The sequence below is a fragment of the Hyperoodon ampullatus genome, assembly GCF_949752795.1.
Source record: "Hyperoodon ampullatus genome assembly, chromosome: 4".
NCBI lineage: Eukaryota > Metazoa > Chordata > Mammalia > Artiodactyla > Ziphiidae > Hyperoodon > Hyperoodon ampullatus.
This window is the reverse complement of record NC_136917.1, coordinates 73,274,838-73,419,016: the sequence shown is the minus strand read 5'-3', so window position 1 is coordinate 73,419,016 and position 144,179 is coordinate 73,274,838. Positions and strand designations below refer to the sequence as shown.

The 144,179-nt window shown below is 35.9% G+C and overlaps 1 protein-coding gene across 6 annotated transcripts; it reads left to right on the top strand.

Moving 5' to 3' along the window:
• Nucleotides 1-30,697: 30,697 nt before the first annotated feature.
• Nucleotides 30,698-119,579, top strand: CSNK1G3 (casein kinase 1 gamma 3; the record flags this gene model as incomplete). 6 transcript variants are annotated; one of them, XM_079703419.1, is made up of 13 exons in its annotated part: nucleotides 30,698-30,875; nucleotides 39,807-39,847; nucleotides 50,607-50,676; nucleotides 70,773-70,921; nucleotides 72,890-73,124; nucleotides 89,854-89,939; nucleotides 90,057-90,141; nucleotides 92,346-92,491; nucleotides 95,422-95,517; nucleotides 99,204-99,299; nucleotides 108,628-108,734; nucleotides 109,244-109,267; nucleotides 119,525-119,579. In XM_079703419.1, the coding sequence occupies 13 exons, from the start codon at nucleotides 30,698-30,700 to the stop codon at nucleotides 119,577-119,579; spliced, it is 1,368 nt and encodes a 455-aa protein (XP_079559545.1). The 6 variants fall into 6 exon arrangements, with proteins under 6 accessions (XP_079559545.1, XP_079559547.1, XP_079559548.1 ...); XM_079703421.1 differs by having other exon boundaries at nucleotides 92,343-92,491; XM_079703422.1 differs by lacking the exon at nucleotides 99,204-99,299.
• Between the last annotated feature and the right edge of the window lie 24,600 nt (nucleotides 119,580-144,179).

The window sequence follows — 144,179 nt, the reverse complement described above, 5'->3', positions numbered from 1 at the left end:
TAGTATAGCACCAAAATTAGAGGAGCTTTGAAGTTTGGAAAATTTGTTAAAGGGAAATTTATCTAGAATAAATTAAGGTACCAATTCAGATGCCCCTAGAAATCTTAAGAAACCTAAGTGATGTAAGCAATCCTGTCTTTAAAGTTAGTATAAGAATGTTGCTCATCAAAATTTGATTAGTTTTAGTTATCATATTTTATTATATTTATCATATTTGCAATATCATTGAGTTGTATTTTTCATGGAATGTAAGGATGGAAGGGGCCTTAGTGGTTACTTAGTATAACTGTACTTCTACCGCTTTACTCTCTTTTATACCGTTGTTGATGAGGTACTGTCTCTGTTTTTCCCCTCGGTAGAAATAGTTTAGTACTTCAGTTATAGTATATTGTGCGTGTAGTATATTGTTTATATTGTATGTAGTCAGTAAATATATACATATAAATGCACTATGATAATAGGGTTTTATGATTATTGTGTCTTATCATTTATGGCAAATCAGGGTCCATGGTAACTTATTTGCTGCTGCTTCCAAGGTCAGGAACACTCTTACCGGTTTTAGCATTTTTCTTGTGACAGCATAAGAGCAAGCCGTTTTATGAGTTCAATACATTAAATTCCATTCAATGCACATTTTTTGCATGGTGGCAAAATTGGATTTGCATTTCTTCTATAAATTTCAAGGGTTAGATTTCTGTAAACTGCCCTGGTAGGAGAATTTGTGTTAGAGAAATTTAAGGGTGGATAGAGTGTAGAGGGCATATTATGTGTGAACCATTGGGAGACTTTTAGAATTATTTTGAGTTCATCAAAATACTACAATAAAAGCACATGATAAAGAGGTTACCAGTTACATTTTGCACATATAATTAGTAATAGAGTAATGGGTACTGTTCTATAGGACCACAATTCCTTATCAACAATCTGACATCTAAAATGCTCTGAAAACCAAAATTCTTTTTTTGTATGTTTGGCACAAATTGGTTTTCTTCACAAAACCTGTTGTGAACTGTTTGTCTTTATTTCATGTATTTGTAGGTTTCACTGCAGAAATAGTAAATGTTTAATCATAGTGTGCTGTCCCAGACTTCTCTGTGCCATTACAGCTTTCTCTATGGGTGTTAAAAAGTATATGGTGTTTACACACTGTATCACCTGTCAAAAATGCCCTGAAATTCTGAATTGCAAAATGTTTAACTGCAGGAACTTTGGAAAAGGAACTGTGGAACTGCGTTAATTTGCTTCTACCATTTATTTCTTGATAGAAACTACTCAGCATCTTAGTCCTCTGAGATGGAGTTTGAGTAAGATCCTGGTAAATTTCTTTTACTTTTTACTCTTGTAAATATGTATATACCAAGAGGCACTTTATTTTAATCTGTGTTTATTTCTTTAGCAGTTGAAAGTTTTTCTGGTTTTTTGACACTGGGTCTTGTGGGGCCCACTGTGGTCCCAGAAGCATTGTGTAATTAGGATTCTTGAGATGGAAAATGTTTCGGGTAACTTTGGCATAGCTGAGTATTCATCACACTCTCTTTAGTCCTTGGGGTTATGTAATTTTACCTCTGTACATGGTAACTTCATGCCACAACACCTGCTGGCAGCCCCCTTTTTACATATCTTGGCTTCCTTTTTCATAACAGAAAGAAGGGGTGTGGTTGCAGTGCCTCTATTTCAGTTTCCTTAAACTTCCTTAACTTGTTTTTTAGAGTTCACTGCAAAAATCTTTATACCTACTCTGGCTTCTTTTTTTTCCCCCATCCTGTCTGTTTCTTTTTCTCTTTTTCTTTTCTTTATTACTTCCCTGCCCCCAGCCCCTTTAAAATAATATTCCTCAGCCAGAGAAGTTCATACTTACGGTATTCTGTATCAGAAAAATACAGAAAAATGTTTGCTGGAAAGGTGACAGAAGTAAATTTGCATATTCTGGTATTTCCCTAAAGAGGACCTTTTGTAGGGGAGTGATTATTGTACTGCTTGTGCAGTGATAGTGTTCTGTGTATATGGTTTTTGCTTTCTTTCCATCCTTAAATACTGAAGGGTAATGGGGTCGTGAGCACTGTGGTACATGTATTTTTGTGTTTACCAAGATTCCAGGCACTTTAAGGTATAGATTCTAATGGGAAATTTAGACCTTATATGGTTAGGTTATGTGCACTTGCTATGTGCTCTGAAAGCACTATAATTCTCTTGTAGGACAAATTATACCTTGTATTATTGTTTGTTTAAGCTATGTGATGGCAGGGATTACAGTGGTCTTATTTGCCATTTGTATTTCCTGTGTTTGGTACATAATAGGCCTCTAATGATTACTAATTTGTTGAATGAATAGATTAATCATTTCATCTTTATTAGGGAGAATTTTAACATGGAAGAACCTTGATTAAATGCCTCCTGAGGCACCATGCTCATCCCAAACCAATTTAGTTTGCATCATCACAGCTATATGAGACAAATTTCAAACAAATAAATTGGGCCTAATTTAAATAAAAGAATAAACACAAGCCTGTGACTTATTTACTCAGGCTTAAAAGTAGAGAAACACATTATAGAAAGATTTCTGAAATGAAATGCATTCATGGGCTCTCCAGAAAATTTAGTTAGAGGAAATATTCTATTTTTTTGAGCGTTTCAGTTAACTGTGATTGTATTGTAAGATATTTTTTATATTAAAGTTTTTCTCTTTTTTCTGTTTTTCACACAGCAAAATTCATTCCCCCTCACAATCAAATTAGAAAACAATTTCATCACCTTAAAATATTCCCTCCTGCTGCTCCTTTGTAGCCAACCCCTTTTCCCACTCTAGCCCCTAACAACCACTACTCTATTCTTATAATTTTGCCAGATAGCATATAACTTATAGGAATAATGAATCATGAATATAATATAAATTATAGGAATCATGTGGTATGTAGCCTTTTGAATCTGTCTTCTTCCACTATGCAGAATGCATTTGAGATTAATCCATGTTGTGTGTGTATCAGTACTTTCTTTTTGCTGCTGAGCAGTATTCCATTATATGGATGTACTTCAGCATGTTTATCCATTCACCAGTTGAAGTATTTGTTTCTAGTTTTTGTGATAATGAATAAAGCTGCCACAAACCTTTGTGTGCAGTTTTTGTTTTGTGTGTGAATCTGAGTTTTCATTTCTCTTGGGTAAGTTTCTAGGGGAATTGTTAGGTCATATGGCAAGTGTGTGTTTAACTTTATAACAAACTGTCAAACTGTTTTCTGAAGCAGCTATACCATTTTGCATTCCCACCAGTAATGTGGGAGAGTCCTAGTAATAAGCAGTTCGTAAAATTTAAATTGGCTCTGTTGAATTACTTTTTAGTAATTCGTTGGTTTGATTGCACACCAGAATATCTTGCCAATAATATTAGTTCTGAACATGATATTTTTATAGCTGTAGATCTGTCAGACAGAGATGTAATTTAGGGGAGCCTCACTTTTCAGTGAATGCAGTCTTCCATATGCTTTGGAACTGTTCTTTCTTGCTGAGATCATGCAGCCCTGATCTTTGTTAAGAAAAACCAGGCCTTAACTAACCCTGGTTCATATTGGGGATTAAGGTGCCTTTGGATCAATTCTGTGTTATCTGTCTTCAGGTTTACAGCACTTACTTTGGATTCTTGTCATTTGAACTGGGCAGAAGGAAATCCTTCCTGTGGAGAAGTGGTTGTACTTTCAGCTTATTTTTGTCACCTGTTGCATGTTTCATTCCACAGTTTTGTAGAAGTCAACTTGCTTATTCATGGTTTACTGTCAGTCATACTATTCAGTCCTTTCTATGTTGAGAGTTGACAATATTAGCTTCATAACTGAAATTTCCTAATGCTAATACCCTTGAATGACTGTTTTAAGTCTGTGGCCTTTGCCTATACTAGACTGTTGTTTGTAATTATGTGTTTTTATAAATTAGGAAATAAACATTGTAGTTAAGAAGAAAGGATATAACTTTGTTATGAGAACCATGCATGAAACAGCTACTGAGGTTCCTGAAGTATTTTCTCATTTATCTGGCATTATTAGGGAACAACCTGTTAGATAAATTAGGACCTTGAATTTATACTTAAATACTTTCTTATTTAAATTTTTTTAAATGGTAAACTTTACACGGTAGTACTGTTTTCTCAGTGTTTTCTAAACATATCAGATCTTGCTGATGCAGGGCTCTCATTCTGAACATCAGTTATAAAATATGCTATTATGCATAGATGTCTATGAATTTATTGAAGTCTATAAGGTTGTTTTCTTCCTGTTCTCTCATGTTTTTACTATTCACCTCATATTTTCTCTTTTAAGTTTGATTTCCAATGTAAACTTGTTAGAATTATATTAAAATTAAAATGGGGTTTAGGGGCTCTTATTTAATGAAGAGAATATGCATTTTGTGACCTCCTTTAGTCAATTTTTTTCTTCTGATTCATAGCTCTTGGAAAGTTGAAATTACAGTATAAATGACCTTTGATTTGTGAGGTGTTATTCCACTTGCTTGTAGTATCTCTCAGACCTATAAATTGCTGCCTGCCCGCCTGTACCTTTTTCTTTCCTCCTTTATTTGGAAAAGAGATGATCATATAAATTAACATTCTTAAATTTCTAAGACAGTTCATTTGTTCATTCATTCATTTACTTGTTTCTTCAACAAAGTTTTAACCAATGTCTGCTGTGTGCTATGTATTATAACAGATAATGGGGCGACAGAGTTGAATAAATTATGATCCCTGTCCTTGAGGACATCAGATTAAAAAATGGGCTATCTTAAAATTAAAGAGTAAAAGCATTGTCTCCTGTCTTCCCTGTAAATTGGTTGTGAGATGTAGAGATTTGATCAGATTCAGTTTCAATTTTTTTCTTCCATCAGGAAGATCAAAGGTTGTTTTTTCTTTTTGTGATGTTAGTGGCAATTGATGATCCTTACCTAGTTCCATTAATTCCTTAGGAGTTGCATAATGATGAGATTTGAATTCTGTCATTTCTTACTTTATTAGACTGGAATACATTTAAAGGAAAAAACTCCCTTCATCAATCAGCGTTGATTGGTATTATTCCCAGATTCCGTATTTGCACATTTGTCTACTTGCTAAAATTTATTTGTAACCCCCAAATCAGTATCCCTTGTGCTTTGCCATTCATTAATGGACATGAGCTTGAGTAGGGTGGCAAAAACTTTGAGTCACTGGAGGGGCGTGTTCCCAGCTGAAGTCAAACTAGGTGCTCTGCTATCTTGTTTTGCTTTTTAAGGCCTATTTAGTGCTTTTTGGGTGATTTAACTTTAAATTGGCCCCCAAATGTAGTGCTGCACTGCTATCTAGTGTTCCTAAACCCAAAAAGGCTGTGATATGCCCTATGGAGAAAATACATTAGATGAGCTTAGTTCAGGCATGAGTTACAGTGCTGTTGGCTGTGAGTTCAGTGTTAATGACTCAACAATATGCAGCTGACCCTTGAACAGCAGTGATATGAACCATGTGGGTCCACTTATATACTGGGATTATATTCAGTATTAGTACTACAGTACTATACGACGTCCAGTTGGTTGAATCTGCAGGTGCGGAACCACGGGTCGGGTGAGGGAGGGACTGTGTATATGGAGGGCCACCCACGAGTTATATGTGAATTTTCAACTGCTTGAAGGGTAGGTGCCCCAACTCCTGTGTTGTTCAAAGGTCAGCTGTATATTAAATAAGGTGTCTTTAAACAAAATCACACATAAAACAAGGATATGTATTGATCAGTTGATGAAAATGTGACCAGAAGATTGTAGGAGCCTAACCCTGTATTTTTCGTAGGAGCAATGGTTCAGTGTTTTCAACCTTTATAAAACGTTAACTACTGTGAATCAACTGTTTTTTTTTTTTTTTTTTTTTTTTTTTTTTTTTTGCGGTATGTGGGCCTCTCACTGTTGTGGCCTCTCCCGTTGCGGAGCACAGGCTCCGGACACGCAGGCTCAATGGCCATGGCTCATGGGCCAAGCCGCTCCGCGGCATGTGGGATCCTCCCAGACCGGGGCACGAACCCGTGTCCCCTGCATCGGCAGGCGGACTCTCAACCACTGCGCCACCAGGGAAGCCCCGAATCAACTGTTTTTGGTTTTGCTGAGGTACAGAAGAGTATCCTTTTTTAACTGATAAAAAATATACAACAGAAAGTTGGAAGTCATGGAAGTCGAGGGTCATTAAGAGGCTTGGTGAGACCTTTTCTGGGGAAGTTCATTGCTTCCTGGGTCATTTCTGTGCCTGGTACGGGGTAAATACTCAATAAATATTTGTTGGATGTAAGTAAGTGCCGCCAAATAGAACATGATTTTCCTTGAAAGCTTGGAGTTTAAATTTAATATCATTCCTGTGATTGGGATTTGCAGTCAAGTTTGTGCTTAGAGGTAGTGAGATACCTACTCTTAGAGATTGATATTGGGGATACCTCAGTAATGTAAATTTAGTATGATGTCTACTTGATGTTTGATTTCCATCACGTAGGAGATGAGGGTGATCTATGCTTCTCTCATATTTATAATAAGTGCTTAAGGGGCTGGACATTTTCAAATTAAACATTCCCTTCTTTTCCAAATATTGAGACTCATTAGCTATGATAAGGGATATTTCCAATGGGAGTATAAATTCACCTGGAAATTGAAAAGAGGAGGCACAAAAAGACATTTTGAGGACCAATGAAACAGCCCTATCCTAGTTACTAGAGAATAGTCAGACCTGGATAATTAGAAAATTTACTTAATTAGACTTTCAGTAATATTTATGTATGTTAAGAAAGTTTAGCTTTTAATACAATTTCCTATTTAAAATTGACTTAGTTATAACTGATTATAATATAGTATGTTTTGCTATTCCTTTGCTATTATGTATTATACAGTAGCTTTCAAACTTAGAAATATTTTTGACTACAACTCATTGAAATACATTTACCACAACTTACAGAAATATATTTTACATTGTGACCTAGTGATACGTATGTATTCATATAAAGAACCAAAACACAATCTCACTAAACAAACTATTCTTACTACCTTTATGCAGTCCATTTTCTTTCTTTTTTTGATACTATTTTATTTAAAAAACTGTTGCTTAAGACCCATTAAGTTGGTTTAAAGACCCAATAATGGGTCATCGTCCACATGTTGGAAAACACTGCTCTCTTAGTAGGAATATACAAGGGACATCACTGAAATCAGGTTTCAAAAATGTAAAGTGTTGTAGATGATAGTTACTAAACATTTCTGAGACAAAATATGTTTCCCTAGTATGTAATTAGAAAAATTGATCTCCATTTTTGACATTACAGTTAATGATTTAGCTTTTAAAAATAAGTGTTTAGCCTTTTCTTAGACAACCACAGTTGAACTCATGCCAGAAACCAGTAACTGGGACACTTGCTGCTAATAGAAACATGTGATGTAACGGCTAGGCGTCACAGCACAAATATCCTAACTCATTTAAATTTTGGAGAAGCTTGTAGACATGTAGTGTCATTTTTATAGAGACTGCATAAGGCATTTGAAACACTGAATGGCTCATTTCATGTATTAAAAATGGATTTTTAAATTTAAGGTAACAAAGCAGTGAGAAATCAATGCTGAGACAAGTAACTTGTGAAAAAAATTAATTTAAAAATTTCCATTCCTTGTGATTTTCTATTTACAAAGGACACTGAATAGCATGCTGAACATGAAAAGATACCTGTAGAAACTTTCAATATTTAATATCACAGGTACATGAAACAATTCTATATTGATTGCAATAATATTTTGGAAGATAGATAGAGTACTAATAATTATTTTTAAAAATTTAGAACTGCTCATTAATGTTTACTTGCAAGCTTTAGCTAGCTGTGGTGGAGGTAGAACATACATACTAATATGTTCTCAGACTACTTTGATTTATCTAGTTGCAACTTCGAGGAGGTCAGTTGGCTCTGTAATGTCCTAAATTATTGGGCCATGCAGATTAGAGAATCTGATTTTCTGTTTTCTGTTTTGAAGATTCATCAGTGATCATCAAATTAGAAGTATGCCTGTGGCCTACATTTCTACTCATATAATCAGATTATAAATGTTTTCTGTATTTAGAAGCTCATTTTTATCTTTATTAGTGGATGATTCTCCATCAAAATTGTAATTGTTTATGAAAGCAAAGTAATTGATTACTTTAGATATAATAGATGAATAGATTATTCATCTATTCTCGAGGATAATTTGAAAATTCATCCTTTTGATCAATTCCGTCTTTTTAATATAGATATTTAAGTAAGTCAGTGTGCTGAGAATTATGATAGAATCAAACATAATTTTAAATATTTTGTTACCATTTGTGTGAATTCATGTCAATTTAATCACATTAAATACATGTTTATTCTTTTTGGTTGTATAATGTTTAAGGTTTCAGTTAAAGAGGTCATATCTCTTATAAAAATTAAAGTATCCTTAAGCCCTGTAAATCACTACTTTGTGTTATAAGAAATTGTAAGCCAGGCATATTTCTATGAAACTGTCTTTTCTCAATAGTTTTTATTTCTATGGTTGTCTAATTTTTAAGTTTTCAAGCTGTATTTTTCTATTCTCTTCCTTGTAATTTTTGAATTTAAAGCTTCTGAGAGAAATTTTCAGTTATTACTATTGACTGAATCTGTAGATATAATACAATACTAAGATTAATTGTGGGCTTTTTATCAACTGGTATAATTTTAATGGACACTGAATGTTACCTACTCATATTTCTGTTTTTGCTTCTCTACTAGAAAGTAGAAAAATTAAGTATGGGTGCTGAACTGCATGTTATCCATTTCCTGTTAGTATTACATAGTTTTATTTCTAATATTATTTTACTTCCCTCCTGATTTGTTTACTTAAAACTGTTCTCAGTCTTTTGGTAGTGTGTGTGTATTGTAAACTGCCTTATATACTTTTCTATAACAAGGTTGGCTTTTAAATTAAGTACAGATGTTATTTAATTTTAGGATACATTGTTTCTAAGAATATATTTATAAAGTAATACAGTGAGAAAATAACAGTTTACTTTTCAGTGGTTCTTAACTTTTTTAGCGTCATACAATCTGTTGAAAGCTATGGATTCTCTCAAGAAAATGCTTAGGAGGTCCATGGATTTCAGGTTAAGAACTCTACACCTGTCTTTAGTATTGGTGGACTCTTATCATGCAAAGCAAAAGTAGGGCAAATCAAATCAAAACAAAAACTATAATTTATAGAAGTGCTTAATACTTTACTATTCAATTATTTGAAATATTCTTATCAAGTTCTGACCGTATTTTTTAGTTACTTATTTTAGGATGAAAGTTACCTGTTCATAGTAGAGTTAATCTTTTTATTAAGTTAATGCCTATATATGGTAGAATATTAAAATAATACAAAAATAGTCTCTTGCCTCATGTCTTTGAACTTTTCAGTAGATGAAACCACTTTTTTTTTCCCTTGAGGAAATATTAAAAGCCTGTCATTAGATGATAAAAGAAGAAAAGAACACTACTTTGAATAGGACCATTTAATCAGGATCCTAGATAGAAGAAAATTTGGTGTTTAAAGGATGGGTCATTTTGATATTTTTCAGAGTACTCTAAAGTGAAAAGGAATTTATTGTTTTCACAAACTTTAATATTTAAGTATATAGATTGTAAACTCTCCCGTGTCTAGTTCTAGATTCCTTCCTCTCTCCCAAACTCCATATCTAAACTGTCTCTAAGACTGAGCATGTTTGAAACCACTTTTAATTACTTCACTTTTAAATGCTTCAGGTGGTTACTGACATAACTTAAAATAATGTGCATACAGTGTTCTCTTTGATTCTGTGTCAAGTTTTGCATTCTTTTTTTTAAACTAATTTTAACTTTATTTTTCCAGCTTTTTTGAGGCAAATAAAATTGTATCTATTTAAAGTGTACACTGTAATGTTTTGGTGTATGTATGCATTGTGAAATCATTATCAATATCAAGTTAGTTAACACATCTATTATGTCACATGGTTACCTCCCCCCCGCCGCCGCCCGTTAGAACAGTTAAGATCTACTCTGTTAGCAAACTTAAAGTATACAATACAGTATTATTTACTATAGTCATCAGGCCGAACATTAGATCCTCAGAACTTATTGTTTTTATAACTGAATGTTTGTATCCTTTGATCAGCATCTTCCGTTTCTCCCAGCCCCTGGCAACCACCCTTCTACTCTCTGTTTCTCTGAGTTTGACTTTTTTTTTTTTTTTTTTAAGATTCCACAAACAAGTGACACCATACAGTATCTTGTCTTTCTTTGGCTTATTTCACTTAGCATAATGCCTTCCAGGTTCGTCCATGTTGTTACAGTGGCAGGACTTCCTTCTTTTTTATGACTGAATAATATTCCATTGAATAGACCATATTGTCTTTATCCATTCATCCTTTTTCATCATTGCTTTGGCTATTTGGGGTCTTTTGTGTTTCTATCTGAATTTTTTGGATTTTTTTCTATTTCTGTGGAAAAAAAGCCATTGGAGTTTTAAGGATTTCATTGAATCTGTTGATCACTTCTGGTAGTATAGACATTTTAACAATATTAGTTCATCGAATCCAAGAACATGGGATATCTTTTGATGTAGTTGTGCCTTTTTCAGTTTCTTTCATTAATGTCTTACAGTTTTCAATGTAAAGGTCTTTCACTCTTTGATTAAATTTATTCCTAAGTATTTTATTCTTTTTGATATGATTGTAAATGGGATTGCTTTCATAATTTCTCTTTCAGAGAATTCATTGTTAGTGTATGGAAATGCGACTGAGTTTTGTATGTTGATTGTGTATCCTATAACCTTTACTGAATTTGTGTATTATATCTAATAGTTTTTTGGTAGAGTCTTTGGAAACATATTGTGCCAAAACTTATGGGATGAAGCAAAAGCAGTTCCAAGAGGGACATTTATAGCGATATATGCCTACATTAAGAAAAAAACAAAGGCCTCAAATAAACAAACCTAACTTTACACCTCAAGGAACAAGAAAAAGAAGAACAAACTAAGCCAAAAGTTAGAAGGAAGGAAGGAAATAACAAAGGTCAGAGCAAAAATCAATGAAATAGAGCCTAGAAAAACAATAGAAAAGATGAAACTGATATTTTTTCCTAAAAGATAAAGTTGTCAAACTCTTAGCTAGACTAAGGAAAAAGAGAGAACACTCAAATAAAATCAGAAATAAAAGAGGAGATATTACACCTGATGCCACGGAAATACAAAGGATCCTAAGAGACTACTGTGAGTAATTAGATGCCAACAAATTGGATAATCTGGAAGAAATAGATAAAGTCCTAGAAACATACAATCTACCAAGACTGAATCAGGAAGAAACAAAGCTGAATAGACCTGTAATTGCTAAGGAGATTGAAACAGTAATCAAAAATCTTCTAACTAACAAAAGCCCAGGACCAGATGGCTTTACTGGTGAATTCTACCAAACATTTAAAGAAGAAGTAACATCAGTTTTACTCAGACTCTTCCAAAAAATTGAAGAGGAGGAAACACTTTCAGACTTACTTCTGGAGGCCAGTATTACCCTGATACCATAGCCAGATAAGGGCATTACAAGAAAAGAATATTACAGGCCAATATCCCTGATGAATATATATGCAGAAATTCTCAATAAAGTATAAACAAAGTGCATTTAACAGAACATCTGAAAGATTATACACCATGATCAAGTGGGATTTATCCCTGGGATGCAAGGATGATTCAACATACACAAATCAATAAATGTTATACATGACATTAATATAATGAAGGATAAAAATTGTGTGACCATCTTAATAGGTGCATAAAAAGCATTTGACAAAATTCAGATCCCTTTATGATAGAACTCTTAACAAATTAGGTATAGAAGGAATGTATCTCAACATAATAAAAGGCCACATGTGACAAGTCTACAGCTAACATCTTACTTAATGGTGACAGGTTGAAAGCTTTTCCTCTAAGATCAGGAACATACAAGGATTTCCACTCTCACCACTTCTCTTGAACATAATATGGGGAATCCTAGCTAGTGCAACTCAGCAGGAAAAAGAAAGGTACCCAAATTGGAAAGGAAAAAGTAAAATTGTCTGTGTTTGCAGATGCATTATCTTTTGTCTACTGAGTGATGAGATTTTAGCTCACATACTACCTCTTCCCCTTCTGTGTTTAAACGTGTGGATAGTTATTATGTTTACCTCATCTTTTGCTCACCTTTTTTTGTTGTTGTTGTTTTAGCAAATTTTACATTATCCCTTTAATCTGAATTTAGTGAGGTGCGGATGTTCATATCCCTGTCCTTCCCTCTACCTCTTCTACTCCCCCTTAACAGCTGAGCGTCTGTCAGTTGTAGTGTTATTTTAACACTGTTAAGGTTGGAAAAATTTATATTTTCTTCAATAACATGTATCTTGTTTTTTGGGGGGATAAGATTGATTCTAAAAGCTGGAAATCAATTAACCTTGCTTACACTTTTAGGACTTACAGTAGAATGCCAGGGTTAGTTTTCTTTCTTGATTAGCCCTCTGGGCCGTTTTTGCTATAGCTCAGGAAAAATTTCTTTATCTTAACTTCCTCTGTCCTTCATATTAATTTCTCTTATTATTTGGAAGTTGGAGGTATTGGATTGCTTCTTTCTGCCTCTTTTCCTTTATTTTTTGTTTCTTTATATTTTTGTTTCACATAATAGGATCATTCTCCCACCTTGTCTTTGATTATTCCATATAATATAGCATTATTTTCTTATTCTGTGTATATATTATTGTCCTTCTCAAAAGTGTCTGAGGATTTTTTTTTTTTAAGTTTTTGTATTTTTTAAAATTTGCTTTTTTGGGGGTATTTTTCTTTCATATTGTTACCTTTCTCTTGATTGTCAGTTCATATTTGTGAAGGAGTGATAGGTTAATATTTCTGCATAAATGGCTTGGGTTTTCTTTGCTGTTCTGTTTGCTTTGCTGTTTTTTTCTTTATCAATCTCTTGGATCTTGTTTACGCAGATGGCGCTTATTGATTGGCACATTCCACATCAGGTATGCATTCAGGGAATTAGTCTTTAGGCAAAGAGTTCTTTAAAATGCCAGATGGGGACAGGTTTTATTCTATGATGCCAGCAAATACTCCCCCCTCCCCCCTTCTTTGGAACTTCCTTTGATTTCTTTAGAGATTTACTTTTCTTTTTGTTTTGTGTTGTTCTTTTACATAGGAGACAGTAACAATAGTTAGTAGCAATTATCCACCTCCCCCATTTTGTCCCTGCCTCCCTTCCCTTTTTCACTCCTGCTTATTACCTTTTCACCTAACTTCCTTTAGGAAGCCTTTTGGAAGTCTGTCTGGCAGATCAGCTCCTTACTCTGCTGTGGTCTTCTCCAGCACTTAGTTTGGGCATTAGCTTCCTTCATTGCTTCATCTGTCAGTATATGCTTCTGGGCTTCCCTGGTGGCACAGTGGTTAGGAATCCGCCTGCTAATGCAGGGGACATGGGTTCGAGCCCTGGTCCGGGAAGATCCCACATGCCGTGGAGCAACTAAGCCCGTGCACCACAACTACCGAGCCTGTGCTCTAGAGCCCGCGAGCCACAACTACTGAGCCTGCGTGCCACAACTACTGAAGCCTGCGCGCCTAGAGCCTATGCTCAGCAACAAGAGAAGCCACTGCAGTGAGAAGCCCGTGCACCGCCACAAAGAGTAGCCCCCGCTCACTGCAACTAGAGAAAGCCTGTGTGCAGCAACGAAGACCCAATGCAGCCAAAAAAAAAAATTAATTAATTTATTTAAAAAAAAAATATATATGCTTCTTTTCTTCCCATCTTCCAAAAGTTTTTTAATATTTCTTGTCTCCCTTTAAGCCTTCTTACTGATAGGGAAATACAAAGTTGCGGTTGTTAACTCAAAAAAATCTAATATCACCACAGGAGGGTGTATCATAGTAAGAAAACACATTGCAGTTTTGTGGGTTACTGTTTCTTTTGCTGTTGTGTATATATATTGTCTTTTTGTTCATAAATGTCTCAGAGCCCTGTGCACATGCACGGGGCTTATTGACTGGTGAGTACCCCCTCCCATCTCCTATGTTGGCTCAAATTAGGATCTGGCGACGTTGAGGTACTGTAGAGAGAGACAGTATAGCCTGGCAAGAAGGGACAGAGTGACGCTGCTGATCCAGAGAGAAAGGCACAGTTCAGACTTTGGGAGGTCAGAGAATTAGCAAAAACATCACCAGAGGTAAAGTGGGTAAGAATATGAACTCAGGAGTCTGACTCTTTGTAGTCATGTTCTCACTATACCGTTTACTGACTTTATGATGCTGGTCAAGTTGTGTAACTTCTCTAAATTTTACTTTCCTTATTGGTAAAAATAGGGATTGAAATAGTATGTTATAACTGTGAGAACTGATGAGTTAATCTATTTAAAATGCTTAGCACAGCAAGTGCTCAGCAAATGGCAACTAGAGAGATTTTACGTAAAATCCAGGTTTCTGGATTTTCTTCAAAAATTTGAACATCTGATGTTCCTGAATGGCAGCAATTGTTTACAGCTGAGTAGTAGGTGCCTCTTTAATTGGGGTATTTGCTTTCCAGTTTGCCATACCCCCAGTACTCCTTATTGCCTCATACTCAGTTTGATTCACTCTCTTTATGTTACCTTCCTCGTCTCCTTGGGCATTTGGATTTGTGACTTCTGAGGTACTGGTATTAGCTGTAGCTGAAAGAATATCTGCAGTTTTCACAGCTGATTTTTCTTTGGTGTTGGGATGAATCAGTACCGAAGGCACAAACATAGACCGTATTAGAAGAGTAATTCAGGCAAGGGAATGCTGTCACATACAGGACATTCTTGGGAGTACTTGGGAGTATCACACTGGTTGGTGAGGTTCAGTGATGTGCTTCAGGTGAATGAAGAGACTGATGTTAGGGGGTGTGGTGATATGTAACTGGGAGGGCTCTAGGTAGGAATCACACAACTAAAGCCTAGAAATGTTTAGAGATAGAAAAAACTCATTTCTTAATGAATAGTATCTATTGACTGTCCTAGGAGCCTGGCAGTGTGCTAGGTTCAGAGGTCACCAAGTTACATGTAACAAGAGTCCTTGTCATCACATACAACAAGCAGTTATAACATTGTGTATAATATAAGAATATCCTCAGAGATCTCCTAGTCTAATCCTCCTATTTTATAATTATTAAAATAAGCTTAGACAGATTAAGCCTTGCCTAAGGCTTCACAAGTAGTTGGGACTCTTAAGACTTCTTTTTTCTAATCCAGTGCTCTTTCTAGTACATAGACAAGGCAGGCAGCATCAAAGAGGTTTGGAAGCAGATGGCAGGGATTCCAAGACCTGGGAGAACTGGTGTATTGGAGCAGGGTACAAAGATTGGGATTTAGCTGTGAGAGGTTATGTTGCCTTATTTAAGACTTACTCTTAAAAGATTGGAGCTAGAGATTTTTCTTAGGGGCATGAAGAAGTAAGTGGCCATGTTGGAGAAGTCCATGTGGCAAGGAACTGTAGGCAGCTTCTAGGAACTGTAGATACCGTGTAGGACTTGAGGGTGGCCTGTGAGAGCCAGCAAAAAGCTGATGCCCTCAGTTATACACTGCAAGGATATGAATTCTGCCCTCAATCTGAAGGAGCTTGGAAGAAGATTCTTTCCCACTTTCGCCTCCAGATAAGAGTGTAGTCTAGCTGATACTTTGAATGAAACCTGTGAAACCCTGAGCAAATGACTCAGCTGAGCCGTGCCCAGACTTCTGATCCACGGAAACTGTGAACTAATAAATGTACTGCTATAAGGTGCTAAGTTTTTGGTAATTTGTTACACAGCAATAGAAAACTAATACTTTTGGTCATGTCCAAGTATATTATATTCTTTAGTGTAGTTTCATTACATAATGAACACAGTGCTTTGCCATCTATTATAATTTGAAATACAAAATGCAGACTTCACGGTGCCTTAAAAGCATGAAAATCACTGCAGTTTGTGATGCTCTGAGCAGCACTGTGAAATGATAAGAGTGCCACATATGGTCTCAAAACTACTTTTCTCTGGTAGTATGAAGCAGCTGTAACAATGCATAAATCAGTTAGCATGGATTCATTCTTGTGAAAGTTATTTATGAACACCAAAATTTAAATTTCATATAATTTTCATGAGTCACAAAATATTATTTTAATTTTTTCCCCAAATATGTAAAAATGTAAAGACAATTCTTAGTTTGCAGACTGTACCTAATAGACAATAGGCTGAATTTAGCCTGCAGGCTGGAGTTTGCTGACCATGGCTATAGACAAACTTGTCGATACTAATACTGTTTGATAGGTGCAACAACAGGGGAAGTACTAGCACTATTTGAGATCCTTTATAAAAAATATTTTAATCAAAAATCCAACTTGTTAAATATATTTAAAAAACTAAAAAAATCTAGTATGACAAGTTTTTGAACAGTTTCTTGAATGTGGTAAAAAGGATGGAGTAAAATACGAAACAGCCTCATTTCTCACTAACCACTACTTCTATACTTTGATTATTCTTTTTTCCCCACTCATAAATAATATCCTGGTCAGTTTCCATTGATTCTTGCCACATATTTATAGGAATAAGTTCAGTTTTGCAAGACTTATTTTGGGGTGTTAAAAATACTTGGGCCATTTTTTTTTTGGCATAAAAAATTTTTTTAACATCTTTATTGGAGTATAATTGCTTTACAATGGTGTGTTAGTTTCTGCTGTATAACAGAGTGACTCAGCTATACATATACATACATTCCCATATCTCCTCCCTCTTGCGTCTCCCTCCCACCCTCCCTATCCCAGCCCTCTAGGTGGTCACAAAGCACCAAGCTGATCTCCCTGTGCTATGCGGCTGCTTCCCACTAGCTATCTAGTTTACATTTGGTAGTGTATATATGTCAATGTCACTCTCTCACTTCATCCCAGCTTACCCTTCCCCGTCTCCGTGTCCTCAAGTCCATTCTCTACGTCTGCACCTTTATTCCTGTCCTGCCCCAAGTTTCTTCAGAACCTTTTTTTTTTTAAAGATTCCATATATATGTGTTAGTGTACGGTATCTGTTTTTCTCTTTCTGACTTACTTCACTCTATGACAGACTCTAGGTCCATCCACCTCACTACAAATAACTCAATTTCTTTTCTTTTTATGGCTGAGTAATCTATTGTATATATGTGCCACATCTTTTTTATCCATTCATCTGTCGATGGACACTTAGGTTGCTTCCATGTCCTGGTTATTGTAAATACAGCTGCAATGAACATTGCGGTACATGACTCTTTTTGAATTATGGTTTTCTCAGGGTATATGCCCAGTAGTGGGATTGCTGGGTCAAATGGTAGTTCTATTTTTAGTTTTTTAAGGAACCTCCATACTGTTCTCCATAGTGGCTGTATCAATTAACATTCCCACCAACAGTGCAAGAGGGTTCCCTTTTCTCCACACCCTCTCCAGCATTTATTGTTTGTAGATTTTTTGATATTGGCCATTCTGACTGGTGTGAGGTGATACCTCATTGTAGTTTTGATTTGCATTTCTCTAACGATTAGTGATGTTTAGCATCCTTTCATGTGTTTATTAGCAATCTATATATCTTCTTTGGAGAAATGTTTATTTAGGTCTTCTGCCCATTTTTGGATTGGGTGGTTTTTTTGATATTGAGCTGCATGAGCTGCTTGTATATTTTGGAGATTAATCCTTTGTCAGTTGCTTCTTTAGCAAATATTTTCTCCCATTCTGAGGGTTGTCTCTTCGTCTTGTCTGATATGAGAATTGCTACTCCAGCTCTCTTTTGGTTTCTATTTGCATGGAATATCTTTTTCCATCCCCTCACTTTCAGTCTGTATGTGTCCCTGGGTCTGAAGTGGGTCTCTTGTAGACAGCATATGTATGGGTCTTGTTTTGGTATCCATTCAGCCAGTCTTTGTCTTTTGGTTGGAGCATCTAATCCATTTACATTTAAGGTAGTTATTGATATGTATGTTCCTGTTACCATTTTCTTAATTGTTTTGGGTTTGTTATTGTAAGTCTTTTCCTTCTCTTGTGTTTCCTACCTAGAGGAGTTCCTTTAGCATTTGTTGTAGAGCTGGTTTGGTGGTATTGAATTCTCTTAGCTTTTGCTTGTCTGTAAAGGTTTTAATTTCTCTGTCGAATCAGAATGAGATCCTTGCTGGGTAGAGTAATCTTGGTTGTAGGTTTTTCCCTTTCATCTTTAAATATGTCCTGCCACGCACTGCTGTCTTGCAGAGTTTCTGCTGAAAGATCAGCTGTTAACCTTATAGGGATTCCCTTGTATGTTAATTGTTGCTTTTCCCTTTTAATATTTTTTCTTTGCATTTAAGTTTTGATAGTTTCATTAATATGTGTCTTGGCGTGTTTCTCCTTGGATTTATCCTGTATGGGACTCTCTGCGCTTCCTGCACTTGATTGACTATTTCCTTACCATATTAAGGAAGTTTTCAACTATAATCTCTTCAGATATTTTTCGCAGTCCCTTTCTTTTTCTATTCTTCTTCTGGGACCCCTATAATTCGAATGTTGGTGCGTTTAATGTTATACCAGAGGTCTCTGAGATTGTCCTCAATTCTTTGCATTCTTTTTTCTTTATTCTGCTCTGCGGTAGTTATTTCCACTATTTTATCTTCCAGGTCACTTATCCGTTCTTCTGCCTCAGTTATTCTGCTATTGATTCCTTCTAGAGAATTTTTAATTTCATTTATTGTGTTGTTCATCATTGTTTGTTTGCTCTTTAGTTCTTCTAGGTCCTTGTTAAATGTTTCTTGTGTTTTCTTCATTCTATTTCCAAGATTTTGGATCACCTTCACTATCATTACTCTGAATTCTTTTTCAGGTAGACTGCCTATTTCCTCTTCATTTGTTTGGTCTGGTGCGTTTTTTACTTTGCTCTTTCATCTGCTGCGTATTTCTCTGTCTTCTCATTTTGCTTAACTTACTGTGTTTGGGGTCTCCATTTCACAGGCTGCAGGTTTGTAGTTCCCATTGTTTTTGGTGTCTGCTCCCAGTGGGTAAGGTTGGTTCACTGGGTTGTGTAGGCTTCCTGGTGGAGGGGACTGGTGCCTGTGTTCTGGTGGATGAGGCTGGAGCTTGTTGTTCTGGTGGGCAGGACCACATCCGTTGGTGTGTATTGGGATGTCAGTGAACTTATTATGATTTTAGGTAGCCTCCCTGCTAATGGGTGGGTTTGTGTTCCTGTCTTGCTGGTTGTCTGGCATAGAGTGTCCAGCACTGTAGCTTGCTGGTCGTTGAGTGGAGCTGGGTCTTAGCATTGAGATGGAGGTCTCTGGAAGAGCTTGGCTGCCATTTGATATTACTTGGGGTTGGGAGGTCTCTGGTGGACCAACGTGCTGAACTTGGCTCTCCCACCTCAGAGGCTCAGGCCTGACACCTGGCCAGAGCACCAAGAGCCTGTTATCCACACTGCTCAGAAGAAAAGGGAGTAAAAGGAAGGAAGGAAAGAGGGAAGGAAGGATGGAAGGAAGGAAGAAAATAAAGTTATTAAAATAGAAAAAATTATTAACAGCCTGAGGCGCAGTGTGTTCTCCAGGGGAAGTTGTCCCTGGATCATGGGACCCTGGCAGTGGTGGGCTGCACAGCCTCCCCGGAAGGGAGGTTTGGAGAGTGACCTGTGCTCGCACACAGGCTTCTTGGTGGTGGCAGCAGCAGCCTTAGCGTTTCATGCCCGTCTCTGGTGTCCGCGCTGATGGCTGCGGCTCGCGCCCGTCTCTGGAGCTCGTTTAGGTGGTGCTCTTAATCCCCGCTCCTCATGCACCCCGGAACAATGGTCTCTTGACTCTTAGGCAGTTCCAGAGTTTTTCCCGGATTCCCTCCCGGCTAGCTGTGGCGCACTAGTCCCCTTCAGGCTGTGTTCACGCAGCCAACCCCAGTCCTCTCCCTGGGATCCGACCTCCAAAGCCCGAGCCTCAGCTCCCAGCCCCTACCCGCCCAGGCGGGTGAGCAGACAAGCCTCTCGGGCTGGTGAGTGCTGGTCGCACCGATCCTCTGTGCGGGAATCTCTCCGCTTTGCCCTCTGCACCCCTGTTGCTGCGCTCTCCTCCGTGGCTCCGAAGCTTCCCCCCTCCGCCACCCGCAGTCTCTGCCCGCGAAGTGGCTTCCTAGTGTGTGGAAACCTTTCCTCCTTCACAGCTCCCTCCCAGAGGTGCAGGTCCCGTCCCTATTCTTTTGTCTCTGTTTTTTCTTTTTTCTTTTGCCCTACCCAGGTACGTGGGGAGTTTCTTGCCTTTTGGGATGTCTGAGGTCTTCTGCCAGCGTTCAGTAGGTGTTCTGTAGGAGTTGTTCCAAATGTAGATGTATTTCTGATGTATTTGTGGGGAGGAAGGTGATCTCCACATCTTATCCTCTGCCATCTTGAAGGCGTGCCCCACTTGTGCCATATTTGAAGTTCAGTTTTAAGCGAATTGATCACTTCTTCCTGCTTCTGTTTTCCCACCTCCTACTTTCAGGCTTGGCCACTGGTTCTGGGATTTCTCTTGGGGAAGCAATTTGGCGTTGTCTCTTGACTTTCCTTCCTGCCTTCTCAGCCATTCATTATGCTGGCCCTTGCTCCTCCAGGGTTCATGTGGAATGGTTGGGTATGAAAGGGAAAAGGCAAAAGTTTTTCAATGTATGATATGCTTTCAAATGCTGTTACTTTTGTGAGGAAGTTTTGGTTCTTCAGAGGCTTTACACTGACCTCTTCTGTAAAACAAACAGGCAGACTTACAAATACTGCTATACATAAATATATGCATGCACAGGCATTACAAAAAAGGTCTAGAGCATACAAAACAAATTGAAAGTAATGTTTACCTCTGAGTAGAGCAAGCGGAATGAGGGACAAAGGGTATGGGCATCTCAAGGGTATTTTTATTATTTGAATTCTTATAACATGTAGAATGTATTTTGGATATTTGGTAAACAAAAAGCTATATAATGAAAATAACATGAAACATTGCAAACGGGAAATTACTTCCTTCTAAATAGAAAAAAGTGTAGAAGGGCCCTTTTAAAGAAAACAGTCTAAAACAAAATATGTATATGTTCATTAACTTTAAAAAACTGTAGTGTTTTCAGGTGAGTTTTATGATAAAGTTATAATAGGGAAAAAACATGAACTTAGAGATGTAGCTTTGATTTATTTTTGGTGTGGGTTATTTCTAAAAATCATGTTTTGAAGCATCATCTACATATAATATAACACATAGATTTTTAGTGTAGTTTGAAGAGTTTAGACAAATGTATACACCTGTGTAATCCCCTCCCAATCAAGATATAGAACATTCCTTTCGCACCATAAAGTTCCCTTATGGCACTTTACAAACTTCCCACCACCCTAGGCAACACCTGATCTGATTTCTGTCACCACAGCTTATTTTTGCTGATTCTGGAACTTCATATAATAAGAGTCATATAATATGTACTCATTTGTGCCTGACTTACCTCAATCTCATATCTGAGAGATTCATCCATGTTGTTACATGTATCAGCAGTTCTTTCCTTTTTGTTTACTGGGTAGTATTCCATTGAATGAATATATCAGTTTATATATCTATTCTCCTGTTACTAGACATCAAGATTGTTTCCAGTTTTCGGCTGTTATGAATAAGCTGCTATAAATACTGGTGTACAAGTCTTTCTCTAAACATATGTTTTCAGTTCTCTTGAGTAAATACCTAAGAGTGGTATTGTTAGGTCATAGGATAGGTATATATTTTAATTACAATAAACTATCAAACTTTTCCCAAAAGTTTTACTATTTTATATTTCCATCAGGAATTGCAAATTCTATTTATTCCTCAGTCTTGCCTGGAGTTTTCTTTGTTGGGAGGTTTTTGACTACTGATTCAATATCCTTACTTGCTATTGTTCTGTTGAGATTTTTCTTTTTTTTTTCTTTAATGATTCCCACAGATTCCCTCAGTGATCCTGATGAGGCGAGACCTGAGTGGGCCTCCCAGGAAGCATCCTGCCATACCTGGGGAGCTGGATGTCCATCTTGGACTCTTGTTTTCCCGCTGGAGAAACCATAGGCTTGGGGGGTCCTGTAGGTGTAGTGCTGTGCCAGGCTTGGGGGAGGGACAGTGTGGTCAGAGCGTAGCCACTCCTCTTACCCTTCTCTGTCTCTCTGGTCCAGGAGGGTGCTTTAGCCTTACCCCCGGGTTCTGGGATTTTTTTTTTTAGTGTTGTCGGTGGATAGTTGCTAGTTGGTCTTCATGTGAGGGGGACTGAAGTTGGGAACGACCTGTGTTGCTCTCTTGATGACGTCACCCTATAAGGTTTTCTGCAAACAAAATCATGATGTCTCTGAATAACAACAGTTTTGCCTTTTCGTTTCCAGTTTTCATGCCTTTTGCATCTTTTGTTGCCTTATTGTACAGACTCGTTCTGTACAATGTTGAATAGAAGATCTGAGAGCAAACTTTCTTGTGTTTTCTCCTAGTCTTGGTGAAGAGTTCAGTGTTTCACCATTTAAGTGTGATATTGGTTGTAGTTTTTTTTGTAGGAAAAACCCTTTTGTTAGGTTGAAGTTTGATTCTCTTTCTGGATTACTGAGAGGTTTTAATCATTAACGGGTTGAATTTTGTCAAATGTATTTTCTTGTCTGTTGAGATATTTTCTTTTCCTACTAATTGGGTGAATTTATTTCAAATATTGTCTTACATTTCTACTATTAAACCTGTTTGATTATTATTTATTAAACTTTTTATATATTTGCTTATATTTTGTGAAGAACTTTTTGTATCTATTCTTATGAGAAACACTGGTCTAATTTTCTTTGCTTCAAGTGTTAGGCTTTTTTTTTCAGAGTTCTGCTGATCTCACAAAGTAAATTGACAAGTATTCCTTATTCTTGTTTTTTCTGAGAAAGTTTTTGTAAGAATAGTATTATTTTTTTCCTTAAATATTTGATAGATTCACCAGTGATACTGTCTTTATGGGAAGATATTTTTTTTTAAAGAAATTCAATTTAGATTCAGAACTATTATATTTTCTGTTTCATCTTGTATCCTTATGTTGGATTTTTCAAAGAATTTTTTCATTTCATCTAAGTTATCAAATTTATTGTCATAAAGTTGTCATAATAGTTCTTTATTCTTATAGTATTTATAAGATCTTTAGTAATATCCCTCCTTTCATTCTTATTATTGGTTATTTGTATATTTTCTCTTTTTATTCTTGATCATTTTTGCTAGGCAATACCAATTTTATTGACTGTTTTCAAAGAGTAAACTTTGGCTTTATTTCCTCTATTGTATTGATTTTGCTCCCTGGGTAATTTCTTTAGATCTCCTTTCAGGTTTGTTGATACCTTCTGCTTTATCCAGTCTACTTTTGAGTGTATCCAATGATGTTTTTCATTTCAGATATGATCCTTTTTATTCTAGCGTTTCTGTTATTTGTTTTGTTTTGTTTCTTTGATATTCTCGTATTTATCTGCTGCGAATTCCAATGTTTTCACTTGTTAAGACTATGTTTTCATGTAAGCCTATGGAATATTAACAATAGCGCTATTAAAGTGCTTCCTCAAGTTATGTCTAATTTTTCTAACATTGTAAGGAGAAAATCTAGATCATTGATTAAAAACTTCTTTTCTAGTACAGGCATTTAAAGCTTCTAATTTTCTTCTGAGCATTGCTTGAGTTGCAACCTACAAAATTTAATGTGTTATATTTCCTTATTATTCTGTGAAAAATTTTTTCTAGTTTCCCATCTGACTTATTTTTCAACTCCTGAGTTACTTAAAAGTGTGTTTAAATTTCAAATATTTGGGGATTTTCTAGATATCATATAATTATTGTTTCCTTATCTAATTCTGTTTTGATCAGAGAGTATATTCTAAATGTTTGAGTTATTTGAGACTTAAATAATGACAGCATATGATCTTTCTTGATGAACATTGAAAGGGAATATTATTCTTCAGTTTTGGATATTGTATTTTTTTTTCATTTTATTTTATTTTATTTATTTTATTTTATTTTTTATTAGTTTCTGCTTTATAACAAAGTGAATCAGTCATACATATACATCTGTTCCCACATCCCTTCCCTCATGCATCTCCCTCCCTCCCACCCTCCCCATCCCACCCCTCCAGGCGGTCACAAAGCACCGAGCTGATCTCCCTGTGCTATGCGGCTGCTTCCCACTAGCTATCTACCTTACGTTTGGTAGTGTATGTATGTCCATGCCTCTCTTTCGCTTTGTCACAGCTTACCCTTCCCCCTCCCCATATCCTCAAGTCCATTCTCAAGTAGGTCTGTGTCTTTATTCCCGTTTTACCCCTAGGTTCTTCATGACATTTTTTTTTTAAATTCCGTATATATGTGTTAGCATACGGTATTTGTCTTTCTCTTTCTGACTTACTTCACTCTGTATGACAGACTCTAGGTCTATCCACCTCATTACAAATAGCTCAATTTCGTTTCCTTTTATGGCTGAGTAATATTCCATTGTATATATGTGCCACATCTTCTTTATCCATTCATCCGATGATGGACACTTAGGTTGTTTTTAGCTCCTGGCTATTGTGAATAGAGCTGCAATGAACATTTTGGTACATGTCTCTTTTTGAATTATGGTTTTCTCAGGGTATATGCCTAGTAGTGGGATTGCTGGGTCATATGGTAGTTCTATTTGTAGTTTTTTAAGGAACCTCCATACTGTTCTCCATAGTGGCTGTACCAATTCACATTCCCACCAGCAGTGCAAGAGTGTTCCCTTTTCTCCACACCCTCTCCAGCATTTATTGTTTCTAGATTTCTTGATGATGGCCATTCTGACTGGTGTGAGATGATATCTTATTGTAGTTTTTTTTTTTTTGCGGTAGGCGGGCCTCTCACTGCTGTGGCCTCTCCCCCTGTGGAGCACAGGCTCCGGAGCACAGGCTCAGTGGCCATGGCTCACGGGCCCAGCCGCTCTGCGGCATGTGGGATCTTCCCAGACCGGGGCACGAACCCGTGTCCCCTGCATCGGCAGGCAGACTCTCAACCACTGCGCCACCAGGGAAGCCCTCATTGTAGTTTTGATTTGCATTTCTCTAATGATTAATGATGTTGAGCATTCTTTCATGTGTTTGTTGACAGTCTGTATATCTTCTTTGGAGAAATGCCTATTTAAGTCTTCTGCCCATTTTTGGATTGGGTTGTTTGTTTTTTTTGCTATTGAGCTGCATGAGCTGTTTATAAATTTTGGAGATTAATCCTTCGTCAGTTGCTTCATTTGCAAATATTTTCTCCCATTCTGAGGGTTGTCTTTTGGTCTTCTTTATGGTTTCCTTTGCTGTGCAAAAGCTTTGAAGTTTCATTAGGTGCCATTTGTTTATCTTTGTTTTTATTTCCATTTCTCTAGGAGGTGGGTCCAAAAGGATCTTGCTGTGATTTATGTCATAGAGTGTTCTGCCTATGTTTTCCTCTAAGAGTTTGATAGTGTCTGGCCTTACATTTAGGTCTTTAATCCATTTTGAGCTTATTTTTGTGTATGGTGTTAGGGAATGATCTAATCTCATACTTTTACATGTCCCTGTCCAGTTTTCCCAGCACCACTTATTGAAGAGGCTGTCCTTTCTCCACTGTACATTCCTGCCTCCTTTATCAAAGATAAGTTGAACATATGTGCGTGGGTTTATCTCTGGGCTTTCTATCCTGTTCCATTGATCTATCTTTCTGTTTTTATGCCAGTACCACACTGTCTTGATTAGTGTAGCTTTGTAGTATAGTCTGAAATCAGGGAGCCTGATTCCTCCAGCTCCGTTTTTTGTTCTCAAGATTGCTTTGGCTATTCGGGGTCTTTTGTTTTTCCAAACAAATTTTGAAATTTTTTGTTCTAGTTCTGTGAAAAATGCCAGTGGTAGTTTGATAGGGATTGCATTGAATCTGTAGATTGCTTTGGGTAGTAGAGTCATTTTCACAATATTGATTCTTCCAATCCAGGAGCATGGTATATCTCTCCATCTATTTGTATCATCTTTAATTTCTTTCATCAGTGTCTTATAATTTTCTGCATATAGGTCTTTTGTCTCCTTAGGTAGGTTTATTCCTAGATATTTTATTCTTTTTGTTGCAATGGTAAATGGGAGTGTTTTCTTGATTTCATTTTCAGATTTTTCATCATTAGTGTACAGGAATGCCAGACATTTCTGTGCATTAATTTTGTATCCTGCTACTTTACCAAATTCATTGATTAGCTCTAGTAGTTTTCTGGTAGCATCTTTAGGATTCTCTATGTATAGTATCATGTCATCTGCAAAAAGTAACAGTTTTACTTCTTCTTTTCCAATTTGGATTCCTTTTATTTCCTTTTCTTCTCTGATTGCCGTGGCTAAAACTTCCAAAACTAGGTTGAATAAGAGTGGTGAGAGTGGGCAGCCTTGTCTTGTTCCTGATCTTAGTGGAAATGGTTTCAGTTTTTCACCATTGAGGACAATGTTGGCTGTGGGTTTGTCATATATGGCCTTTATTATGTTGAGGAAAGTTCCCTCTATGCCTACTTTCTGCAGGGTTTTTATCATAAATGGGTGTTGAATTTTGTCGAAAGCTTTCTCTGCATCTATTGAGATGATCATATGGTTTTTCTTCTTCAGGATATTGTATTTTATAAATGTCAGTTAGTTCAAGGTAATTGATGGTATTATCTAGATCTCCTGTGTCAGTATACATACTGATATTTTTGTCTTCTACTTTATCAGTTATTGAAACAACAGTGTTAACATTTCAACTATGATTGTCTTTTTCAAACAATCATTTCAAACAAATCATTGTTTTTTAAAGTCTGCTTCATTTTGCTCATTTTTATGTCAGTTTTATGATTTTTATGTCTCTCCGTTGAATTGATATTACTTTTGTTATTATGAAGTGGACCTCTGTATCTTTGGAGATACTCCCTTGTTTTGGTGTTTACTTTGTATGATAATATAGTCTCTCAAGCTTATTATACTTGCTGTTTGTATAGTATCTCTTTTTCTATTCTTTTTTTTAAAAATAAATTTATTTTATTTATTTTATTTTTGGCTGCGTTGGGTCTTCATTGATGTGCGCGGGTTTTCTCTAGTTGTGGTGAGTGGGGGCTATTCTTTGTTGCACTGCATGGACTTCTCATTGTGGTGGCTTCTCGTTGCAGAGCACGGGCTCTAGGTGTGTGGGCTTCAGTTGTTGTGGCGCATGGGCTCAGTAGTTGTGGCTTGCAGGCTCCAGAGCACAGGCTCAGTAGTTGTGGCACAGGGGCTGAGTTGCTCCGCGGCATGTGGGATCTTCCCAGACCAGGCCTTGAACCCACGTCCTCTGCATTGGCAGGAGGATTCCTAACCGCTGTGCCACCAGGAAAGCCCTCTTTTTCTATTCTTTCACTTTCAGTCTATCTGTGTCTTTGTATTTAAAGTTGTTTCTTAGAGACAGCATATAGTTGGATCTTGATTTTTTAATATAGCCTTTTGCCTTTTATTAGGAAAATATGATCCATTTTCATTATATGTGTGTTTTTAAGTCTATTTTCTTGCTGTTTTCCTTTTTGTCTCATATCTCTTTTATTTCTCTTCTTTTGTTTTAATCAAATGTTTGTCATTCTACTTTATTTCTTGTGTTAACTTTTTAGATATTTGTGTTGTAATTAATTTTTAGTATTTGGTCTAGTATCACAATATGCATTTTTAACTTGTCATGGGCTACTTAAAATTAATACTGAACCACTTCATTCTTAACAAGTATAAGAATCTTTAAATAATATAATTCCATTTACTACCTGCCCCTGCAATTTCTGCTGTTATACATATATTTTATTTCCACATATGTTATAAGTGACACTAAGAAATTATTTGTGCTTTAAAGAGTAATTTATCTTTTAAGGCAATGAATACACATGCATTTCCCATTTCTACTGTTCCCCATTTCTTCTTGAAGTTTCAGATTTCTATCTGGTATCATGTGATTTAATTAAGCCTAATGCACTATTTAAAAAGTATTTCTTGTTGTGCAAGTGTGCTGGTGACTAATTCTTAGCTTCCTTCGTCTGAAAATGGCTTTCTTTCACTTTCAGTTTTAAAGACTAAATTTTATTGGATGTCATGTTCTGGGTTGAGAGTTCTTTTCCTCCTTTCATTGCTTTGAACGTATTCTCCCATTTTCTTTTGGGTCTCCATTGTTTCTGATAAGAAGTTAGAAGTTCACCTGTATGTCGTGTAGTTTTTCTCTGTCTGCTTTCAAGATTTTCCCTTTATTTTGGGGTTTTTGCACTTTGATGTACCTAGGTTTAATTTTCTTTGTACCTATCCTTTATGGGATTGCTGAGTTTCCTCATTTTGTAGGTTAATGTTTTTCAGTAAATTTGGGAAATTTTCAACCACTATTTCTTCAAATATTTTTTTCTGCTCCAGTCTCTCTTTTTTTTTTTTGCAGTACGCGGGCCTCTCACTGTTGTGGCCTCTCCCATCGCGGAGTACAGGCTCCGGACCTGCAGGCTCAGTGGCCATGGCTCACGGGCCCAGCCGCTCCGCGGCATGTGGGATCCTCCCGGACCGGGGCACGAACCCGTGTCCCCTGCACTGGCAGGCGGACTCTCAACCACTGCGCCACCAGGGAAGCCCTCCAGTCTCTTTCTTTAATGTAATAGGACTTTAACAGCTATTTAGTAATTTTGAAGTCCTGTCTTCTAATATCAATATCAGGGTCATCTTGGAGTCTATTTCCTTTGATGGCTTTGTTTCCTGGCTGCATGTCACATTTACTGCTCATTTTCATGTCTGGACATTATGAATTCAACATTGTTGAAAGTCTGTTTTTGCAGGTTTTTTTCCTCTGTTTATTTAAGTATGTCAAGTTTCGTTCTGGAATGTAGTTAGTGTAATTGGAGGTATTCTTAATCCTATCTAGGCTTGGGTTTAGGCTTTAGTTGGGCCAGTGTATAGTAGTCCTTACTCTAGGGTATGGTCCTTATTCTAAAGACTTGGTCTTTCTGGCATTTCAGCTGAATTCTGGGATATTAATGAGGTTCCTCCACCATGACTAGATAGGAACTTTAAGATATTCTAGCACTGCACAGCCTTTATTATCTCCATTCTTTATTTAACCCCATAGTAGCCTTTGTCTGCTAGCCTAGCTTCTGCCCTGTCACCTCCTATCCCTAAAACTGTACAACTGCCTCACCTTTAGTACTGTGAGGTCCTGCAAATTCCACTAGTTTCAACAGTCCCAAACTCTGATCTATGATCACTGTGCACTGCCTGAGCCTCCATTTCCCTGTGCTGTAGTCAGAAAACTGTCCCTAGTTGGAGATCTTGGGTGAAGGTGGAAATCACCTTCTATTTCCTCTTACACTGCCTATTATCCAGTGCCTGAAAACAGGCGCTTCATATGTTTTGTCCCGTTTCATAATTATTTATAGCAAGAGGGGAAGTTCAGTATCAGTTACTGTATTATAGCTGGAAAGAGAGCAAACAGTATATATAAAAATTATTCGATTTTACTTATACCAAACAGATGCTTATAGTTTCATCTGCAATATTGAGTATGGGAAATATAATAAGAAACTTTATAAATAGATTAGGTGTTAGGAATAATTGCATATTTGGTGGGTTGCTAAAAGCTGATCAGAAAATACTATTTATTTCAACCCTTGTTATGATTGTTCCATTCCCATATATAGTTATGGATAATATATACTTAATGGGTAATAAATATTTGAATAAATGAAGATCAAATGAGAATGTATATTTGAAGCCTTTGAAAATTATTGAATTTTTTAATTGAAATGATTCTAAGTTCTAAGGACTTGGTTAGTGAATGTATATTGGCTTATGAAACACTCAATACCTTTTTTTTTTTTAAACAGTGATTTTATTTATTTTTCTTTTTTCTTTTTTTTTTGGCCATGTTGGGTCTTAGTTGTGGCATGCGAGACCTTTCGTTGTGACACGGGCTCTTCGTTGTGGTGCGCAGGACTCTCTCTAGTTGCGGCGTGTGGGTTTTCTCTCTCTAGTTATGGTGCACCGGCTCCAGAGAGCGTGGGCTCTGTAGTTTGCGGCATGCTGGCTCTCTTGTTGAGGCGTATGAGCTGAGTAGCTGTGGCACGTGGGCTTAGTTGCCCTGCGGCATGTAGGATATTAGTTCCCCAACCAGGGATTGAACCCGTGTCCCCTGCGTTGGAGGGCGGATTCTTTACCACTGGATCACCAGGGAAGTCCCTCTCAATACATTTTTGTTACTTTTATTTATTTTTAAGAAGTAACCAAATCCCTGATTTCTTTGTTTGGTTTTGTTTTTGTGATCCCTTTGGTATTAAAGTATAGGAATAAAGGGTAATGATTAAGAGTCTACTGAGGTTTGATTTCAGTGGGCATCAACAAATAGTAATAATCCATTGCATAAACTTTGGTTATGTTATTAATTTCCCAAACATATGTTTTTTGATTCTCTAAGTTGACTGATTTTCTTTTCTTACTATTCTAGGTCACTATCAATATCAGCTCACATCATTGAAAAGATAATTTTGAAGACATGTTTTGCTGAAAAGAAAACTGAGAAAAATTTTACGAATGGGATGAACACGCACCAGTTAATTGACTACCTACTGCAATTTGAATGTTAACATTACCCACCTGGTACAGTTACCTAGTGATGTACCTATTCTCACGATACCCTATTTCAGTGTGGTCGTCTTGATTAAAGAATTCAAAGTGGAGTACCGCAAACTTGATATGGATAATAAAAAGAAAGACAAGGACAAATCAGATGATAGAATGGCACGACCTAGTGGTCGGTCAGGACACAACACTCGAGGAACTGGTTCTTCATCCTCTGGAGTTTTAATGGTTGGACCTAATTTTAGAGTCGGAAAAAAAATTGGATGTGGGAATTTTGGAGAATTACGATTAGGTAAGACTATTTTATTTATTCCATAAAGTTGGGAGCATTTTTTAAAATGAAAGATACTTTTTAATGAAATGATTTAGTTACTTAATTGTTTAGTTGTTTAATTGTTGTGGTAATTTTAAAGAATATAGATATTAGGAATTTCTAATATACTTCTATTTTCATTTGTCAGTAATTCCCTTGTATAACAATGTCTGTTTACTTGAGATAAACCATCCAGAATATGAGAAAAAAGAAAGTAAATTAAAAAGCCCCAAGAGGCTGAAATAGATACCAGGAAAGCCTTTGCAATGTTTTTTTTTTTTTTTGTGGTACGTGGGCCTCTCACTGTTGTGGCCTCTCCCGTTGCGGAGCACAGGCTCCGGACGCGCAGGCTCAGCGGCCATGGCTCACGGGCCCAGCCGCTCCGCGGCATGTGGGATCTTCCCGGACCGGGGCACGAACCCGTGTCTCCTGCATCAGCAGGCGGACTCTCAACCACTGGGCCACCAGGGAAGCCCTGCAATGTATCTTTTAGGAATGATATTTAGGCTACCTTTTCTGATATGAAAACATTTAGTAACTGGTTACTTTAGGAGGATATGTATGGCTTAAAGTCAAGGTAATATGCTGAAACTGCATCAAAAATCAGTGAAATTTACAGTTGTAATCTATTCTCCCCTTCCCCCAAGTATATCCAGGGTAGTTTAGGAATCTATATTCTTAATAAGGGACACAAAGTATTGACTCAGTTTATTCTTATAATCAGGTAAGTTTGGGAAACTTTGGTCTAATTTAAACCTCCTAACTCTGCATTCAAGGCATTTGAAACTCAGTGAGGGAAGGTTTCTTGCCAAATGTCACACAGCAATTTAAGATGGACTCGCGATCCAAATCTACATTTTTAACTCCTAGTGCCATAAAGATGTGGCTCTCTTCACTGAAGAGAAAAAAGAAGGAGGGTAGCACAGTTTTATGGGAGTCAGTATTGAGGTACCCTGAGGGCTCTCTGGTCAATGCAAGAGTGTAAACTTCGGAAATAAAAAGAAAAAACTTGGCTTCACAATTTTCATTAGATTCAACCCTGGTGTTAGAAATATAAGCAATCGTATGTTCATCTACTTGACTACTTCTCCTTTTTCATCTTGTAAAACACTCTAATTTTTAGTTATTCCTTCATTTTATTACTGTTTTATATAGCTAATGTACATTAAATCTTTGAATGAAGCAAGGCAGTAAAAGGCAATGACTTATTTTGTACATTGCTGTTAAATGATGTGTCTGACAGACTCTTCTGCATTTTAGAAGGGATGCAAATATTTGAAAGGGTGAATGTTTTACATTTTATTTTTTGAAGGATATTGAATTAGATATTTTGAAATTCTTAAATTGTTTCTGATTTTGGCATTAGAAAAAAAAACCAGGTTATTTACTTATCCAACCTTGAACTATTATACGTCCATCTATCCATTCAAAATTTATTGCATGTCTACAGTATTATGTATGAGGCATGATTAGGCACTGATGATACACTAGAAAAATATAAAATTTGTCTCTGCCATTATGGAATACATAAGTCATTTAACTATGTGGGGCTTCAAATTTCTCAACTTTAAAATGGGATTATTTCCACTTCCTAAATTATTGTGAAGATTAAATTTAGATAATAGTATAAAAGGACCAGCACTATACTTGCCTGTTTTAGGAAAACAATGATTGTTCTGCTCCATTAAAAGATAGCAAGATATTTTAAATTAAAATTATAGCATGTTATATGTATATTTATTTAAAGTTATTTATATAAATTAGTTTTATAGCTATATATTTTGTCATATATAAATATTTGTACTTCACCTGTCACTCTATCTCTCTTTGTGTATATGACTATAGTACCGTAGTACTTTGGCATTTTTTATTCAAAATTGGTTTCATGTAATTTATTTCAAAATAACTACATATATATACATCTGTGTGTGTGCATGTATGTGTATATATATGTGTGTGTGTGTGTGTGTATATATACACACAAAACAATCTAGTGGAGCATTTTAACTAGGGCAATATGAGAAACTGTATGTACCCATATATACTGAAACTATATAGGCTATGTACTGAAAAAACAGCAAAATAACCCTTTCTTTTGCAGTCTGTGCATGAGCAGGAATAGGCATAAGATGACTTACTAGTTCATCCATCCATCCATCCATCATCTATTTATCTATCTCTCTGTACCTAATCTGTCTATGGGTTTTTATTATATTTTTGTGTACATCTATTTATTTAAATGTATTATCTATACATGTAACTGTGTTTTATGTGTACTTATGATACATGTAACATATACACTTGCAGAACTAATTTAATCATATTTTTCTCTCTTGATAAACTACTAAATAAAGGGACGTTTTATTCCTTTTTCTAAAGGTCCCAAGTGATTTCTCTGTACAGAAAAAGTGTCATAAGTATCATTCTTTCTGTATCTGGATAAGCATGCTAATGTTAAAAGCTGGTTTGAATTCTTAAGGTGCTTTCTTTAAAACCACGTTCATAAACATTTGATTTCCGGCACTGAAATTTTTGTGCTTAGTATTGGGTAAAAAAGAATATAAGGTATATATGTTACAGGTAAGTGATTTTCAACAAAGATGCTATTAGCACCTTGGGCTGGACAGTTTTTTGTTGTTGTTGTTGTTGTTTTTGTAGAGGACTGTCCAGTGCACTGCATGGTGTTTAGAACTCCACACTTCTTGGGCACTAAATAGGAGTTGCATCTCCACATGCAACCCCAAATGCCCTTCCCCCAACCTCCACTGCCATTTCTAAATGCCCCAAGGAGAGACACTATTACCCTCTGTTGAAAGTACAGGAAAAAAAAGAAAGTTGGACATAAAAATTGGCCTTGAGATTAAAAAAAAAATAGTTGAACTTTTGAAATAATCTAAAATTAAATCTAAGTAAATGTATTTACTATCATTTTTATCTGTATTTCTAATTATAAAATGATGAATTGATATATTTTTGGTTTTATTTTATCTTTGTATTGTGGTAAGGCTTGCATCCTGCTGCATGTTAGATGTAGTTCTAGCTTAGACAGTCAACCAAAACCCCTAGAAATGTTTTTAACGGGCACTGAATGAGACAAAACAAAGCTAGCTAAAATGTGGGGTTATACTGTATATATTTTTTATTTTCCCATGATGCTTTAACATCTTAAAAAAACCTTTCTGGGCCTTCCCTGGTGGCGCAGTGGTTGAGAGTCCGCCTGCCGATGCGGGGGACACGGGTTCGTGCCCTGGTCCAGGAAGATCCCACATGCCGCGGAGTGGCTGGGCCTGTGAGCCATGGCCGCTGAGCCTGCGCGTCCGGAGCCTGTGCTCCGCAGCGGGAGAGGCCACAGCAGTGAGAGGCCCGCGTACCGCAAAAAAAAAAAAAACCACAAAAAAACAAAAAAACCCTTTCTGGTCAACCATATTTCAATTAAAAAAAAAAAAAAAAAAAAACCTGAGGTGAGACCTCTTACTGCAGATGTATTCCAGAATATATGGAGTACCTTTCTGCTTTACAGTTCAGCCAACATAACATTGCTTTAATAATAAAAATAAAAAAACCTCAAAACCTTTCTAGCTGTGGAGAGACTGCTCCTCTACAGGCTAGCCAGTTCTTAAAGATAGCAAAGGACTCAAATGGGAGCATGCCTTGATCTGCAAACTAACCAATCCAGAGCCATACCTCCTCTCTGGCCCATACACTCCAGAAGGCAATTTTCCTCTTCCTTAACTCATCCCATGGCCAAGTACAAGACAACTAGAGACTGCCCACCAAAGGCTAACAGAATTATTCAAATTACCCAGTCCTAAGCTGTTTACCCTGCCCCGCCTTGCCTTTCCTGCAGAAACGCTGATAAAGGCCTTGGCCTAAGCTCTTCCCTTGCTCCTGTCTTCTACCACCTGACCAAAACATGATGCTTCTTCTGTGACCCCCTTTCTAGGACCTGGAGTATAATAAACTTTGTTTTCCTGTGCTTCTTCTGTGTCCCCTCTTGTGGCTACAACTGACTGACCATGACGTAAAGGAACACAGAAAAAGGGTGTTATATATTTGTCTATGAATTCCCATTATCTGAAATAGGATATTGTAAATTTTGATATAACTAAGTAGACCACAGGAGTTTTTTGTTTTTTTTTTTTTTTTTTTTTGTTTTTTGTTTTTTGTTTTTTGTTTTTTTGCGGTACCCGGGCCTCTCACTGTTGTGGCCTCTCCCGTTGCGGAGCACAGGCTCCGGACGCGCAGGCTCAGTGGCCATGGCTCACGGGCCCAGCCGCTCCGTGGCATGTGGGATCTTCCCCGGACTGGGGCACGAACCCGTGTCCCCTGCATCGGCAGGCGGACTCTCAACCACTGCACCACCAGGGAAGCCCAGGAGTTTTTATAACTTCTTTTATTTTTGTTTTTTCTCCTCTTGTTCCTGGTATAGCTTATAACTCTTCTTAATTTATTGTTTATATTTAAGAATTGTTTTGTTGAAAATTCTGCAGGCCTTACAGTATATATCAAGTAAATATACAGATTTGAGTGGATTCATCATTTTTATAAATGTTTATTGATTTCCTACTTTTACTAATTCAAGCTTAAAACGTATCTGAAAAATGTAATAATAAGGAATAGACTATGATGCTATAACAAAGAGATCCTAGAATATAGTGGTGTTAGGCAAAATCGTTTCTTTCTTTTTCACATAACACAGACCAGAAGGACAGCACCCAGAGCTGTCAGGGTATCTCTGCATGCTCAATATGTGGCTTCAGTCTCTCTTCCAGCCAGCCAGCAAGAAGAAGAAAAAGGGCCAGAAGAGCACATGTTCATTCTTGGAAGTGGGGAGTGACATACCTGGGGAGTGACATACCTTAACATCGACTCATATCCAGAACTTGATCACATGGCCGCACCAAGCTGAAAAAGAGGCTAGAAATTTAGTCTATCTGTACAACCATTTTAAAACTTGGGCATTCTATTATTAGGGAAGGGGCACAGGTATATTTTGGTTAATTAGTAATCCCTGATATAAACATATGTGTAGTTTCTGTAGAACATAGTTTTATAACAATGACCACCCAAATGCCACAAAATTGGTAAAACCATCTTTTCAAGTTCAGTGTGGCACAAAGCTCTATTGGAAATGTCTTTTGAAATTGGATTTAAAACATCACTTAACTGGAACCAGTCTACTTCGAGCCTTCTCTTAACTGCATTCCCTCTATACATACACTCCCTCTCTTTTGCTTATATTTTACCCACAAACACATATTCTGTGCATTGTTAGTTCATATATATAACAAATATCGATTAAAAGCCAATTATTTAAGGCTATGCCTATGCAAGGTGACAAAAATGCATTGGTAGTGTTGTTCAATCTATGTTCATCTTTATAAATATAACCCTCAAAGTTCAGCAAAATATCTAATGTTCAAAAAAAGGTGACGCTTTTAGGATTTTGTACTTTCTGCTGTGACTTAAAAGTAGACATTTGAACATGTAAATGCCAACAAAAACAGTACTTTTAGAAGTATATGGTTTATTTTGATTCTGTGGAATTTGTGTTTAACCTAACTTCTTGTCCTATGAATATTTTTCCCTGTGGGCTTGTGAATAAATATCATATACAGGATAATTATGAAAAGATGATAATGTCTTGAGGAAATATAAATTCCATATTTAAACTCAAAACACAATTGTTCCTTTGTTAGACACCAGTTTCTCAAGATTAAGTTTTTCATTGTACCATTAAATTATTCACCTCAAGCTTACTAGAGGAAGACTACAATTTTATACATAATGCATTCTTGAAAATATATATGAAGGCACATCTAAATGCTGAACTTATTGGCTAAAAATATGGTATGTTTTCTAAAATTTTTTTATATTTATGGGCTCAGTGAGTACCTCACTATAGCTTAGCATTCACCACTTTGGGTACTCCTATTCAGCTCCATCTTTGTGATAAGTGTGACGGGTTTATGAGACTCATGCTATTTAGCATTAGAATGAATGCTTTTTTTTCCGCTCATTTTTATAAAATAAGGACAAAACTCAGAAAAGCATTATAATATTTATATGAACAAACACTGCTGTACAGTGGTGGCAACAGTTCTAGGTATTTTCGCCATAAGTCTTTGCTGCAAGCAGTTTTACTGTTTGGCCATACAACTCATTGGCCATAAGGCAGTTTTGCTGTAAAGGGTGAAATAACTGATTGACAATTTGGTTTCAATGCTGTAAAAGATAAAATAACTGGTTGACATTTTGGTTTGACAGTTTGGTTTCGACTGGTTGACAGTTTGGTTTCACTTCTCCACTGATGCAGTGCTTTCATTTTTTATTTTTGTTTTTATTTTATATTGGAGTATACTTGATTTACAGTGTTATGTTTCAGGTGTACAGCAATGTGATTTAGTTATATGTATATCTATTCTTTTTCAGATTCTTTTCCCATATAAGTTATCACAGAGTATTGAGTAGAGTTCCCTGTGCTATACAGAGGGTCCTTGTTGGTTATCTATGTTATATATAATAGTGTGTCTATCCCAACCTCCTAACCTCCTTATATTTTTATTTTATATAAATCTTAGGCCTCATAATGGTCTAAATAGCGACGAGTAGCATGGTGGTCTTAAAATAGTGAATAAAACAACTACATATATTGACTTGATAGAAAATAAAATGATAAGAAAACTTACTAGAGGTATGACATAAGAGAGTGAAAAGCCAGATTGCATACAATACTAGAAAATGATAACATCACTTTGCAGATCCTTCAGTGAACACAGTCATCCCTGCCACACCTCAAACCAAAAGCTTACCAAGCTATAGCAAATACAAAGAAGCAGCTAGTAACTCACAAGAGTCATCCAGAGCATTAATTGTCAATTCTTTGGCTAATTTAGATACAACAGCTTGTGCTCTAATGCTGTCTTTATCAGATTTATCATGCAATATTAGAAGTTGGAGGCAAAAGAACAATCAAGCTCTTCCTATCCCCCATAAAGAAATGGTTACGTGATTCCTGATGAGTGTAAGTTTCTTGAAAATGGTGAAAATTTTTGCTATTTGATAGTGGAGAACATTATGGAGACAGAATTTTTGTATTTGGTACAGAATCTGGCTTAGATGATTTGGTAAAACATAAAGACTGGTCATGTGATGGAACATTTAAATGTAGTCTAGAGATTTACTACCAGTTACATAGGTTACATATATTGATAATAAATAGGAGCATCCCTTGATTGTTCATTTTATTTCCAGGGATATCTGTGGAGACTTAGAGTTAGTTTTTTTATGTTGTAGAGAACTTAGGTCCAACATGAGATTCTGAATCCTTAATGATTGACTTTGACAAAGGAAGTATCACCTTTTCTCAGATATACCATAATACAACTATAATCATGAATCTATACACGTTTTAAATGTATTCAGATACTTTTTGTATTTTCATTTTGACAGTAGAATCTTTAAAGTATTTTATTACTAGTTTTTCATGTGTCCTTTTTAATGTTCATTTTTAATTTTATTTTCATTGTTTTATCTTTTCAAGCAAAATTGCCTCATGGGCAATTAGCTGTGCTGCGAAACTGCTTGTGGCAAAGATTCTTTTGGTGAAAATACTGCTCACTGTGGCAGCATATCCAAGACTGAAATTTTGTCTAGAAGTTTTACTGCCATTTATTAGCTGTTGTATAAAACGAAGTTAGGAGTATGATGTTGGAAAAATCACATGTGTGAAAGTTGATGATTACCTATTTTGTGTTAAGTAGCCAGTGTGACCAGGGCCAGTTACTATCACAGTTAAAAACAACAACGATCAGTGTTTTGTTTTTCTTACTATAAAAATAGTACATGCTTATTGAAAGAATGCTGGAAATCTAGAAATCAAATATTGTTCTATTTTTTATTCTATGAACTGTACTTGTAAAGAAACACATTAATTTCTGTATCACATTTTCTTCATATACTTAATTCTCCATAGTATTTTACTTGAACTACAGATGTTGACCCCTTGGAATTTTCTAGATTATTTTCAACTTGCTGGTGCCAGTGATTACTGTAATTTATTTGAATTCTTTACATATTAATTATATTAAATCTTTATTCTGATTTGTCTTTCACCTGTTCTTTGTATATAATAGTTTTTTTCAACTTACAAAAGTTTAAAATATTTTAAGCTATCAAATCTGTATAAAATCTTCTGATCTTTTAATCTTTTTCCATTTATTTTTAATGCTCAAAAAGGCTTCTATATACTGGCCCGATAAATATTTTTTCTTGTTTTATGGCTTATATATAACTCTTAAAATACCTGGAATTTAATTTGGTTATAAGGCAAGTTCTTAATAACCCTTCTTCCCCTCAGAGTAATTAACTAGTTTGTCAAAGCCAATTATTGAATAATACTTTTAAAATTTTATTTTATTTTAAAGGTATTCCAGATTTTTTTCTATATATTTGATCTATTTACTAGATTACATATGAGCCCTATTAAGATCACATCCCATAATAATGAAGGATTTAAAATGAGGTGGTGATGGAGAAAGGAATTTTGTACTCTAGGGTTCTAGTTTTGAAATTTAGCATGTGTTTGCCTACTGATTACTTTGTAAATTGTATGCAGTATTCCAACAAAATAAGAATTTTTCTTTTTTTTTTTAATAAATGGACTAAAGTATTTATTAGTATTACTTTCTACTCTGAATCCAGGTGAAATACTAAATATGTTATGGAGTTGATCATAAATTTTAATATGTCCTTGTTATTGAGACTTCTGCTAAATAGTTGGAAGCAAAAACCTATGTTTCATTTAAACGTGTTATGTGCTTCCCCTGAGCCCCCAGAGTACAGTTTTACATAATGTATCTTTAAAAATTCATTGCTGGTAGAATCTGACATTTTTCTTTTTTTTTCAAGGGAAAAATTTATATACAAATGAATATGTGGCAATTAAACTGGTAAGTTCATGTTTCTTATTTTTCTTTAATTATTTTCTTGTTATTTCTTTAATGATTAAGTTGCATTTTCACTACTTTTTTTTCATATCATTTTAACTTGAGTGTTTATTGGGAAAGTGGTAAGTGTAACTGACCTTTTGTTATTAAGCTCCTAGCATCATCATGCCCCTCAAGTGTATGATAACGTATATATAAGATATCTGTGTCTTTGTGTGTTACAAAAACTTAATCCCTTTACTTTGGCAGCATTATAGAACTGAATTAAAAATTTTTTGAATTTAAAGAAGCTGGCGTATTGGCATTTTTTATTAGATAAAAGTTAGAATGCAAGATTTTTCTTCCTGATTCAAGCACTTGGACAAAGGTGTCCTTAGTATTCAGGATTACATTATTTGAAAATGTATTTGAGGTACCTTCCAACATCTCTTTTTCTGTTGATGTTTTTATATTTGGTAAAACTTGGCTATTGCTTGACCTTCAAGGATTCAGAAATTCTTGATGTCGGTGGATAGACAGGCAAGCAAACTCCGCTGGGACTGTTTTGAAGTCCCAAATGTGCCTGGTATGATAGCTATAAGGCAGCTTTTTTTTTGAATAGTTGGGATCTGGGAATTTTTTTAAGATATAACTTTCTGCTGGCATATCTGTTCTATCTGGTTTGCCAGCCATGTTTCCTTGAGGTTGAGCATGGCTTGGTTTTCCCAGCCTGCCTGCCAGTCTCAATCTTGTCTCTGCCAATATAACCACTGTTATTAGGGTAATGTGACTTTAATATAGAAGGAGAGACTATTTGAGGAAGAGGCAAGTGGGAGAAATAAAAAAAAAAAAACTTTGGGGATGAGATAGAAAACGGTGCTACTTAATTTTAAGTATCCTGTGAGTGTAAACCAAGTTTCACTGCAACAAATGCTGTTTACTTTTACTGGGAAATAAAAATGCACAGAAGGGTTGTGGTGCCACCAGGAGAGACTGGCTGGCTGACATATGAGTGGGCACTGGCATTTACCTGGCATGAGTTCACCTAGGTTTAAATTCTGGTCCTTGACTTTATGACAGAAAGTCTGGTTAGGTTGTCTTATTAAGATTGTCACTGTTAACCAGAAGTGGATTCACAGTATTAATCAATTCATGCAATCAGTCAAGCTCTCAGAGGTGTAAATATTTAGGAAGAGTTAATTTCTAACTTACAGTGAGATATTTTACTATTATGGGTCCAGAATGCCCACATCAGTATAAATAATCTGTTTTCTTTCTGTAGGCTGATATACATAGAATGCTAAGTTAAAATTACAAGGTTCCCTCCTGAGTGTGAAATCAGGACAAGGGGAGTTAGTTTGTGTGAATCACAATAGGGAGGCCCAGGATGCAGGGAATGGGCACTGCTGACTTTTTCTTTGGATTTCTTTCTTTTCCCATGTTCTAGGCCAGTGGTCTGGGATCTAGATGTTGTACGGTGTGGGGAGTTGGGGTGGCACACAAGGATGGAAGTGTGGCAACACCCATATTCTGTGTTATTGATGGCCCGTAGTGAGTAGCTTCAGATATCTATCAGATATTTAACTGATGTTAGGGCAAATAAACCATTGTGTCAAAATAGGAGCCCCTCTAGGCTGACCTTTACTTGTCCATTTCAGTCATTAACTGGTGACCCTTAGGTCCTGTTATTTTCAGATTTGGAACTTGTTTACCCTGTTGACATCTTTGATGCCTTAGTAAACATGTATTATGTCATCTTTTAGCCTTCTTATGTATACACACATAAGTCACATTTTTTTAGTTTACCTTCATGCCATATCACTATCCCCTTATTTTTCTTCTTTTTTTTGGTGGGCAGACATTCTTTCTCTGCTCTGATTTATCCCTTTTTAAAGCACAGTGATCAGGACTACATATAATAATTGTGGTTATTCAGTATTTGGGAGAACTGGGAATATTTTTGGATCTCTTTGTGGTATTTTGAGGTTGAAGTATGGTATAGAGTCATGCTTGCCTCAGATTCATCCAAAAAGTATATTGGCAGGGCAGAAAATTTTTCACATAAACTGTTGGACCGTGGTTTGGTACTTAGTTTACTAAATATTTGTGTGTGTGTGTGTGTGTGTGTGTGTATGTGTATGTATTATATATATATAAAGTGTCCTTATATATATTTTTGTATCTTATGTTTGTATCTATTGTCTCTGTTTATAGGAGATAATATAATTTTGTTCAGAACTTGCCTAAAAAGTAACCACTTGAAAATGTTATGTCTGTATACCTTCAGTGCTATCTTATTTTTGTACATTGGTACAAATAAAGGCATTACTTGTTGACAGTGGTGTTCAGAGAGCAAACTTCAGTGACTACTTTTAGCTCTGTTATCTCCTATAAAGGTTTTCACATTTATTTAATGTTACCCTAGTTCGTATTTATAGTTTGTTTCAAGTTTGTTTAATTTGTTAAATTTGACCTCAGCCACCACCCTCATATCTTGTTGTTTGTAGTTATATAGTAACCCGTTGTTCATGAATAATGAAAAATTCATCCTGTGGTGAGGTGACTTTTGTTATATGGTGGCACAATAAAATTTTACTGCTAGTAAAGTATTGGAATCAAGTTGAACTGACTCAACTAAGTTAGATCTGGGTTTCTGTTTTTACCTAGGGAATATTAGTGACTGAATAAGTTATGTATTTAATTTTACTTGTGATTGCCTGGGTGGGCATCTTTCATTATATCTTACGGTTATATACTTTTATATAGTTAACTGAAGAATTCCACTATGTGGAAGGAGCTATTTTAAGTCATATATATGTATATATAAACAAAATGAGAAAGAATATTCTATCCCTCTTTCGTAGATGAGGGAATTGAAAAGTACAAAAAGATTAAGTAACTTGCCAAAGTCTCTACAACAGCTAGTAAGTAGTGAATTTAGGATTCAAACCCAATACAATTTAGTTTCAGTGCCTGTGCTTCTAACTAGAGTTCTACCCTACCATTCTGCCTCTCAAGAACTAAGCTGATTGTTTTCTCTTATAATAATCTTTATGATTATAATTGTTCCACGGGGATTTTACAGGTTCTTTATCTGAAGTCTTTGTCGTTGGTTCTTTCATTACGATATATCTTAGTATAAATATTTTAGTTATTCTGTTTGGGATTCACATTCCTCTTGAATCTCTGGTTTATCTTTCATCAGTTCTTGCATTTATTTCTTCAGTTATTGCCTCTGCTCACTTTTCTCTCAAGACACTTGTCAAATGTGTATTAGACCTTCTCATTATATTGTCCAGATCTCTAATCTTTTTCCTATATTTTCTATTTTTCCTCCTTCATAATGCATTTTGTATACTTTATATACATGCAGTCTACAAAGTTTTCTCATTCTTTAGACATTTTTCTATCTCCCAGTTTCCAAATTATCTTTTCTGTTTTGTTAATATGCTGGTAGATTAGTTTTAAATTTTGTTATCGTAGTTTTTTGTACTTCTTGAAGTTTTGTTGGTTCTGTTTAAATTTTGTTACCTTGCTGTACTTTCCTGTTGAATCTTGTTCAATTTTCCTGTGTTATTACTCTGTTATAGTTTTGTTTCCTGCAAATATTTTCACACATTTATTATTTCTTATATGTTAAATCTATTTTGCTTCTGTTTATGTTCTCTGTGTGTGTGTGTGTGTTTGTGTGTGTGTGTAAAAATCTCAAAAACATTATGTTGAAGGAAAAAAGGCAGACACATACATGTAAAACATACATTGTATAATGTCATTTGTATGAAATCCAACTACGGACAAAACAAATCCAAAGGTGATAGAAGTCCAAAAGTGATTATCTCTGAGAGAAGGGTGATAGAAATGCTTTAAACTTTAGAGGCTAAAGGTTTCTTGAGATGGTGGTTGCAGGGATATATACAATTTACAAAGCTCATGGGCCTAATACTTAGGAACTGTGTGTTTTATTGTAAGCTGTACTCCAGCTAAAAATTAAAAAAATATATATTGTTGTTACTATCAGAATTTTCCTATCTCCGTCTTTGTTCTTTCTTACTTTTCTGTAATTTCTTACTTTTCTTTACATTAGAAATATATAGTTTAGAGGTGAATTCCTGGGAACAGGAGAAATAGTATCAGGGCCACCATTCTAGTCATGAATGTTCACAGTATACTCTTCTTCAGGGACAAAGAGTCAAACACAGATTTCCCTAATGCTTAATCTAATAGCCACTTAACCTTGTGTACATTTACGGCATTAATTTATTTTACGCTGCGCTTAAAGTTGACTATCTGGATTTAACCTTAGGGAGACAAAGATGACTAATAGAGTATTACATTATAGAAGAGTTGAGAGTCCCTCCCATCAGGAAACGTACACAAGCCTCTTAGATAGCCTCATCCACCAGAGGACAGAGAGCAGAAGCAAGAAGAACTACAATCCTGCAGCCTGTGGAACAAAAACCACATTCACAGAAGGATAGACAAGATGAAAAGGCAGAGGGCTATGTACCAGATGAAGGAACAAGATAAACCCCCAGGAAAATAACTAAATGAAGTGGAGATAGGCAACCTTCCAGAAAAAGAATTCAGAATAATGATAGTGAAGATGATCCAAGACTTTGGAAAAAGAGGGGAGGCAAAGATAGAGAAGATGCAAGAAATGTTTAACAAAGACCTAGAAGAATTAAAGAACAAACAAACAGAGATGAACAATACAATAGCTGAAATGAAAACTACACTAAAAGGAATCAATAGCAGAATAACTGAGGCAGAAGAATGGATAAGTGACCTGGAAGACAGATTGGTGGAATTCACTGCTGCAGAACAGAATAAAGAAAAAAGAACGAAAAGAAATGAAGACAGCCTAAGAGACCTCTGGGACAACATTAAATGCAACAACATTCGCATTATAGGAGTTGCAGAAGGAGAAGAGAGAGAGAAAGGACCCGAGAAAATATTTGAAGAGATTATAGTCGAAAACTTCCCTAACATGGGAAAGGAAATAGCCACCCAAGTCCAGGAAGTGCAGAGTCCCATACAGGATAAACCCAAGGAGAAACCCTCTCAGACACATAGTAATCAAACTGGCAAAAATTAAAGACAAAGAAAAATTATTGAAAGCAGCAAAGGAAAAATGACAAATAACGTACAAGGGAACTCCCATAAGGTTAACTGATTTCTCAGCAGAAACTGTACAAGCCAGAAGGGAGTGGCATGATATACTTAAAGTGATGAAAGGGAAGAACCTACAACCAAGACTACTCTACCCGGCAAGGATCTCATTCAGATTCGATGGAGAAATCAAAAGCTTTACAGACAAGCAAAAGCTAAAGAATTCAGCACCTCCAAACCAGCTCTACAACAAATGGTAAAGAAACTTCTATAAGTGGGAAACACAAGGGAAGAAAAAGACCTACAAAAACAAACCCAAAACAATTAAGAAAATGGTCATAGGAACATACATATCGATAATTACCTTAAACATGAATGGTTTAGGGCTTCCCTGGTGGCGCAGTGGTTGAGAGTCCGCCTGCTCGATGCAGGGGACGCGGGTTCATGCCCCGGTCCGGGAGGATCCCGCATGCTGCGGAGCGGCTGGGCCCGTGAGCCATGGCCGCTGAGCCTGCGCGTCCGGAGCCTGTGCTCTGCAACGGGAGAGTCCACAATGGTGAGAGGCCCGCACACCAAAAAAAAAAAAAAAAAAAAAAAAAAAAGTGAATGGTTTAAATGCTCCAACCAAAAGAAACAGGCTTGCTGAATGGATACAAAAACAAGACCCATATATATGCTGTCTACAAGAGACCCACTTCAGACCTAGGGACACATACAGACTGAAAGTGAGGAGATGGAAAACGATGTTCCATGCAAATGGAAATCAAAAGAAAGCTGGAGTAGCAATACTCATATCAGATAAAATACACTTGAAAACCAAGAATGTTACAAGAGACAAGGAAGGACACTTCATAATGATCAAGGGATCAATCCAAGAAGAAGATATAACAATTATAAATATATATGCACCCAACACAGGAGCACCTCAATACATAAGGCAACTGCTAACAGCTGTAAAAGAGGAAATCGACAGTAACACAGTAATAGTGGGGGACTTTAACACCTCACGTACACCAATGGACAGATCATCCAAAATGAAAATAAATAAGGAAACAGTAGCTTTAAATGACACAATAGACCAGATAGATCTAATTGATATTTACAGGACATTCCACCCAAAAACAGCAGATTACACTTTCTTCTCAAGTGCGCACAGAACATTCTCCTGGATAGATCACATCTTGGGTCACAAATCAAACCACAGTAAATTTAAGAAAATTGAAATCATATCAAGCATCTTTTCTGACCACAATGCTATGAGTTTAGAAATGAATTACAGGGGAAAAAACATAAAAAACACAAACACATGGAGGCTAAACACTACGTTACTAAATAACCAAGAGATCTCTGAAAAAATCAAAGAGGAAATCAAACAGTACCTAGAGACAAATGACAATGAAAACACGACAATCCAAAACCTATGGGATGCAGCAAAAGCAGTTATAAGAGGGAAGTATATAGCTATACAAGCCTACCTCAAGAAACAAGAGAAATCTCAAATAAATAATCTAACCTTACACCTAAAGGAACTAGAGAGAGAAGAACAAACAAAACCCAAAGTTAGCAGAAGGAAAGAAATGATAAAGATCAGAGAAGTAATAAATGAAATAGAAACAAAGAAAACAATAGCAAAGATCAATAAAAGTAAAAGCTGGTTCTTTGAGAAGATAAACAAAATTGATAAACCATTAGCCACACTCATCAAGAAAAAGAGGGAGAGGACTCAAATCAATAAAATTAGAAATGAAAAAGGAGAAGTGACACCAGACCCCACAGAAATACAAAGCATCCTAAGACACTACTACAAGGAACTCTATGCCAATAAAATGGACAGCCTAGAAGAAATTGACAAATTCTTAGAAAGGTATAACCTTCCAAGGCTGAACCAGGAGGAAATAGAAAATATAAACAGACCAATCACAAGTAATGAAATAGAAACTGTGATTAAAGATCTTTCAACAAACAAAAGTCCAGGACCAGATGGCTTCACAGGTGAATTCTATCAAACATTTAGAGAAGAGCTAACACCCATCCTTCTCAAGCTCTTCCAAAAAATTTCGGAGGAAGGAACAGTCCCAAACTCATTCTGTGAGGCCACCATCACCCTGATACCAAAACCAGACAAAGATACTACAAAAAAAGAAAATTACAGACCAATATCACTGATGAATGTATATGCAAAAATCCTCAACAAAATACTAGCAAACAGAATCCAACAGCACATTAAAAGGATCATACACCATGATCAAGTGGGATTTATCCCAGGGATGCAAGGATTCTTCAATATATTCAAATCAATCAATGTGATACACCATATTAACAAATTGAAGAATAAAAACCATATGATCATCTCGATAGATGCAGAGAAAGCTTTTGACAACATTGAACACCCATTTATGATAAAAACTCTCCAGAAAGTGGGCATAGAGGGAACCTACCTCAACATAATAAAGGCCATATATGACAGACCCACACCAAACATCATTCTCAATGGTGAAGAACTGAAAGCATTTCCTCTAAGATCAGGAACAGGAAAAGGATGTCCCCTCTCACCACTATTATTCAACATAGCTTTGGAAATCCTAGCCTCGGCAGTCAGAGAAGAAAAAGAAATAAAAAGAATTCAAATTGGAAAAGAAGAAGTAAAACTGTCACTGTTTGCAGATGACATGGTACTATACACAGAGAATCCTAAAGATGCCACCAGGAAACTACTAGAGCTAATCAGTGAATTTGGTAAAGTTGCAGGATACAAAATAAATGCACAGAAATCTCTGGCATTCCTATACACTAATGATGAAAAATCTGAAAGAGAAATTAAGGAAACACTCCCATTTACGATTGCAACAAAAAGAATAAAATACCTAGGAATAAACCTACCTAGGGAGACAAAAGACCTGTATGCAGAAAACTATAAGACACTGATGAAAGAAATTAAAGATGATACCAACAGGTGGAGAGATATACCATGTTCTTGGATTGGAAGAATCAATATTGTGAAAATGACTATACTACCCAAAGCAATCTACACATTGAATGCAATCCCTATCAAATTACCAATGGCATTTTTTATGGAACTAGAACAAAAAATCTTAAAATTTGTATGGAGACACAAAAGACCCTGAATAGCCAAAGCAGTCTTGAGGGAAAAAAACGGAGCTGGAGGAATCAGACTCCCTGACTTCAGACTATACTACAAAGCTACAGTAATCAAGACAATATGGTACTGGCAGAAGAACAGAAACATAGATCAATGGAACAGGTAGAAAGCTCAGAGGTAAACCTACGCACGTATGGCCAACTAATCTATGACAAAGGAGGCAAGGATATACAATGGAGAAAAGACAGTCTCTTCAATAAGTGGTGCTTATAAGTGGTGGGAAAACTGGAGAGCTACATGGAAAAGAATGAAATTAGAGCACTCTCTAACACCATACACAAAAATAAACTCAAAATGGATTTGAGACCTAAATGTAAGACCGGACACTATAAAAGTCTTAGAGGAAAACATAGGAAGAGCACTCTTTGACATAGATCACAGCAAGATCTTTTTTGATCCACCTCCTAGAGTAATGGAAATAAAAACAAAAATAAACAAATGGGACCTAATGAAACTTAAAAGCTTTTGCATAGCAAAGGAAACCATAAAGAAGACGAAAAGACAACCCTCAGAATGGGAGAAAATATTTGCTAAAGAAGCAACTGACAATTAATCTCCCAAATATATAAACGGCTCATGCAGCTCGATATTAAAAAAACAAACAACCCAATCCAAAAATGGGCAGAAAACCTAAGTAGTCATTTCTCCAAAGAAGACGTACAGATGGCCAAGAAGCACATGAAAAGCTGCTCAGCATCACTAATTGTTAGAGAAATGCAAATTAAAACTACAGTGAGGTATCACCTCACACCAGTTAGAATGGGCTTCATCAGAAAATGAAGGTTCCTCTTGCACTGTTGGTGGGAATGTAAATTGATACAGCCACTATGGAGAACAGTATGGAGGTTCCTTAAAAAATAAAAATAGAATTGCCATATGATCCAGCAATCCCACTACTGGGCATATACCCTGAGAAAACCATAATTCAAAAGGAGTCATGTACCAATATGTTCATTGCAGCTCTATTTACCAGGACATGTAAGCAACCTAAGCGTCCATCAACAGATGAATGGATAAAGAAGATGTGGCCCATATATACAATTGAATATTACTTAGCCAAAAAAAGGAACGAAACTGAGTTATTTGTAGTGAGGTGGATGGACCTAGAGACTGTCATACAGAGTGAAGTAAGTCAGAAAGAGAAAAATAAATACCGTATGCTAACACATATATATGGAATCTAAAAAAAAATAAAAGAAAATGATCAGAAGAACCTAGGGGCAAGATGGGAATAAAGATGCAGACCTACTAGAGAATGGACTTGAGGATACGTGGAGGGGGAAGGGTAAGCTGGGACAAAGTTAGACAGTGTCATGGACATATATACAGTACCAAACAAAATAGGTAGCTAGGGGGAAGGAGCCACATAGCACAGGGACATCAGCTTGGTGCTTTGTGGCCTCCTAGAGGGGTGGGATCAGGAGGGTGGGAGGGAGGGAGATGCAAGAGGGAAGAGATATGGGGATATATGTATATGTATAACTGATTCAGTTTGTTATAAAGCAGAAACTGACACACCATTGTAAAGCAATTATACCCTAATAAAGATGTTAAAAAAAAAAAAGGCACATGCACCCCAATGTTCATTGCAGCACTATTTACAATAGCCAGGTCATGGAAGCAACCTAAATGCCCATCAACAGACGAATGGATAAAGAAGAAGTGGTACATATATACAATGGAATATTACTCAGCCATAAAAAGGAACAAAATTGGGTCATTTGTTGAGACGTGGATGGATCTAGAGACTGTCATACATAGTGAAGTAAGTCAGAAAGAGAAAAACAAATATCATATATTAATGCATATATGTGGAACCTAGAAAAATGGTACGAATGAACCGGTTTTCAGGGTAGAAATTGAGACACAGATATAGAGAATAAACGTATGCACACCAAGGGGGGCAAGCAGCGGGGGGTGGTGGTGGTGGTGTGATGAATTGGGCTGTTGGGATTGACATGTATACACTGATGTGTATTAAATGGATGACTAATGAGAACCTGCTGTATTAAAAAAAAGTGATCAAATGTATTTTATTGGAAAAAAGCAAAAATAGACCATATTTACTGTCTAAAAATATATATATATATTTGATCTTTAATAAAAAAACCAACAGAAATTAAAAATTCACCTTTGACCTTACTCAAACCTAGATCCCTCTCCTGAGTTAACTACTGGTTTATTATGTAGCTTCTAAAGACCTTTTCTAATGCATTCATATGCTTCTGAATGTTTGAAATATTAAATATTATTTTGCTTTATTGAGGTGGGTCTTTCCATATGTATGGATACTATATGTATTTGTGGAAATTGTTGAACACAGTTTTACTCTGTCTCAGATTGTATTTTAATCAAGGCAAAACGTTGAGATATTACAAGGAACAATGCTTGGAATGCCAAAAAAAAAAAAAAAAAAAAGAGTTGACACCAAGATTTATAAATTCGGAATTGGGGCCTAGTGATATTTTAATAACTTAAATATTTTTTGTTGATGCTTGTTTTTTTTTTAATTAGGAGCCCATGAAATCCAGAGCACCACAACTACATTTGGAATACAGATTCTACAAGCAGTTAGGATCTGGAGGTAAAGTCTTATATTAATTTTTAAATTTGTAATAAAACAGATTGTCATGATAATAACTCTGTAGTTTCAAAGAATAGTATGTTAAATTTAGTTAATATTAATCACTTCTTAAGGCAATGCTTAGTAGATATTTTCTTACTAGAGTCTTCCCTTTTTATTCTAAATATGACATTTTTGGAGCTTTTTGTGCTGGTACTAATATAAATAGAGAACATTGTAAAAAAATTTAATTTGAGAATATAAGGTGCATATAGTTTCCAGGTGCTTAGCCTTTTTGATGGTATTATAGTTATTGAAATGACTTATAACATGGTGGTAGGCTGAAAAATGGCTGCATAAAAAATATCCATATCATAATCCCTGGAATCTGTAAATGTTACCTTATAGTAAAGACTCCACAGGTATGATTAAGTTAAGGATCTTGAGATCAGGAGGTTATTCTGGGTTATCTGGTGGCCCCTAAATGCAGTCACAAATGTCCTTGTAAAAGAGAGTCAGAAGAACCATTAACGTACACAGAAGAGGAGAAGGCAAAGTGGCTACAGAGGCCAAGATTGGAGTGATATAGCCATAAGCCAAGGAATGCTGGCAGCCATGAAAACCTGGTATAGGATTGTCCTATAGAACCTCCTTGATTCAGCCTGTTGAAACTGATTTCAAATGTTTGGTCTCCAGAACTGTGAGAAAATAAATTTTTGTTATTTTAAGCCACAGGTGTGTAGTAATTAACAGTGGCTGTAGGAAATTAATACAGGTATATTTTTACATAAACTCTAAATCTAAGTGAGAATGGATATTTTGTGCCATTGGAAAAAACTAATGAGAAAATTTCCCGTTTTACATTGCATTTACTTTATGTTAACGTTTCTCTCAACTCCACTTTTTCTGTTCACTACTATTCTAACTGTAATGATTTTATACATACAATTTCTTATCAAGTAGGGATATTTTGTTTCCCCAGATTTAATAAAATGGAATTTTTTCATGTGTTTTTTTTGTAAGCACATGTTTACATTCTACTTGGTAGAGTTGTACATTTTTTAATACATTATCAATTTTGCTTTCTTTTTTTTCCTAAGAGCATACTTTCCGAATGAGTAGTCATTGTGGGGACAATAAGTTGACATTTTGTAATAATGTTTTTATCATTATAAACGTTCTATAATGCATGTTTAAGTCTGATACACACAGGCCTCCAGGACTTATCAAAATTATCAGGACTTATCAAAACTTATCAAAATTACCACTGACAACTGAGATGTAAATGACTGGCAAGTGACAGAAAGCCCTAAGAAGCTAAGTGGAAAAAAAAAAAGGAGTTTATTGACTTATGTACTGTAAATTCAGGGAAAGGACTTAGCTATAAGACATTGCAATAACTGTCATCAGGGACATTCTTGAGTTTGTCTTTATGCTCTCTGCCTTTTTGTGTATGTGTAAGCTTTTTTCTCTGATTGGCCCTTCTTATGAGATGGCAAAGGTGCTTACCAACAGCCCAGCTTAGCAATTTTAAAAGTATCTGTTAGCTAAAAATTTCAACAAAAGTTCTAGGACTGAATCTTACTGTTTTATTTTGTGTCTAATGATTTAATCACTGAATTTGATTGCCCAGACTTACTCATCACAGGCACTACCTGTGAAGTTCAGGGACTGAGAATGGGGAGAGGTGTTGTCTAATGGGAAATTGAGGTGTTACCAGAAGAAGGAAGATTGGATGCTGGGGAGATGAAAATAAGAGATCTATCTACTTAAGTAGTAAAACTATCATTTGGAAAAATAGGATTGAATACTTTAATTGGATAAGAATGAGTAAGTTAATTTGGAGTTTAGGGAGTCATTGAATTGAATACCATGGTGCACTTACTTTTATTATTATATTCTTTACTTTTTTTAACTTTAAAATTTATGTCAGGGATAGTAATAATAAAGTGGAACATACATCTGTTAGCACTTGAATGCCAAAGGGCTGTTGTGCCCCACGACTCCAGGGACCGCCATTTAGTCTGCATATATAAGGGTGCTCCCCTGTACTCCAGGGCATAGCACTTACATAAATTGAAATATGAGTGTTATTGCTTGAAGGTGTGTGCTATGGTGGCTCTGAAACTCTGACAGGTGTGTGTAGTTTTGAGTGTTTCATGTGAATCATGTGAATTTTAGTCACTTGTTAGTGTTTTTATCAATCACGAATTTTAAAAACACTTTTGAGTACTCGTGAGCTTTATAGAAAAACAAGAGTGTTTAATTGTTTTGAGGAGAGACTGATGACTTAAAAATTATTTGATTTTGGAATTGCTACTTGAAAGGATTGTATTTTCAGACTGCTCTTAATCACAAGTGGTGCATTCATAGTAATTTAATCTGTAATTCTTTTATGATATTGTAAGTTTCATTTAAGTAGCAACTTGCTTGTTAGTGTTCTCTTTAAAAATAGATATACTGGGCTTCCCTTGTGGTGCAGTGGTTAAGAATTCACCTGCCAGTGCAGGGGACATGGGTTTGAGCCCTGGTCCGGGAAGATGCCACATGCTGCGGAGCAACTAAGCCCGTGCGCCACAACTACTGAGCCTGCGCTCTGGAGCCTGTGCTCCGCAACAAGAGAAGCCACCACAATGAGCAGCCCGCCCAGCACAACAAAGAGTAGCCCCCACTCTTGGCAACTAAAGAAAGCCCGTGCACAGCAATGAAGACCCAATGCAGCCAAAAATAAATAAAATAAACAAAATTTTAAAATTAGATATATTTAATCACTATTCAGAATATATAAAGAAGTCCTAAAACTCAACAACAAAAATACAAACAATCCAACTTTAAAGTGGGCACAGAACTTGAATAGACATTTTTCTAAAGAAGGTAGATATACAAATGACCAATAAGCGCATGAAAAGATGCTGAATATCACTAATCATTAGGAAAATGTAAGTCAAAACCACAAAGACATACCACTTCACACGCATTAGGGTGGCTGTTATTAACTAAATAAAGGAAAAGCAAACCGAAAACCAGTAAACAACTAGTGTTGGTGTGAATGTGGAGAAATTGGGATCTTTGTGCATTACTGGTGGGAATGTGGATTGCTGCAGCTGCTGTGGAAAACAGTACGACTGTTCCTCAAAAAATTAAACATAGAATTACCATTTGATCCAGCAGTTCCACTTCTAATTATATGCATAAAAGAACTGAAAGCAGGGACTTAAACAGATAGTTGTACACCCATGTTCATAGCAGTGTGATTTGCAATAGCCAAAAGGTGGAAACAACTTTGAATGGATGTACAAAGTGTGCTTATATATATAGAAGGGAATATTATTCAGCCCTAAAAGGAAGAAAATTCTGACACGTGCTACAATATAGAGGAACCTTGAGAACGTTATGCTAAATGAAGTAAGCTAGTCACAAAAGGATAAATGCTGTGTGATTCCACTTTTTGAGATACCCAGAGTAGTCAGATTCATAGAGACGGAATGCAGAATGGTGGTTGCCAGGGGCTGAGAGGAGAGGGGAGTGGGAAAATATTGTTTAATGGGTATAGAGTTTCAGTCTGGGATGATGAAAAAGTTCTGGAGGTGGATAGTGGAGGTGGTTGCACAACAATGTGACTATACATGATGCCACTGAACTGTACATTTAAAAATGGTTGGGGCCTCCCTGGTGGCGCAGTGGTTGAGAGCCCGCCTGCCGATGCAGGGGATACGGGTTCGTGCCCCGGTCTGGGAGGATCCCATATGCCGCGGAGCGGCTGGGCCCGTGAGCCATGGCTGCTGGGCCTGCGCATCCGGAGCCTGTGCTCCGCAACGGGAGAGGCCACAACAGTGAGAGGCCCGCGTACCACAAAAAAAAAAAAAAAAAAAAAAAAAAAAAAAAAAAAAAAAAAAATGGTTAAAATGATAAATTTTCTATTATGTATATTTTGCCACAGCAAAAACAAATTAAAACAGATTTATTTAGAATTTACTGAGATATCTGTGAAATAATATACAGTTTATCTAGTTCTACTCTCTAGATTTTGATTCTCCTGTAAGTCTTTGTCCTTATCTAATCTTCCTGGCAGTATCCCACTTTTCTCTCTTATTTGTTCACTGAATCTGTTACATATATACAGTAGGACTGTACAGCTTTACTGCAGTGTGCATATGAGGGTTGACTCTTTATCTTATTTATAGCTTTCCATAGGATTAGAATATTGTTTTATACCATTATCACTTTCTCTGATAGCAAAAATTTAATGTTTCAAATGGTCTTGTTTTGTAATATCCACTCAGCATTTATTGAGTAAAATGAAGATCTAGATTTGGGAGTCATCAACACATAGGTGGTTTTTAAAGCTAAGGGAATCGATGAGGTCTCCCATAGGAGAGTGTAGAGTGTGTCAAGAGAAGAGGAACATAGGCAAAACCATGATGACCACTGCATTGGGTAAGAATAAATTTGACTGTCAGTATCAAAAATCATGACAGCAGTAGCTTAAACAAGTAAAGCAATGTTATGTGAGGAAAAATAAACAAGGAGTCCTGAAGTGGACAATTGTAAGATTGATATGGCTACACAGAAGTAAGGAATCAGGCTCACTCTAGCTTCTTCCTTGTGTTTTTAGTATGTGGCTTTCATTTTTATGATTCTGGATTTTTTTGTAACAGGAGGGAGGAAGGAAAGGATGAAATTACCATCTATATAAGGATAATTTCCAATTCTTTATCCTGGCCTTCATTCTTAAAATCTAGTCATACATGTATGTCCCTACTAGAATCAGAAATTCTATATACCCAGAATTTCTCTCCCTATCTTCTTTCCCCTTACTTTTCCAATGATTTCTCTCTCTTCCAAAAGACCTGTTTGTTTTTCTGGATTATCTTGTTCCATTAGTGGCTCACCCATTCAAGCTGAAAGTGTTAGTCACCTTTAATTTTGTCTTTTTGGGATAATCATCAAAAAGGTCCATCAGTTATGTCTCTTAAGAGATCTCTTGACTTCATTCTCTTCTCCCAGTCTTCATTGTCACCTTTTTTTTGAATTGGGCTTCTTTTTGTGCATCTCACTTCCTTCTTCCCTTCATTCCTCTTAGAGACTTGTCATTTAGTATAAAGTCCACATTTCTTTCTCTTTCTACTCGACCCACTTTTTAGTTGCACTAAACTTAGTGTTCTCTGAATAGATCTTATTATTTTCATATATCTGTATTCTTCTTTCTGGAATGTCTTTCTTTCTCAGTGAATTCTTTCTTCAGTTCCCAGCTAAAGTGTCTCCTCTTTTGCAGTGCATTTTCTGGTATCTGTTTCATTCCAGAAAAAGCTTCTTCTTTGACTTGAAATTATTTTGAATACATCTTCATTTTTCTTTCATCATACCATATTATATTTATATTTGCTTATGTCTCTCTCCTCCATTAAAATTTGAACTCTTTGAGGGCAGTGAGAATCATCTTTTTATCCTTGAAACTGAGCAGAATGATTGACAATTGTAGGCCCTTGGTAAATGGTTGAAATGGTAAATTCTTTAATAAGAATAATAGACTGTTTTCTATCATCAGATGTGAAGTTGCAGTACATAATCTCCAATATTTCCTATAGCTTTTTAGCTTTCGTGATCGTATGTTTAAAGTTTCATATATTAATATTATGTAAAATGATATTATTACATTTTGAGTTTATTCCACTTTTGACAAATAGACATAACCATGTAATTTCAAAAATTTATTTATTTTAATTAATATCATTTGTATCACCCTATGATTAGGTAAATTTAATTTTAGAGATCCAGACATAGAAGGAAAAAAAGTCAGTGATGAGTAATTTTTAAATGATCAGAAACGATAAACCAAGGGCATATGCAGGTAGTTATTAACTGACTGTACAATTCAGCTGCCTAAAAATAATCACTTTCTAGAGAAGCATAGGTTTTAATTATTAGAGTTAATTCAGTTTTTGTTTTATTTACTTGAAAAAAAGTATAGTTGAATTGTTGATATGATACTTCATGAAAATGCATGAGACATAGTTTGCAATGTATGGGGAAAAATTTTTTGAAGATCTGTGATTCCAAATAATGCTTCTGTGTCTTAAATTATTTCCTTGACATCAGATGGTTTATATAGGCCATATTGACCTAATTTGCAATCATTTATTCCTTGGAATTTCTTTATCAGCTTATACTTCATCACAGAAAGTCAAATAACCTTTTTTTTCCTGTCATAAATTACTATTCTTGGAAGATCTCTAACTATGGAAATGATGTTAAATATACTATTTGAGACCATGCATATGTTAAATTGTTAAATAATTTTTTCTCGAGTGGCTTGCCTTTTTTTAAAAATTTATTTTTAACATCTTTATTGGAGTACCATCCACCTCACTACAAATAACTCAGTTTCGTTCCTTTTTATGGCGGAGTAATATTCCATTGTATATATGTGCCACATCTTCTTTATCCATTCATCTGTTGATGGACACTTAGTTTGCTTCCATGTCCTGGCTATTGTAAATAGAGCTGCAATGAACATTTTGGTACATGACTCTTTTTGAATTATGGTTTTCTCAGGGTATATGCCCAGTAGTGGGATTGCTGGGTCGTATGGTAGTTCTATTTTTAGTTTTTTAAGGAACCTCCATACTGTTCTCTGTAGTGGCTGTATCAATTTACATTCCCACCAGCAGTGCCAGAGGGTTCCTTTTCTCCACACCCTCTCCAGCATTTATCGTTTCTAGATTTTTTGATGATGGCCATTCTGACTGGTGTGAGATGATATCTCATTGTAGTTTTGATTTGCATTTCTCTAATGATTAATGATGTTGAGCATTCTTTCATGTGTTTTTTGTCAATCTGTATATTTTATTTGGAGAAATGTCTATTTAGGTCTTCTGCCCATTTTTGGATTGGGTTGTTTGTTTTTTTGATATCGAGCTGCATGAGTTGCTTGTATATTTTGGAGATTAATCCTTTGTCAGTTGCTTCATTTGCAAATATTTTCTCCCATCTGAGGGTTGTCTTTTCGTCTTGTTTATGGTTTCCTTTACTGTGCAAAAGCTTTTAAGTTTCATTAGGTCCCATTTACTTATTTTTGTTTTTATTTCCATTTCTCTAGGAGGTGGGTCAAAAAGCATCTTGCTGTGGTTTATGTCACAGAATGTTCTGTCTATGTTTTCCTCTAAGAGTTTGATGGTGTCTGGCCTTATATTTAGGTCTTTAATCCATTTTGAGTTTATTTTTGTGTATAAAAATATGGAACGCTTCACGAATTTGCATGTCATCCTTGCGCAGGGGCCATGCTAATCTTCTCTGTATCGTTCCAATTTTAGTATATGTGCTGCCGAAGCAAGCATGGCTTGACTTTTTGATGTTGCCTGAACTGTGTAGTTCTAAAAAATAATTTGATAATAGCAGCAGTGGCTGTTTCTAAAATTAACACTTGTCATAGTATTGCCTTCTAAGAATTAGAAAAACTTCTCTTCATTCTTTATACTGACCTTTCTGCCTTCTTGGTTTATGTCTTGTTTATTGGTGTATTTAGCCCTGTCTCCTAGCTAAGTGGGCTTTGGTGGTTCCATATTGTATGAACACTTTATCATACTGTTCACTTTTGAGAAAGGTTGTAGGTAATAGTATAAGCCTTTTAAATGTGGGTATATGCATTAAATAATTTCTAAAATTTATTCATTAAGTTGGCAGATTAGAGTTTCTCTGACCATGTTTTAAGAATTTAAGAAATTCGGGCTTCCCTCGTGGCGCAGTGGTTGAGAGTCTGCCTGCCGATGCAGGGGACATGGGTTCGTGCCCCGGTCCGGGAAGATTCCACATGCCGCGGAGTGGCTGGGCCCGTGAGCCATGGCCGCTGAGCCTGCGTGTCCAGAGTCTGTGCTCCGCAACGGGAGAGGCCACGGCAGTGAGAGGCCCGCGTATCGCAAAAAAAAAAAAAAAAAAAAGAATTTAAGAAATTCTGCTCTTTCTATATATCTTATAAGTGTCTTTTTGAGAAAAAAGAAAGAAAATATTGTCAAAACCATGGAAGTTAAGTGAATAAAATAATTAGAACATTACCTGTTATATTTTGGTATTAACAGAAATAATGAAGAATACTATACAGGTGAGGTGGTGGTTAGTGTAGACTTATTTCAGCCTAAATAACCAACAGTTTATGTAGCAGCTTCTTAGACTTCCTTTTTTCTGTATTAGCTTAAATGCATTTAGGAGACCTCTTAAGTGAATGTAATATTTCTATCTCTTTTTAGAGGCCTTTCTGTATGGGAATTTCTATAAGTTATGCATTGCTAAACTTTTACTAATTTATATGTGAATATGTATATTGGTACTGTTGGATAGAAGTGTACAAAGTTTTTCTGTTAAATTTGTAGTTTATGGAGAACGTGTGTGTTTAAAGAATGCTATGCATTATCAATATAAGAAAGAAAGGTTAACCGATAGTGGTTTTAATTTGGTTTATATGGTCCAGGTATTAGGATAGTTTATGTTGTGTGGTAATTATACTATTAATATTTTCAGTGATTAATTAATACACAATAATTTTACATAAAAAACAGACCTTATTTTTGAATAGGGTATAACTAAATGGTAATGAAGGACTTAATTTTCTGAAATACAGCATCATTTTTGTAATTCCCTATGTAATCATAAGAAGTATAAAGCCATGAAAAATAATATGATTTCATGTTTTATTTTTATTTTTGATTTAAATATAAAGAAGCATATTGTGAGAAGAACAGATTTGTAAGCTTGCAGATTGGGGGTAAAAATGGTAATAGAGAATCCATTTTTTCTTAACTGTTTATGCCTAAAGAGGATAGTAACTGAATAATATATAATATATAATATTTATTCAATATTCCATATATTATAATAAACATTACTTGTTTGTAGGTGATGTTACTTTTTAATGTTCTTTGAAATTAAGACTAATTTTTAAATGTGTAAATAGAATTATCACTGAAAGGACTCTTTTACAGTGGGGTGGCTTTTCCTTTTATTTGGGGTTAATTGCTAGAATATTACTAAATGTGGGTGATGTGGTATTTTAATGGAATGACTGTTACCAAGTTTGGAACTGATTGCACCTGTTTGTTCATATCAGGGCTTCCTAATCAGACAGAACAGTAATTCTCAAACTTTTGGGTCTCATGATCCTTTTAGACTACTAAAACTTTTTGAGGATCCCAGAGGGCTTTTGTTATTGTGGGTTATAGCTATTGATATTTATCATATGAGAAATTAAAACAAATATAAAAATATTGCTGTATTCATTTTAAAATAACAACAATAGTATTTTAAAATCACAACTAATGCTATTTTCCAAATTTGAGAAAAGTGGCCTTGTTTTACATGTTGTGCACATCTCGTTAATGTCTGGCTTAAAAAAACAATGGATTCTGACTTCAATTCATTGCCATATCACATTCACGTAGCCTCTGGAAAACTTGGCTTTCACTTGTGAGAGAATGAGAGTGAAAAAGGTAAATAACATCTTGGTGTTATAAAAATAATTTTGATGTCACTGCCCTCCTGAAAGAGTCTCATGGACCACCTACTCCTGTCCCTAAGTGTCTGCAGACCATGTGTTGAGAACTGCTGAGCTAGAAGTATAAGCATTTGTGCTAAAGGTTAAGAATGCCTGAAAGCAAAACTTCCTTGGAAAAGAACGTAGCCTATGTGATAATTCTGTACTTAATATTTCTAATCAGATTTTAGTTTTTCTTTCTTTTTTTTTAATGGTCTTAGTTGCAGCACATGGGGTCTTTCGTTGCGGTGTGCAGGCTTCCCTCTAGTTGTGGCACATGGGCTCCATAGTACATGGGCTCTGTAGTGTGACACTTGGGCTCTCTAGCTGTGGTGTACGGGCTTAGTTGCCCCGCAGCTTATGGGATCTTTGGTCCCCGACCAGGGATCGACAGTGTCCCCTACGTTGCAAGATGGATTCTTAACCACTGGACCACCAGGGAAGTCCCAGATTTTAGTTTTTCTTGATCAAATCTGTAGAGTTTAAATTTCCTGTTAAGAATGTTAATACTGTTGTTCTAATCCTTCCTACATGAATAATACTGGACCTGAAAATGGAAAGAAACATCATGATAATATTTCTTTTAATAACATGCTTAACTGTTGCCCACCTATAAGGAACTGAAGTACCAAGCAGTATTGACAGTATTAGACCTCCAAGTGTTATTTTGTGACTTTAATTAATTAATGTTGTTTTGTCACTTAAGTGGAATGCTGAAATATAAAATGAAGTCTTCAATTAATTTTGGGAGAGTGATGGTGAGATTGTATTTTCATATAATGTGTGAGTTTTGTATTCTTGCCCATTCTTGAGCTTTTCTTGGGAAAAAATATACTTGTCTTGAATATTGGGGATGCTGATAAGCATCACTGAAAATTAGTGATGTTTGAAGCTATCAGACTAACTTTCATCAACTCACCATCAATGACTTTTTATAGTAGTCTCAAAAATACTCTTAGGACAATTGGAATTGGGTGGAGTAAAAGTTTATAGTTGAAAATTCACTGGGTGTAAGAACAAATAAAAAAGCTTGCTTTTGCCCATGAGTTGGATTGCATTCGTGCAGTTCAGTAGCCAAAAACTTTGATCAAGAGACACAGCTAGTAACTTAAAACATTCATTACTCTTTGTTCTCAGCCTTCTTTCTGAGCCTGTCTCTTCTTTCTTGCCCTCTTGTCCTTCACCTCTCCCACTTTCAAAAACTCTCTTTCTTCTGTATCATATTTATATTGATATGGTTTTGTTCGGTGTTTGCTTAGGGTACTCCTCAGCCCCTGTTTGTTAGTTGCAACTTTTCCTAACTCATAACAATTTAATTTGTTTGCTCAGTGTTAGAAAACTGCCCAGACTTGTCCTGGGAAATGAAATTTTAGTTTGGTCTTTACAGTGTTTGCTTTATATTCTTGATTTTAAAAAAATATATGACTCTTGATCCTATACTTCAATGATAAAATATGTGTTGAAATACATTAGTAGTTATGTAAGAAGTTTTTGCATTCATTGACTCATAAACCAGTATGTATCTCGAAGAGTCAGTTAGAGTGAAATCGTCTTTTTTTTCACCACAGATCTGTGCTGAGTCATGTTTTAAGGTAAAATTATGTTGCGTGATAAAGCTGAGGTATTTTTATTCTGATTGGAGACTAAATGTCTGTTTAATTGACTCAGTGAAATGTAATACTGTTTATGGAATTTAGCCATGTTGGGTAAGGTAGAGATAGATGTTTTTGAGACACTTTGAAACCATTAAAGAAAGGAAGTTTTGGAGAAAATTGAAGCTGTTCTCATTTGTCCCTTTATTGATCTTTTTCTTGGTGTTATTTTAGAAACCCAAAGTTATATTATGTGTATAGCTTTATTGAATGTACATGTTAGGTACATAATAATTCTCTCAACAGTGAGTTGGCTTATATGAAATACAGCAGAGCAGATTTACTTATGCTTACCTCTCTTCAACTCTGAGAAATTCTGTGTGAATAATTATGAATTTTGAGCTATGCTTAATAGGTAAGTTTGAAAAGAGGAGACTTGAAGGTTGGGTAAAAGGAAAAGTTGGCAATTTGGATAACAGAACTGTGGTAGAAAAATTTGAAAAGCAGCCTTAGAAAAGCTCAAACAGTAAGGTAGAGTAAATCTGAGCCTTAGAATGGATCCATTTCTTCTGTTAAGGACGTATGGTAGGAAGGGAGAGGAAGCCAAAATTATTTTATAAGGTGACAGAGTCTGAATAGTACACAGTTGACCTTTGAACAATGTGGGTTTGAACAGTGTGGGTCCACTTATACATGGATTTTTTTCAATAGTAAATACTACAGTACTATACAATATAAGGTTGGTTGAATCCAAGGATCTGGAACCTCAGACACGGAGGAACTGAAATATGTATATAGAGGGCTGACTATAAGTTATACATGGATTTTTGACTGCATGGAGTGTCAGTGCCCCTAACTCCTGTGTTTTTCAAGGGTCGACTCTACTTTGCTTAATTCCGAGTAGATCCAAAATGAAGTTAATAGTTAAGAGTAGAAGTAAGGCTCTGTAACTTTAAATATTAGGGAGAGTGTTTGAGAAATACTTGCTCAGTTATAGTTAATACTTGGATTAAATAAATGTGGTCTAAATCTTTTTCCAATTCAAGTTTTTCTTTGTAGTCCCAGAATAATATTTTTAAGTTATGTAAGTTTCAGGTGTGCAGCATTATAATTTGACATCTGTACAGGCGTACCTTGTTTCATTGTGCTTTGCTTTATTGTGCTTCACATTTTTTTTTTTAACAAATTGAAAGTTTATGGCAGCCCTACAGTGAGCAAATCTTCGATACCATTTTTCCAACAGCATCTGCTCACACCTTGTTTCTGTGTCACATTTTGGTAATCTTCACAGTATTTCAAACTTTTCCATTATTATTACATTTGTTATGGTGATCTGTGATCAGTGATCTTTGATGTTACTACTATGCCTCACTGAAGGGTCAGATGATGGTTAGCATTTTTAGCCATAAAGTGTTTTTAAGGTATGTACATGGTATTTTTAGGCAATGCTACTGTACACTTAATAGACTACAGTATAGTGTAAACATAACTTTGTATGCACCAGGAAACCAAAAAATTCATCTGACTTTATTTCGGTATTCCCTTTATTGTGGTGGTCTGGAACTGAACCCAAAATATTTCCTAAATAAGCCTGTAGACACTACAAAGTGATCATCAGCACATTTCTAGTTACCATCCATCACCATACAGCTGACCCCCTTTACCCATTTCACCCATTCCACCCAACTCCCTTTCCCTTTGGTAAACACTAATCTGATCTCTGTATCTATGAGTTTGTTTTTGTTTTATTTTGTTTGTTCATTTGTTTTTTTACGTTCCACACATGAGTGAAATTTTACGGTATTTGTCTTTCTTAACTTATGTCACTTAACATAAAACTTTCAGGGTCCATCCATGTTGCCGCAAATGGCAGGATTGGATTTAATTCTTTTTTTGTGGTGGAGTAGTTTTCCTTTGTGTATATGTACCACATTTTCTTTATCCATTCATGCACCTATGGACACTTAGGTTATTTCTATATGTTGGCCGTTGTAAATAATGCTGCAATAAACGTAGGGGTTCATATATCTTTTCAAATTGTCTTTGTGTTCTTCAGATAATACCTAGAAGTAGAATAGCTGGGTTAGATGGTAGTTCTATTCTTAATTTTTTGAGGAATCTCTATACTGTTTTCCATGGTGGCTGCACCAATTTTCAGTCCCACCAACAGTGTACAAGGGTTTCCTTTTCTCCACATCTTCTCTAATATTTATAATTTTTTTCTTTTTGCTAACAGCCATTTTGACAGGTGTGAGGTGATCTCTCATTGTGGTTTTGATTTGCATTTCCCTCATAATTAGTGATGTTGAACATCTTTTCATGTACCTTTTGGCCATCTGTATGTCTTCTTTAGAAACATGTCTATTCATTAAAAAAATGTCCATTTTTTAATCAGCTTGTTTGTTTTTGAGTTGTATGGGATCTTTATATATTTTGGATAATAATCCCTTATTGGAGTTACAAATATCTTCTCCCATTCAGTAGCTTGCCTTTTCGTTTTGATGATGGTTTCCTTCACTGTGCAGAAACTTTTTAGTTTGATGTAGTCCCATTTGTTCATTTTTGCTTTTGTTTCCCTTGCTTTTGGGATTAGATCCACAAAAATATCTCTAAGACGCATATAAATGAAGTTACCTCCTATGTTTTCTTCTAGGAGTCTTATGGTTTCAGGTCTTACATTCAAGTCTTTAATCCATTTTGAGTTAATTTTTGTGTGTGGTGTGAGATAGTGGTCTAGTTTGATTCTTTTGGCTGTAGCTGTCCAGTTTTCCCAGCACCATTTATTGAAGAGACTGTTCTTTCTCCATGTATGTTCTTTGCTCCTATGTTGTCAATTAATTGCCCATATATTTGTGGTTTTATTTCTGGACTCTCAGTTCTGTTCTGTTGATCTGTGTGTCTGTTTTTGTGTGAGTTCCATACTGTTTTGATTACTGCAGCTTTGTAGTGTACAGTTTACCCTTGAACATTATGGAGGTTAGGGTTGCCACTCTCTATGCAGTTGCAAATTCATGTATAACTTATAGTTGGCCCTTGGTATACACAGTTCCTCCATATCCATGGTTCTGCATCCTTGGATTAAACCAACCTCGGATTGTGTAGTACCCTATCTAGTGTTTATTATTGAAAAAAGTCTGTGGGTAAGTGCATTTTAAGCATGTGCTGTTAAAAGGTTTGCTGTAGTTTGAAATCAGGGAGCATGATAACCTCCAGCTTTGTTCTTCTTTCTCAAGATTGTTTTGGCTATTTGGTGTCTTTTGTGGTTCCATACAGATTTTAAGATTGTTTGTTTTAGTCATGTGAAATACGCCATTGGAATTTTGATAGGGATTGCATTGAATCTATAGATTGCTTTGGGTAGTATAGGCATTCTAACAATATAAATTCTTTCAGTCCATAAGCATGAAATATCTTTCCATTCATTTGTGTCTTCTTTGATTTCTTTCATCAGTGTCTTAAAGTTTTCAGTGTATAGGTCTTTCACCTCCTTGGTTAAATTTATTGCTAGGTATTTTATTCTTTTTTATGCAGTGGTAAATAGGATTTCCTTAATTTCTGTTTCTGATAGTTCATTCTTAGTGTATAGAAAAAACACAGACTTCAGTATATTGATTTTGTATCCTGTGACTTTACTGAATTCATTTATTTGTTTGAACACGTTTTATTTGTGGCATCATTAGAACTTTGTATATATAGTATCATGTCATCTGCAAATAGTGACAGTTTTACTTCTTTCTTTCTGATTTGTATCACTTTTATTAATTTTTCTTGCCTAATTGCTATGGCTAGGATTTCCAGTACTGTGTTGAATAGAAGTGGTGAGAGTGGGTATCCGTCTCTTATTCCTGATCATCACTGAGTATGATGTTAGCTGTGGCTTTGTCATATATGGCCTTTATGAGGTTGAGGTATGTTCACTCCATACCCACTTGGTTGAGAATTTTTATCATAAATGGATGTTGAATTTTGTCAAATGCTTTTTCTGCATCTATTGAGATGATCATGTGATTTTTATCCTTCATTTTGTTAATATATGGTATCATGTTGATTGATTTGCAGATGTTGAACATTCTTGCATCCTTGGAATAAATCCCACTTGATCATGGTGTGTGATTCTTTTAATGTATTGCTTGATTTGGTTTGCTCATATTTTGTTGAGGGTTTTTGCATCTTTGTTCATCAAGGATATTGGCCTGTAATTTTCTTTTATGGTGTCCTTGTCTGGTTTTGGTATCAGGGTAATGCTGGCTTCATAAGATGTGTTTGGAAGGTTTTCTTCCTCTTTAATTTTTTGGAAGAGTTTGAGAAGGAGTTTGACAAGGATTGGTATTCTATGAATGTTTTGTATAATTTGCCAGTGAAGCGATCTGATCCTAGACTTACATTTGTTGGGAGCTTTTGATTACAGTTTCAGTCTCCTTACTAGTAATTGTTCTATTCAAATTTTCTATTTCTTCATGATTCAGTCTTGGAAGCTTGGATGTTTCTAGGAAATTTCCGTTTTTTCTAGGTTGTCTGATTTGTTGGCATAGAATTGTTCATAGTAGTCCCTTATGATATTTTGTATTTCTGTGGTATCAGTTGTAATTTCTCCTCTTTCATTCTGATTTTATTTGTTTGAGTCCCCTCTTTTTCTTTTTTTGGGGGGTTAGTCTAGCTAACGATTTATCAATTTTGGTTATCTTTTCAAAGAACTAGCTCTTAGTTTCATTGATCCTTTCTGTTGTTTTTTAAATGTCTGTTTCATTTATTTCCACTCAGATCTTTATTATTTCCTTTCTTCGAATGTGGAGCTTCATTTATTCTTTTTATGTTTCCTTTATGTGTAAATTTAGATTATTTATTTTGGATTTTTCTCGTTTCTTGAGGTAGGCCCATATTGCTATGGTCTTTCTTCTTTGAACTGCTTTTGCTGCATCTCATGGATTTTGGTGCATTGTATCTCTGCTTTCATTTGTCTCTAGGCATTTTTTTGATTTCTTTAGTGACCTATTGGTTGTTTGGTAGCATGTTGTTTAATTTCCACGTTTCTGTGGTTTTTAGTATTTTCTTTTTGTGATTGATATTTAGTTTCATAGTATTGTGGCCAGAGAATATGCTTGATATGATTTCAGCCTTTCTGAATTTATATTGAGACTTTTTTTGTGACCTAATGTGTGATCTATCCTGGAGAATGTTTCATGTGCACTTGAGAAGAATGTATATTTTGGTGCTTTTGGATGGAATGTTCTATATGTTAAGTCCGTGTGATCTAATGTGTGATTTAAGTTTGATGTTTTCTTTTTGATTTTTTTTCTGGATGATCTATCAATTGATGTAAGTAGGGTGTTAAAGTCCTCTGCTATTATTGTTTTGCTTTCAATTTCTCCTTTTAAGTCTGTTAATATTTGTGTTGTATATCTTAGTGCTCCTCTACTGGATGCATATGCATTTATAAATGTTATATCTTCTTGCTGGATTGACACCTTTATCATTATGTTTGCCCTTCGTTGTCTTTTAATATAGTCTTTGTTTTAAAGTCTGTTTTGTTTGATATGAGTATAGCTACTCCAGCTTTCTTTTTATTTACATTTGCATTGAAATTTTTTCCATTCCTTCACTTTCAGTCTGTGTGAGTCCTTTCTCCTGAAGTAAGTCTTGTGTAGGCAGCATATAGATGGATCTGCTTTTTTTTTTTTTTTTTAATTCAAACAGTCCCTCAACTGTCTTTTTCTTGGCTATTTTAGACCATTTGAAGTAGTAATTGATAAGTATGTACTTATCATTTTGTTAATTGTTTTCTGGTTGTTTTTGTAGTTCCTCTCTGTTCCTTTCTTCTCTTTCCCTCTTCCTTTGTGTTTTGGTGGTTTTCTTCAGTGTTATATTTAAATTTCTTTCCATTTTCTTTTGTGTATTTACTATAAGTTTTTTTCCCTGTGGTTACTGTGAGGTTCATATATAACATCCTATGTAAATAGTAGCCTGTTTTAAGCTGGTAGCAAATTAAATTTGAACACGTTCCAAAGCTTTATCTTTTTACTACTCCAGCCCCCTGCCCCAATGTTTTATACTTTTGATGACACATTTTACCTCTTTATTTTATGCATTCCTTAACTAACTATTGGAATTTAATTTGTTTACTGCTTCTTGTCTTTAAACTATCATGTTTGCTTTATAAGTGATTGATGCACTACCTTTATTATATATTTATCTTTTCCAGAAAGATTTTTTACTTGCATATGTTTTCTTATTATTAATTAGTGCTTTTTCTTTTCAGCTTAAGAAATCTCTTAAATATTTCTTGTAGGGCCAGTTTTGTGGTGACGAACTCCTTTAAGCTTTTGTTTATCTGGGAAACTCTTGATCCGTTCTTCAATTCTGAATGATAAATTTGCTAGGTGGAGAATTCTTTGTTGGGAGTTTTTTCCTTTTAGCACTTTGAATAGGTTATGCCACTCACTACTGGCCTGTAAAGTTTCTGCTGAAAAATCTGCTGATAGTCTTATGGAGTTTACTTTGTATGTAACAAGTTGGTTTTCTCTCACTGCTTTTAGGATCCTCTCTTTATCCTTAACTTATACCATTTTAATTATAATGTGTCTTGGTGTATGTCTATTTGGGTTAACCTTTTTTGGAACTCTCTGGGATTCCTGGACCTGGATATTTGTTTCCTTCCCCAGATTAAAGAAATTTTTGGCCATATTTCTTCAGATAGTTTTTTTGGCCCCCTTTCTCTCTCTTCTTCTTCTGGGATCCATATAATGCAAATGTTATTTTGCTTGATGCTGTCTCAATGGTTTCTTAAATTAATTTCACTTTTTAAAATTCTCCTTTTCATTTTGCTTCTCTGTCTGGATGAGTTCAGTTGTTTTGTCTTGCAGCTCACTGATGCATTCTTTTACTTCATCCAGTCTACTGTTGAACTCCTCTAGTATATTTTTCAGTTGAGTTATAACCTCTTTGGTACTTTCCTATATTTCAATCCCGTTGAAGCTCTCGCTGTGTTCATCCATTCTCCTCCTGAGTTCGGTGAACATCTTTATGACCAAGAAGCAACAAACTAAAGAGTGGAAATGGGTTATTAAGAGATTGCTAAATTAAGAGCATAAAAGTTAGCGTTTTCAGTGGAATAGAGGGGGGGAAAGCATTGTAGACATATTTTTTTTAAAACTTAGTAGCTGAGAGCTATTGGTAAGTCTTAATTGCATCTCTAGGCTCTTGATGTATATAGCATACTAAAATCAGTATTTCAGAGTTGAATAAATGTTAGAGTCTGTCATCCACTATTTCTAAGCCTTTTATCTGTTTTTACTCATAATGGGGGTAGATATGACTCAAATATGATATGAGTGGCTCTAGTAAGAGTGGCTCATGCTAAGATAATGATTCTCAGTGGCAGGGGGAAGTGTGTTTGTGTGTGGTGTGGTGTGGTGTGGGACAGGGTGGTGATGTGTACACATGGGGGCGTATGAGAATCTCTATTTTTTGGGGAGGGGACCATGTATGCAATTTGAACTTGTCTCCTTCCTTCCCCTACCCCTATCATGATTATATTGTCTTACCTTCCTATCTTCAGCTATTCTGCTGCCTTTCTCATACTCACATTTTAGAAAAACTGGTCTTATCTAAACTACTAATATAGATAAACTGAAGTCTGCTTGAGAGGTTGAATAGTTAGTATTAAGCCAAACTAAGAACCTAGTTATCCTGGCTTCTAGTTCAATGTTTTGTTTTGCCCATACAATAATTATTATGCAAAATGATAAACAACAGAGTGAAATTATGTTTTCCATACTCTTTATTTTAAAAAGGATGGGAAGGTTTTAGTATATTTTAGAAAGTTTTTTTCCTTTCTAAAATCATTACACAAAACAAAACAAAAAATACTCGTAAGTAAAACTGAGACATTTAAGATGGAAGTTGTTCATTTCCTCATAACGAATAAATAGATACAATGTTAAGATAAAATGATCCCCTATTATATGTTATTTTATTGGGAATCTGTTAGTTCTAAAAATAAAACACAGGTGATTTCTGTGTATTTAGACTTTATATTTGGAGTTTGTATTATTTTGTGTTGTTGCATAATGATTTATTTAGTAATTAGTGACATAGAATAAGAGACTTTATTATCTCCCAATTTCTATTGGTCATGAGTCCAGGCATAGCTTAGCTTTGTCCTTTGTTGAGGGTCTTTCCAGGCTTAAATCAAGGTGTAAGCTTGGACTGCAATCTTTTCTGAGCCTCTGAGTCCTTTTCCAAGCTCACTGGTTATTTCTAGAATTCAGTTCCTCATGGCTGTGTGATGAGGCTCTCAGTTCCTAGGGCCTGCCCACCATTTCCTGGCATGTGACCCTCTTCCACAACAGAGTAGTTTGTGTCTTTAAGGTCAACAGGAGAACTGCTCTGCTGCTTTGATTATCTCTGACTTCTAGACTTGCTTTTTAAACATCTTACCTGATTAAGTCATGCCCAACAGAATAATCTCCCTTTTGATTAATTTAACCTCCACTAACAGGGATCTTAATTTTGTTACCTTTGCCATATAACATAATCTAATGACAAGAGTGAAATCTGGGAATCTTGCCCACACTTGGGGGGAAAGGATTATATGGGTTGTGTACACCAGAGGATGGAAATCTTGGGGTTTGAACTTAGCATTATGCCTACCACAGGGTTATGAAAGAGTGCAGTAACTCCTTTGTTCAATAAAAGTAAGATCTTTCCTATGTGCCAAGCATTTCTGTAGGCCATGGAAATACAAGGCTCAAGGGCACAGTTCCTTTCTATAGTGAGGTTGGTGGAGACCAACAATGAAGCACTGTTTATAATGTAGTTCAGTAATGCAGGTTCAGTAGAAGTGTAACCAGGCTACTCTGTGAACATGAAGGAGAAGGTATAGGGAGGGACGAGGCTGGGTCAGGAGAAGTTTATTGTTTGTATGGAAAAAATTAAAATACTGCGGCAGTTCTTGAAGCTACAACATTATTAAAAAATTGTTTATTGTTATTCTTTTCCTCCAGATGGTATACCTCAAGTTTACTATTTTGGCCCTTGTGGGAAATACAATGCTATGGTGCTGGAACTGCTGGGACCTAGTTTGGAAGATTTGTTTGATTTGTGTGACAGAACATTTTCTCTTAAAACGGTTCTCATGATAGCTATCCAACTGGTAAGTAAAGCAGGATGTTTTGAAACTGTTTGAACAATTGTGTGGTTCGTTTGGTCACTAATTTGCACTGAAAGTTTAAAATTTTGTGACATTATCTTCCACAGCATTTGACCTAATAAAAATATGTCTGCTTTTCATATCATTGTCCTTTTAGGATGACTGTAACTTAAAATAACTGAATCAGGTGTATTTTATTTGTATGAAAAAATTAATGTCTTACTACTTTAAGGTCAGAATGCTCAGTTTGAGAATTAAGTTGTTTCCAGCACTCTTTTCATGTCGAAAATGAATACTTAGAGAAGAGAACCCTCAGAAACATGGGTTTTTAATCTTGGTAATAAATTAAAATGGCCTAGAAAAAGAAGAAACAAACTAATGAGAAAGTCTTATAAATCATTTAAATTTCAGGGAGCCTATGGGGAAATAACTTAAGAGGATAATTTTAAGGCAGTTTTGAAATAAATGCCAGTAAGTATATGCTGCAGAAGTCTTAAAATTGTTTTTATCTGTTGACTCATTACTTCTACAGATTTATCCAATGGAAGTATTCAGATGTACTTAAAGCTTGTTGTGCAAAGACATCTATAATAAAGTGGGAAACAACCCGAATGCACAGAAATTACAGTGTTAGTTGGATAAATTATTAATAGCCATAAAATAATATTCAGCCACTAAAAAGTGTATATTAAAAGAATGTTTCGGTCTTCCCTGGTGGCGCAGTGGTTGAGAGTCCGCCTGCCGATGCAGGGGACATGGGTTCGTGCCCCGGTCTGGGAAGATCCCACATGCCGTGGAGCAGCTAGGCCCATGAGCCATGGCCGCTGAGCCTGCGCGTCCAGAGCCTGTGCTCCGCAACGGGAGAGGCCACAACAGTGAGAGGCCCGCGTACCACAAAAAAAAAAAAAAGAATGTTTCATGACCTGGAAAATGCTCATAATATATTGTTAATGAGAAGTATAGGTCATAGAATAGTATATGTTATATGATCCAAAATTTGTTAACAAACTAAAATGGCTTGAGTGACTGTGTTCACTTACATTGTATTGTCAACCATGAATATCATTAAATGAAGCACTTTTATTATTTGTAATATTCTGTTTTCTGACAGTTTATACAATAAACATTATTTGAGAATGTGTAAAGCAATGAATAAAAATGTATTATATTATTATTAGAGTTGTATTCCAAAGTTTTCTAGTCTCAAGATCTTTTCAAATGTTTAATACCTAAGGAAAAAGTAAACAAGTTATAAAAAAGATAACAAAGGGCTCTGTTAATTCTTTTTATTTAAGAGTTTAGACTTTTTCTTTAGTGTAATTATAAAACTTCCTCCATTATTGAACAGATAAGGAAGAATAAATTGCAACTTTGTGAATATATCTGTTTATATTTTTGAGTTCAAGATTTTGTATTAGTAAAGCTTTTTAATTCTATAAGGTAGCATCATCTGAAAGTGTTGATTGAATCAGGCTTCCTGATAAGAAAGGAATTCATAAAATTCAAGCACTTTCCTTTATAAGTGACCAAAATAGTAAAAAGCAAAGATATTTAATCATAGGGGCTTCCCTGGTGGCGCAGTGGTTGAGAGTCCGCCTGCCGATGCAGGGGACACAGGTTCGTGCCCCGGTCTGGGAGGATCCCACATGCCGCGGAGCGGCTGGGCCCGTGAGCCATGGCCGCTGAGCCTGCGCGTCCGGAGCCTGTGCTCCGCAGCGGGAGAGGCCACAACAGTGAGAGGCCCACGTAACGCAAAAAAAAAAAAAAAAAAAAAAAAGATATTTAATCATAATTGGACATATATTTAAGAAACTATAGAGTGATATCATGTTTCTTTTAAAGGGTTGAAACAATTTCTGATTTTTTCTTCTTAATGTTGTTTTCATTGTAAAAATTGTCTTGCCTCTATCATACTATTTTATGCTAGTCAAAGCCTAAAATAAAATGTATCTTTTTTTTTTTTGAATCAAGATTTCTCGCATGGAGTACGTCCATTCAAAGAACTTGATATACAGAGATGTGAAGCCTGAGAACTTCTTAATAGGACGACCAGGAAACAAAACCCAGCAAGTTATTCATATTATAGATTTTGGTTTGGCAAAGGAATATATTGATCCAGAGACAAAGAAACACATACCATACAGAGAACATAAGAGCCTTACAGGAACAGCTAGATATATGAGCATAAACACACATTTAGGAAAAGGTATGTGTACCTTTTGTAAGTATGGAAGTTTGAACTCAGTACGCTAATAGTGTGGGGTTTTATTTGTTATTATGGTTCAGTTTTTGCAGGTTACAATCGCTTCTGTTGTAATTTTTATTTATCACATCTAACTAGAGTTTACTTTCATTTACATTTAATAAGTCTTTTAAAGTAAGTTGCTTTAAAATAAGTGAATGACAGATATCCTTATATTCACTATATCTTTTTTATTTTACTTGAAATATTCAACTTTGATACACTTAGGGCGATCCATTTGATTATTTCTTTTAAAGAATATGAGAGAATACTTAATTTTAACTGCGTTTAATGTGTGTAAAGGTTTTTGATTGAGACTATAACTCTTTGATACAGCTGTCAAGGGAGGTAGCCACCTGCCTAATACATTGTATACTGAGAATACATATCTTACAGGTACTCTTTACTTTGTACTAGCTATTATTTAACTATTTTAAGAGGCTTCCTTATTTGTAAAAAGGGTAGAATATCAACTGCACAGGGTTTCTTATAGCTTTTTTTTTTCCTGGTCCAGGATCCAATCCAGGATCACGTATTTCACCTAATCGTCCTATCTCTTTAGTTTCCTTTCATCTGGGACAGTTCCTTGCCTTTCTTTATGGTTCATGAACTTAATATTTTTGTAGAGAACGGTTTGTTTTGTAGCATGTCCTGTGTTTGAAGCTGTCTCATATTTCTTCATGATTATATTTGGGTATCCAGTTTTAGCACAAGTATCATAGAAGTGATGTGTTCTCAGTGCACCATGTCAGAAGGCACATGTCACTTGGTTCCAAGTAGCTTTGATCACTTGCTTAGGGTAGTGACTGCTAAGTTTCTCCACTTAAAAGTTTCTTATTTTCCCTTTGTAGTTAGAAAATATTTTCTAAGTCAGTTTTTGAGATTATGTAAATATGTTGTTTCTCATCAAAGTTTTACCCACTAGATTTAATATCAATTGATGATTTTCTAACTCCATCATTCCTTATGAATTTACTAGTTTCATTCTAGTGTAGGCAAAAGCTTTCCGTTCTTCCCTTATTTATTGACTTACATCATTATGGACTCATGGACTCATGGATTCTTAACTGGGTGTATTATAGTCTATTACTATCATTATTTATATCATTATTTATTTTGATGCTCAGATCGTCCCAGATTTGGCTACTGGTTGCTCTGTCAAGCTGGTTTGGCTGTTCCTTTGGCATGTTCTCATGATTCTTGGAAAACTTCTTTCTTGTCTTGTGCAACAAGTTGTTCCAGGCTCATCTTATAGTTTCTGGCTCTAGCACAGATACAACATTTTTCTAAGAAGCCCTGGTTCCTTTTATTGGATAATGGTATGTAGAAACCAAGATTTTGGAACACTAGGTTTATTTATTGCTCCTAGTATGTTACTGTTTCTAAGGCCTTTCTGTAGCAGAACTAGGAAATGTGTATATGTCTGTGTGTGAATATACACATATATACTCATTTGTGTGTATATACAACACACATTTATGTACACGTACAAATATGCCTACACATGTGTATGCATTTATACACATATGTTAATATCTATTAAAAACTATGAGTTTATACTGATACTTCTAATTTCAGTCTAACAGCACAAAGTAGGATTCCCTCCTTTTCATATTTGTAATTCCCTTCCCTTTTCTATATTTATATCTTCCTTGGCCAACATTGAGAAATCTGGCTACCACTACTCTAGTATATTTACTCATTTTTAGAAGCCTAGGATACTCAGAACGTAGTTTCAGAATTGGTAACTGATAACACTGTGTTAATGTAAGCTTACTAGAATTGTGATATTTGTAATTCTTATTTTATTGAAGAGTCCTTTTTAAAATTGACTCAAGTAGGACTTCCCTGGTGGTGCAGTGGTTAGGAATCCACCTGCCAATGCAGGGGACACAGGTTCAAGCCCTGGTCTGGGAAGATCCCACATGCCGCGGAGCAACTAAGCCCGCAAGCCACAACTACTGAGCCTGCATACCACAACTACTGAAGCCCATGCACCTAGAGCCCATGCTCCGCAACAAGGGAAGCCACTGCAGTGAGAAGCCCGTGCACCACAATGAAGAGTAGCCCTCGCTTGCCACAATTAGAGAAAGCCTGTGTACAGCAACGAAGACCCAACACAGCCAAAAAAAAAAAAATGACTCAAGTAAAATATACATTGAGTAAAGTACACAACGTTTGAGTGTATAACTTATATGAGTATTAATAAATGTATACAGCTATATAACCCACAAGTCTACCAAGATTTAGAACACTATTCACTCCTTAGACTTCCCTCTTGCTGTTCCTCAGTGTCTGCAAAAGCAACTGTTGATCTGATTTCTATCACCATAGGTTAGTTTTGCTTACTCTAATTCTTATAAATGAAATCATATGACTTCTTTTGTTCAGTCTAATATGTAGGAGATTCATCTAAATTGATTAGGGTTTGTTCCTGTGCAACGGAGTAGTATTCCATTGCATAAAATGAATATACCACAAATTGTTTATCCATCCTAACGTTGATGAGCATTTTGATTATTAACTGTATTTTGCTATTATGAATAAAACTGCTATGGCATCCTTGCAGATCTTCCAGCACACATATGTTTTCAGTTCTTTTGGGTAAATACCTAAGATTGGAATTGTTGGGTCATATTGTAGGTACTAACTTTATAGGAACCTGTCAGTCATTTCCCCAAAACATTCATACCATTTTCTGTGTCTACCAGCAGTGAATGAGAGTTCTGTTTGTTTCACATTCTTGACAACATTTGGTGTTGTTGGTCTTTTTCATTCTAGCCATTCTGGTGAATTTGTGTAGTGGTATTGTATTTTACTGTGACTAATGATTGTGAGCACTTTTCATGTGTTTATTGACCACTTGTATGTCTTCTTTTGTGTTGTGTACATCATTTTATTGTTGATTTGTAGGAATTCTTTATAGATTCTGAATATAAGTCCTTTGGCAAATACAAGCTCTGTGGACATTGTCTTCTAGTCTGTGGCTTGTCTAGTCATTTTCCTAGTGTTGACAATTGATGAGCAAAGTTGTAAATATTTATGAAGTCTAATTTATCAAATTTTTCTTTTATGATTACTACTTTTTAAATCCTAAGAAATCTTTACCCCTTGTAATGAGAACATTTTTGTGTTTTCTTCTGCCATCTAGAGTTCATTTTTTTGTATGGTGTGAGATAGGGATTGAGATATTCTTTTTATGATACCATATTCTTTCCCATCAAATTACTTTTGTGTGTTTCTAAAAAAATCAGTTCTAGGTTGTGTTTACAATAGGTTATTCCTAAGTCTTAAATCATGGTCGGTTTTTATATCACAGGAAGTCTAATAACTTAATTTTCTGCTTTTAGATTCTAAATCTAACATCTCACTTACAAAGGAGAATAGACAGGAATGTAAACTGATCAGTACTTATCCACTGTCACTGCTCAGATGTACCTTACAATACAATCACAATTTGTCCAGAACCTTAGAAGTCATCTAACCCAACCTCTAACTCCTAGTCTTAGCTTCTTCTCTAACCATTCTCCCCAGACCTATCTGCTGCCCACTGTGTTTCCATGCTTCTGCATCTCAATCAGAACTAAATAGCACTTGGCATCTTCCCCTGACGGCTTACCTGATAGTAGGCTCATGGTATTTTTTCAGGTGTTTGAAATACATGAAAATGTAGGTTTGCCTTTCTTTAAGAAAAGTCAGTAGTATTTACATTTCAGGTGGCATTTGAGCAAGTGCTTTTCAATAGCAAACTTTCCTGATAGATTTAAAATATGATTGGGTAGATATACAACTTTCAGGATTGTCTCTTCAGTTAAAACCAGGCACATCTGTGTTTATATGAACAGTGTCTGTGAGAAATTTTCATTTCATGGTAGTTGTTAAGACTGTTTTATAACAACTAACAAAGGTTCACCACCATTTTATTGTGAGCCATGAAGTCACGACTTCCTTCTGGCCTGGTGTTCTTTATCTGAACAATGGTAAATGTAACAGCATTCTATTTGTAGAAAGGGCAAATAAGTCTGATATGTTTGTCCTTGTTAGGAAAAGCCTTCAGAGCTTGGGAAATGGCATTTAACTATTGTAATAATCTCTTTTTACTCTTCTTTCAGGAAGAAAACAAAAAATTATTTCTTTGGCAAGTACTGCAAAGAACAAAAGTTTTAATCCTTACTTTCTCTCATTTGTAAAAGCCCTGCTTCTCAGTTTTGATGTAGAACTTGGGAGTAGATGGGTAAAAATAGAAAATTTATTTGACAGATTACGTGATTTCCTTTTTTAAAAAATTAAGAGTAAACTAATGTAAAGTGAGTTTGAGTGCTAAAGAGTTAAAGTATTCTGTAAGTTTGAGATGGCTGTGAACATGGAATATTTAGTGGTGTTTTGAGTTTAGAGCACTTGGCTTTGTGAGGAATCAGGAAGAGATTAAGAAAAAAGAACAGTGAAAACGTGACCTTTTAGTGCTGATCTTAATTTGTGTATATATAATTTCTTCCTTTCCTGCTTCACCTGAACTTTGGTTGTTACTTTTAAAGCCTTCTTATTCATTCATTCACTCTTGTGCATTCAAGAACTTCCTACTCACATGAACTTTTCAAAATAGAGAATTTGGTCAGAGGAACATTTGTGCAGGTTTATATGTATTTTTCCTTTGTGGAGATGGACACTGTATCAGATTCGAAAAGGAAAGAGTTGTCCCTTAACATAATAATATGGAGGAATAGTGTAAAATCACATTGAATTTAGCATCTTTATTCCTGTGGTGTGTGTCTATTGATCTTAATTAGGTGATTTCTGTTCAGAAGGCAGATGTAGTGATTCATTTGTACACCTTTCATATACCTCCTGAAGTCACTGATCAAGATGAAATCTCAATAAAGCTGCATGTGACAGATGTGGATTTCCTTGGTCTGCTTTAATGGAAGCATTCTTTAGTACTGTCAGGTTGAATTGTTATTTTAATTGTGTCTCATCAAGTATCTTCTTTTTAATATCTTTTTAAAGGCTATTTTTTTTTTGTTAAGTGCTTTAAACCTCATTTTATAATCTTCCTTTGGATTACTTTTTTTTCTTTTATGTCTTAATTGAAGTGATTTGAAATTAAGTAAATAAGAGAAATGTATTTCTCTTTAGTAAGAGTCTTGAAATAAAATGGTCTTTTATTTTTAAATATTATTGAGTATTCATGAATAAAAAGACTAGGATTTGAGGAATAAGTTACCAGTTGCTTTGTAAGTGTTAAGAAAAATCTGTGTTCCATAGAAAAATGATATTTCAAGCCCCTAAGTGGTAAGCTTTCAGAGTGGGAGAGAAGTAATCACAGAATTATGGTGTTACAAAAATGCCTTCTTTCTGTGCTATCATTCTGTGATGTGTTTCATATAATTTCCAGCTAATTGCTCCAATCCTGAGGCCTACTCTTTAAGCCTCCCAAACAGCTTTTTAACAGTTTAAAAACATGTATTTACATTTTATGATTACATTTTAACAGTTTAAAAATGTATTACACAATTCCTTTTTGAAACAAAGTATGATAAACCTAATTGATGTTTTCTTGATATTTCAGTGTCATAATTTTTGTATGATTACTATTATATAGCGATACCTTCAAGGTCATTTGGAGAATGTTAGTATATATATTTTAAAAAGTTTAGAGAAAATGCATTTGAATAGTAGTATGTTTTTAAAAATAACATTATTTTTAGAGCTGTTTTAAATTCACAGCAAAATTAGTCAGAAGGTACAGAGGTTTCTCTTTTACCCCTGTCCCCACCCGTGCTCACTATCATACTATCACGCCAGAGTGGTACATTTGTTATAATTGATGAACCTACACTGACACATCATTATTGCCTAGAGTCCATAGTTTACTTTAACGTTCACTCTTGGTGTTGTATATTATCTGGGTTTGGACAAATTTATAATGACATGTATTTACCATTATAGTGTCCTACAGAGTAGTTTCACTTTCTAAGCGTCCTCTATGCTTCACCTAATCCCTCCCTCTCTCCAGCCCCGGACAACCACTAGTCTTTTTCCTGTCTCCATAGTTCTGCCTTTTCCAGATGCCATATAGTTGGAATCATACAGTATGTAGCCTTTTCAGATTGGCTTCTTTCACTTAGTAATATGCAGTTAAGTTTCCTCCATGTTTTTTAATTGCTTGATAGCTCATTTCTTTTAGTGCTGCGTAATATTCCATTGTCTGGAGATAACACAGATTATTTATCCATTCACCTACTGAAGGACCTCTTCATTGCTTCCAAGTTTTGGCAATTATGACTAAAGCTGCTATAAACAACCTTGTGTAGTTTTTGTATAAACATAAGTTTTCAACTCCTTTGTGTAAATACCAAGGAGCTCTGTTGCTGGATCATGTGGTATGAGTGTGTTTAGTTTTGTAAGAAGCCCCCAAATTGTCTTCCAAAACGCTATACCATTTTGCATTCCCACTACCAATGAATGAGAATTCTTGTTGCTCAACATTCTCACCAACATTTGGTATTATTAGTGTTCTGGATTTATACCATTCTAATAGGTGTGTAGTGTTACCTCGTTTTAATTTGAATTTCCTGATGACCTATGATATGGAGCATCTTTTCATATGCTTATTTGTCATCTGCATATCTTCTTTGGTGAGGTGTCTGTTAAGGTCTTTGGCCCATTTTAATCAATTTGTTTGTTTTCTTATTGTTGAATTTTAAGAGTTCTTTGTCTATTTTGGATAACAGTTTTTTATGAGATGTGTCTTTTGCAAATATATTCTCCCAGCCTGTGGCTTATCTTTTTATTCTCTCGATGGTGTCTTTTGCAGAGTGGAAGTTTTAATGAAGTCCAACTCATCGATTATTTCTTTCATGTATTGTGCTTATGGTATTATATCTAAAAAATCATTGCCAAACCCAGGGTCATCTAGATTTTCTCCTATGTTATCTTCTAGGAACTTTGTAATTTTGTGTTTTACGTTCAGGTGTCTTATCCATTTTGGTTAATTTTTGAATGGTGAATGGTGTAAGTTCTGTGTCTAGATTCATTTTTTTACATGTGGATGCTTAGTTGTTTTAGCACCATTTGTTAAAAAGACTTATCTTTGCTCCCTTGTATTGCCTTTGCTTCTTTGTCAGAGATCAGCTGACTATATTTATGTGGGTCTATTTCTGGGCTCTCTATTCTGTTCATTGATCTATTTGTCTGTTCCTTAGCCAACACCATACTATCTTGAGTGCTGTAGCTTTACAGTAAGTCTTGAAGTAGTGTATTTTTTAACAGATTTTTTTCCATTCAACTGTATTTTTGCTTACTTTTTGTTATTACTGCTGGCAGCACTTTCTCATCTTTTGATTTGCTTCTTCTGACCTGATAGCCAAACTTACCAGAATTATATCTAAACTAAGAGAACTAGATTTCAAGAGGACTTCTTGAGGAATCAGATGAATGCATGTTCTGAGTTCCATTGCTCAGAAATGTATTTTTTCTTTCTGAGTTCTTGATATTGCTAGATTAGGTATCTAGATTATTGGGTTATTGCTGCAAATTGTCTTGCATGATAGTGCTTTTTTCTTTTGGGTTTGTGTTCTCACTTCTAAAAAACTCAAATTATGTCATTTTGAAAAATGTAAATGAGCTCAGTGAATCTTGTGGAAAAGTTGATTTTTTTTTCTTTTGTGAGGTGCCAAGGAGATGTACCTTTTAACATTTTAGAAGGAAATACAAAGTGAAAGTTCTATTTGCTTATAGTAATTTTTGTTTTTATTGTTTTGGTTACATATAAATAATGATTTAAACCTTCTTCAGTGAGAATTTTTGTTCAACTCTCTTGTCATGCCTGTTTTTATTTAGTTAACTGACATGTCTTTTGTTCTCATTTTTTTTTTTTTGCAGGGAAATGCAGTAGTAAATTTATTTTTGCTAGTATACACATGTATATTAGAAAGTTTCCTACTTTTAAGTGAGGCTTTTGATTTTTGGGGGGGCGGAGAGGTAAATTTCAGCTCATTTAAAACAGAATATTTTTCTGTTGTTGAAAATTGATTAGAAATTCAGTTGAAACGGGAACAGTGCTAGGTAGATGAGGAATAAAATCAGTTTTAAAAAGAGAAAAATAATGTTGAGATGCAAGAGTAGAAGTTTTAAATAGAAAAGGATTGCAGAGGTTTGTAATAAACATTTGATTAATTGATTGGTTCTACCTTGTTTTCTGAAATGAAAAGAAGTCCAGATATGTGGTCTGAAATCCTGCATAGTTTTGAGCTAGTCATAACCATTCTGAGCCTTAGTTTCTTTATTGGGTTATTACTGACACTTTGAGTATAGCTACAGTGGTGTTTTTTTTTTTTTTTAATCCTCAGCCCCAGTCAAGCCTTCAGATGACTGGAGCTCCATCTTTTTTTTTTTTTTTTTTGCGGTACGCGGGCCTCTCACTGTTGTGGCCTCTCCCATTGCGGAGCACAGGCTCCGAATGCGCAGGCTCAGTGGCCATGGCTCACGGGCGCAGCCGCTCCACGGCATGTGGGATCTTCCCGGACCGGGTCACGAACCTGTGTCCCGTGCATTGGCAGGCGGACTCTCAACCAGTGCACCACCAGGGAAGCCCAGGAGTTCCATCTTTTTAAAAAAAAATTTTTTTATTATTTTTTTTACAATGGTGTGTAAGTTTCTGCTTTATAACAAAATGAATCAGCTATACATGTACATATATCCTCATATGCCCTCCCTCTTGCATCTCACTCCCACCGTCCCTATCCCACTACTCTAAGTGGTCACAAAGCACCGAGCTGATCTCCCTGTGCTATGTGGCTATTTCACACTAGCTATCAGTTCTACATTTGATAGTGTACACATGTCCATGCCACTCTCTCACTTCGTCCCAGCTTTCCCTTCCCCCTCTCCGTGTCCTCAAGTCCATTCTCTAGTAGGTTTGTGTGTCTTTATTCCTGTCCTGACCCTGGGTTCTTCATGACCATTTTTTTTCTTTTTTTTTTCAGATTCCATATATATGTGTAAGCATATGGAATTTGTTTTTCTCTTTCGACTTACTTCACTCTGTATGACAGAGTCTAGGTCTGTCTAGGTCCATCCACCTCACTACAAATAACTCAATTTCGTTTCTTTTTATGGCTGAGTAATATTCCATTGTATATATGTGCCATATCTTCTTTATCCATTCATCTGTTGATGGACACTTAGGTTGCTTCCATGTCCTGGCTATTGTAAATAGAGCTGCAGTGAATATTTTGACATGACTCTTTTTGAATTATGGTTTTCTCAGGGTATATGTCCAGTAGTGGGATTGCTGGGTCATATGGTAGTTCTATTTTTAGTTTTTTAAGGAACCTCCATACTGTTCTCTGTAGTGGCTGTATCAATTTACATTCCCACCAACAGTGCAAGAGTGTTCCCTTTTCTCCACACCCTCTCCAGCATTGATTGTAGATTTTTTGATGATGGCCATTCTGACTGGTGTGATGTGATATCTCATTGTAGTTTTGATTTGCATTTCTGTAATGATTAATGATGTTGAGCATCGTTTCATGTGTTTGCTGGCAATCTGCATATCTTCTTTGGAGAAATGTCTGTTTAGGTCTTCTACCCATTTTTGGATTGGGTTGTTTGTTTTTTTAATATTGAGCTGCATGAGCTGCTTGTAAATTTTGGAGATTAATCCTTTGTCAGTTGCTTCATTTGCAAATATTTTCTCCCATTCTGTGGGTTGTCTTTTCATCTTGTTTATGGTTTCCTTTGCTGTGAAAAGCTTTGAAGTTTCATTAGGTCCCATTTGTTTATTTTTGTTTTTATTTCCATTTCTCTAGGAGGTGGGTCAAAAAGGATCTTGCTGTGATTTATGTTATAGAGTGTTCTGCCTATATTCTCCTCTAAGAGTTTGATAGTTTCTGGCCTTACATTTAGGTCTTTAATCCACTTTGAGTTTATTTTTGTGTATGTTGTTAGGGAGTGTTCTAATTTCATTCTTTTACATGTAGCTGTCCAGTTTTCCCAGTACCACTTATTGAAGAGGCTATGTTTTCTCCATTGTATATTCTTGCCTCCTTTATCAAAAATAAGGTGACCATATGTGCGTGGGTTTATCTCTGGGCTTTCTATCCTGTTCCATTGATCTATATTTCTGTTTTTGTGCCAGTACCATACTGTCTTGATTACTGTAGCTTTGTAATATAGTCTGAAGTCAGGGAATAGCTACAGTTTTAAAAGATCATTTGTATGAAGCACTGGCACATACTAGGATATTAACATGTGTTGGTTGTATATTTTATGTGATACATATATTCCTGAGGAGCAAAATTTTAATTGACTCTTTACATAACTTTAAAATTTATTGGCGAACCTATTTAAAATAATCTTTAATGGTACCTGCTGTAAAGAAACTTGTCACTTTTCAATGTTTTAGTTGCTTAAAGCAAGGGTTCCTATAATAAGGATTTTTTCCCTTTTAGAAATACATCAATTTTCAAACAGGCCTTTGTAGTTGAGTGCTTTAAAAATGTGAACAGCATTTAATAAGGGCCATATTACCTTTGGGAGAATGTTTTTCATCTAACACAACTGTTAAAAACCAGAAGGATGTATTCTTTTTTTTTTTTTTTTTTTTCGGTATGCGGGCCTCTCACAGTTGCGGCCTCTCCCGTTGCGGAGCACAGGCTCCGGATGCACAGGCCCAGCGGCCATGGCTCACGGGCCCATCCACTCCGCGACATGTGGGATCTTCCCGGACCGGGGCATGGACCCGTGTCCCCTGCATCAGCAGGCGGACTCTCAACCACTGCACCACCAGGGAAGCCCAGAAGCATGTATTCTTTAGTTACTGTGTTTCAAAGAGAAAGCCTTCCTCATGACTTCTATTTCTTGGCAAAATTTACTTCCAAATTTGTCAGTTGATGATAGAACACAAAGAAAGGAATTATGAGGGTAAGGAGCATTAGCAGACTTAGTTTCAGTAGTACATTTATTTTACTAGCTCATAGTTGTGGCTTGAATTTTTACATACTGTGTAGGTTATGAGACTAATACTGTTCTCTGAGACAAGCATGTAGGCAAGATCACCTTATGATCATGGCTTATTGTCACTGTGGTAACTAAAGCCCCCCCTTGGATTGAATTCAAAGAATTGCCTTTATGGTGAATTCTTTTCCTTAACAAAGAATCCTACTGTAGGGCTCAGTACACTTGTCCCTTGGTATCCACGAATTGGTTCCAGGACCCCCTGAGGATACCAAAATCCGGGGGTGCTCGAGCCCTTAATATAAAATCGCATATTATTTGCATGTAACCTACACACATTCTCCCATATACTTTAAATCATCTCTCGATTATTTATAATAACTAATACAATGTAAATGCTTTGTAAATAGCTGCCAGCCCATGGCAAGTTCAAGTTTTGCTGTTTGGAACTTTCTGGAATTATTTTTTCATGGATATTTTCAGTCTGTGGTTGGTTGAATCCACAGATGCAGAACCCATAGATATGGTGGGCTCAATATATTTATATGTCACTTAGCATTTAGCTGTAAAACCATATGCTGTAATATACAGGTCTTGCTTGTGTATTGATTAATCTGTCCCCACATGTTTCATGTTTTTTGATGCTGTTGTAAATTTTATTGCTGTTCAGATTCATTTTCCAATTGTTCATTGCTAGTATAGAAATACAATTAATTTTTATATGTTGACCTTGTATCCTGTATCCTTGGTAAAACTCATTTTCTAGTTCTAATAGATTTTTTTTTATTTAGGATTTTTTTACATAAAAAATCATGTTCTCTGCAAAGAAGGATAGGTTCATTTCTTCATTTACAATCTGAATTTCTTTTTTTTTTTTTTTTTTTTTTTTTTTTGCGGTACGCGGGCCTCTCACTGTTGTGGCCTCTCCCATTGTGGAGCACAGGCTCCGGATGTGCAGGCTCAGTGGCCATGGCTCACGGGCCCAGCCGCTCCGCGGCATGTGGGATCCTCCCGGACCGGGGCACGAACCCGCGTCCCCTGCATCGGCAGGTGGACTCTCAACCACTGCGCCACCAGGGAAGCCCTACAATCTGAATTTCTTTTAATTTTTTTCTTGCTTTTTTTGTACTGACAAGAACTTCCAGTACAACATTGAATAGAAAATGTGAGAGTGAACACCCTTGCTTTGTTCCTGATCTTAAGGGTGCCTTTCCTCATGTAAGAATTATATCAGTTGTAGGTTTTTCATAGAAGGCCTTTGTCAGAATGAAGAAGTTTCCTTCTTTTCCTCATTTGATGAGAGTTTTTATCACAAATGCAAGTTAGATTTTCTCAAGTACTTTTTCTATATTTGAGATGATCTTATGATTTATATCTTTTCTTCTTTAATTATGGAGAATTACATCAATTGCTTTTTGAAAGTTAAACCAACCTTAAAGTCATAGGGTGAACCCCACTTAGTCATGGTGTACTGTCTTTTTAAGAATTTTGCATCTGTGTTGACGAGAGATATTTCCTGTAGTTTTCTTTGCTTATAATGCCTTTGTCTGGCTTTGGTAACGGTGTAATGAATTAACTTGGGAAGGGTTTCCTTCTCTTCTATTTCCTGAAAGAGTTCGTGTAGAAATAGTATTGTTCCTTAAATGTTTAATAGAACTCACCAGTGATGGGGCATCTGGGCTTAGAGTTATATTTTGGGAAGATCAGAAATTAGAAATTAAATTTTGTTTAATTGGTATAGAGCTATTCACATTTTCTTCTTGAGGCAGTTTTGGTAATTTGTAGCTTTCAAGGTATTTGTCCGTTTCATCTAAGTTGTTGAATGTATTGGCATAATGTTAGTTTGTAATATTCCTTTATCATCCTTTTAATGTCTGTAGGCTCTGTCCTGATGTCCCCTTGTTGCCCCTGATATTAGTAATTTGTGTTTTCTCTCCTGTATCCTAATGAGAGGATTAATTTTATTGAACTTTTCAAATAACCAGCATTTGATTTCAAAATTTTTTCTACTGGTTGTCCATTTTCTCATTATTGGTTTTCTGATTTGTCATTATTTTCTCCTTCTACTTATTTTGGATGGTCTTAGCATCAACATAGATAAGTGAATCATAATACAGTCTTGAAATAGACCCATACATAGATGCTCAGTTGATTTTTGAGGATGGTGCAGAAGTTATTCAAGGGGAAAAGATAGCCTTGTCAAGAAACTGTGTGAGAAAACTAGGCATCAATATGGAAAAAAAGGAATCTAAACCCTTACCCAACCCCACAACAAAAGCAAACAAACAAAAAATACTTCAAATGATTCATAGATTTAAATGTTAGAACCAAAACTATAGGATTTCTTGAAGGAAAAATAGGAGAAAATATTTGTGACCTTAGGGTAGTCAAAGATTTTCTAGTTAACACATAAAAAAGCATAAACAATAAAACAACAACAGAAAAAACCAATAAATTGGGTTTCATCTAAGTGTAAACTTCTGTTCTTTGAAAGATACTGTTAAGAAAATGAAAAAAGCAAGCTACAGTGTGAGAGAAAGTATTTGCAAAACTTATTCCTGAAAATGACTTATATCCAAAATATACAAACAGCTCTTACAGATTTATTATAAGACAAATAGTACAATTTTTTAAAAATGGGTAAAATGTTTGGAAATGTGACAAAAAGATATATGAATGACCAGTAACACACATGAAACAACATTCAAAAAAGGTCACCAGTGAAATTCAAATTAAATGACAGTGAGCCAACACTTCATGGCCATTAGCATGGCTAAATTTGAAAGAGTGACCATACTAAATGTTTGACAGGCTCTGGAGCAGCTGGAAGTCTCATGTATTGCTGGTGGAAATATAAAATGACACAATCCCTTTGGAAAACAGTATAGAAGTTTATTTTCTTTCTTTTTTTAAAAAAATAAATTTATTTATTTATTTTTGGCTGCATTGGGTCTTTGTTGCTGTGCATGGGTTTTCTCTAGTTGTGGTGAGCGGGGGCTACTCTTCATTGTGGTGCATGGGCTTCTTATTGCTTGGTTTCTCTTGTTGCAGAGCCCGGGCTCTAGGTGCATGGGCTTCAGTAGTTGTGGCATGTGGGCTCAGTAGTTGTGGCTCGCGGGCTCTAGAGTGCAGGCTCAGTAGTTGTGGTGCAGGGGCTTAGCTGCTGCTCTGCAGCATGTGGGATCTTACTGGACCAGGGCTCAAACCCGTGCCCCCTGCATTGACAGGCAGATTCCTAACCACTGTGCCACCAGGGAAGTCCCTAGAAGTTTCTTATAAAGTTAAACCTACACTTTCCATATGACGCAGTAATCCCACTCCTGGATATTTACCCAGAGAAATGAAAACATATGTCCACACAAAGACTTGTACAAGAACGTTCCTAACAACCTTATTCACATTAACTCAAAACTGGAAGTTACTCAAAGGTCCATCAATAAGCAAACGGATAAATAATTGTGGCAGTTAAAAGTAATGAGGTACTAATGCATACAACAACAGGAATGAAGCAAAAGAATCCAGACACTAGGGTCCATACTGTATGATCCTATTCATGTGAAACTCTGTAAAATATCAAATTTACTATAGAGTGACAGAAAACAGGTGAGTGGTTGAGACCAGGGGAGGGGGAGAATAACTGGCAAGGGGTAAAAGGGAATCTTTTGGAGTGTTGGAAATAATTCTTGATTGTGTCAGTACTTAGTTCTGTGTATTGTCAAAATTTATCAAACTGTACCCTTTAATAAGTGTATTTTATTGTATGTAAAATTATACTAAAGTAAAAGAAGTTTCTTGTTTAGTGATTATCAAATCTGGCTGTACATCAGAATCACCTGCTAAGCTTTTTAAAGTGTACATTCTTCTACCCTATGTCATACCCAAAGAATCAATGTTTAGCATTAGGCCTGCTCATTTGAGGTTCTTAAGAGTTTCAGAGGTGATTCTGATTCTCAGAGGGACTTCAAAAATAATTTTTTTTCTTTCCATGACTTTTCATTCTTAAGATTCCTAGGACCTAATAAAGTGAAATTTTAGTTATAAAAGGCATTACTGATTTTTTTCATGAATTCACATCCTGCTTTCATTAATGGCTTTTAGAAGAACTTTATATTACTTATTTTGAAAGTTTGCTATTTTTAATAGCATATGCTTACATTGTTAAAATATGAAATATAAGAAAAATTCCCATTATATCACATTTTTGCGTATTTGAAATGAGCTATTGAAATGTCCTGTCTAGTCCTCCAGTCTCATACCCCTAATTACTAATGATTTGATGCATATTTTTCTAGATATTTCCCTATGCTTATAGAAAAGAGATATATTCTAATCTAATTTTATATGTTTTAAAATAGTCATTTATATATTTAAGTAGTATGCGTTGAGTGCCTGCTCTGTGGCAGCCATTACACTAGGCCCTGAGGCTATTGAGCCAAAGAGATATCTGCTCTCCTATGATGTTGTCAGATGGGAGGATAGATGTTGATTAAATAAAAACACAAACATATATATTAAAACTGTAGCAAGTGTTACAGAAGACAATTATAGAATGTTGTAAGATTACATAGTAAAAATTAAAACCTTTTTTGACCCTTTTACTCTAGTTCGGTTCCATCCTTTGAAAAGTGTGCTTTTTCTAAAGTATTTAGTACTGCTTGGGTAGTATGAGTATTCATTTGGATGAAACAACTTGCACATGAACATCCCCATATTAAAGTATTATTTTCTCCTCTTATTGTTAGTCAGCATTTTTGTATTATTTTAAAATACTAAGAAAACTTAAATATTTAACTTAAGTGACAAAAAATTGAAAAAAGATTCACTCAGCAAATATTTATAAGTACCTCCCTGAGTCTTGGTCTGTGATTATCATTCAGTTATATGCTATACAACATTTTGTTACTAGAACAACAATAGCAACTTGAAAATGGCAATTTGTTCTGGCAGCATATTTTTGGTGCTGTCAGAGGAGTTATTACTGTTGGAGTGTGTCAAACACAGTGCTTTTAAAAGTACGTTACACAATATACTAATTGTATTTGATATAAATAGAGAGTATGTGGGGTGGAATTTTTGTGCTCATATAAGTTTAGGAAATGGAGACCTAAAGTTAAACATTTTTAGCTCTAGGTATTTTCAAAACGTTTAATATGGGGCTTCCCTGGTGGCGCAGTGGTTGAGAGTCCGCCTGCCGATGCAGGGGACACGGGTTCGTGCCCCGGTCTGGGAGGATCCCACATGCCGCGGAGCGGCTTGGCCCATGAGCCATGGCCATTGAGCCTGCGTGTCCGGAGCCTGTGCTCCGCAACGGGAGAGGCCACAACAGTGAGAGGCCCACATACCGCAAAAAAAAAAAAAAAAAAAAAAAAAACGTTTAATATGTTACATTCTGAATCTTTTAAGATGGAGCTGTAGTACACGGTGATTCTCTTTTTGATCATGGAACCCTTTCCTCCTTGCCTTATAGTTCTATGAATAGATATTTAAGGAAAGAAATAAATCTCCAGTAGTATCTAAAAAAATCATAGTGACATGTTTTAAAGATGCATGATAATTTTAATGTAAAACATTATTGTTTAAACATGATTTTTCTCTCTCGTAAGTACCAGATTGGTATTTTATATTTATACGCTGAGCTTTGGGGAATTAATTTACATAAAAGGAAAGAATCATTTCTCCATTCTTGCATCCTAAACTGGGAAAGGAAAATGAAATTTATGTTTCTCTTATATTCCAGAACAAAGTAGAAGAGATGACTTAGAAGCTTTAGGTCATATGTTCATGTATTTTCTGAGAGGCAGTCTTCCTTGGCAAGGTTTAAAGGTAATTGTATTTGTGTTTCCTTATTGAATTTCATAAATTGTTAATATATTAAGATACTCTCTTCCACGTATTTAATTTTAAAATTACGTCTCAAGATTCTTTTTCTTTCTGTTTTAGGCTGACACATTAAAAGAGAGGTATCAGAAAATTGGAGATACAAAACGAGCCACACCAATAGAAGTGTTATGTGAAAATTTTCCAGGTAATGAATAATGCTGCTTGATACATGTGCTTATTATACACAGAAAACTAGAACTGTTCATTTTCATTGCTTAAGTTGATAAGTACTTTTTTCATGCTTAAAAAATATGATTCAAAAGATGTCAGCAGGACTTCCCTGGTGGCACAGTGGTTGGGAGTCCACCTGCCAATGCAGGGGGCATGGGTTTGATCCCTGGTCTGGGAAGATCTCACATGCTGTGGAGCAGCTAGGCCCATGCACCACAACTACTGAGCCTGAGCTCTGGAGCCTGCGAGCCACAACTGCTGAAGCCCGTGCACCTAGAGCCCATCCTCCACAGCGAGAGAGGCCGCTGCAATGAGAAGCCCGTGCACCACAACGAGTGGCCCCTGCTCACCACAGCTAGAGAGGGCCTGCATGAAGCAACGAAGACCCAACGCAGCCAAAAATAAATAAATAAATAAATAAATTTTAAAAAGGAAAAAAAAGATGTCAGCATTTGATACACAGACCACAGGGCAATGTGTATACGCACTTTTGTAAAATGGTATTAATGGAAGAAAATTCATCTTTTAATAGTGTTGACCAGTACCAGCTAAAGTAATATTTTCTTCAATAGCATACTTTTAATAAGTTGAAATATTTGCTTAGAAATACTAACTAAAGTTTTGGTATCCAATATTAGTCATTTGAGTCTCAATGTCAAGCTCAAAGGAGGTATGTGATGTATGATTTAGTCTGGTTTTCCAAGTACAGTAAAATCTTACTAACCTTACTACTTTTAGGCTAATTTTGTATTGGGGAGCTTTATGAAGATAGATTTGCTCTCATGTAGATTTTTGGCAACTCACGTGAAATCAACAAAAATTTACTTAAGATTCCTAAATCAATTAAGGGATAAGAATAATGTGTCCCTAATGTGTTAAAATACCTGTTTTGATTTATGCAATAACGTTAAATGAGAACTAAACTTGAAGATAGAAGATGGAGCTTATATCTCACTTCAGTATTTACAGGTTCTCCTGTACAGTGCTGGCATTATTATTGTAATAGTATCAGCAGCATAATCTCAGGTAGCCCTTTTTCAAGTTTGCTTTTATTATTCATTGACAGTAAACTTTAATTATGTATTTTGCTTTCTTGCTATAACATATAGAACTGGAAGATTAAAAGAAAAAATCGGTTGATAGTACTAACAGTTTAGGTGTAGGCAGATTGGCTATACCTTATTAAGAAGCTTATACAAATTTCTGCAGGAAAAATGGGGGTGCCAAAGTAATTAGCCAGGTGATTAGCTAGAAAGTGGAATAGTGGGAGAGTCACCATGTGACTGGGTCACTGGATGCTACTTTCATGCCTGTTAGGCTATGGGTGATCCTTTTCTTATTAGCTTCCATGAACCAATTGGATCAAAAAAGCAGTTAGGTGTAACCTACCATCTCTTATGATAGTGCTTTTATGTGCTCTGATGGTTAAACACTGTTTTACTAATTGCTGACCATTTTGCATATTGATTTTTATGGCTTTTTCTTTCTTTTACTTCTGGAAAATATGACCTTTAAAAAAATACATCTCTAATATATTTGGGAATTATAATAGCATGCAAAGGTTTATGTATTACAAAATAATTGTTACATTTATGACCAGAAATTAAGAGAAGAATTAAACTGTCTTCCTGAATCTGTTTTAGCTTTATGTTGCTAGGCCAGTTGATTAGAATACCATTTAGCCAAGGTTAAGAATTTGAATCTTCTATTGGTCATTTAGTGTCACTGATTCTAAAGGAAATCCAGCAAGGTAGTGCAAATGCTTTCATGTATAAATCAATTCCTATCAGTATTTAAAATAATTTTTAAAAATTTGAGCTTAGTATTGTGTTTTGTGATTAAATAAATATGCATTATTAAGTTTCTATTTCAACCTTGAATACTGTCCAAGGTTTCTATTAAAAATAATGTAAAATAAAAATTTTAGCCTTTCCTAATGAATTGAAACAAAAATAATGTTTGTTAAATCTCTGATTTATCTTTTGTCCCTATTTCCTTTCTTCCCTTCTTTCCCCCTTTTAATTTCATTGTTATTAAGTTCGTAATATTTTAAATTTTAGTAGAATTTTGTTACTTTTTATGTTTTTATAATACCCTGTGCTTTTAGATATTTATAATTTTATTATTAATGAGTATTAGAAAAGTTTAATGAGAAAATTTTTATTTCCGTTCCAGAAGAAATGGCAACATATCTTCGTTATGTAAGAAGGCTAGATTTTTTTGAAAAACCAGACTATGACTACCTAAGAAAACTTTTTACTGACTTGTTTGATCGAAAAGGGTATATGTTTGATTATGAATATGACTGGATTGGTAAGCAGTTGGTGAGTACTCTAGGCTATATAATAAAAATAAAAGATTATTTGTAGTATTTAACCTTCTTTTTCATAGTACAGATCCTTTATTTAAAAAGAGTTGAGAACAAATAATTTTTTATTTTGAAGTACAGTTGATTTACAATATTATATTAGTTTTAGGTGTACAACATAGTGATTCAATATTTTTATAGATTATACTCCATTTAAAGTTATTACAAAATAATAGCTATATTTTTCTGCACTGTACAGTATATCCTTATTGTTGATTTATTTCATACATAGTAGTTTGTCTCTTAATCCCATACTCCTGTCTTGCCCCTCCCCTCTTCTTTCTCCTCACTGGTAACCACTAGTTTGTTCTCTATATGTGTAAGTCTGTTCCTATTTTGTTATATACATTTGGTTGTTTTAGTTTTTAGATTCTACATATCAGTGATAACAGAGTATTTGTCTTTCTCTGTCTGGCTTATTTCACTAAGCATAGTACTCTAGGTCCATCCACATTGTTGCAGATAGCAGAATTTCATTCTTTTTTTTATGGCTGAGTAATATTCATATATGTGTGTGTGTGTGTGTGTATATCCATATCTATATCTGTATCATCTCTGTATCTTCTTTATCCATTCATCTGTTGGGCACTTAGTTTGCTTCCATATCTTCAATATTTTGGCTATTGTGAATAATGCTGTTATGAACATTGGAGTGCATTAGTGTTTTCATTTTCTTGGATATATACCCAGCAGTGGAATTGCTGGATCATATGGTAGTTCTGCTTTTAGTTTTTTGAGGAATCTCCATACTGTTTACCATAGTGGCTGCACCAATTTGAATTCCCACCAATAATGCACAAGGGTTCCATTTTTTCCATATCCTCACCAACCCTTGTTATGTCTTGTCTTTTTTATAATGGCCATTCTGACAAATGTGAGGTGATATCTCATTATGGTTTTGATTTGCATTTCTCCGATGACTCGCAGTGTTGAGCATTTTTTAATGTAACTGTTAGCCATCTGTATGTTTTCTTTGGAAAAATAGTTATCCAGGTTGTCTGCCCATTTTTTAATTGGGTCCTTTGTTTTTTTGGGTATTGTATGAGCTGTTTATAAATTTTGGATATTAACCTCTTGTAGGTTATATCATTTGCAAATATTTTTTCCCATTCAGTAGGTTGTCTTTTCATTTTGTTGATGGTTTTCTTTGCTGTGCAAAAGCTTTTAAGTTTAATTAGGTCCCATTTGTTTATTTTTGCTTTTGTTTCTCTGCCTTAAGAGACAGATCTAAAAAATATTGCTGCAGTTTATGTCAAAGAGTGTTCTGCTTATGTTCTCTTCTAGGAATTTTATGGTTTCATAGATAAAGGTCTTTAATCCATTTTGAGTTTATTTTTGTATATGGTGTTAGGAAATGTTCTAATCTCATTCATTTACATGTAGCTGTCCAGTTTTCCCATCACCACTTATTGAAGAGACTGTCTTTTCTTCACTGTATATTCTTGCCTCCTCTTTCATAGATTAATTGACCACAAGTGTGTGGGTTTATTTCTGGGCTGTCTATTCTACTCCATTGACGTATGTGTCTGTTGTTGTGCCAGTACCATGCTGATTTGATTACTGTAGCTTTGTAGTATAGTCTGAAATCAGGGAGTGTGATACCTCCAGCTTTGTTCTTTTTTTCTCAAGATTGTCTTGGCATTTCAGGGTCTTTTGTGGTTCCATATACATTTTAAGATTGAGAATAAATAATGTTTAACGGGTTCATTTTATTTCTTTTTTATGGACGTTTCAGGTAGCATAATATAAAAATTATTCTTTGAATTTTGTAAAAACCTTACATTCGGAGTCTACTTTTTAGAGTAATGAGTTATTTTGAACGTTTTACTTCTGATTTAGTTCTTAATGTCAAATATACTTTTTAAAAATATAATATTCTAGTGATAACTTTTAAAAGATCAGCTAGTTTTTTTCAGCGAGTTTTTTTCCTTTAGTCATCTTTCAAAACATTTGTAATTTTAAAATATGTATTAATTATTCTAGCAGTTTTAGGTTATCTTGGAATAGACTGATACATATTGGAGCATGTTTAGGTTTTTAAAACTGTACCAAGTTTTCATAGTTTAAAAAAAATTGTCTTGATCATAACTGTGGGATGGGTGTCATTACTTAAATGAAGTTATCATTAAATTCTTTCTTTGAAGTGGTGACTTCCAGAAAATCAAATATGTATTCTCACTAGTCTTTTTTTTTTAAATAAGTAAGAATGCCTTACAAAATTTTCTATAATTATGGCTCACTGTTAGCAAATTGTTTTCCAAATTTGGAACTGCTGAACTCTCAGATTCAAGTATTTTTGAACAACTGACTTACTTAAGCATTTAATCTGTATTTTTCTTAACTCCAAAGTGATTTGAATGTATATGGTATCTAAAATGCAAATCTGAATATACTTTGATTAAAGTATTTATATGAAGTTTTGAATTATATTTGAAAATTTTAATTTTATATAAGCCTCTTCTGAGCTAAAATATTGACAGTAAGCAATTTTATTAGCTTACTTAAAAAATTATTCCCTTAATTTTCTAAAAATAATTTTTTCTGTTTATATATTGGCTTTGGAAATGAGAAACATAAACAAATACACTTTCATTTTTTGCTATGAAAAAGTAACCTAAAAGTAATGACAGTATTAGAAGGTCTTTTGTTGATATAAAACTAAATACTTGATAAAGTATTTAAATATTTTGAAAATACTTTAAAAAGTAGCTATGATCTCTTTGTTGTATTTAACAACATATTTTAGGAAAAGTATCTTTTCTTAAGGCCTTACTTTATTTAACAGTGTGTTTTATTTTTTTTCCTTGAATATGTTAAGTAGCTAAATAATTTTAAATAAGAGTTCTGAAATAGAATGCATTGATTCTAATTGTTATTGTATTGTAGCCTACTCCAGTGGGTGCAGTTCAGCAAGATCCTGCTCTGTCATCAAACAGAGAAGCACATCAACACAGAGATAAGATACAACAATCCAAAAATCAGGTTTGCTGCCCTTTTAGATATGAAATGTCTTAATTTGCTTCTGTATTACCTTCTCACAGTTTATAAATATATTTGGTGTTTTATCATGCGCAGATGACAGCTTTATATGTGTATGCATTTGCGTGTGCATGTGTGTGTATACATACTTGTATATACGTATTGAAGGGTTGAAATGCATATTTTTTTCTTTTATAAAGCAGACTGTATACACACATATTAAGGATAGAAAATGCATATATTTTCAATAGCTAGATTCTTTCCCCTAATGTTCACATTAAAAATGTTTAATCATAAATCCTAATTAGTAGTATAAGTTAGTATAATAAACTTTGAGCAATGTTTGATATTCTGTTAGAATGGAAGTATCTGGATACCCTGTTGGAATGAATTGTAATAGCAGTTGGTCTTTCTAACTATAGTCTAGTTTAGTGTACTAAATTATTTACTGAGTTCCTGTTATTTGAAAGCTACTATTCTCCACATTGTAGAAATTCCGAAGTAAGGAAAACATATAACCTGTAAGAAATGATTTTGTAATCAGTGGCTAAGACCTCTCTCAGCCTCTGGAATCAGTCGTACCTGGATATGGCTTGACCCTGGGCAGATTACTCATTCACTCAAAGCCTCAGTTCTCATCTATAAAATAAAAATAGTGCATTTAATTCCTAGCATATGGTAAGCTTTCATTAAGTCTCAACTCTTGTGGCTGGTATTACTGTTATCATTATTACAATAAATTCACAAATAACTACATTACAATGCAGAATAAACTCTACCATAGGAAATACATTAATAAAGTGCCAAGGAGGATCATTGGAATATGTAGGATCTATAAAGATTTGATGGCGAAGGTGGCTTTTGAGATGAGCCTGAAGAATGAATGGAATTTTTAAAGGCAGGTGAAGGGATAAGAGCATTTTGGGGAGAGTGAACAGTAAAAAATATAAAGCAGAAGTTTAAAAATGTAGAATATGTTTGAGGAGAAATAAGCAGTTGGCTTGGAGCAGAGAGTAGGTTCAAGACAAGGCATAGAAGATTCATTGAAGAGTTTGTATTTCCTGGATAAGGTATATTGGAAGCTGTTGAAATTTTTGAGCAACGTTTTCACTCTTCTCATTTTTGTATAAGGAAGCTTTATTGAATCCTTTGGACGTAAAAATTTTTGCTGTCACCCTGAGTTAAACAGGGCCTTTAGAATTTTGGGTTATAACCCTTTTTGGAGAAGGATAGTGTGTTATCCTTTTTGTATCCCATCAGGGTTCAGGTGAGGGTTAAATAAGAAATGAAATCAAAGAAAAAACACAACTTATTAAAAATAATAGCCAAATAAAATGCTGCATTTAAGAAATATTTAACAACATTATGCTTTAAAGTATAGAGAATTTAAAAAGATTAGTTTTATAATTTCACCTTAGAAAAATTGGGACAGTAAAGGGTCTTATATATAAATTACTTCCAATATAAATTACAACTTGTTGATAGCTTGAGTACTCTGATAAGATGCTGTATATAGAAAGAAATGGGAGAAATCAAAACTTGGAGTTTGTGTTTTATAAATCAGTTAATTTCTCAAATGTACGTGGAAGAAGATCAGTAATTCATGTTCTGTGAAGATCTCCACTTGAGCTGTTAGGTATTGTAATAAGTGAAACTCTTCTTTTATTGTTGAATTAAATTTTTGTTGAAATAAATTTAAATGTTTTAAAGTTTAACTTTCTACATGTTTCAGATATATCTTGCTAGCTCGATTGCCAGCTCACTGAGGGTGGGAACCATATTTTGTTGATGTAGTACTTATTGCACTAAACGTAAGGAGTCCGTTTTCTTCTCAGGAAATCCTTTAGGATAGCTTATATATTGAATTTGAAACCAGGACATGCAGATTCTTACCATGATAGAAACATTGTATATCTAGAAAAAATTTCTTAACTATCTGTGATGCAGTAAACAGCTTAAGTTGTGTGATAAACCCATAGTTCACAATCCCAAAAGAAGAAAGGTTAATTCTTTAAATGTCTGAAACCTTTGTAATGTCCCCAGATAAACAATTGTAACTTAGAGTCAATGGTTGAAGTTCAGGGAATCTGGAAATTTTACAGAAAATGTTGGGTGCATGCAAATGTTTATCCTGAGGCGAGGTTGCATAGCTCTTACTGTCTTCTTAAAAGGTCCATGGTTCCCAAATGTTGCCTGCTGTCCTAGGCAACCTTTAGATCTTTGTCTCTCTTTTAGTATGATTTTCATTCTTTCATCTTGTTAAGATTTGGTCTTGTCTAATTTATTTCACTTTAACCCTACAAATCTGCCAAATTCTGGTGATAAATTTGGAGGATTTAATGAAAAGATATTATAGAACTGTCATAATTGTTTTGATGACATATTTCATGCCACAGAATGTAGTTTTTCATTGTACAGTTTAATTTAGGAAGTTTAGTGCCAGAACATTTATTCTTTGTGTCCACTTGATTTCAACATCTCTTCCCCTAAAGGGTTACTCTGGCTCCTGATATGCTTAGGCTCCGTATAGCCCAGTGTACTTGGCACTTCGTGGCAAGATTTTCCTTACTTTGGTTGAAAAAGAAAGAAAAGAGCCCTGAAGTCTTTAGAACATAATGTAATTGTGATAAGGAGCTAGGTAGTAATATTGGAAGAGCAGTAGCCTCTCAGTTTGAATCCTTTGTGTGCTCTGTGCTACCTCTATGACCTTAGAGAAGTATTTAATGTTTCAATGTCTTCATCAGTAAAATGAGGGTGATACTATCTATCTCAAAAATGAGATAACACATATAAAGCAGCTAATGCAGAACCAAACATGTAATAGAAACTTAAATATTGTAAAGCTTCCCCCTCTTCTTATTAGTGCTGTCCACATTTTCCTGAAACATAGAAATTGACCCCTATTAAGCAGTTACTCCTAATTCTGTTACTAGATTATTATTAGTTTGTGGTTATTGCCATACAAGTTTGCCAAGTCATCTAAAAGCTTCAAGAATTATCAGCCTATTTCATGGAAATGGGTTTCTTAATTTGAACCAGATAAAAAGATCAAGGAGGCAAAGAGATTCATATATGTAAGACTGTCACTTAAAAAAATTGTTTACCATATCCTCTTGGTATTCTATATAGCACTTCTCGCTTTTCGAAGAATTTTTCTGTTTTCTTGTATTATCCTCACAATCAGAAACAGGGTACTAAGGAAGAAGAGAAAAGTTTTCTGGGACCTTAAGTATGGCTATTTGAGTACTATCTTTTTATTCACCTTGCTAGAAGTAGTTCCTCATTAGAAAACTAATGGGGACCTCTACTGTAAGAAAATATAGTGGATGCCTTTTTAAAACATTTCATGGTTTATTTGGAGTACTTTCTTGACCACGTCATTTTTACCTCTCTAATTTTTGTTAACTTTATAAAGTTAGCGAGTGGAGTCTGTGATATCTAAAGTCCTTTCACTTCTAAAATTCTGTGATTCTATTTTATTTTTGTGGTTAATCATTACATTATTGTAGCATTTTAACTGAAATCTCTCCATGTTCAATATGCAAAGATAACTGCATTTGTGACTCAGAATAGTAAGGGTATTTTAAATTTCCTTTTATACGTTTGTTTTCTATATTATAAGGATGAGATGTTTAACATTTTGGGTTTCTCTTCTTCCATGCATGCCACATGCATTAAATAAATGGCAGTCGGCAGACCACAGGGCAGCTTGGGACTCCCAGCAGGCAAATCCCCATCATTTGAGAGCTCACCTTGCAGCAGACAGACATGGTGGCTCGGTACAGGTATTTTCTGATTTTTGCATGAGTGATTATTTCCCAAATTTATACAACTAACCCTTTTTGGAACTCATGGCATGACTTCATATCCTAATGAAAAACTTGTTGCTGAACCTCCATAATTCTATTCCTTTGTATTTAACCAAAAAGCAGAATTAACATGGTCTAGCAAGACCACCAGGGATACTAAGATTTTGCCTTTGTTCATTTTTGCAAGCATATGCCACAGTATTTAAGTAAGTTGTACTCACAATAGGTTAGAAAAACAAAATGTATTACTTGAAATATGTGTTAAACTTGATTTTCCAATAATAAGCTCAGTCTTTTTTCATGCTTTAAGTAAGAGAACATTTTTTATATCTTTTTCCTTTCATTGATTTTGCCTCCTTCAAACTAGTTAAGTAGATATCTAACTTTTTCATCCTCAGTCCTTAGAATGTACTTTCTGATTAATTGGTCAAATAAACATGACCCTAATTTTATCATGATATATTTTGTTTGTACTTGGAGAAAATAGCACATGGAGAAAATAATTTCAAGGACAAGTATTTATTAAATATTTCCCTCAATTTTCTGGATATTTACAAAAATTTAAAGCTGTCCCTTATTCTTTTTGACGTGTTCCTTTTTTCCCCCTTTTCAGTATATTTAGAGATAGCTACTATATTCTGCCCTCACATGCCCCCCTAAATTTTAACCTTTTGTATGTATTATAAAATTAGAAAAAGATTACTGAGTCTCTTAGTTCTTTTAAAAATGTCAGTTTAAGGTAATCTGAATGCTGGTTTAAAGTAATTGAGATGATAAATGTTATCTCAATCCATTTCAATCTAGAACCTAGATTTGATTTTTTTTCTTCCACATATTTCCACTTGAACAATTTTCTATTATGTTTTTACCAAATCTGCATTTTTCTTAGTATGTATATATACATATACATGCATACACACACACACACATATGTAATCTGAATCTGTGCTTGGGTTTTATTCTTTATTGATTTGAATTCTAAAAGATCAGTTCTTACTAGTTATCATGTTTTTCCCATCTTTAACTTTTAGAGGTAGTTTAAATTGTGAAACCACATTTTTTTAAAGAACTTCGTAGTCTATGGAACTTTGTCATGTGTGTACCAGAAGTATTTGAATAGCGCTGTCAGAGTCTAGAGTGAGGGATTCAGAGGCAAGGGTGCCTGAATTGTAAAATTTTTTGTGACCCAAATTCATATCACTGGAAATTTAATTGAGAAAATTATGTTTAATTCCCATAAACACAAACTGGATTGTGTATGTATCTGTATACGTTTACGTGTTTCTAAGTGTTGTATGTTTTTATAGCAGGTGTCTTGCTCAGTGTTCAGGGAAATCTGTAATAATTAAGACACTATTAGAAAGCTCTCCTACCACTTCTGTACCATTACCACAAATTTGTCTTTAGTTTTTTCTTACTTTGTGGAATTCCCAAAGATGGCTCATGGGATCTCTTTGGACTATCAAAGGGTGAATGAGTTTGATTATTGGCTCATCACTCAAAAACTTTGTTCTATTTTTTCACATGTTCACAAAGATATATTTCAACTCTGCTCATCTCTCATCATCTCTTTAAAACTTTTCTGCCTTGTAGAGATTACATCTGGCTTCATTCTAATATTCTGTAAGTGATCAGTTTACTTACTAGAATTCTGGTAATACATAAGTAAGACAAAAAATTTTATATTATTTTTCATTTACTTCCTGAATTAACTAACTTGATGTGATGAACATTAAGGTAGTTTTACTGTCATGTAGAATTTGCTAGCAGCCTAAGTAAGATCATGCCTGAATCTTGCCCCACTCCAAAATGTTGAATTTATTTATAATTTTTATCCTACCCACTTTCAAAATTTGAAAAGTTATAATATGACACTGGTATAATTGGACTAATGAAATTGTAATTTAAAAATTAATAATAGTGGAAATAAAAGTGCCTTAAATCTGAGCTAATATGATTATTACGATAATTGAATACTATATTTGACTTTGAATGAAGGAAGAAAGGAAAACAATGTGTTCTTTCATTCTCATTATCTGATAAAGAGAAAAATCTTTTTACTAATACAAAAGTATGAGTAAAATTTGCCTTGAGGTTCTTTGTTCTATGGTTCTTAAACCACCTGTTGAACAATGTTTCAAGTATTAGCTTTGCAAGAAATATAAAGACTTTAAATGGCAATTGATAAAATTATCCTCAACAAATACTAAGGACATACCATCAAATGGTTTCTCAGGAAAGACATTTCCAAAATAAGTAGGTTGGTATCTGTTAATAAAATGTATGCCAGCTGACTGGACCTACAGAAAAATCCTCAGATACTCATTATTTCACATGTTCTTTTAATAGGAACTGCACGTTGGAGTCTACATTTAAACTCCTTATCTTTTCACAATTATTATGTATATTATTACAGATCAGACATATAGGTTACCAAGTTGATTTAATTGTGGTGAGCAGCATAAGCATAAGTTCAAATTCTGTACCTTAGATTATTCATCAGTGACATGGAGATAATAATAGCTCTACCTCATGGTTTTGTTGTGAGAATTTTAAAAAAAAGTATTTAGCATAGAGGCTGGGGCTTAGGAAGTACTAAATAGTAGAATAATCTATTACTTTTGCAAATTAAGAAACTTGACTAGTATTTTTATCCATCTCTGAGAAGTGAAGTATAGAGATACAGCCAAACGAATGCATTGTGAAATGGGATTTATCTAATTTTATTCTGTATCTTTAGTGAAATCATGTTAATTTACTAACCAGAAGGATAATGCTATACATTTGATACATTTTTCCCACTTAAGAGGCTAAGAATAATACTCACATGCCTTAAAGAGTTTATTTTGAATCTGTTCTTGGCTTTTATGTGTTTTGGAAAAGCTCTTAGGGGAACAAGTATGCCCCCTCCTGCTCCCCTTAGAATCACTGGTAATAAATATGGCTGAGAAGCTTAAACCTAGCACTTTCAGTTTCTTGGCTATTCATTATTCAGCAAATATATATAAATGTCTACTGGGTGCTCGGCACTGTGCTAGGTTCTTTGAATAAAAGGGAGAATAATAAATATGGTGCCTGTCCCCGTGGAGCTTTCAGTTAATGGGAAAGGCTAATAAACAGGCAGTGTGATAAGTGGAGAAAGTACAAGGTGCTATGAGAACATATAGTAGAAGCACCTAACTTGGGTTTAGCGGGTTAAGTTTTCCTGGAAAAAATGGTATTATTTATATTCTATTTTTTCACACATTTTCAGTGAATAATCAGTAGGGCTTAGCAGTCGAAGAAGGTAGAAGGGGTTAAGAAAGGAGTGTACCAGGCAGAGAAAACAACATACCTAAGACTGTGGAGGAGAGACTGACAGATTGAGGAATTAAATGCAATTTGGTCAAGCTGGTACGTATTGAGAAATGAGACTGACAGGTAGGCAGGAGGCAAATCGTGAAGGACCTAAAAGGTCTTGTTATTAAATTTGGACTTTGGTCTGAGGGTATTGGGTAGCCATAAAGAGAATTAGATAGAGAACTAACTTGATTAGGTTAGTATTTACAAAGCTTACTTTTGCTGGAGACTAGATTGAAGGGAGACAAGTCTAAGGCAAGGACACAACTCTCAAAAGTCCACAGCTGAGGAGAGATGATGGGTAGTGGAGATGAAGAGAAATAAAAGGACTTGAAAGATAATTAGAAGATAGAATTTAGTTGGGTATGGGGGTTGAGGGAAAGGGATGGGTCAGTTATCCCTTTCTGATATTTTCTACCTGGCAAATCAGGATTTCCAAAATTAGGTTTTAAAATGTACCGCTGGCAGCAGATAGTACTAGTCTCTAATTCCACTGTGTTGAGCCTTTCACTGTAACACAGTCCATGGAGCTCGATGCTAACTAAAAATCTGATCCAAAAAAAGCTGAGAGGGCATGGCAAGCAGAGGGAAGAAGACAGCTGTTAAGGGCACTACTATTTTACATGGTATGGGATACCTTCTGATTGTTTGGAAAGCTCCTCTGCTTTGCATTTAAGGAACAATGTGACACTGGGGAAAAAGGACAGAATCACAAGTGGTGCAGATGTGTTATGCAGCCAGAATAACATTACGAAATGTGAGAATAACATTAATTGTTGTAATAAGCAGTCTGATATTTTAGTCAGTGTCACTTCAGAAATACAGATACAGGTGACGATAACAGAAAAAGAATTAGACAAATGTATCCTGAAACGTTAAGAAAACATATGTGATTAAAAGTCAGAGGAGTAATAGATGTCATATCTGAGTCAGTTCTCCATCATGCTAATTGTTAATGCAGACCTTTCTAAAATGTTTCAGATAACCAGTTTCAGTTTTCTTTATCAAGTCTTTGAGAATACTGAGGTACTAACAAGGAAAAGAATTGAGTGACTAGAACAGTCATATCTTTCTATTCATTGTTTCCTGGGGTACTGAAGTCTGAATAAGAGAGGGAGGTTGTGGAAGGAGAGTAGTTGCTGCCTTTATTACATAAATAATTTCCAGTTCATCTTTTTTATTTAGTTTAGGGAATTCCTTGTTTAGTTATAATTGGGGTAGATCAGCATTACGCATTTGTTTTGATATTCTTTTTTTTTTTTCTGGCAGTAAAGAAAGATTTTAATAACTACTATAGTAGGGAAGAGAATATAGTGTAAACTGAGCTCGCTTTTCCCAAAACAAAAGGCAGGAGACTTTTTAAATGCTGTGGTTTTGTCGACTAAAAATACATATTCACAACCTAAAAGTTTAGAGTTATGTTTAATTCGGCAGGAAGTTTTAGGATGTCAAGCCCAGAAAGCAGCATGTCAAGTAACCCTTAGAGAACTGCTCCAAGGAGGTGATGGGGGGAGCTAGGATAAATAGGAGTTTTGCAACGAAGGGCAGGTAGTGTGAACATCAAAAGATGATTGTTAATTAAAGAAAACCAGGTATCTCAAGTTAAGGAATTTAGCACTTTGCCAGTAACATTTACAGTAACATCTCGAAAGACTGAAACACTCAAAGAATAGAGTGCTCTGCTTAATACTTCTGTAAGTGAACTTTAGATTGAGAATCCGTTTTGGTTTCTCTTTGTTGAAAGTCAGTGAGAATGTCACTGGGCCTTTGGATTATCAGTTGGAATATCAAGAATATTAATTGTAACTCTATAGCTTTTAGAATATGTTAGAAAGTTGGTTTCATACAGTTATGTGAACCCTAGCACAGGTCCAATAAACTCTTTGGAAGTTGCTCTTTTAACTATATCTTATTTACTAGTGTGCTTTCTTATAGATGACTTTTAGAAAAAGCTGAGTGGGTAAGTAAAATAGATTATATTTTAATATTTCTAATATATTTATTGGATAGATGAAGATCTGGTTAATTAATATATTGTGCCTCTACCGAGCGCTTGGTACCATTCTTCAAGACTCCAAATTAGGAAGATAGTAGTGTAACTAATTCGAATTAATTATATTTGGAAACCGTATTAATTGGCCTTTTGACATGGTTGATCACAAATATACCATGTGTTATCTTTGTACTCAAGTCCATGAGAATGACTTCTTTTGGAATTAGATTGGGCAGGCAGTCATTAAATGGACCATTGTTTTTCTCCCACGCTTAGCTGCACACTGTTTCCCCACCACCTCCCCTTCAACTCTGATACAGTGACAGTAAAACTTGGCCTAGTTGCCTTTTTTATAAACCTCTTAAAACAAGAATTGCACTAAGTTTCTTATCAAGTGGGAATAACAGAAATTTTCTTTAAGAACAAGAACAGCAGCAACAAAAGCCCTGAATTTTCTTTTGAAATGTCAAACCTCAAGGCATCTGTGATTTTTAGATATACTTTCGTTAAGGAGCCTGATAAACACTAATATTTCAGATACTCTTATGTTCTAGTGTGAGTTATAATTCTAGAAATGTCACCTAAATGGAATCATTCTTCAAAAATTGGCTTACAAAAATAAGCCAATACTGACACATTATTTATAATATTATGTCTTTGTTTCTTCCTCTAAAATCTGTTTGCAAAAAGACCACTAGTTTTCTTAAGTGGAAACAATTTTAATGCTGTGATACATTCTCACATCACTACTTTTAAGTGGGTCAGCTTCACAGAACTCTTGTCGCCACATTCTGACCCTGGGATATTGGCCTTTACTCAGAGGGTTAGGGAATCTGGGAAGCCCAGGGAAAATTACATTAAAAAAATTCATAAAGTCAGATGTTACTTCCTTTTAATCTGGTTCTGATCAGCCAGGAAGAATGAAACTTGAAACATTTCACTAAAATAAAGACTGTTAAAGTCACTTATGACTGTCTGTGAAGTGACGTAAATCAGATTTTGTAATTATAATGCATATATAGTTACTGTTGCTGGAAATTTAGAGTACTTGAGTTTCAAATTTTCATTTGTGCTGCTTAAGTAGGGGAAGACACTTTTGGGGAGCTACCTATAAGTTGAGGGGCCTCCCTCCACCTATTTAGGGCTATTGAACAAAAGTGGGAAAAGAAACCCATTGAATAATTATTGTTAAGGAAAGAACAATGGAAATTGTTCAGTGAACTGTTTCGATTATCCACACTACATGCAAGACACTCTGCTAGTTAAAGGTGGTGGAGAATACAAGAGTATAGGATAAGAATTCTGCTTTCTAATTCCTTTCCAGTTCATTGCAGAGGCTCTGACATTTAAAAAATTAAGAATAAAGAACCCAATTATATTCAGTAATTACAACAAATAAGTATGTTTTAATGTGTTCAGAAAGAGGGAGAATTTTAAGAGAAAAAATTGACGCAGAGCCACAGAGATCAATAGAATGACAGAAAGGAGGAAGCAGGTGCCACAGAAGCAGAGAGGGCGACTTAGACATAGGAGTATTCCTCCCATTGGATTGCCTCTAAAGATGATGAAGGCAGTTTTATATTTTCAGCTGTAGGCACAAATGCATTTCTAAGTACTTGTTCCATATAGGATATATATAAATCATGACCTAATCTAGATACATTGATTGATTTCTGTTTATTCTTCTTGAGTTGGTGGAGAGAGAGCATATTTCTCCAAACTAGACTGTTAAGTCCACAAGGGCAGGGATGTTCATCTCTCTTGTTTACTATGGTATTCCAAGTTCCTAGAGCAGTGCCTGACGTGTTGTAGCCTCTTAGAACTTAAGTTTTAGAAATATGGGCTTCCGTAAATGGAAGTCTTAAGTCTAGTAGTCACCTGTCAACTCTGATGCTTAGGCCCTTGTTACATTATAAAGAGATCAGATAGAGAAAGCATTAAAAATGATTCTTAGATTTTTGAGCCTGGAGGTCTGGGAAGAGGCTAGGGCTTTAATAGAAATAGGAACTATAGGGAAAGTAACAGATTTAAAAGGGAGTATGATAAATTTGGTTTTAGAAATACTGAGTGAGGTGCCAAACTTGGTCTAGCTAACTGGCCATGTGGGTGAGTGGTTAGGCTCAGGGAATCCTTTACATAGAGATGACAGTTGAAGCCACACTTTAGGTCAGACTGACAGTAATAATGATGGCCACCATTTGTTGAACTCTTACTATATGCCAGTCACTGCGCTTTATATATTAATTTCATTTCATCCTGATATCAACCTTATTAAATGGATACTTATGTTTCCAATTTCATAGTTGAGAACACTGAGGTTTAGCCAGGTAAGATGTCTTTCCAGGGTCACATAGCTGGTAAGTGGTAGAACTAGGTTTTGAATCTAGATTCGTCTTACTCCAAAGTTATTAGCTGGTGCCAAGTCATAGGGAGATGTACAGGCAAATGAAGACTGAACAAAGACTATTAACATATTTTCTAGGAATCATTGGCAACCTTCAAATAAACTCTTATTTGAGTTCTGATGTAGGGACAGAGTGTAGATTGGGAGGAGTTAAGGAATAAATGGAGAATTTTATAGAAATAGAAATGGGAAATTAAGACAATAGTTTTCAAGAAGTTTGGAGGAAAACAAGAGATAAGACAGTAAGGTCACTTTGTAAGACCAAGAGAATTTGGGAGTTTTGTTATGGTTTTTATCTTGCTTTAAGATTTCATACATGCATGCATGTATTCATTTATTTCAACAAGTATTTATTGAGTGCCTATTCTGTGCCAGATAGAGTGGGGAAATCTCTTGGGGAACAACACAAGGCTCTTGCTGTTATGGAGCTTAATTTTAATGGAGATGGGGGTGGGTATCAAGAAACACATCAATCAGTCAATCAGAAAAGCATCAACATGGATAAATGCTATACAAAGAATTAAAAGTGAAGTATAACATGTAAGAGTGTGTCTTCATGGAAGTTCTAGCTTGTATGTTGGAAAAGTCCTGTTTTAGAGATGTTCTCTGAGAATCTGAAAGGTAAGAAGACAGACAATAAGCAAGAAGAGAATTCCAGGGAGTGAGAGTAGATAGTGCCAAGGCCTTAAGGTGGAAATAACCTTGACATTGGTTGGAGGCTAGTGAGCAAAGGGAAAGTGCTATGAGATCAGAGAGGTAGGCAGGATTCAGATCTTGTGGGGCTTAGTAAATTGGAGTAAAGAGTATGGATGTTTATTTTAAATGAAACCAGGAAGTTGACATTAGAAGAGCTTTAAGCAGAGAATTATGTGTTATCTAATTTACATCTTAAAAGGAGCACCTTGGTTGTTGTGTAGACAATCCATTAATGGGAGGTGGACACGGGTAAAAGCAGACCAATAATAGGTTTTTGCTCTTCTTCACTCAAGAGATAATGTGGTCTGGACTGCAGATCTGGTAGTCATGGAGTGGGGAGGACCGATTAGGTTTGGGGTGTGTGTCAGGGGAGGATTTAAGCGGATCCGCTGATGGTTTAAATCAAAGAGTGGAATCACAGTAACTTCTGGATTTGGAGCTTGAACAACTGGGTGAATGAATGGGCAACATGAGAGTGAGACCTGAGCATGATTACTGATTGAAATGAAGGATCCATTGGAAGGAACAATATTGAAGTTTCCAAAGGAAGTAATTCATGATGTAGCAAGGTACCAAAAGATATTGGCACACAAGAGGGAACTGATTGCGTTAGCCTTAAAAACCAGAGGACAGATTTCAAGATGAAAAGGAAGTAAGTTGCAAAGCAAATAATGAGTGACCTTATCTTTAATAAAATGTAGACCTATTAGTATATTCAGTTATGAACAACTGCATACTAATTGTTTTGTGTTCCTCATATTAACTTTCTAATTTAAATACTTTATGTTTATCATTGTATAACCTATTACTTTGTGTGTGTGTGTGTGTGTGTGTGTGTGTTTGTGTGTATGTGTATTTTTTCTTTTTTGCAGGTTGTAAGTTCTACAAATGGAGAATTAAACACAGATGACCCTACTGCAGGACGTTCAAATGCACCTATCACAGCCCCTACGGAAGTAGAAGTGATGGATGAAACCAAGTATGTATTGGTTTTGCCTGATTTAGTAACTTTTTTTTCTTAAACTGTGCATGTCTGAGATTTTTAGTCATTACAGTTATTTAAGGAAAATTTTTTCAAGGAATAGATGCATGCAAAACAAGTGGTATGTTTAATTATTTTAATCACTAAGTTTAAAATAGAGCTATTTCAGTAGATGTTTTAATAATACAAAAATAGTTATTTAAGAACTATGCTCAAATTCTTATTTAGAGTTAACAGCATTTTTTTATTTTTAGGAATGTAGATGCATGAAAGTTATTGCTATACTATAGATGCTCATTTTTTCTGTAAACATATGAATAAATAATTTTGTATGCTGCATGTATTAATATTAGTTTTAAGTTACTTTTTTTGTTAAAGTAAATTATAATAGTTCTGCTTGGAAAAAAATTAAGCTTGAAAAACAATGTGATAATTTCAATGTGGGCAGTTTCTGATGATCTCTCTTTCTCTCTCTCTCTTTTTCCTTGTATTTTTTTTGTGTTTAGCTGCCAGAAAGTGTTGAACATGTGGTGAGTTCTCAAGTGTAGGCAGGCAGAAATAGCTCCGTTGACTGTAATTTGAAAGATTTAGCACCATTTTGTGTTTTTTAAAAACAAACTTTTCAACATAGAAATTATAATTGGTAAAAGTTGTCCAAAAGTATTTGATGTCATTTACATTAGCTCTGAAAAGCAAGAAATAATTGAGGAGCTCTTTTGCCTGCTGCAACTTTTTTGCTTCAAGTGACATAGATTTGGGGGCACTTTTTTATTGAGTAGATGATACACCAACCTTGCTTGCGCTTATGTATTTGTTTTGTAACACAAGGCTTTATTTGCTATTTTAAATAGAAAGGCAAGTTTTTGAGTTAAGCTTTCTTTTTTTCCTGTTTGTAATTGTTAAATACCCATAGCAATAGTATCACTAAACCAGTATTTCACTTACTAATTATATTGCCATTGAATACACATGGTATACATTGATAAATTTCATGATAAACTATAGTGAGAGAGTGTTATGAAAAATCCTCATCTAAATAGTTCCTGCTAATTACAGATATTATGAAAAATAATATTCTTATCTGTTGCAATAATGTTGAATTTAAACTATTTTCTTGCCCTTGCCTTTAGTTATAATGCTGTGTTTAAAATGCTTCGCTCAATTTCAGGACAAATTTTGAGTCAGCCTTGGAGTGAATAAAGACAGTTGTTTAAATTAGTAAATTTTGGAACATTTACTCATCTACTCATATCCAAAGGGAACCTTACATAAGTGCTCATTTGCTGGCTGCAAGATGAGGAAACGTTTGTGGATATTTCTTTTTAAAGAGTAATGATCAAATGTCCATTTTAACCAGTTTGACTGTGGAATTTATTCATGGTCAGTATGACTTAGTTTGGTGGATTTCAGGATATAATTAGTCAGCTACGTACTTTTGTATTTTTACGTCAGAAATAAAAGCAACAGTATATATGTGCTGGTGCAATCTTAAGCAGAGTTATAAAGGTGGGTGGCATGTGGCAGATAAGAATGCACATAGCCTTTGCAATTAAACGTAGGTTGTAGAATCCTCCTTCTGCCACTGTTTGTTTCCTTCTTCAAGCTTGTTTCTTTTCCTGTAAAATGAGGCTAATAATAGCTGCCTCATAGGTTGTTGAGAAAATTAAATGTGATAAAGCACAGGTATTTTGTCTGGCACATGGCAGGTGCTCAGTTGCCATTATCACCCCTATCTGTTTCTCTGCTTCCGGCTGCCAGTGACCTCTCATCTGTGCTCTTCCCAGGCTTGTGCCTCTTCCGTCAGTGTTCTGTATTTTTACCTTCACACCACTCTTCACTGAAACTGGCTCTTCTGTGTTCGCATCCTCCGAGAGACCTGCTTTCCACCAAATCTATTACATTTTTCCATGTATTCATTCAACAGTTACACTGCTTGGATTTCAGAAATATCTGATACTATCCTTGCCCTTAAGTAGATCATACTCCAGTGGGGGTAATTGCAGTTGTTTTAGCATTTATCAATGTATGATAAATACTATGAAAAAGATATGAAAAATCCGTTAGAGCTTGTAAAGAAAATGAGTGTTTACTGACAGGATGATCAGAGAATGCTTTTTTGGAGGGGGCTTTGAAGAATGAGTAATAATTTATTTAGCTGAGATGGGCATGTGTGTATTTATGGTTTGGGTTTTTATCTGTAGGTGTTGGAAGATGAGAAAAAGGAAAATGGTGGGAAGGCTCTTCCTGAAGTGAGGTTCTCTTTTGCATAGAGTGTCAAGTCTAGATCACTTGGCAAGGCACCAGGCCCTTCATGCCTTTCATGGTCTGGCTCCTGCCTGTCTTTCCCAGCCTCATTTTCCATTCTGAAGTCTATGTTCCGTTAGTTCCTTAAGTCGGCCATTGATATGTTATTCTCTTTATCTATCTCTCACTTCTTGAAACTTTTTGGATTTCTTAAAAACAAGGTCTTTTTTATCTTAAGATCCCCAAGACCTCAACAAATTATTACTAAATAATTGACTACATAATGTAGTGTATCCATACAATGGACTATCAGTTAACAATATAAAAAATGAAATTGAAAACATGATGCTAAGTGACACAAGCCAGACATAAAAGGCCACGTATTATATGATCCACTTACATGAAATATCCAGAATAAGCAAATATATAGAGACAGAAAATAGACAGTGATTGCCTCCGGCAGCTTTGAGGAAGATGGGAGTGACTGCTGATAGGTTATATGGTTTCTTTATGGAGTGAAGAAAATGTTTTGAAGTTAAGTAGCGGTGAGGGCTGCAAAACTCTTTGAATATATTAAAAACCACTGAATTGTACACTTTAAAAAGGTGAATTTAATGATGTGTGAATTATATCTGAATAAAGCAGTTATTTAGAAAAATGGATAGCAATCCATGATTTCAGTGAAGCTTTATTCCAGATGGGTTACAGAAATCCTCAGAACTTCCCTAACTCTCCACTAGTTAAAAACTCTTTTAAAACACACATTTTGTCTTGTCTTTAATCAGGGTTATTCTGACATTCCTACAGGCTTATTATTGCATTCCTTATATCCTCTTAGTCTGTGATTAAGAAATGTGAGCATGATTTCTTTTTCTGAATTGCATCTAATGTTTCTCTTCTCTCTTCCACCATTTTATGGGTAGCTAGAGACCTCCTTAGAATTCTTTTTCAGAATTTGTTTCCTACTTCCTTCTTTTCTTCTTACCTCTGATTGGCAGAGATCCCTCTCACCCCATCTCATTACTAGAATGTATTCTACAACAGATATTTTAGAGTCTCATGTTTCCTAGAATAGTACCTCATGGGGTAAATGTATGATTTCCAAGTGATGGAAAATAGTCTCTTCCCCCAAGATAAAGTGGCTCCTTAATTAGTAATGAGATTTTGCCTTACCGTTTTTTACTGTAGTGGAGAATTTTTTTTTTAAGGCAGGTGATACAAATGATAGCACCCTCATCATTTCTTCCAGGAATTTAGGAGAACAAGGCTTCCTTTAAGTTCAGTTATTGAGTTTTTAAGTATTGTGAAGTCATCTTTTTTCCTTTGTTTCTCTGTTTCTCTTTTTTCCCCCTTTCCATCATTTACTGAACAGTATTGTGTGTTTGGTAATATGATGATTATAAAGATAAGTCAAAGCCCTTTTGTTCCATTAGAGAAGATAGTAAGTACACCAGTGACTTTTACATAGTGGTTCTCACCCTGGCTTCATATCACAATCATCTGGGGAGTTTTAACAATATGCCAATACTTAAGCTGTACTTCCTGAGTGGTAGGGTCTGGTTACCAGTATTTTTAAAATGCCTTGAAGCCGATTCTAAGGAGCAACCAGGATTGAGAATCGCTGGTCTAAAGCAAGATATTATAGGATTAGCAGTGTGGAGTTCAGAGACTGGAGTATGCACTTCTGGCTGAAGATCAGGAAGTCTTCGTGGGTAAGGCTACATTTGCAGTAGTTTTCAAAGATGAGTATGATTTGGCAAGGTAATGGGGGTCAGAGAGAAGAAGAGGTTGAGCAACACTGTGGAGCAAGGAAAGAATGGGTTAGTTTGAGTAGTAACCCGTGCACATAGAGAGTGTGAATATATTAATGGGAACTGAGATAGGCTAAGTGCCCAATCTCCAAGGGCCTTTAGTAGCAAGGTAAAATATAAATAAATTGGACATGATCTTTCTTAGCACAAGAAAGCATGCTGTGGGTTTTAAGCCAAGAAATGGTATAATCAGATTGAATCTTAAGAAAATTAATTCAGCAGTTTGAGACTTACGTTGCTTCCTGGGGTTCCTCAGATTGCAGAAAATCTCCATTCCCTCCTTCCCTCCCTCCCTTCCTCCCTCCCTTCCTCCCTCCTTTCCTTCCTTCCTCCTAAAGTACAGGCTGCCTGGTAAGGAAAGCTGATGGAGGATGAGACTGAGAGGAGAGTAAAAATAGGTTGGAACCAAATTTTAAAAGCTGTGTGGACTTAATGCCTCAGACAGTGGAGAACCATTGCTGAGATTTAAGAGGAAAAGGGCATGGCCATATTATGATGGGGGAAGTTTGGATGGCAGATTGGAGAGAGGAAGGTCTTACGCTAGAAGTCAGTTAAAAGGCTCTTGGCTGTGGTGGAGGCAAGAAGTTATAAACTAAGCCAGCATGAGAGGGTGGGGAGATTTTAAAAGTCATTTCAGACTTGAAGAACTAATTGCACATGGATGGAGAGGAAGAAATTGAAGGTGAGGATGGGTCTGCAAGTTCTTAGTTAGAGTAGTTACATGGTCTTGCTCTCTGATCTAAACTTACTAGCCTAACCAAACAGTTTCTCATTTTTATAATCGAGAGACCTAGAGAAATGAAATTACACTTCAAGTTTTAAGGGGAAAAATCCTTTGTCAGTGCACTAAAGTTCAGATGTCATGAAGGATATTTTCTGTATACTCATCAACCAGACAAGGAGAGGCTAGGTTCTGGAGTCCTAAGTGGGTGGGGTCTGGCAGGTACCAACAGTCCCTCAACCGGAGGATGAGCCAGTGAGTCATTGTAGGGACAGCTAAGAACTTCAGATCCAATAAACCCACACACATATGGTCACCTTATTTTTGATAAAGGAGGCAAGGATGTACAATGGAGAAAAGACAGCCTCTTCAATAAGTGGTGCTGGGAAAACTGGACAGCTACATGTAAAAGAATGAAATTAGAACACTCCCTAACACCATACACAAAAATAAACTCAAAATGGATTAAAGACCTAAATATAAGGCCAGACACTATCAAACTCTTAGAGGAAAACATAGGCAGAACACCCTATGACATAAATCACAGCAAGATCCTTTTTGACCCACCTCCTAGAGAAATGGAAATAAAAACAAAAATTTAAAAATGCGATCTAATGAAACTTAAAAACTTTTGCACAGCAAAGGAAACCATAAACAAGACGAAAAGACAACCCTCAGAATGGGAGAAAATATTTGCAAATGAAGCAACTGACAAAGGATTAATCTCCAAAATTTACAAGCAGCTCATGCGGCTCAACATCAAAAAAACAAACAACCCAATCCAAAAATGGGCAGAAAATCTAAATAGACATTTCTCCAAAGAAGATATACCAATTGCCAACAAGCACATGAAACGATGCTCAACATCACTAATCATTAGAGAAATGCAAATCAAAACTACAATGAGGTATCACCTTACAACAGTCAGAATGGCCATCATCAAAAAATCTACAAGCAATAAATGCTGGAGAGGGTGTGGAGAAAAGGGAGCCCTCTTGCACTGTTGGTGGGAATGTAAATTGATACAGCCACTATGGAGAACAGCATGGAGGTTCCTTAAAAAACTAAAAATAGAACTACCATACAACCCAGCAATACCACTACTGGGCATATACCCTGAGAAAATCATAATTCAAAAAAAGTCATGTACCACAGTGTTCATTGCAGCTCTATTTACAATAACCAGGACATGGAAGCAACCTAAGTGTCCATCGACAGATGAATGGATAAAGAAGATGTGGCACATATATACAATGGACTATTACTCAGCCATAAAAAATACCGAAATTGAGTTATTTGTAGTGAGGTGGATAGACCTAGAGACTGTCATACAGAGTGAAGTAAGTCAGAAAGAGAAAAACAAATACTGTATGCTAACACATATATGTGGAATCGTAAAGAAAATGGTTCTGAAGAACTTAGGGGTAGGGCAGGAATAAAGACGCAGACGTAGAGAATGGGAGAATGAACTTGAGGACACGGGGAGGGGGAAGGGTAAGCTGGGACAAAGTGAGAGACTGGCATGGACTTATATATACTACCAAATGTAAAATAGATAGCTAGTGAGAAGCAGGGAGATCAGCTCGGTGCTTTGTGACCACCTAGTGGGGTGGGATAGGGAGGGTGGGAGGGAGACGCAAGAGGGAGGAGATATGGGGATATATGTATATGTATAGTTGATTCACTTTGTTATAAAGCAGAAACTAACACACCATTGGAAAGCAATTATACTGCAGTAAAAATGTTAAAAAAAAAGAATGTAAAATCAAGAAGAAACTTTATTTTAAATGAAAAAAAAACCCAAAAACTTCAGATCCAGACAGAGGAACATGCTTCAGTTTCTGTGTAGACTTTTGAGAAGAAAGTATATGACATAAATCCAGGAAGACAAGCCATATTCTCCAAGAAGAAAAGGGCAATCAATAATGGGAAATGGTGGTGTGATGTCAATAGGAAAACCTTGGCTATTATCATCTATGTTTTCTACAGAGTTTAGGACATTGACCCATCATGATTTCTTGTTTCCTACCTAAACAGTATTTCAAGTAACAGCCTTAATGTTCATCAGAAGCAGAACTTAACATTTATTCCCAAATGATTTAAGACTAGAGATGTGGCTTCAAAGCTTCTAGGCTAGCCACCAAATGATCAGGTCAGAAGCATGAACCTGACTTGTGAGGGCGTATTGGCTCACTGGAACCACACAAGGAATAATCAAGAAAGAGCCAAGAAAAAGAGAATCATTGACAAGAACATGATTTAGATGTCTGGTCAGCTTATTCTTTCCCCAAGGTAGTTGTCAGTAGCCTAGATCTGAGGAGACCCCACATGAGGTATGAAATAGTGGATAAGAAAATGTAGCCACTGAGCAGCAAGGAGAGAAAATATCCTTGAAAATTGTAAAGGTGTGAGTTATTTTCTAAGACCAGATAATTTAATTTATTGATAAAATAACTTGCTCACGTCATCTGTGAAAACTTCTCTATGTGCTGATTCCTAGAATCTGTGCTGTTACTTGCAGTTGTTGTTTCCGATACCACCTGCCCCCCAACTGTACCAAGTTAAAATTACATGGTTTCTTTTTACGCATTTGCCTGCTGTCGTGTGAACTGATGACATGGTGTCCACTCAGTATCTCCAGTGGTCAGCTTATTGCATCCAGGACGAGGCCTCATATTTGAAATGGAGACGCAGGAGGGTGACCTGGCAGTTGGATCTAGAAAGCAGTGCTTCTTGTGATTCAGAGTCCTTTAAGAATTTGGTGCAAATCATCTCTCTCCAGAAAAGCTTCCACGGGCACTAAAATCTGTATTTTGTAAGGTTTCACTAGGATCTGTGGCCCAAGGGTAAGAACTTTAGCTTTAGAACATGCTTTAGAATTTTGACCAGGTTCTTACTCTAGAAGTTAGTTGCATTTATGAGGCAAATCATTCATTAATTCAATAGGTATTAAATGAGTACCAATTTTGTGCCCATTTGTGGGATGTATCTGTGAGCAAGACCTTAGGAAACTTACATTCTATGTGGAGGTAGATAATAAGTAAATAAATAAAATAAATTCAGATTAGTACTATGTACTGAGAGGAAAATAACATGGTCATGTGTCAGAGTGGCCATATGCGAGAAACTGTTTTAGACTGAGTGCCCAGGGCAATTGAGATGAGACCTAATTCATTAATCACTAAGACTATAAATCAGCTATTTTGATAATGACTTTTAAGAAGTCAGCCACACGGTTAATATCAATTTCCTTCTTAACTGCTGTAAGTATATCATATTTTGAGAGCATCTCTGTTCTCTGTACTTGGATGCATTCATATTGCATAAAGTAATGCTGTCCTCTGGTGGTAGTCAGTTTAATAGCATGCCAGCTCTACTTGGGCAAATGGCAAATCTATTTCAAGGGTGTACTCTATTCAGTGGGATTTATTTCTAAAAAATAGATGTCTTTTTTAGATTGCTTTTGATTTTAAAAGTTCTCTACAATTATAATGCATTTGAAGATCTTATTTAATCTTAAATAAATGCTTGGAGTAGTTTTCTGTATTCAACAATACTTACACAATGGAAGGAAAGATTACCTAGGAAATAGGAAGCACTCAACTCTCAGAACTGAAAGCAGATTAATGGTAAAAAATAAATCAGACAAAGTGAAGTGCTAATTCAAGTGTGGTAAAGCTGAGACTTGAACTTGTTCATCAAAACATCTATGATATTCAATTCCCCATTCCAAAAGGCTTATATATACCTTACAACACTTTATTAAGTAGAAAACTTTTTAAAAGAATATACTTTGGAATTTGAAAAGACAAATGACATTATTTAGGAACAGTGAACATTGTTAATACAACTTTATATTAAACAATAAAATTCCATTGATATATGACCATATTCTTAAATTTAATCTTCTAATTATTTGGTCTTTCTTTTAAATACCAATTTTTTAATATTTTGTTTTTTACAATATGGACATTTTCTAACTCTTTTCTAAGTTTTTAATTGAAAGGTTCCTTTTAGAATAATGATTTTATCTCCTAGTAGTTTTTTTTTGTTGTTTTTTTTTTTGTTTTTTTTTTTTGCTGTACGTGGGCCTCTCACTGTTGCGGCCTCTCCCATTGCGGAGCACAGGCTCCGGACGCGCAGGCTCAACGGCCATGGCCCACGGGCCCAACCGCTCCGCGGCACGTGGGATCCTCCCAGACCGGGGCACGAACCCGTGTCCCCTGCATCGGCAGGCGGACTCCCAACCACTGCGCCACCAGGGAAGCCCCCTCCTAGTAGTTTTTTGTTTTGCTTTTTTATTTTAGAAAATATACATAACAGATTTGAGGAAGTATTAGGTACCTAACAGAAAAATTTGACTTACTTCTCTAAGTCTAGGAAAAATATATTGTGCCTAGAGTCTTCTGTTACAGTGGTGTCTCTTTTTAAGGCCCTTGATTGAGTAATTTATTTCCATTCTTTCTGGTAGTTACCTCAATAAGAGTAAAACCCGTCAAGATTGATAACGGCACATATTTCTAGTTGAATCTTTATCAGCTGATATATACAGTTTTGAATTATTCACATTCCATGGTCTAGTCATTATGTACTACTTGAATGCAATTTAAAAATGCAGTTGTGTAATTTGGTTTTGAATGCCCCATAGTGATTTCATAATTATGGCATAAATCCCAAAAAATGGTCTGAAATTATTTTTGACTAAAGATAATGTGAGTGGAGAGAGTATGTAATTTAACTAGACAGTGTGGATTTTTGTTTACATTTATTTCACAGAAATAATGATATCTAGCCTTTATTTCATCTTCCATGATCTTTTGCTGGATAGGACACCTGAAGCTCCTTGGTCTCTTTTATTTTATGCTTAGCTTGAAAATGTTGAGTTAATATTGTTTTTGAAGGTGGGCTGGTAAGAATTAAAGGAACATCTTTGTAAGGACTTCAGTGGGGAAAAAAAAAAAGGAGCCTCTCTATATGTGATACTTTGATATTCTGATAGATTGACTTTCTTTTAGGTATGGAAGGGGGAAATGGCCAGAACTTTATTTGAAGGAACGCTAGACTTTTAGAATATATATACATGTGTGTGTATTTGTTTTGTTAGTTGCTGATCAGTGATTTTCATTTAACTTTCAGTTCATACCAACCTCAGCATTGCTCTACATGTGTTGCATCTTCTCATGACTAGGAGAATTTACTGTGAGAAAAACTAGTTCTCTCAGGGATCATGTCTACGTTTTTTCCACCTAGGAGTAAAAACCAGATATTTCTTAAATAGACTACAAAAACTGAATCAGTTTTCAATTGCAAAACTGAATCACCTTGATTATGCTATTTTAAATATTAAGCATATTTTTACCTTAATTAAAATAACTTATGATAAGCTTGACCTTCTTTAACCTCTAAAGAATTAAAAGTGCCAATCTTAGCATTCTTATTCTGTTTAATGTATTTTCTCTCTTCGACTTCGTAAATATGATGGAAAATGTTTGTTGAAGAGTGTTTTGGGGATTTATCTTTTTAGTTTTGGAATCTAAGCTAATTCTTAGTGAAAATAAAATCCCCAAATTAGGCTCATTATTGCTTTTCTAACAATGGCTTCAACAATCATATATGAATACCAGGAAAAAAGGGAAAGAATACATAAGATGAACTTTATATAACAGCATGCCATTGCCAGAAATTAGTATCTAAAATAGAATGTGATGGATCAGTTGGGGTTCAGAACTTTATGGCTTTTTAGTTAGTCTTCGTGCAGAGCCTTTTCAGTTTAGTGGCTCCTTTTAATGTTGCATAGAATGTCTTGCTATTCTAAAAAGGCACACTGATGAAATGATAGTAACAACTCTGCCATCGTTTCACTAATATATATGCTTCATTGGTATGTTCACTGTTTATGTTGCACTAGCCCGTGGCTTTCTATGACATTTAAGTTAATATGATAGATGCAGCCTTACTTTGCAACATTTTAGTATTTTTATAATAAAAGGAGTATTTCCCTCCATCTGCAGGTGCTGCTGTTTTTTCAAACGAAGGAAAAGGAAAACCATACAGCGCCACAAATGACTCTGGACACAGACAGATCATGGGGAGTTACTTACATGTTCATCTGCTGTCTTGTGATTAAAATCATCTCTGTAGTGACCACATATATTTTCAAGGACTCACTGTTAGAAACAAAAATGTCATACTTTCATACTTCATTTTGTGGTTGTCTTACATTCGTATTTTTTTCTAATTTAACTTTTATGGAAGCTTTAAAGTTTTGTCAAAACATGAGTGCTTTGCCCATCATTGAATGGAATGGACCAATGAGGTGGTATTGATGAATTACAGTTCTGTAGAACATTTTTCAGAAGCTCTCCTCCTGTTGTAGAAAGCAGTACAGTATCTTAAATGTCAACCAGTTATATACCTAATCTGATTTTTATAACTTCTGTAAGAGAATAATCAAAGAGGAATTTTCTCCCCAGTGGATAATGCAACAGAGAAAACAGAGTTGCCCAAATATTTAAAAGAAGTTATCCCTTGAGAAGATCATTATCTGTGTGACATCTGCATTGATTTCACTGCTACTGTCGGTACTGCTATTCATGAGTCATACTAACATTCTCTCTGTGAAATCATGGTACAGTTACTGCCCAGAGGTACTGAGGAAAAAGCTCTATGGGTTTGGCAGATGGTAGTGGTAAAATGAATCACAAGTAGTGTGGTAAATATGAGCTCTGCTTTTGTTGCACCACTATGTGAAGTACAGTGTTGTCGAAGTGGCAAAAGCGCTTATTTTTTAAAAATGCAAAATATTTGTATAATGTAACTTTATGCTTCCAGATAATAATGTATGTTAGACAGCAAGAAATGAATACTTTGAGAAATGATATATGTTGGAGTTTTTTGAAAAATACACTAAGGAGAAGGAATAAATGTGAATCTCACCACATCATATGAGGCTGAAGTCTAAGGAGATCCCACTGAAACCTGCTGCTGAACGATTACATTCTCCTTAAGCAGAAAACTTTGGATGTGCCACACAATGGTGTCTGTTTATTAATTATTTGCCCTTTGATTTAAAAAAAAGACCCTCAGCAATAAAAACGGGGTCACTCTATTGCCCTCTGCGCACATTAGTCTCTTGTATTCAACTTTGCTGGTTCTCTGGAATTTTCCTACTTTTTAGCATAATTTTGATGATTGAAAACTATTTTGGAGAGGATGGGTCAGGTGCTTTGTCCCCATAGTCTTTTGAAGTGCCTGCATATGAACAAAGTAATGGTTCTGTAAAAAAAGGAAACCCATTCCACTTTTCAAGTATGCTTTGTTTTAAGCCATGAATACACAGGTATACTTTTGTCACATTCTACTAGCCAGAATTTGCAAGGAGAGTTAAGACAAAAAGACTGGCTAGAAAGATAATTATGTTGTTCAAATCTCACATTCACCTTTCATTTATGAACTTGTTGCTTACTCCTTCCACTCAGCCCCTTCTTGTTGTCTTTAAGTGTGTGCCTCCGGGCATGCTTATTTATTTTTATTGTCTCAAGGTAACATTTAAAATATGTAATTAAAGTAAATAAATCTACATTTTTGACATTATTGCATTTACAGGAATTTAACTGTACTTTGTAATTTATTTTTCTTATTAGCCAAAAGTTCAGTGCATCGTTTTTGACGAATTAGGCACCCATATGAATACCGCAAATCAGGACATTATCATTGTTGCTCTGAATCTATAAATGATCTTTATAAGTTCTTGATTTTAAAGACCTACACTCAGCCTAGAAAACACTTGTTGTATAATTTGGTCAACAGTTTCCATTTTATCTATTTGTATACTGTCATGATGTCTTAAACTACAGGAGTTACATACTGAGTTTTTATTTTTGTTTGCTTTGAGCAAGGTAGATGGATGTTTTGGCCATTATAATGTGAAACCACTTCTTTCTTTACAGTATTTGACCAAATTTGTGTGTCTATGATATTTGTAAATACATGCGATATCTGTATTTCTTATCATAAGCCTGTTTAGTTTTATTCTCAGTAGGGTTTTTGGACTGTACAGTGTTTATATGATCTGAACTCCTTATACATAAGAAGGTGTGTATATTAATCCAATTATGGACTTAAAATATTTTAAAACTATAAATACCCTTATTTGCTGCAAAGACCAGTGTGTAGACATTTGCTTTTTAGCAATATTTTTAAGTGCTCCATTTTAATGCCAAGGAATAAGTCTTTTGGCAACACAAACTGGTCAATAATAGGTAATGCAGGTATGTTCAGGTTAAGCCAACAATGTTTTGCATTTTTATGCTTCTTTTCTGTCAACACTAATGAAGTCAACATTGCCTGAATGTCTGAATAATGAAACACATCCCTGTTTAAAAGTATGTAACTGAAAAAGAAATAAAAAATAAAGGTAGTTTTTTTAAACTTGCTCTTTCCCCTTTCCTCTAATATGGGTAAAATAATGCCACTTACTGAAGACAGGAATTTTAAAAATTCAGTTTATTTAATTTACTAAATGTGAAAAGCAGAGCTAAAGGAATATTCGTTTGTGTTTTTTGATTTTGTTTTGCTTTGTTGGAACCCTATTGTAAAGAGTGCATATCTGGAAGTATCTAAGCTTTCTTTAATGAAAGTTAAAAAAGATTTTTTTATACTTCTCTGAACTCCTTAATAGAGCAATTAATTAGAACTAATGCCACTAATAAACCGAGGGAAACAAGCTGAATCATTTCATTCCTTTTCAAAAATGAAGTCATATTATGATCACAGAAATGAAATATTATTAACTCCAGTTTTAAGTGAATGACTTTAATATCATTCCAGATGAAGAGCATGTATCTGTGACAGTATCTCACAGTTCATCATTGTGCTAGGTGCTTTAAGGGGTTTTACAAAATGGTGCTCTGCTTACTGAAAGATGCCAAAGGTAAGATAAGTCAAAGCAGCACACACTAAGCCCATGTGTGTCCATTAAGCACCACCATTCAGAAAGAATAAGATATGGAGATGAAACATACCAAGTTAAGCATGGGTTAAAAGGCCCTATCTAGAAATATCTGACCTGAGATTAGGGTTCAATCTGAATGACTGTATAGTTGCATTAGCCCCCTTTGCTTTTGCAAGTGACAGAAGCTTAACATGGCTTCAGCAATAGGCATGCACATTATTACATTTAACTGGAAAGTCCAGTGATAGGAGTAGCTTCAGGCATGCTTGATCCTGGTGCAAAGTTCACGAGTCTGTTTTTCTCTGTATCTCTCAGTTTTGCTTCCTACCCTGCTGTTTTCATTGTCAGGGAGATTCTTCATGTGTGATGGTAAAGTGACCACCCAGCAGCTTCAGACTTCTGCCATAATCTCGGCCAAAACAAAAAACAGTTTCTCTCAACAGTTCCAGCAAAATCCCAAGACTGACATTTATTCCTTCATTGGTTCACATGCCCACCCTCGAGCCAACTACTGTGACCCAGGGAATGTTGTTCTCCCATCTTCAGAGGACACACTGAACTGAGAAATAAGGTAGAAGGGGATGTTCCCCAAAAGAAAATGAGGATATTGTTACCAGAAGGAGAGTGAATGGATACTGCGCAGGCAATCTAGATATCTGCAGTCATGGTGAGAAAAACAAAATAGAGTATAAAGGCAAACTTAATTGTTTTAAATTAGAAAACATTGTTATTACTGAGACTTATTAATGTGAATATATTATTGGAAATCACTAATATAGTGAATGAATACATTTGAAAAATGTTTTGGACTCAGGTAAAAACAGAGGTCATAAGTACCCTATTTGATGTGCTTTTGTTTAGTTTTAAAGGTTTTTGTGATAGAATTGGATTAGTAGAGTTAAAAGCTAACCTTTCTTCTAGAAGAGAAATAAATTGAATTATAAAGCTTTGCTGATGTTTGGGATAACTAGTTTCTTCTCTGACCATCTCTAATACAGACCCACATATTATTTTCTTAGGAAATTTACTTCATAAGAATACATGGATCGTAACCAAAGAAAGAACTACATATAGAAGTATTATCAGGTAATACTGCTGGGATATGAAAATGGTTTTAGAAAGAACAGTTGTTCACAGAAATGTTTACCACACTGTGATTTTACTCAAATTGAAGAACACTCATGCACTGCTCTAGATGAGGGGTTGGCAAACTTTTTTGTAAAGTTTAGGATTTATGGGCCAAAAGGCAAAATTGAGGCTTTTATGTACTTCTGTAATGAGAAAGAAAACAAATTTCCACTACTTTTTTTTTTTTTTTTTTTTTTTTTTTTTTTTGCGGTACGCAGGCCTCTCACTGTTGTGGCCTCTCCCGTTGCGGAGCACAGGCTCTGGATGCGCAGGCTCAGCGGCCATGGCTCACGGGCCCAGCCGCTCCGCGGCATATGGGATCCTCCCAGACCGGGGCACGAACCCGTATCCCCTGCATCAGCAGGCGGACTCTCAACCACTGCGCCACCAGGGAGGCCCTCCACTACTTTTTTATTGATGAAATTAAAAATATATATGAACACTTGAGTACAAAATTTTTGTAATACAGGTTTAATGGTAAAAATTAAGTTATTTTGAGAGGATAATATTTTACTTAATTGGGGTTTGAAATCGATTGCAAATGTTCATCTGTTATGCTGATTTGTAATGAGATTTTACGTATTTCATCTCTGAAAATGTCTTCATACAGATAGATACTACCAAATACTGTTATCAGTCCACAAGTGTGTGGATGTTAATTGAGCATATTCACCATTTGGAAGGTGTTTATAGAATTCCATTAGATTCTGCTCTTGATATTTGCCTTTGACCTATCATTACACTGCAAATTAATTACTTCCTTTTAAAGTTTAGATGGATGCTCCTTATTTATACAGTTAAGTGGATTTTGTAATATGGAAATTTCCTGTGCACTTGGATTGAGATCCAAAAATGTAGCTGGAACTGCAGTTGAGTTTGGAAAACACATCCACTGCAAATTTGTGTGGGAATGGATATCTTGCTGCTTGTGTTAACTAGACAGCATGGGAAGTGTATAAAGCAGCTTGACATAACTTGTGATTTAAACAGCATTAGTTGTCATCAAAATGACTTTGTTGCAGTATAAATTTCACATATAAGTGATGTTTTGCCTTGTAATTTTTTTTTTTTTTTTTTTTTTTTTTTTTTTTTTGCTGTACGTGGGCCTCTCACTGTTGTGGCCTCTCCCCATTGCGGAGCACAGGCTCCGGACGCGCAGGCCCAACGGCCATGGCTCACGGGCCCAACCGCTCCGCGGCATGCGGGATCTTCCCAGACCGGGGCACGAACCCGCGTCCCCTGCATCGGCAGGCGGACTCCCAACCACCGCGCCACCAGGGAAGCCCTGCCTTGTAATTTTTAAGTTGAAGTTATTAAGAAACATTATGAAATCTGCAGCAAAGGCTAATTTTCAAATCCATTCAGTGTTCGTTAATAATAGGTGAGGGTGATACTCATTCAGAAAAAAATTCACTTTTGGTCCTGAGCTCAAAAAATTTCAATAAAACTTTATTACTTCTATCAAACTGCTGTTTAGTTGGGCAAGTCAGGATATTCAGTTTCTGTTTCTAAAAAAAATGGAAGTAATGATAGTTAAGACTGCAAGAGTGAATGAAATTCACCATTGACTTTACTAGTTCATTAACATGATATTCAAATAGTTCCCACAAAATACCTGCTGATGAATAATATAAAGCATAAACATTGACTTTAAACATTTTACATTTTCACAAGCTTTGTAAATTTGCCCAGTAAACCTTTTTCTGCTCCACATGTGTTTACCACCATTAAGTTACTTCACATCTTAGCAGATTCTACTTTAATTAGCACGGATGTTTTCTCAAGTTCTTTAAAAATATTCTTTCTTATAGTTGTTCCATGGAGACTATTCACAGAGGGTACTTCTTGAGGCACTTCAAACTCAGTATTGACTTCCCTAGTAATCAATAGCTGGCAGTATTGGTAACATCTGTTGACTCATCAAAAGCCAAATCATTTTGCCTTGTCTTTTAGTTGGCAATTGATGTCTTCAAGCAACTGTCCTTGCTAAAAAGCTAGTGGCCTACAACATGTTTTTCTCCTCTGGACACACATTTTAGCTGCTGCAGTCAAACACAATTAACTTTAACTCACCATCAATACAGAGCATTCTTTGCTCGGCTAACAAATGAGCCACTTGGAAAGTAAGTGGCTTGCACCCTCATTCTCATTTTTTTGTGTGTTTGAATAAATTCTATTGTGATGAGATATTCTGTTTTAAAGTTTTCTAGTTGTTCTTACTGTTGCTTTTCTGTGAGTTGGGGATATTGTGATGAGTGCTTAGTCTGGTAATGTGAAAATAAATTGTATTCTTTTAACACAGCTGAAGTGTCATTGCATAATAAACATGATGCTTTGCCATATAACTGTATAACAAAATAATCCACGTTCAACTGTGCCTTAGAAGCACAACACTCAAAGTTCACTTTACTTTTTTTTTACATGATTAATATTCATTAGTAATAAAAAATAATAAAATGTATGACAGTATGTGTGGCACTTGAAATGCTGTCAAATTATAACTGCATCACTGAGATTTGTAGTGTGTTGAACAGTGTAAAGCAGTGAGAGCACCACATATGGTCTCTGTCACAACTGTTCAACTCTGCCTTTGTAGCATGAAAGCAGCCATAGACAATATGTAAATGAATGAGTATGGCTGTGTTCCAATAAAATTTTATTTATGGACACTGAAATTTGAATTTCATATAGTTTTTATGTGTCATGAAGTATTCTTTTGATTTTTTTAACCCATTTAAAAATATAAGTACCATTCTTAGCTCGTGGGCCAAATAATAACAGGAGGCGGGCTGGATTTGGCTTATAGACTGTAGTTTGCCAACCTCTGTTCTAGACCACATTGGAAAGATTTGGATGTTGGAGGTTAATTTTTTTTAACCTAATTGAGTGACACACTTATCAAAAGATAACTTTTCTTCACTTTATAAAAGGAAGGGTCATTTTGAAGTAACACCAAGAATTATGATAATGTTAAAGAAAATGCATCATAGCACATATGGGAGTTAGAAATAAATGAGATAATTCCAGCTCCCATATGAACTTAGATGTTGAATCAGTGCATGGTCTTGGAAAGAGCATGAATTTGGGGACCAAACAAATATAATTTGATTCTCAGCTTCTTCACTTTCCTTGTGAGAACTGTGACAAGTTATTTGACTTCTTAGCATCAGTTTCCTCACCTCAGATTGGAGTAATGCCTTCTTTGCAGCATGTCTCTGAAGTTTAGCAATGATATTTATAATAGCTCTCTGTGCAAGCTGCCATTTACCATTTCTTTCATGATAAACTATAATTGAAAACTGAGCAGCACCTTTATTTCTCACACAGAGTGTATGCTTCTGCTCCTTGAGACAGGAATAAGGTCTGGTATTTATTAAACTGTGCCTTAGATCGAAGCTGTCATTCCTATCTGTTTAAAAATATTTGCACTCTAATTCTATCGCATTGCACAATTGACTGTTTTGACTCAATTAATGGCATTGATAAATTCAAAATCATTCTATACCTTTTTTGATAAAAATAACAAACAGCAGAGGGCAAGGGCAAAACCCTATATCAAGTGACTCTAATCCTGCCTTAAGGTGAGTATCAGTCCACTGAACGCATAACACAATACCTAAGTGGTCTCTCTAATCCTTCTCCACTGCTTGACTACCATTAGCTATTTATGTTTTTCTGAAATCTAGGTGAACCAATCAGTCCATTTCTTTGCCCTCCCATTCTCATTATCCCATCTGAAAAAGGAACTGGATTTAGTTTGCAATGTCTTTCCTAGTGAATCCATGTTTACTTATAAAGATCACCATTTCTAATATTACAAATTGCCTTTTAACTAATTCAGTCTAATCTTACTTGGAATCAACATTATTTATCAACCTGTAGCTGTCTAATCTACCCTTTTCTTTTTTTAAAATAGGAATTTCATTTCCAGTCTAGTCTTTTTGCCTTGCTCCATTTACCACCTGCCAAGTCTCTCAGGATGGCTTTTGTCCAGGTCTGGAGACTTAGTTGTTCTTTGAAAATATTTGTACCTGTGATGGGCTTCATTTCCTTCTTGCTTTTCCCCCTCATCCCCCACTTAACTTTCTAGACTGAAGATTATTCTTGATTAAAAAAAAGATGGTAAAAGAAAATTTTTAAAGAAGCTAAGTCTTACATTCTTTTTGTCATTCTTCAACCCTTTCCTTACATTTGGCTCTACACGTAGTTTATAAAACCCTTTTTTATTGACTTTAGCTTTTTTTTTTTCCTTTTAAGAAATCATCAGCTAATTGGGGGGGTGTTAAAGATTTTACCATTTCTTATATTCATTTGCTATGCACACTCTATTTATTTCCAGTCTTTTAAGAGTCAAACTTGTCAGAAGAGACATTTTTTGCAGGCTTGCTCCTTTTTTTCCCCCCTTATCAGAGCCATTTTTAATTGCAGAACTGGAATCACAGTCTTGAGTTCCCTTCACTAGGTATCACCAATCTTAAGATGAGATGATCACATTCTCTCAAGATTCCTGACCCTACCACTCTATCAATCAATTCCTTCTTGCTGGTCATTTTGGTGGTCCAGAGTAGTAACTTCAATTTTTGCTATCTCTATTTTCTGGAAGATTAGTTTTTTTGGCATATAAAGAATTATCAGATGCTCTGGATATGTTAAAATAAGAGAGATGTGGTTTGGACAATCAGAGCTCTCTATCATGACTAAACTTTGTTTCCCAATTCTGGGCTTTTTAAATTAAGGTTTATGTATTCAACTACTTTTTTTTTTTTTTTTTTTAACACCTTGTTACAGGCAATGGGCTGTGTGCTTAAATCTGATTTTCTTTTTCTGGCCTGGCATTCTGTAATGTATTTTCATAGTTGTATCCTGATGTTTTCCTCTCTTCTTTTCCCGCATATTTTCCACAGTGCATTTTACCTTGGGTGTCCAAGTTTCAGTGTTATAAGTCCAGGATACTTCCCTATACCTCTCCTCATTTGTGTGTATTCCAATCAGGAATCTCGCCATACCCAGTATTAGTAACTCCTGTGTCATATCTACCACACCCTTATCTAAATCTTGTTGTTTATAGCTCTTGTCTGTACATTAGTGTGAAGACTGCTGGGTGTTGTTTTCAAACTTCCTGCTTAAGTTCTCTTCTTGAGTGAATCACTTGGCCATCTCTAACCTGATGATGTATATAACAGCCGCTTTCTTGTTTTTTATCTGATCTTTTCACCCGCATCCTCATTCAGTTAAAAAAATCTCTTTAACAAGTCAAATATACTCATACCAATATCTCATGAGATGACATTCTACCCATTTTAAATTGTGCCTTGGAAATTAAAATCTCATTTAAAAATACCATATGGGCAAGAAAATCACTTACTTCCTTCTTGTACTTTGTATTTTGTCCTGAATCCCATACTGACTTTGTCAGGATGCCCTAAATATTCTATAATCAGCTTTTTTTGGAATTTAATATTATAAATTGTGTATAAATATGTAAATATATAAAATGAATTATAAAAATTTGGCAATTAGAGCTATTTTTCCTCCACAGTAATTGGTGCTTAAGTTACTTAAATGGCAACAACAGCTGAAAATAGTACCTTGACAAATTAACATCCGGACAAACCTGTATGGTCTCTTCTACAGGTTTGGCTGGTAGAAGACCGAAAGAGAGGACTAAGAATTGAAAGTACTTATTTTTCATATTCAAGAAAGGTTTAAGGCTATTCTTTAGTCAAAGTCCTAAGTTGCGAACAAGCAACCACTGTTAATCAAGATAACTTCCAATCAGTTCACAAGCGCTGACAGTGAATCAGTGACAATATCACTGCAGTGGCCTTGCTTCTGAAAATGAGCAAGTCGACAGCAACCTGACTCCAGCCTTCTGAAGCGGAGCAAATCAGTGACAGCCCCACGTTTGCGGACAACAGCTGAGAAGAAGTGCCTCACTCCAGGGGCCACACTCCTGAAAGGCAGCTGGCCAGCAGCAGCCTTCCTCCCGTGACACACCCCAGGGGTTTTAGCAGCCTTTTTGGTTTTCCTAAACCCTGCTGCACCATTGTAAATAGTTCATTTTTTACATTTTTCTCTATTACTCTGTGTCCTCTCTCTCCTGTGAAGCTGACTGATACATTGAGGTATAGGAAAAAAAAATTTTTTGAGTAATGGATTTTAATGTAAAAAAATGTTTGGAAAGTACTGCCCTAAATCATCAGGGAATATTATATTCATTCCTTATGTGGTACTTAAGAAAACAGAAAGCTATATATTCTATATATTAATAATATATAGAAAGATTTCTACCCTAATGTGTTAAACAAGATCTGACACCAGGATCAACAAAGCTTTCATGGTCAAGACTATCTACTTGTGCCGACTCATTTCTCAAGAAGGCCTGCTTGGCAAAGTAGATTAAGCCTCCTTTGTGCATGTCTTAAGAGAAACAGCTCTGAGTTTTAGGTCTCTCACAGAAGGATCAACTATTATCAGTAGTGTTGGGCAGCTAGAGTCTCAGCTCTGGGGGGATATGGGACCCTGAAGGAAAGGTAGCGAGAAACTGGGCACCGTTAGGGCATAGGGGGCTGTGGTTGAAGGTTTGGACTTTGTAGTTGGATAAACCTGTGTTTAAGTCATGGTTCTGACACTTGATGGCTCTATGACCTTGGGTAAACTGCTTAACCTCTCTAAGCCTCAGTTGCCTCATTTCAAGAAGGAAATTAATACCACTGATTTTACTAAGTTTTGGTGAGGAAGATGTGATATGTTAATTGTAGCCAAGTTTGGCTCATAGTAGGTGCTCAATGAATAGTAGCTGTTATTGGCTATTATTTAAGCAGTACAGGGCAGAAAATTACCAAGGAAAAGGTGATGTGATGGAAACCTCGATTGTACACTTAGCATGAAACTGAGGCATATGTTTGTAGTAATTCAAATATCTGTGAATGATGCGTTTGTGGCAAGGAACAAATCAATGGAGAAATTAAATTTATTTTGGAGATAACAGAAAAAAAGACTACTGAGAGAGATGGTAGTGATTCTAGTGACTAAGTGTCATATATTCCCTCTCTCTCTTCCACCTCAGCAGGGACACATTGGCTTCAGAGAAAGAGGACTGGAATAGGAAATTAGAAATGTGTTCTGTTCAGGAATTAACCGCCAACTAGATTTGTCAATCTTTCTGTGTATCCATTTCATCTCTAAGGGAACTGTTAGGGACTGAAAGTTTGTATACCCTCAAAATTCATATGTTGAAACCGTAACACCCAGTGTGATGGTTTTAGGAGGTGAGGGCTTTGAGAGGTAATTAGATGAAGTCATGAGGGTAGGGCCCCCACTATGGGGTTAGTGTCCTTATAAGAAGAGGGAGAGAGACCTGAGTTCTCTTTTTCTCTCTCTCTGCCACGTGAGGGCACAGCGAGAAGGTAGCCCTCTGCAAGCAAGGAAGAGGACTCTCACCAGGTACCAAATCTGCCATTCCACCACCTTGATCCTGGACTTCCCAGCCTCCAGAACTGTTGTTTAAGAAACCCAGTTTATGGTATTTTGTTTTGCCAGCTTAAGCTGACTAACACAGATTTTGATACCAAAAAATGGAATGCTCTTGTAACAAATACCTAAAACTGTAAAAGTGGCTTTGGAATTGGGCAAGGGGTAGAAGTTGGAAAAATGTTGAGGTACATGCTAGATAAAACTGAGATTGCCATGATGGGACTATTAAAGGTGATTCTAGTGAGGACTCAGAAAGAAAAGAGGAGAGCCGTAGAGAAAGCCTCCATCTCCTTAGAGAGTAAGAACACAAATTATGCCAGCAAAAAATGTTGGTAAAAAGTTGATAGTAAAGGCTGTTCTAGTGAGGTCTCAGACCAATATGAGGAAAGGCTATTGGACAATGGAAAATAGGTGATTCGTGTTACAAAGTGGCAGTGAACTTGGCTGAACTGTCATAGTGTTTTGTGGAAGGTAGGACTTGTAAGTGATTAAATTGGATATTTAGTTGAGCAGATTTCTAAGCAAAGTGTTGAAGGAGGAGCTTGGTTCCTCCTGACTGCTTAGAGTAAAATGTGAGAGGACAGAGATGAATTGAAGAAGAAATTGCTAAGCAAAATGGAACCAGAACTTAAAGATTTGGAAAATTCGCAGCCTATCCATATTGCAAAAAAATGGAACAGCTTGTTCTGAGGAGAACATTAAGAGTGTGGCTGAACAACCATTTGATAAGGAGATTAATATGGGTGTGAACCACAGACTAAATCAAGTACCCCAGGAGAAACACTGCCACTTTGAACTGAAGGGAACAGAGTTGGGATGAAGTGAAAGAAGGCTGTCAGATTTCTTAGATCCTACAGGACTGGATCATACAGCTATCCAGCTGTGAACATGTGCTATTCTTTTTTTTCTTTTTTTTAATTTATTTTATAGAAGTATAGTTGATTTACAATGTGTTAATTTCTACTGTACAGCAAAGTGACTCAGTTATACAGATATATACATTCTTTTTCATATTCTTTTCCATTATGGTTTATCACAGGATACTGAATATAGTGCCCTGTGCTATACAGTAGGGCCTTTTGTTTATCCACTCTATATATAATTGTTTGCATCTGCTAATCCCAAACTCCCTATCCATCACTCCTTCACCCCCCAACACCTTTGGCAATCACAAGTCTGTTCTCTGTGAGTGTTTCGTGGATAAGTTCTTTTGTATCATATTTTAGACTCCACATATAAGTGATAATCATATGGTATTTGTCTCTCTCTTTCTGACTTTCTTCACTTAGTATGATAATCTCTAGGTCCATTCATGTTGCTGCAAATGGAATTATTTCATTCTTTTTTAGAACATATGCTATTCTTCAAGACAAGGAAAGAATGATCCAGAAGGCAATTCAGAGATCATAAGAGCTGCCTGCATATTTTCTAAGGTTGGGGCCATCACCTCGGTTTCAACAGGTCAGACAGTGGCTGCCTGGAGCCTTGCGGGTGGGGCTGCCCAGAGCCTAAGGACTGCGACCCATCAGGCAGAGCTACAGGTGAGATTGCTCTCCCAGTGGCCTTAAGGCAGAGCATTGAACCAAAGGGGATTATTCCTCAGCTTTAAGATCTAATCGTATTTGCCCTGCTAGGTTTTGGACTTGCTTGGGACCCATCACCCCTTTTTTCCTTCCAGTTTGCCTTTTGTAATGGGCATGTCTACCCTATGCCTAGCCCACCATTGTGTTTTGAAAGCACATAACTTATCTGGTTTCACAGGTTCATAGCTGGAGAGGAATTTTGCCTCAGGATGAATCATACCTCAAGTCTCTTATCTGATTTAGATGATATTTTGATGAGACTCTAGATTTTGGACTTTAGAATTGATGCTGGAACGAGTTAAGACTTGTGGGGTTGTTAAGATGGAATGAATATATTTTGCCTATAAGAGTGACATGAGTTCTGGGGATGAAATGTTATGGACCGAATGTTTGTGTCCCCCTAGAATTCGTATGTCGAAGCCTCTAACCCCAATGTGATGGTATTTGGAAGTGGGGCCTTTGGGAGGTATTTAGATTTAGATGAAGTCATGGCTGGGGAAGGGGGGGTGCTATGATGAGATTAGTGTCCTTATAAGAAGAGGAAGAGAAACTGGAGCTCTCTCTCTCCCCGCCACCACTGAGGACACAGTGAGAAGGCAGCTATTTGCAAGCCAGAAGGAGAGCTCTCACCAGGAACTGAATTTGCTGGTACCTTGATCTTGAACTTCCCAGCTACTAAAACTGTGAGAAATAAATGTCTATTGTTTAAGCCACCTAATCCACAGCATTTTGTTATAGCAGCCTGAGCTGACTAATACAGAAACTGGTTGCGGAAACTAACTTAAAGTTTCCATGAGATGATTCTGTTAGCCTTTGACATCTTCACAAGAATGTGATAATCAAATGAAATAATGCATTTGGAAGACATTGTGATCTCTAAAGTGGGGATTTCCACACCTAGCTGGAAGTCAGAGTCACGTATAGATAGTACTTTTTTCTTGTTTTTTTTTTTTTTTCAAAGAAAATTCTTGAGCCCTACTCCTAGGCATTCTGATGGAGGAAAAAAACTATTCTTAAAGAACTCCTCTAATAATTCTCATGTATCACCAGGTTTGGGATGCATTACTCTGAAACAACCTTCCTAAATTGTCCTTGAAGGTGGTGACTTAAATAAGGTAAACTTCTGAGAGTTGGCTACTGAGATGTCTATTTAAAATACCCTCTTCCCTGGTATGGTACTCTTAGTGCTGTCCGGCAAGTATTTCTGGTTCTCCCCTTGTCCAATCACATGATAGTGCTATACCTCCTGCTCACTTGTGGTTGGGTAAGGCCATGTGATTCACAGCCTAGACCATTGTTTCCTGACTCCACTCAGCTCCTGGCTGGCCTCCCTCCACAGACCTGGGCCAACACTTGCCCAGTCTCCTGTTAGATTCTTCCCTCAGTAAACACAGTCAAGCCCCTCCAACCCCAAAGACACAAACAAAACACTCTCCATTGTTCATGCTCCCCCATCCAGTTATTCTTCTATTTTTCTCCTTTCCACTCAGCCAAGTGTCTTGAAAGAAGGGTTACAATATTGTCCTATAATATTCCAGTGCCTGAATCAATGTGTAACATTACCACTGTGTGACCCTCCCAGGCCCAGCCTCTATGTGGTCTGCTTTGAGGTCCAGGACTGTAACGGTAAAAGCTATAGTATTTACTTCATTTGAAATACATTTTTTTGTTTGTTTGTTTTGTGAACATCCATGGCTAAGTATGTACAGATGTAAGGAAAAATTTTAAAAACTGTTAGAAGTCAGGTGGTGTGACATTTAGGGGGATTTTTGGCTAAAACCCTTCTCCTGACCAGGTCCCAGGTTAATTAATAGGTTCTTTTCGTAAGACAGTGAGTGAAGGGTCCAGAACACCAAGGGACAGATTCAGTCTCTTCAGCAAAGACCCTTTTATTTTCCACTTAATATAAAGTGGTTATTAGATATTGTCCTCACCAGTTTCTCAGTTCTCTCCTGATGTAGCTTCTTTCCTTGAATTATTCAAAAAGCCTAAAGAGTGAAAACAGCCAAATGAGAGGTGTGTCTGTGGTTAAGCTCCATGATGTAATCTGGTCATTGCTCCCTTTTTAATACACCAAAGAACATCAACAATAATGGTAATCAAGCCCAATTTAACCTTTCACAGGACAATGAGAAGTAGATTTCCTCTCTTCTCAAATAGAAATATTCAAAGATGAAAATATTCAAAAGTTCTCATGCCACAGAGAAAGATAAAATGATTAAAAATGATTGCTTGGGGTTGTTTCCTCCCCTGGTTAAAAGCTATATAAATTACTCCTGGGGAACAAAAGAGCATGTTTTGTGTTACACTGATATCCAGGAGATGGCTCATTTTTATCCTAGAGGAAGGAAGAGTGGCCATTTGGCCAGAGGCCAAGAAACCTTGGCCAAGTTTTCTAGAAGCCCTCTGACAAAGATGGGCCTAGATGAAGAGGGGAAACTCTCATTTATTAACTTAAATAATTTTTCTTTAAAAGTGGTGAGATTGTGAGTGAATTTAATGTTTTAGATTTTTTTCCAGTGTTTTGCAAATGAAAATTTAGAACCAATGAAATGAGTGGAAAGATGAGGAAACAGAAACTTTGGATACAGGCTCTTCTTTCAGGAAGCTTGGCTGAGAGAAAAGGAGAAAGAGGAATAACTGGATGTTTTGCTTGTGTTTTTATGATTGGAGCAGCTTGAATGTGTTTGTTTACTGGGGGAAGAATCTTATCCGTGAAGATGAGGTAAAAGCTGCTGGAGAGAATGATGTGGAGGAAAGGAAATCCCTGGGGGAATGAGCTAGGATTCCAAAGAAAGGAGAAAGTGGGAAAGAGAAAGGGCTAGTTGGGCTTTGTAGAGATGATATGTGTGAGGGAAGTGAGAAAGTCATTCAAGTGATTGGCTATAGCGTCTTTGTTGACTTGAGATATACGTGAGCCTGAGAGGAGGCTGCCCGTGGGTTGCTGTTTATCTGGAAGAAAATGGAACCATTAAGAGACTAGGGGTGGTTCTGGAAAAAGTCAGAGAGCAAGCACAATTATTTCAAACTTAATTTTGTTATAATATTTGCTACCCATGACCTTCAGTTTTTCTTTAGGCAATGTATAGTTAATGACATAAAAATTATTGAATCATAATATAGTAGTTAAAAATGAAAGAAAGCTTTCATCTGCTGCTATGACAATAATCCACTTTTAAAAAGACCTTTTCATATAAGAAGTGTTTCATAAGCAAGTTGCTCTTTTAAGGAGTCCTTGGTAATATCAGTAGTATTATGCATTTAGTTGACATTTTATGAATGTTTCATATTAATCAGACTACATTGTTCTTGGTATAGATATAGAAATCTAGTTAGCTCAAGATCTAAAAATTCAGTATTAATGCAACTCAACATTTTACTTTCAGATACGTATAGACCATAAATTATAATCTTTATATATTTACATGGGGTATTATATACAAAGGATAAAGTTTTCCCAAGTCAGATTGGTTAAAAATATAAATTTAAATTCTATTTCAAACAAAATAAAGTTTTAACCAGCTAAGGTCTGAGTTTTTATGATGATTTAGACACAAATATGTAAGTTCTATTTGCACTTATGTCTATATATCAGTTCACCTAGGAAATTTCTTCCTCTAGCGGGAAAAATTAGATTTTACTTATCTCTTTCCATCCTTTGTGCTTTCACAATATAGGTACATGAATAAATTGTGTGTGTTGCTAAATAAAGATTAGGGGCCAAAAAGAATATGAATGCAGATCAGCAACATTCTCAACTGCTAATCCAAAAGTGTTCCTTCCTAGTAGGCATTTAATCATTGAAAAGTTATTACTCTCTAATTTAAAAAAAACAAAAACCCTCAAAATATGCAAACTCTTTTGGGTTTTCACTACGTGTAAGCACAGATGGAGAATTCTTTCTGTCTAACTTCTATCTAACATTGAGATCAAATTCCCATAAAAATTCACTATTTTAACTATGTACAATTCAGTGGCATTAAGTACATCATGCAACCAATACCACTATCTAATTCTAGAACATTTTCATCACTTGCAAAAGAAACCCTGTACCCATTAAGCAGGCACTTCCCATTCCCCCTCAACACCCCAGCCTCTGGCAACCTCTAATCTACTTTCAGTCTCTATTGATTTGCCTATACTGAGCATTTCATCTAAATGCAATTACACAGTATATGGCCTTTTGAAACTGGCTTCTCTCATTTAGCCTAAGGTTTTCAAGGTTTATCCAAGCTGTATCCAAGCTGTATTATCCAAGCTGTATCCAAGCTGTATCATGATACAGCTTGGATAACTTCCTTCCCTTTTTTGGCTGAATAATATTTGAAAAAAGAAAGGAAGGATACTTCCTTCCTTTTTTTGGCTGAATAATATTCTGTTGTATGTATGTACCATTTTTGTTTATCCATGTATGTACCATTTTTGTTTATCCATTCATCAATTAAGGGACATTTGGATTGTTTCTGCCTTTTGTCTGTTATGAATAGTGATGCTATTAACATTGGTGTACAAGTTTTTGTGTAGACTTAGGCTCCCAAATTTCTAATATAGAATTTTGGGGCCACATGGTAACTCTATGTTTAACATTTTGTGGAACTGTCAAACTTTTCTACAGATCGTACTTTTCTCATTCCCACCAGCAGCAACGTATGAAGATTCCAGTTTCTCCACATCCTTGTCAACACTTGTTACTTTTCATTTTTCAGAATAATTTTTTAAAGTATAGCCATCCTAGTGGGTATGAAGTGGTATCTCATTGTGGTTTGGGTTTGAATTTCTCTAATGACTAATGGTGTTGAGCATCTTTTCATGTGTTTGTCGACCATTTGTATGTATATTGGATAAATCTATGCTTGAGTCCTTTGCTCATTTTTTATTGAGTCATTTCTCTCTTTATTGTTGAGTTGTGAGAGTTTTTTATATATCCTGGATACTAGACCCTTATCAGTTACATATTTTTGAATATTTTCTCTCATTCTGGGTTGTATTTTATTTTATTTATAATGTTCTTCGATGCACAAAAGTTTTAAATTTTGATGTTCAATTTATCTATTTTTTCTTTTGTTCCTTGTGCTTTTGCTAAACCATTGTCTTAACTCAAGGTGAAGAAGATTTTCACCTGTGTATCTTTCTGAAAGTTTTACAGTAGTACCTCTTACATTTAGGTCTTTAATCCATTTTGATTTAATTTTTGTATGTGGTGTGAGGGTCCAAATTAATTTTACATGTGGACCTCTAATTGTCAAAACCTGTTTGTGTCTTGTGGCTGCCTAGCCTTCTTTTTAGGGTGGCCAGTCAGGAGGCCATTTTTTCTCTAGGCGTTGACCTAGAACAAATAGACTACCAGTTATTTCTCCAGCAAAAATGGATTTATTTAGGATCAGCAGAGAATTGCAGTTCTGGGTCTGCTGTCATGGTGAACCACATGGAAATTCCCAGTCAGCAAGGGAAAGAGAGCACTTTTATAGAGGGGAGAAGGAAGTTGTGTGGCTATAATAAACAAAGAGTCCGTGGCTTTTCATTGGCTGAGTTCTTGCCAGGAAAGAAGAGGAGTCTTTCTTCTTCCTGTTGGGCTCTGCTATTGTTGTAGGGCATGAGAGCTTCCCCTGCTGGTCTCCTAACTCTATTGGAATTAGGTTTCTGTTTATTAATTCCTTTACATTTCCCCCTTTTGATCAAGATCTTTCCCTAAAAGCATCATGAGTAAGAGTCAGGTTTTCCAGTGTTAGAGGCTTTTTGTCCCTCAATACCAGGAAGGACCTTTCCTGGGTATAGTGTCTCATATGGATGGGTAGGTGGTCAGATTGGAAAACTAATGAGGTCACATTCAAGTAACAAGGAGGGTTAAGAGGGAAAACTCTCAGATACTTTTATCTAAAGTCCACATGTTGTCAAGATTATAGACATTGGAGATCATCTGAAGTGTTATGTCATCATCAGAGTTTTGGCAGTAACCTTCCAGCGGCCCTGGTCTGGATATTTTGAGAAAGCCATGTCATCAATTATTGTCTGCTTTGATTCCAGGAAATCTTTATTTTCAGGTCACCAGATGATGTGCAGTTCCAGTCTAGTTTGGTGCTTACTTTAGGTGTGTTACAAGAATCCAAGAGTCTGTTCCCTGGAGTTGGGTAGTACCAGGGTTGGTTAGCAATACCTGATAAGGGCCGTTCCAATAAGGTTGAAGGGAGTCTCTCTGGAGGTGTCTTTTCCAATAAAGGAAGTCTCCAGGTTGCAAGGTGTGATGCTTAAGTCTCCCAAGAGTGCACTGTGAAAAGATTGCTCTACCAAAACTTGGTGTTTTGGTTTTTTTTTTTGGCCACACTACACACCATACAGGATTTTAGTTCCCTAACCAGGGATCAAATCTCTAACCCCTGCAGTGGAAGCACAGAGTCTTAACCACTGTACTGCCAGGGAAGTCCCAAAACATGGTTATTTTTAATAGAAGCAGTTAGGCCTTTGCTATATTGGATTATCTCTTCTTTTGTCAATTGTGGGTCAAAAGAGGCAAGAGTCAAGTGCATTGGGGACCCTGCGACTGTTACAAAGGGTTGAGAGTTTATAGTTCCAAAAGGAGTGGATCTAAGATTTAGAAGCAATGCTTTTGGTCAAAGTATTTAGAGGGCCTCTACAAATTTTACCAAATGAGTCTTAATAATGCCATTAGTGTGTTCTACTAAACCAGAAGATTGAGGGTGGTAAATGAAGTGAAAATGTTGTAAAACCAGCCAAACAGCACAGACTTGTACCTAGCCAGTAAAATGGGTTCCTCAATCACTAGGAAGTTCAAGAGGAGTTACCCAGGTAGTGATAATATTTTTTCAAAAGGACTTTAGCCACAGAAGAGGCAGTAACCTGTCTGTAAGGGAAGGCTTCAGTCCAATGTGGAAATATACAGACCATGACTAAAATATATTTATATCCATTAGGGGAGGAATTTGTATGACATCTATGTGCCAGGCCCTAAATTGTCCATTAGGCAGTTTAAAATGTCCAGGAACTGTACGAACAGGCTTCCCTGGGTTGTAATTCAAACAAGTGGGACAAGTGAGGTAGGGACTTTTGGTTAATGTTTTCCCAACCAATATTGATTCATTACTGCAATCATTTTTTCAGTAGACCAGTGGTTTAATGCATGTACAGTGGTGAGGAGTGGTAAGAGTCTCTGGTAGGACTGAGTTGTTGTTTGGCCTAAACCAGAGCTTTTTCTTTTTAATCAAACCAGCAATTGATGAATTTTCAGTCTTGTTTTTCCTTTTTTAAGGCCAATTATTGAGTTCTGTAACCAGTTTTTCTAAGTTATCATTTGGGGAAATATCCCTTTGGACCATAGCAGAGACATGGTGCCTGTTGGTTCCTTTAAAGGCATCATTCCTTGCAGAAATAGTAGCAAGGTGAATTCCTGTAACTTCCAGAGAGTCAAATTTAGAATGCCCCAGAATCTTAGCAATAGCTAAAGTTGAAGGTAAACATATTGTATCCAGTAATTCCTGAACATAAGGGCCATTTAAAATTTTATTTCTGCTGGAAATAAGAAAGCCACATTGCTTCCGCAACATTCCAAAATCATGAGCTACTCCAAAAGCATATATATTTTCAGTATAAATATTGGCAGTTTTGCCCTTGGCTGAAGTGCAAGCCCAAGTAAGAGCATATATTTCAGCCTGTTGGACCAAAGTAATCATAGGTCCTCAACAACATCAAAAGGAGTTACAGTAGCATACTTAGCACGGTATTTGCCATTGTCACCTTTTAAATAAGAACCATCAGTGAACCATGAGAAGTCAGTTACTTAAAGGAATTTCCTGCAGATCATCCGGAGGAGTCAGAAGGTGATCCATCAGTGTTAAGCAGTCGTGAGGGACTTTGTTAATGACGGGGGGGCGGGGAGAAGAATAGCAGGGTTAAGGTTATTACACTGTCAAAGAGTTATGTGAGGAGCATTTAACAGAAGGACTTCATAGGAGGTGAGGTGGCTGACTGAGAAATGTTGAGTATGATGAGAGTTCTAGAGGGCTTCTACTCGCATGAGGTACAAAAATGGTTAAAGGGGATCCCACAGTGATTTTCCTGATGGCCTTAACCAAAAGGGCAGTGTCAGTAATGACTCTAATGCAAGGGGAATATCCCCATGCCACGGGGTCCAGTTGCTGGCTATACTACCCTATGGATTGATGGTGATCCCCCTGTGTTTCAGTGAGCACAACAGGAGCATTCCTTTCCTTTTCATAAACAAAAAGGTAAAAGGGAGTCTGATAATTGGGATGTCCAAGGGAAGTTGGATACATCAAACTCTCCTTCAAGGCCTGAAAGTCTATGTCATCCAGTTCGTCCCATAAGATTGAGTTGAGAGGGCTTCCCTGGTGGCGCAGTGGTTGAGAGTCCGCCTGCTGATGCAGGAGACACGGGTTCGTGCCCCGGTCTGGGAAGATCCCACATGCCGCGGAGCGGCTGGGCCCGTGAGCCATGGCCGCTGAGCCTGCACGTCTGGAGCCTGTGCTCCTCAACGGGAGAGGCCACAACAGTGAGAGGCCCGCGTACCGCAAAAAAAAAAAAAAAAAAAAAAGATTGAGTTGAGGTTGTTTTTCTTTAGTAAAACATACAGAGCTTTGGCCATAAGAGAGAAATTTGGAATCCATTTTTCAATATTAACCAGCTAGCTCAAGAAAACCTTGCAGTTGGCGCTTAGTTTTGGATTTGGGAAAACCTAGGGCACCTGAAGCCTATCTGGATCTAGGTGTTGTCCTTGTTCTGATATCAGAGGCCATAAATATCAAACCTGAGTTTGGTCAAACTGCAATTTTTCTTTGGTGACCTTATGTCCCTTTAAGGCTAAAAGTTACAGCAAGTGGATACTGTCTTCCTATGAAGAAGTTTGAAATGGAGAGCAAAGAAGCAAATCATCCACATCCTGCAACAAAGTAGAACCCCTAGGGGATTTTATATCACCCATATCAGCCTTCAGGATTTGTGAGAAAATCGAAGGACTCTCAGTAAAACCCTGAGGCATTACTGTGGAGGTGAATTGTTTTTCTTCCCAAGTGAAAGCAAAAGGGTGTTTGCTAGATTCATCAACTGGAACACTAAAAAATGCATGTAATAAACCAATTACAATAGAATTTGCTTCTGGGTGAATGGATGTTAGTAAAGTATGAGGGTTAGAAATGATAGGGTGTTGAAGGATAACAATGTTGTTTATTGCTTGGAAGTCCTGGACCAACCTCCAGCCTTGGCTCTTAGGTTTTCTCACTAGTAAAATAGGATTATTACAGGGACTAGTACAAGGGATAATAAGGCCTTGAGCCTTGTAATATACTTTGAGCTTTATGTCTTGAAGGGCTTCTTTACTTATAGAATATTGGTTAATTCTGGGAAGAGGTTTTAAAGGATCTGTTTGAATCTTGATCTGAAAAATCTTTTTTTGAGTTTTGCCAAAAATAGTTGGAGATTTTGCCCATAAGGAGGATGGTGGCTGATGCAATAGGGACAAATGACCAGTGTTTCCAGCTTCAGCTCTAGTACCATCAGAGATGCAACAAATTAAAGGTGTTAAATTGTCACGTAATTCACCTGGTTGGTTACTTGATGACTACTGTAAAATTCTAGAGTTATTTCCCCCTTTTGGGCGAAAGAAATTTTGACATGTTACTTTTAACAAGTCTCAGCCTAATAAATGGATGGGGTGGAGGAACAAAGGAGGAAAGGGTGGGTATCTACAAAGGACCTAAACAAAAGGGAATAGGTTCAGAGACAGGAACCTCGAGGCTCATCAGAGATCTCCACTGTTTGAAATGTTTTAGCATTCTGAGGCAGGGGCTGTTTTATAGTAGTGGGGCTGAGTACCAAGACTGTGGCTCTGGTGTCAGGACTGGAAGATATTCGTCCCCAGTTTGCAGAAATACTTCTTCAAGCTGACTAAGAGGGAGGATCGGGAAAAGCCCCTGTTGTTCCTTGGAGACCTGTCATTAAGAATTGGGAGGACGTTGGAAAGGCTGGTTAGAGGGGTGAAGGCACCTGAAGTGCTTGAATTTGTAACACTCTCTTTTCCAGTGTCCTGGCTCTTTGTAATAGTAGCAGAAACTAGGAGGTTTTGGTTTTGGTTTAGGAGCCTTCATTTGCTGGAGTTAAAGATTAAGAATTTTCATGGCCTTCCTTGGAGGTGGCTCATCTAGAGTATGAGAGAGCTGGTTTGCCAGATGAACTAAATCTGGAGTGGACATAGTTTCCCATTCCATCCTGGTCCTTTTTTTTTTTTTTTTTTTTTTTGCAGTACACGGGCCTCTCACTGTTGTGGCCTCTCCCGTTGCGGAGCACAGGCTCCGGACGCGCAGACTCAGCGGCCATGGCTCACGGACCCAGCCGCTCCGTGGCATGTGGGATCTTCCCGGACCAGGGCACGAACCCGTGTCCCCTGCATCGGCAGGCAGACTCTCAACCACTGCGCCACCAGGGAAACCCCATCCTGGTCCTTTTTTACTAGAAGAGAAAGGTTTCATTCAGCCCAGTGATAAACAGAGTTAAAAGCCACCCAGGTGGAATCAACATCTGAAGGGAGACCAGACTTTCTTTTTTTTTAATGAATTTATTTATTTATTTATTTATGGCTGTGTTGGGTCTTCGTTGCTGTGCATGGGCTTTTCTCTAGTTGTGGCGAGCGGGGGCTACTCTTCACTGTAGTGTGTGGGCTTCTCATTGTGGTGGCTTCTCTTGTTGTGGAGCATGGGCTCTAGGCACACGGACGTCAGTAGTTGTGGCCCAGCGGGCTCTAGAGCTCAGGCTCAGTAGTTGTGGCTCGTGGGCTTTGTTGCTCCACAGCATGTGGGATCTTCCCAGATCAGGGCTCAAACCCGTGTCCCCTGCTTTGACAAGCAGATTCTTAACCATTGTGCCGCCAGGGAAGTGCCCAGAATTTTCTTTAAAAGCAATCTGAAGTCAATTGTGATAGTAGTCATGAACAAGCTCATCAGATTTTTGTGTGCAAGCCTGATTTTGGTTCCAATCAACAGGCTTTGGAAAAGCCATAGGGATTGCCCTGTGAAGTGGCCTAGTGATTGCCCAAGCCTGATCATGTAATAAGTTAGCAGGCTGTTCTCCCTGTTGTAATTCTAGAGACCTTTCCCAGTTAGTGGTTTTCACCCAATTCTGGACCAGGCCTTCACCAACAAGCATATGAACTAGTTGATGTAAGACAGAGAAACCACGTTGATACATTTGAATGGCTGGATTAAATTCCTCAGCACACCTGTGAGGGTCTCCCGTTACTTTGGGAAAATCTTTGACTATGGCTGGCAGTTCATCTCTAGTCCAGAGAATATTAGAATTTAATAAGAGTTTAGCCTCTGGATCCTCAGAAGGCTTAATTTTGAAGGGACACTTCTGCTAAGTTCAGAGGAAAAGGGAGTGGGAGAGTTTCACAGAGAAGGGGAGGCTGGGTGGGAGAATTAGTATGGGGCCACTGAGGGCACAGAGGAGGTGCAGTTGGCATAGAAGGGAAGCAGGAAGATGGTGCCAGAAGTTGACGGAGCC